General features: G+C 38.5%; 1 protein-coding gene and 1 non-coding gene across 3 annotated transcripts; one reads left to right on the top strand and one right to left on the bottom strand.

Annotated features, from left to right (window-relative positions):
* Positions 1–1,528: 1,528 nt before the first annotated feature.
* Positions 1,529–1,658, bottom strand: LOC116871807. Its single transcript, XR_004383516.1, has one exon. It is a non-coding gene; the product is annotated as a small nucleolar RNA SNORA51 (small nucleolar RNA).
* Positions 1,659–60,590: 58,932 nt separating this feature from the next.
* Positions 60,591–117,070, top strand: TFAP2D (transcription factor AP-2 delta). Of its 2 annotated transcripts, XM_032864561.1 has the most exons (8): positions 60,591–60,793; positions 61,820–62,317; positions 65,879–65,939; positions 75,436–75,601; positions 75,774–75,892; positions 89,283–89,424; positions 94,631–94,744; positions 114,558–117,070. In XM_032864561.1, the coding sequence occupies exons 1-8, from the start codon at positions 60,755–60,757 to the stop codon at positions 114,775–114,777; spliced, it is 1,359 nt and encodes a 452-aa protein (XP_032720452.1). In that variant the 5' UTR covers positions 60,591–60,754; the 3' UTR covers positions 114,778–117,070. The 2 variants fall into 2 exon arrangements, with proteins under 2 accessions (XP_032720452.1, XP_032720451.1); XM_032864560.1 differs by lacking the exon at positions 60,591–60,793 and having other exon boundaries at positions 61,769–62,317.
* The last annotated feature ends 27,109 nt before the right edge of the window (positions 117,071–144,179 follow it).

Genomic DNA, 144,179 nt, shown 5'->3' with positions numbered 1-144,179 from the left:
TCCTTGGTTAAGTTCTAAATATTATAGTTTATTCTCTTTAAGTGAACTATGAAGATCAGCTTAACTATAGCAAGTGAGTTATCACAGCCCCAGCATTATATTTTTTATAATTTGTGCTGAAATTAATGTTCCATCTTTCCTTTGCCTTAAAAATAGAGCACGCGTGCATACCTTCATTTAAAAGCCAAAGTGATTCTTAAAATAATCTAGCAAATAAGTCATTCATAATTTGGTTATTTATTTCTGCTACTACAGGAAGAAAAACATCACTCTGAATGTGAAAACAATGGGACCGTCTTTGACAACATAAAATTCAAACAGGTGAAATGTAATAAATTTTCATTAACCGCAACCATACCTCAGAAACAGGGAGGGGGGGTGGGGATGCTCTCCGTGTCTTTCAGCTTCACTTGAGGATAGCTGCCAATCAGATATATTGAACAGTTTCACGGGCTGCTCTGCCTCAGTGAGCAAAGCTATCGTAAGAAACCAGCAGAGAGTAGCACACTTTCTGTGGGGCTGGGAAAACAAAGGGTAGAGCATTAGACACACACAACAAACACTCAGAAGAGAAACTACAAAAAAAAAAGAGCAATCAGTCTCTGTGTAAGAGTACTATTTTTTTAAGGAGAACTTATTCACCTATTTGAAGATCCAATTTGCCAAATTGCAACATTTAAAAATTACCGTGATCTGATATCATAACAAGGGCATTGATGTGTGCAGCCACTGGTGTGTGTTCTTATGCCTTTGACTTTGTCTATTGTTCTTCAAGTGACTGCCTGATAATCTTCACTCTTTATCTCCTCAAAGATCTCTTAAGGTCTAAAGAAATAAAATCCTTGGAGGTATCATTGAGAGACATAAGATATGCAAGAGTGAATTTCTAACATGGACGAGCTTACCACAGGCATCTTTTCCACTTGGGTTAAAAAAAAAAAAAGAGCATCTCTCGTTTTGTGGTCCACTTGGCAGAGCTAGATCCTTGGCTGGATGTAACAGCATGATCAGAGCAAGTAGGGGTCTGGCCACTGGAAGGGGCACTTCCTAATTAATGCCTCAGTGACACACGTCCTCTTAGATCCAGCCCTGTAACAGAATGTGGTTTTGGCAGTACTCGTTCTCGGAACAAAAACATAAGGAATTCAGGGCATCTGTCTGTCCATCAACTCTCTGGGTGACACACTGAAAGTCAGCAAGACCTGGATCTCTGTCTTAAACACACATCTGACATCCAAAAACACAAGTGCTTCCATAGCCTGAAGTCATATTACGTTCCAAGGTATTCCTAGCAGGACTCAAAAACTAAATCTCCTTAGTTAGGATCTATCCCTGCAAAGAATCCCTCAAATTTCCATCGTAGTTTCTTTTGCCATTATGGAGACTTTTCAACCGTTCCCAAAGATATTGACAAGGATTCAAGAGATTTTTAGAGTCTCTCTTTTGTTCATATCTGGGAGAAAGGAGTTGTTTAGAGCGTTATCATTGCCCCAGGCGTTTCTTTTATTTACTTATTTATTTATTTTCTCCATTTCCACCCTTCACAATACAGACCAGGCAAAGGGCCTAGGCTGGGGTATGTATGGGCAGGTTTACTCCACCTCCTCTTTCAGTAGAGTCAGTTTAAGAACATAGCTAGTGGCAAGCACCAGGAGGCTGCCTGAGTCATTTTAAGACAAAAGACACTGGGGCTTTGTCTAAAGAAAGAAGCACTTCTAGACCAAAAGGTGAAAGTGTGTCATTCAGGTAAAGTAAAAGACTGAAAGACCCAGATGTGTGCTGAGATCTGCCTCTTTTCTGTCTCATATTTCTCTACCCAAAGTTCAAACTCTTCTTCTCTTGTTTACAGGCTCAGCATCTTCCAAAGGTCAAGAGTCAGTATGGATACTAAGCAATGGGAACATAAAGGAGTCCTAATTTAAAGTCTTGAGTCTCAGCTTCTGCTATCACTGTCCTTATCTAGCCCCTTCTGATCCAGCTGTGACCATTTGCCCAGTTATGGTCATTTAAGCTGCAGGTGAATCCACACTCCAGCCCATCAGCCACGAGCTGCTCTTTGTTCAGCCATGTCATAACTTGTGAAGTATAACAAAACCATCCACGTGACTGCCTGAGGCCGATGAAGTCAAAGAGAGAGCAAGATTCACACCAAAGGAAAACTTGTGAACATTTGAATTTATAAACTGGTGAGCTTTATTTGACGAATTCCATCGAGGATTTTAATGGACTCTGGATGCCAGGGAAGATGAAGTAGAGGTGACAACTATGTCTTAAGTACAGTCATTTTTAAAAAGAGGATGACAAAATTGTTTTTCTAGTTTTACCACTGGTACATGTGTTAAAATATAATTTAGATGAGACTTAACAGTTATTTAAAATAATGGAAAGCAGGGCGCTTAGGTGACTCAGCCGGTTAAGCCACTGTCTTTGGCTCAGGTCATGAGCCCAGACTCCTGGAATCGAGCCCCGCATTGGGCTCTCTGCTCAGCGGGGAGCCTGCTTCCCCCTCTCTCTCTGCCTGCCTCTCTACCTACTTGTGATCTCTGTCAAATAAATAAATGAAATCTTTAAAAATAAATAAAATAAAAATAAAGTAAATAAAACAAAGTAAAATTTAAATAAAATAATAAAATAAAATAATGGGAAGTGAACCAGCACGGGTGTCAAGAGTCCCACATGCCCTTGTGGAGAGGAACAGGAATTTCCACATACCCCAGTTAAGATACTAGACAAGTCATTTAGTATCATCTTTACTCTTATGTCTATCTATATCTGTAAAACAAAAGATTCATGTGCATCATCTTCAGTTCCGAATTTATTGGACTCTGTTTATGACTATATAGGAGTCTTGCCCCCAACTCCCATCCCACCCCACCTCTCCCTCCCAGCAACCTCACCACAACCTCAGTGCAGATTAAATATTTTCAGCTGATTCAGAGTTTACATGTTGTATTATATTGACTTTTACACTGTCAAAGTGCTAAAAAAAAAAAAAATTAACGTCAATCTGGTCATGTTACATAGTATGTTAAAGCTGGCTGCTGTAACAGGCAGACCTAGAAACAGATGAGAAGACAGTTGATTTTTCATTGAAGTAGAGACCAGTAGCTGGGGAGAGGGGAAGGAGGGAAAAATTCCGCTCCATGTGGTCATTCCAGGTTGCAGGTTCATGGGGTCTCCACAGGCTCATGGGGTCTCTGCTGACTTCGAGATGTGGCTTCCATGGTTGCCTTTAGTGTCACCATTCAGCCAAAATTTGGAGAAAATAAGGCACATGGAGCATCAAATGGGAGTTTCCTAGGCTAGGACTGGAAGTGTTATGTATAAATTTTCCTCTGTTCCTGAGGGGGGGAGGTCAGATTTAGAGAGTGGCGAACAAGTCTGTGCCACATATCCAAGAAGTCATTTCAGAGCAGAATATGATGTATACATTCTCTAAGCCCCAGCTCAAGTCCTCTCTGTTCCACAAAAATTTGCTTGGTTACCACAGGCCTCAACAACTCACTTTCCCCTCTAAACTTTTTATCTATGCCATGTGTTTTGACACATCACCATTTTGTCTTGATATTCTTGATAAAAGTGTGTCTCCTTTGTTAATACCAAAAACCCTGGAGAACAGAGATGGTCTTAAACTTTGCACTTCCTATCTCCTACCCTCTCACTTGTCATCCATCACAAAGCACTTAATTAACGCCTTTAAATTAAAAAAATGTGATACATTAATCTTGGCAGGTTCTTTCAAAATACTAATAAATGTAAGCTATGTTATAGGAATGGTGGGAGGGAGCATCTATTTTTTTTTTTCCAGTTCCATTGACAAAGACAGTGCCTGGCATGTGAACTGCACTCAAAATTATTTGTTGAATGAAAAACAAAAGCTCAATGACTCTACAGAACATAGATCATCAAGCTCTGCTCCTTCTCTTGTGATCAAATACTATGACAAATTCTAGTCATTTAATAATAATAATAGTAACAATAATAATATTAACAGCCAACACTTCCATAGTGCTTACTACATGCTAGAAATAGAGAAAAACTCATTTACTACAACAATATTTTGAAATAGTTACTAATGTAAGTTCCTTGTGTATATCTACCTTTTGAGCCAATGCTGGCCTTCAGGGAAGCTTTGTGCAAATTAGAAAAGGCACCAGAGACTGCACCATTCACTAATCTATATTATCAAAGAGCATCCAGAGCAGAGACTTGCTCATAAATGTTGAATGGATGAATGGATCGATGAAAAAACTATACTATTTGAGTGGGGTTGAGTGATAATAATTCCTTTCCTTTACTTATTTTATTGTCCGATTTGTTCTAATTCTTCTACAATGTGAATATACCATTCAAAGTATAACCTTATTTGAGAAAGACAGAAGAAATCTATAAATAATAGGTGAGAACAGACTGCATCCATCTGGGTGAGTATATTTTTAATTAAGAAAGAAAATTAATATAATGCTTATACCTAACATCCTTTAATTTTCAAGATACATTCTTTCTTTGATAGACCATATAGTTACAAATGATAATTTATAAATCTTTTTTTAAGATTTTATTTTTTTATTTATTTGTTTGAGAGAAAGAGTGAGAGAGCAGGAGTGGGGGGAGGAAGATGGGCAGAGGGAGAGGGAGTGGGAGAAGCAGGCTTCCTGCTGAGTGGGGAGCCCAACACAGGGCTGGATCCCAGGACCCCAGGACCAAGACCTGAGCCAAAGGCAGATGCTCAACTAACTGAGCCACCCAGGAGCCCTGGTCATTTGTAAATCTTTTTATACTTCATTTCAGCAGCTAAAGTTTGTAGAAGTTAAGCTAAATGATACTTATAATTAAGTTTTCATTTTAAAATAAATATGTAAGTTACATAAAAATCATACAAAGTTTTCACTGAATTTCTCCCTGAATTTCTTCCAATGGTAACATCTCATATAACTATAGCACAATATTAAAACCAGAAATTGACATAGGTACAACCACAGACTTAATTCAGATCTTAGATACTTCACATATTTAGGTTTCACTAGTTTTATGCCTATGTGAATGTAATCACCAAATCAAGATACATCTGAAGAATACAATCAACAAGTGTTTTAAGATTAAAATATCCCAAAAATAAAATCGTTAAGTCTCTTTCCTAATGTTGTCATCAGACAACCACCCACAGTTGGTGGAATTATAATTAATTGCCAGAGTAATTTGAACAAATAAATAGGAGTATTTTCACCATTTTTCTATTTAAAATATATATGGAAATTTTTAAGAAAAAATCATTTTAGATGCTCTCAGGGATTTTCCTCTTTATAGAAAGGAATCTGGCAGAGAATATGTACACAATAGATAATCATCTCTTATTTCCTTGTCATGTTCTTTATCATTTTATGAATAAAGATTAACAGTTTGAAACTTCAGAAGGTTTATGCATATCTTAATAACAGATGATGCAATGTAAGTACTCTGCCACCGGGTGGTGGTCCCTCCAATATTTGCTTTGAGATTCAAATCAAAACTAGGAATGATTTTCTATTTAACTCACTGAAATATATCCTTTCATGCTCTTTATATTTAGCTACTTTAATAATAAGATTTAGTCTAGCATTCAAGGATCTCTGTCATCAGTCTTCAATTTCCTACTCGGGTTCATCTTCCATATTTTCCCTGTATAAAAATCATTTGCTAAGTCAAATCTGATGTGTTCACTATTTCTTACATGTTATTTTTCATTACACTCTGTATCAAACTCATCTCTTTTTTTAAACTAGTGCAAGAATATAATGTCTAATACATAGAGGGCGCTAATGAATGCTTACTATAATCCTTTGTTCACTCATTCCTTGTATCTAAAATGCCTTGTCATCTCCTCTAGCTCTAAAAGTCCTTCAATGAATGTCCAATTTCAGTGTCGCCTCTTCCATTCTTCCATCATCATTCCAGTAGGAAGTGGTCTTCCCCTGCCATACATAAGAACTGCTCTGTTTTTAGCACAAATATAGCTCTTCCACATTGCCTGAAGTTGTAGCTTTTGAATATTAATTCCATATTTTAATCTTCCATAGCCCTTGGCACAGTATTTGGGTATTCAATGACTATTGGTTGAGTTAATGAATTTCAATAACACATTTTAGAGAAAAATTTGCAAAAGGAAATCCCTATCCCTATTACCTTATTTTATTGAACCTTAACTTCCCTTTGTCATTTATTCTGTATTCTAACTTGAAGTCAAACTCCCTACCTTGTAGTTTAAAAGTCATTGAAGTGTCAAGTCTTCAAGCATTGGGTGGGCTGAAATCAATATTCTTTAACGTATTAAAACTTCCTTGAGATACTCAGTCTTTATGTTGGAGCAAGTCTTCATTCAGCCTCTTTACAGTTTATTGGACAGATGGATTTCTCTTCTGTCCTACTTACTACTTGAGTCAGTTAAAGAGACTCTTCCAATTCTAGTCCACTCTTTGCTCAGGAGTCTCTCTGATTACTATCAAAGCTTACTTTTTATGTCTAACACTAGAACCTTTAAGAAAAACATTACTCGGGCACCTGGGTGGCTCAGTCGGTTAAGCATCTGCCTCTGGCTCAGGTCATGATCCAGGAGTCCTGGGATTGAGTCCCACATCGGGCTCCCTGTACAGTGGGAAGCCTGCTTCTTCTTATCCCTCTGCTCTTCCTCCCTGCTCGCGCTCTCTTTCTCGCACAAAACAAAACAAAACCCCTAAACAAATGGGGGTGTTTGGGTGGCTCAGTCGCTTGAGCATCTGACCTTGATTTAAAAAAAAAAAAAAGAAAAGAAAAACATTACTCTTTTTTTTCTTATTAAAAGGAAACATTACAAGCACTAGCTATGTTTTTCTTTTATTAGTATTAGTAGCTGGGTGACCTTGAATTGTACATCCAATAGATCTTCTTTCAGAAACACTCTAGTAATAATTTGAGATCCCAACCTGTCCTAGTACAGAGTTCCCAGAGCTGTTTCCTGAAAGAGTTTATGTTCTTCCTAAAGAAAAGAACATTCTAAAATAAAACTATTTTAAAATGAGGTTTGGGGATGGAAATTTAAGGCAGTTTCATGACAGTAACATTGATCTCTTTTGGCAGTTCTGATATTTATGTATTGGGTTTTCTCAAAGCTAGGTCACCTTTCTCTGCAACCATTTGGTCTGTTTTAAAAAGTGATTTCCTAAAGACAAAAGACTACCTTTTTCTATTTAGAGTCCAACTTCACACTGTCAGAACTTAAAATTCTCTAGACTCCCATAGCAGAGCTGCTTGAGGTCAAAGTACATCCAGGTGTAAATGCCCAAATCTACCCTCAAAAAGGTCCCAATCTTCAGGAAGGTTAATGATACCTATGACAGACTCTGCAACTGCCCCATTCAAGTGTTGTGACTACAGACCCCCACATCTAGATCTCAGACTTGGGTTTTGTTCTGCAAATACTGGGTTGGACAAATATTTACACAACACTACACCACATAAAGTACTAGGCTCTCAGAATGCAAATTTAAATAAAACATGATTACTGCCCTTGAGAAATCTATTATATTTTGATCATTTCTTTACTCTGACAATATTCTACACTTACTTCTGTGTTTTTCCAGGTCACTGACTCCTAGCCTAATATCACCTAAATAACTGATTTCCCAGACATCCTGAATTCTAAAATGTTTCAGAGCTCACTGGTGCCATGACCCATGACCAAAGGTTTTTCTTAAAATCTTAAAGCATTGAGATTTGATACTGACCCAACAGAAGGAATAAAAATGCTTAGCAAATATTAGATAACACTATCTGTGCTCACTCTAAAGTTTACAGATTTTTCCAAATAAAAAGGGCCATGATAAATCATCTAAGTTGGTGCTCCACATGTATGCATTTTAATGTGCATAATGAGCACCTGGACAGGTCGCTAAAATGCAGATTCTGATTGAGTAGGTCTGAGACGGGGCCAGAGACTCTGCATTTCTAACAAACTTATAGCTAATATCCATGCTGCTGGTCCATGGATAAGCTTTAAGCAGCAATGCTCACTAGTTTTTTTCCCTACTTCTGAATGAAGGCAAAGCCGTGACAGATGTTCAGGATCCAGTCAATACGGTCTTAAACTCAGAAAAAAATAATAAACATTATTAAATGAATTCAGTCAACCAGTACAAAAATTAACTAAAAAAAAAAAAAAAAAAAGGTCAGCAGCTACCTTAGTGGTGATGGAGTGAATGAGCAGAGTTGTCTCTATCTAATCGGGACCTAAAATTAAAGGAAATTAAAACTGTACAGCAGTTTGTTTAAAAATTAAAAAATAGAATTATTGTATGATTCAGCAATTCTGCTTCATGGCATATGCACAAAAATTGAAAGCAGAGACTCAAAGAGGTATTTGTTCATCTATGTTTGTAACAGCATTGTTCACAAGAGCCAAAAGTTGGGAGTCCCCCAAATGTCTGTTGACAGGTAGATGGCATGCTATGACATGGACAAACCTTGAGGACATGATGCTAAGTGAAAGAAGCCTGTCACAAAAGGACAAATACCATGTGATTCCACTTACAGGGGTACCTAAGGTAGTCAATAGAGACAGACAGTAGCAAAACAAAGTGAATGTACTGAATGCCATTGAACGAAACACTTAAAAATGGTGAAGATGCTAAATTCTATGTTCTGTGTATTTTGCCACAGCTACATTTTTTTTATTTAAATGAGGTTAAAAAAGACTTATATGAGGGTGTGAACTAGCCAATGGAATAACATTAAAGGTGTCTTTGGAGTCAGATTTGTCTTACAAGAGTTCAAGTTCAAGGCAGCAGTAGAGGAAGTTATAAGACTTCTCTTTACTCAATTCAGACAGAAAATCAATTAATGGTATGACTTGTACCCAGGATTATGAACAATAGAACTAACTTCTTTATAGAACAAGAGCATTGTAGAGGCAACAAACAAGAATTCAAGACATCTGTCAGCACTGTAATTAGAATTACCCTGTGTATCTGTAATCCTAGGTTTTATGTCCTGGCCAAAATTCCCTGGGCCTGAGTTTCCTGCAATTGATAACCACAACTTTCTCAGAAAGATAGTATTTTTTCACTGGTGGATAAATGTCTTATAACTCTAAGAAGTCTTTTTTATTCAAGAAAAAGTATTAAGTAAATCCAAATCCTGTTAATAATTTGTGTAAAGATTATTCTGCAGATTTGATATTCAAAGTATTCATAAGTTACATAAATATCTTTAGGATTTAGCCCCATGATGGAATATGTAAATGAGGATATATAATCAAACATTCAAAATATGTAATTAAATAATTGATTTTTAGCTTTCGGACTTTAAGTTGAAAGGTGTAAGTTTATTTCATGATATTTGTAAACATTCTTGAATTGATTTAAAAAATGTGGTTTACTATGTTTATAAGTTCTAATTGTTAGACATAATAGCTTTAGTACTTGCATTGTCTTACTTGCTAAGTTTAATATTTGAAGAATTTATAAATGAAAGTTGAATATAGGAGGTGCCTGGGTGGCTCAGTCAGTTAAACTTCAGCCTTCAGCTCAGGTCATTATCTTGGGGTCCTGGGACTGAGCCCCACATCAGGCTCCCTGATCATCAGGGAGCCTCCTTCTGCTCCCCCCACCCATGCTCACTGTCTCTCTCTCTTAAATAAATAAACAAAATCTTTTTTTAAAAAACTTGAATATACTGAACTTATAAACACAGTTTTAAATATTTAAGGATATTAAACTATTGAACTTTGAAAATGAACTGATTATTAAAAGCATTTATTGTGTTCTATTGAAGTTGATTGAAGATTGATCAAAAGCCTGCTTGAAAATAATTGCTAAAATTTGTTACATATGAAAATCAAAAGGCTTAAGTAAAATAAGACCTCGAGTTTAATGCTGTAATAAATTTAGCACTAATTTAAAAGACTAAGGCAACATCATAATCGTCTCTGTGCTCAAAAACCCACCAAAAAACTTCACATTGGCAATCCTAACTCAGATAAATATTCAGCTTGTTTCACAGGTTGAGGGAAGTCGATTCCAAAAGCTTGTTTGATGGAGTTATGTAACCTTTAAACGTTGCCTTATTCCACTCGTGGTGGTCCTGAGGCAGGACAGGTTGAAAACCTTGAGGCAACATTGAGCACTGAGTCCCCATAGGTCTGTTGGAGAGGACCCTGGGTCTAGAGGAAGTCTGAGAAATTAGCTGTCAATGGCACACTGAGTGCCAGCAACCCACTGTATAGCACGAAGGATTTGAAAGTCAGAAGTCAATTACATAAATCATACCTGAGGAAAGGGTAAAATATCAGTGTTAAAGCTTACAAATGGGATAGAAGCCAGGCAGGTAGACCAGAAGCCTAAAAGCAGACAAGGAGCTCCTTGAGAGCAAAGACAGCCTTGATCTTGTTCACTGCTGGACCCAGAGGCAGGCATCACGTCTTATTCCTCTCTTATATCATCAGGTAACATGGTTCCAAGCATCAAACAGGTACTCAAATATCTGTTGAATGAATGAAAGACAAGATTACAAGGCTTTAAAAGATTTGGTAAGCAAAAACTAAGGGGGAGGAAAAGGTAAAAAGAGCGTTGTGTATACAAAGACTTTAAGAATCAGAGAAACTAACATTCTGTCCCTTGATCTGTCTTCTAGTGTGGTCAGCATTGATTCAACAGGTAATTGAAAATAAGACAATTGGGAGGGTTTGTGGACAGAGGCAACTGTTGATAGACAGACAGTATCTCTAAGCCAGATGCGATCATCACTGAGGACCACAGACCTTCAGCAAGCCTGATTTGAGGCATGGATAGTTTGTCATTCCCTGAGACCAGTATTTCTGGGAATGTGTTCTGTATACCATAAATCCTGTGGGATGATAGTGAGAAAAAGATGTCCAAACAAGATTGCTAATGTAATTAATTCCTAAGCCTAAGATATTCAACTCCAGTTAACTAACTTTTTAAAATTCCCTTGATAAGCCTATATCCAACTTAAAAATTAAAAAAAAAAAAAAGACAGATGTGAATAGATGTTACCTTCTGCCAACTAAAAGTGGGAGAGGGTTCCTCTCATCAAATAAGTTAAAGAAATGTTAGTTAAACAAAAATAAAAACAATGGCTTTTTTCTTTGTAGGACTCCTCAGAGTCAATAATATTTTTATTTTCATTGTGAATTTTTAAAGAAGTATGCCATTGGGGCGCCTGGGTGGCTCAGTGGGTTAAAGCTTCTGCCTTCGGCTCAGGTCATGATCCCAGGGTCCTGGGATCGAGCCCCTCATCGGGCTTTCCGCTCCGCAGGAAACCTGCTTCCTCCTTTCTCTCTGCCTGCCTCTCTGCCTACTTGTGTCCTCTGTCTGTCAAATAAATAAATAAAATCTTTAAAAAAAAAAAAAGTAGTATGCTGTTGTTTTCTAAATTTTTTGATGCTTGATTCCAAAGTGACCTGAAGAAATAATGCTTCATGGATCCTGCTTAAATCCTTGAAACCAAGCCCAACTCAAGTTTGAAAATCAATTAGCAAACAATTCTTCATAAGATCTCATGAAATTTGGCTATTGGGATATAAAATTTTATTTACTGTTTTACTTCATTGATTCAATTGTGGGTAAAATGCTCCCCCTTCAAATATAGCTATCATAGTTAATGATGCAACTTCACAGAGAAATTTTAAATGTAATGCCAGCTATTAAGGACTTTACAGTAATAGACGAAATCTGCATGTGACTCTCACACTTTTCAAAGAACTTTCTCTCATTTATTTAGGTGACTCCAGTACTCCTATGAAATAGTCATGGTGTATGTAACAGCAGAACAAGACTTGTGGCATCTTATGGACAAGTCACATCTCAGCAATATTTCTTGACTTAGAAGACAGACAGTGTTATCTGTTTCTGAGTTGGGTTTGTCCATCACCAGCTGTGCAAACGTTTATTCGCTACCCTTAACAAGTATAGTATAGAAGGAGCCATGATGGCCTACTGAAATGCATATTTGAAGAATAAAAGTTTTACGTAAAGAATTTTTCAGGACAGTTGGGTGGCTCAGTTGGTTAAGTATCTGCCTTCGGCTCAGGTCATATCATGGTCCTAGGATGGAGCCCCGCATTAGGCTCCCTGTTCAGCAGGGAGCCTCTTCTCCCTCCCCCACCTGCTCGTGCTCTCTCTCTCTCTCTCTCAAATAAATAAATAAAATCTTTAAAAAAAATTTTTTTCCACAAGTACGTTAGTGGTCAACCTAGCACCTTTGATTCAAATTTTTTTCCAAATGAGTTGCTCTCCCACTCAGAATACGCGAAGTAAAATTTCTTCCATCTCTGTGTTTGTTTCCTAAATCGATTTTTTCAACTTTTGTGAATGGCACAGTCAGTTAAACCAATTCCCCTCACTGGTCCATCTCTTGAACATTAAACTAGCCAACTGGTTTGGCAAAAATACATCCCAACATGATTTAGATGTTTTCTAAATAATTTTTCTTTCTGAAGTTTGGGTGAAATATCAAAATGCCTGGTCCTCGCTCACATAGGATGCCAGGGTCAGAACCAAAAAGCATCCTAAGTTCTTGATTCTCCAAGTGACCAAATCTAAACCACTCACCAAACATCTCTTTGTGTTAATGGACATTACAGGAAATGTTTCATTCTAAAGATGCCCCAAATCAAGTTGGTAATTCCATGCTTTGAGCACAAAAAATGATTCTAAAGTAGTGATAGATGTTATAAATTCCCCACCACCTCAATTTCCTCTCTATAGATTAAAAATAAGAAATTGTTGGTGCGAGTGAAGAGGGGCAAGATGGCGGAAAAGTAGGAGACCCTGTTCCAACCAGTCCCCTAAAGTGAGCTAATTATCTATGAGAACACTCTGAACACCCATGAAATCAGCCTGAGGTGTACGAAGAAGTTGATGATTACAAGATAGGAATCTTTTATTCATTTCATATTTTCCAAGCACTGGGTATAGTGTCTGGCTCACACAATGGGTTTAAGAAAGGTTTATTATTCTTATTTACTTCTCTGCCTGACAAAAGTAAATAAGTTTCCATCATTTCTTGGTCCAATCCCAGCATGATGCTGAGACACTGGGATAAATCCTGTCCCTAATACATAAAATTCCTTTCCCCAAAATATTCAGAGCATCAGATAAGTTGATGACACACAGGCCTGAGATAAGAGAGCACCCATCAGGGTTTTGGTGTTTTGGTTTTATAAAAACCTTGAGAAATTCTGTTTTGAAGCTGATATTTTCAAAAAAGTTCTTTGAATTTTTTAGAACATTTCAATCACTGCTTTTCAAGGGAAATTTTAGTAATTTTTTCCAACTGAATGGAAAGCTGTGCTATGCAAACAACAAAGATTTCTTTCTTTTGAAATTTATTCATGTCCTGCTTCTAGGATTGCCAGGGGAATTGAATTTTCAAAAAAAAAAAAAAAAATTTAACCAAGCTGAATTACATTGTGCTAGAAACAACCTAAACTCTAAAGTTCAGAAGTTTTATGTTTCCTTCTCAACTTGGAGCCCATGGTTTTTGCATGGATTCTTAAGTTAGCTACATAAGTTTGCATGACCAATAGCCAAATTTGTCTTATTTTTCAGTGTGTATTTGTTTTTGCTAACTTTTTAATTTCTTCCTTTAGTCTTACGTGGGCAGCACAAAAGGGTTTGAATTTGCACATGCCCCTCAACAATAGAGCAAACTCACATTTGGGATAAAGCTGTACTCACATTTTTTTTAAAGATTTTACTTATTTATTTGACAGAGAGAGAGAGACACAGAAGAGGGAACACAAGCAGGGGGAGTGGGAGAGGGAGAAGCAGGCTTCATGCTAAGCAGGGAGCCCAATGCAGAGCTCGATTCCAGAACTCTGGGATCATGACCTGAGCCAAAGGCAGACACCTAATGACTGAGCCACTCAGGTGCCCCTACACTCACAATTTTTTTAAAGATTTTATTTATTTATTTGACAGAAAGGGATCACAAGTAGGCAGGAAGCAGGCAGAGAGATGGGGGGGAAGCAGGCTCCCCGCTGAGCAGAGAGCCCGATCCCAGGACCCTGAGATCATGACCTGAGCCGAAGGCAGAGGCTTCACCCACTGAGCCACCCAGGCACCCTACTCACATTTTTAAGACATCACTTTTTCAGTGCATTTTCTCTTGCACATTAAAAATTTTCTATAATTGCATGTGTTACTATCTATATTTTAAACTCAAGAATACTGAAGTTCAGTGTCAAATACCTTTGTACAACAACTCTGCCCCAAATCTAGAACTGTTCAGCTCCAAGGCCTACCTGTGCTCTACTTTCCAGTGGTTCTCGAACCTTGGTGTGCATAAAATCACCGGAGGTAGTTTCTACTCTGATTCTCAGGCATTGTTTCTGGAGACTGTGACTCAGTGGCTCTTCCTCAGGCTCAGAAATCTGAATTTTTAACAGCGATCCCTAATGGTTCTAAACCAAGTCATCCAGATTCCAACTAATTAGATCACATTCCAGTAAAGATTTGTCTGTACCTGCCTCCTCTCATCAGCTGCTGGAGGTGAAGCAAGATTACACACGTCCGCAGTCTCAGCTCTACCACCAATCACCATATGGTATAAACCAGAGTTAACCACTTCCCCTGTTTGGATCCTGGTTTCTTTAGCCTATTAAATGAGAAAAATTGTATTCTCTTTACCTCAAAGGATTGATACAAAGATAAAATGCCATGATAGATACCATACATTTATAAGAGGAGAAAATGTTATTTAAATGTTTTAAGGATATCCCAATGACAAACATAAAATGCAAGCTTCTTTGTATGTTTTAATACAGGGTTGTCCAATCACAATGTTGCAAAGAATAGTTAGACATTCAGTCTTTTCAATCTACTTCCCCTTCATCTATAACCACTATGAAGAGCAGAAAATCCTTTGCTAATGTATGCAAACACGCACACACACACACACACACACACACACACACACAATATCGCCACAGTTAAGTTAGTGGCAGATTTTCCACTGTCTTCACTCTAGATATCATGATAAGATTAAAGATATTTCCTTTTAAGACAATGCAGGTGGGTTAACAGCCAAGTGTTACTGCCACCAACACTCCCACCAACCCACATGGGAATTGTAGGACACCCCCCACCCTACCACCACCACCAAGATGACTCCTTTCTCAGGTGTATGGACTTCCACTACCCTTTCAGTGGAAGGAAAGTTCTGAAACAACTGGTATGATAAAAGAGACTGACACCAAACAGACACAGCTTGATTTCATGGCACGCCACATGGAATTTTTCTAAAAATGAAGAAACTTTAGCATTCCCTTGTTATTTGGGGCTACAAAGCCATAAGCCTCCCACCTATCTTGGTTGGCTTTGAAATGAGCAGACCGGCTGGAAAACAAGAGGCAATTTGCATGTGAAGAATAAACAAACAGAAGTCTGCTGCATACCATGTCAAAAAAAAAAAAAAAAGAGTTGATGTCTTTGTTTAGAAAGGAGAAGCAGCAAAGTTTAGCAGGTTAGTAACACAGCACTTTTCCCTTCCTGCCTCCTAATACATATTCTAAATAAACCTGATTTGACCTCAATACATCATCAGTAGCTTTCTCCCAGGCCTCACTGATTCAAAACTTTTGCCCAGTCCAGTATATCAGGCACAGAGCATCAAATGTCTTAAACACTGATCTCACCATCTCCCCTGCACTCTAATCGTGAAATCACTTTATAGTGCATAACCTAGAGTCCCTATCCCCACCTTCCATAAATTTTTTCCTCTATCAAATTTGCAATTATTCCTCCATTTGCATTCACCTCCCACCCCAGCCCACCTTGCATTCTCTAATTGTTACTCATTATGTATCATCCTTTTTATGTATTAGTGAATTCAATTTACTCAAACCAGCCAAAAAGTATTCAGTGAGGGGGCACCTTGGGTGGCTCAGTCGGTTGCGGATCCTACTCTCAGTTTAGGCTCAGGTCATCATCTCAAGGTCCGGAGATTGAGACCTGAGTGGACCTCCTCACTCGGCGAGGAGTCTGCTTGTCCCTCTCCCTCTGTCCTCCCTGCTCACTCACTGAGGCATCCATGCTCTCACTCATAAATAAATAAATTATAAATAAATAATCTTTTTTGAAAAGTATTCAATGAGACCCCATGTGCTTAAGAGACTGTGCAAAGTCAGAAGGGAAACATTCCAAATGGTAAGATTTAAGGAGCTGGTCTCTGACATGGGTAGCAAGACATTTATTCACACACATAATCACAAATACATTCTGGAAGGACAACTCATGTGGTCACTAAAATCCATTTTCTATTTCTCCTAAGAACACACTTATTTTGATGTGAGGCTATATTGTCCGAGTTCTGGCCAGAAGACTGGGACAGAAGGGATATACGTCTCTTTCAGGCCTGGCTCATAAAAGCTTATGATCATCTGCACTGTTTCTTCTATCTTCCAAGAGGGCTCTGGGACACTATAGTTTATTAGAAATATAATAGAAGGGGCGCCTGGGTGGCTCAGTGGGTTAAAAGCCTCTGCCTTCCGCTCAGGTCATGATCCCAGGGTTCTGGGATCGAGTCCCACATCGGGCTCTCTGCTCAGCAGGGAGCCTGCTTCCTCCTCTCTCTCTGCCTGCCTCTCAGCCTACTTGTGATCTCTCTCTGTCAAATAAATAAATAAAATCTTTAAAAAAAAAAAAAAAGAAATATAATAGAAGTCCATGTGGAATTTTAACTTTTCTGGTAGCCACACAAAAAAGTTCAAAAGTAAAGGTGAAATTAATTTTAATAACATATTTTATTTCACTTAATATATATAAAATATTACTTCCATATGTAATTTTAAAACTACTAAATCAATGTTTTATTTTCTTTTTTAATTATACTACATTTTTCAAGATCTGTGTGTATTTCACACTGCCCATACATCTTAGTGCAACAGTACATCACATTTCAAGTACTCAGTAACCACATGCAAGCTAGTGACAACAATGTTGGACAGCATAACTCTAGCGGATGGTGAAGTCCCAAGATTGAAGGATCTCTTTCCTTCTTTTTCTTAGCTTATTCCACCACTAGTACTCCCAGTAAAAGGTTGAATAGAAGAAGTGAAATTTGATGTACATTTATACTTACTGATCTTAAGGAAAAAGCATTTAGTCTTTCACAATTAAGAATGATGTTAGTTATAAGTTGTATATAGATGAACTTATTAGGTTGTGAAAGTTCCTAATGTACCAAGAGTCTTAACTGATGTTAGATTTTAGTAAATGCTGATCTGTATCTATTGAGATAATCAAATAGATTAATTCTTTTGTTGGTTAATAGGGTACATTACATTGATTGATTTTGAATGTGAAACCAACCTTGCATTCTGGAATTGGACCCCTGTTGCTCCTTTTGTATCATCCTTTTTATGTATTACTGAATTCAATTTACATAAATTTTGTTTAGAATTTTTACATCTATGTTCACAAGGGATTTTGGACAGCAGTTTTCTTTACTTCCTATATCTTTGTCTAGTTTTTGGTATCAGGGTAATGCCCACTTCATGAAAGGAATTGGGAAGTAGAATTTTATAGAAAAGTTCCCATAGACTTCGTATCAAATGTTTTATAATATTCACCAGTAAAATCATCTGGGCCTAGAGTTTGCTTCCTGGAAAAGTTTGTAACTTCAAAATTTAATCTCTTTGTTCAGTATAGCGATATTCTAGGTATAGCGATTTTCTAGATATAGCTATTTCATCTTCACTAAGCTTTGGTAGTTTGTACATTCCAAAGAATTTGTTGATTTCATTAAATATGTCAAAAATATTAATATAGTTGTTGGTAGTATCCCCTTATGATTTTGGTGATATCTGTATAGCTTTAGTGATATTATCTTTCAGATTTCTATTATTAGTAATTTGTGTCTTTTCTCGTTTTTTTCCTCATCAGTCTCTAGAGATGTTTTTCAACTGAATTGATTTCGTGGAGCAGCCCTTAATTTCAATTATTTTCTCTATTGTGTTTCTATACTGTATTTCATTGATTTCTAGTCCACTGACTTCCTTTTATATTTATTTTTCCTTTGGATTTTATGCTTACTTTCCTTTTTCCAGTTTTTTAAGATAGAATCTAAAGGCATTGATTTAAGACCTTTCTTCTTTTCTAAAACATGTGTTTAATGCTATAAATTACCCCCTCTATGTACTACTTTAACAGTATCTCGTAACTTCTATATTTTGTGCTTTTGTTTTCTCTCAGTGCAAAGTATTAATTTTCCTTTAGATTTCCTATTTGACTTAGAGGTTATTCAAAAGTGTGTTGTTTGATTTCCAAATATTTGGTTATATTCCAGAGATTTTCTCTTATTAATTTCTCATTCAATACCATTGTCACAACATATTTTGTATGACTTGAATACTTTTAAATTTATTTGCACTTGTTTTATGGCCCACCTCTGATCTAACCTGGTAAATATTTTGTGTGCATTCTTAAAGAATAAATATACTTTCCTTGTTCAACAAATGCTGATTAGATCAAATTGATTGATAGTATTGAAACCATACTGGTTTTCTATTCGTTTTGTCAGTTATTGAGAGGTGGATGTGAAATCTCTAACTATAATTGCAACGTTGTCTATTTTTTCTCACAGTTCTATCAGTGTTTGTGTTCTGTTATTAGGTATGTAAACATTTAGGATCGCTATATATTCAGGATGCCTGGGTGGCTCAGTTGGTTAAGCATCTGCCTTGGGTCCAGGTCATGATCCAGGGGGCCTGGGATGGAGCCCCACATTGGACTCCCTGTTCAGTGGGGTGTCTGCTTATCTCTCTCCTTCTCCCTCTGTGTGTGCTCTCTCTCTAGCTCTCACTCTCTCTCAAATACATAAAATCTTTAAAAAAAAGGATTGCTATATACTCTTGATAAAATCACTCCTTTATCATTATGAAATGAACTTCTTTGTCACTGCTAATAATCTTTGCTCTGAAATCTGTTCCTTCTGATATTAATATAGCCACTCCAGGTGTTTTTTTTAATTACCATTTCCATATTATATCTTCACCTAACCTTCATTTTTAAATTGGCTATGTCTTTATGTTTGAAGGGACTTTGTTGTGTACCGCGTATTGTTAGATTTTGCTTATTTTACCTAATCTGACCGTTTTTGCCTTTTATTTATTTTTTTAAGGATTTTATTTATTGGGGTGCCTGGGTGGCTCAGTGGATTAAGCCTCTACCTTCGGCTCGGTCATGATCTCAGGGTCCTGGGATCAAAACCTGAGTCAGGCTCTCTGCCCAGCAAGGAGCCCGCTTCCCCCTCTCTCTCTGCCTGCCTCTCTGCGTACTTGTGATCTCTGTCTGTGGAATAAATAAATAAAAATCTTTAAAAAATAAAAAAAAATTTAAAAGATTTTTTTTATTTATTCATTTGACAGAGAGACACATCATTAAGCAGGGAGAGCGAGAGAGGGAGAAGTAGACTCTGTGCTCCCAACTATCCCGTTTACATGTCTCCATTCTCAACCCTGTGTTATGGCTGTCATGCACGTTACTTTTACACATTATCACCCCAAACAATATTGTGATTATATATGTTTAAATAGTTATGTTTTAAGGTGATTTAAGTAACAAGAAAATACTTTGTGTTTATTCATGTTGTTACCATTTCTGATAGTCTTCATTCCTTTTATATAGGTCTTTATTTCCATCTGATACCATTTTCCTTCTGCCTGAAGAACTTGCTACAATATTTCTTGCAGTGAGGGTGAGGGTCTACAGGTAATAAATTTTTCAAATTTCGTTATGTCTGATATATTCAGATACTCTGATTAATGGCCAAGATTAACACACATTCTCAAAGGTAACTTTGTAAAATTCTTCCTTTTTTTTTTCTGTAACTTTAAGGTTGAGTTTTTGCTTTACAAATATATCTCCTGCCGATCAAGCCATGATTCTCATTGACACAACTACCATTTATTGAACACTTAATATTTTCCAAGATCCCATTAGTACTGTAACATATCTCATTTAATTCCTCTAATAACGATGAGATATTTTTATCCTCACTTTACCAATGGGGAAACTGAAACTCAGGTAGATTGTCATTGTCAAGTACACACAATGGCAGAGAAAAATGAGGCGTTTTTGAACTCAGGTCTCATCACTACTGCCATAAAGATTTTCTTATTTTGCTGGTGTACCAGGAAGATAATTGGGTGAGATTCTAATTAATTGAGATATTGCACATCTTATTAATTTTGAAACACTAGCAATTGGAATTCATTTTATGGTAGATCTTATAATTTATCTTAGAATTCCTGTTGCAAAGTTAGTGATCATGATGCAGCTATGGTTGCTTTGGCTGGTATAATGTCTTTCTAAAAGATAAAAAGAGCACTGCTGTCAAAATTTGAAGATTGGGTATCTCTACCTTGAAAGAAAATCCTAACAATAATAGTAGGATATAATTTTAAGAAATACTAAATCACCAAAACTCTTGATGACACAGAACACAGTGTTATGTAGAAAAGCGGAAACATTGACAATGCTAAGTTTAAAAGCAATTCCAAGTAGGATAGACTCAGTGTGAAAAAAGTTTGAGTATCTTGAACAATTTTACATTTATTGTTGTGTGTGGGGGGTTTTTTTTTTAAGATTTTATTTATTTATTTGACAGAGAGATAGAGAGAGCCATAGAGTACAAGTTGGATGAATGGCAGAGGGAAAGGTAGGAGCAGGCCGTCTGCTGAGCAGGGAGCCCAATGTGGGGCTCAATCCTGGAACCTTGGGATCATGACCTGAGCTGAAGGCAGACACTTAAAGGACTGAGCCATCCAGGTTCCCTCTCTCTGTTCTTTTAAAGAAATCTTTGGATATGTGGAGGTTATGGATATATTCTCTTACATTTTCTTCTAGAAGTTTATATTTTTAACTTTCACATTTAGGTTTATGAGTCTTTTCAAACTAAGTTTTGTGTATGATATGAATTAGAGAAATGAATTCACTCTTTTCCCATATAGATTCCTTCATCCCAGAGTCATATATTGAATGGTCATCCTTTCCCTACAGAACTGAAACAATCTCCAACTGGTCTTCTTGTCTCCAGTTTTGCCTTCTAGAGAGTCTTTTCTTCTTGTAGCAACGAGGGTAATTTTTAAAAATTGTTCATTGTATGATATTCTTCATGCTTAAGCCATTTTATTAGCTTCTCATCACACTATAAATAAAATTAAAGAATTCCATGACACACAAGAACCCACATTACCTGGTTCATATGTAACCTGCGTCCATATTTGACCCCATATTCCGTCACTCTTTCCATCACTCCTGCTGCTGTAGACACACACACACACACACACACATATACACACACTGGCCCCTGGCCCTTGAACTCTCTATGGCCTTTAAACTAGTGTTTCCTGTTACTCAAAATGCTCATCTCCAGGTATAAGCATGACCTACTAGACCCTAGTTCCTCCAATGCCATTTCCCCAGAAATGCCCCCTGTGATGATTGTCCTAAATGATCTGTAATAGTACTGAGTCTCTATTCCTCTGCTACTTTATTTTTCTTCATGGCACATTTCACTAACTGACGCTATACTTGTTTGTTTATTGTTTGACTCTCACATTAGAATGTAAGCGCCATAAAAGCAAGGACCATGCCTCCCCAAAACAGAACAGAATGTGATATATAGTAGGAACTCAACTGGTATTTGTTAAATGAATTATTGAATGCATGGAAAAATGAAAGTTGACGCCAGTGATGTAGAAAGACATAAAAGGATGCAGAGAGAAGAGGAGAATTGAAAATGTACTTCTCTCTTTCCTTTGAACTCTTCATTATTTTGTGTTGTGATACTGTGCTTCTGACATGTAGCTTTGCTGTTGTTTATATAGCAAAATGCAAAAAAAAAAAAAAAAATGGGTTCAAATCTTAATTCCATCATGTACCAGTCCTGTGATATTTGAGACTCTCTGAGCTGCAATTTCCTGTGAAATGGGAATTAAAAGTACCTGCCTCACTGTGTCATTATCTTCGGTATTATAAACTACCCATGTAAAATGCCTACCCAGGTGCACCTGGGTGGTTCAGTGGGTTAAGCTGCTGCCTTCAGCTCAGGTCATGATCTCAGGGTCCTGGGATCAAGTCCCACATTGGGCTTTCTGCTCTGCAGGGAGTCTGCTTCCCTCTCTCTCTCTGTCTGCCTCTCTGCCTACTTGTGATCTCTGTCAAATAAATAAATAAAATCTTTAAAAAATAAAATAAAATGCCTACGCAAAGGTATATATGTAGGATTCCAAAAATGGTAACTTTTTATTATTATATAATTTCCTATTTATAAATTAAATGAAGGTACTACAAATTTTTAAAAATCTCTTGGTATATACTTCAGTCACAAGTAGAATTTTTTGTGTATGTGAAGAACACGATAAATGTTTTTAGAATAAATGAATAGATACAGACAGGCTATCTTAAGAACTAAAATTTCAACAAGAGACTGATTTCTTCTTTCTATCTGTATCTCCCATTGATTTATTGATTAATAGTGGAATTAAACTGTCCTTGGACTATTTTGTTAGAAAGATCTCTGGAGGAAAAAAAAAAAAACCCAGTTTACATAGTCTCTTAGTCTCTATAAAATATTTTTGACTTTTTATTTCTTCTCTAACTTTAGAGTTAGACCTTTTTGATTCCTCAGTATGCACAATTGTATATTTCAATGATTTTTTTCAATAGGCGAAACACTTCTCCCCCTTCCCTTTTCACTTCTAAAACCTCACAAGCTGTTAAAATGTCCATCCCTTCTGCTCCATTTCCTCACCAAAATCCTATCACATACCATATGAATTTTTAACCCTAACACCTGTCTACCCACATGGTTCCAGAGGGGTAAGTTAAAAACAACAACAACAACAACAATAAAGCTCACACATATCTTTATGCAACTAGCCCACAAAGTATATAAAACATCGTTTGTCTACACTGATTACCTACTGTGTGCAAAACTCCAGGGACCAAAAGAATGTAAATTGTATGTATTAAGATCACTGCTTTTCCACTCTCCTTGGTTCCTGACCAATGATTGTGTTACTCTTCAGTTTGTATGGCTTCCAAACCCTTGCCTTTAAAGCTTTTGTCTCATCATCCAGGTGCCAAGCCATCCCCCAGGCTGCAGAAAAAGCTGTTCTGTGATATCTGCTTCTGCCTTAGGGTGTGGTGTATGACAGGAAAGAACAAGAAGGAAGTGTGTTGTGCCAATTTTAATTTAATTCATTAATTACACAAATGCTTGGTATTAATAATTTTCTTATTCTTGTATTGGGTGTGGGTAGAGAAACCTTTAAAGAAAGCTTCTGCATGAAACTGTAGCTCTTGAATATTTGAATTTCTATATACCAGAAATCAGTTAATGCTTTTGTAGAGTACCTGGGATGATTGACAAGCTTCTCCCCTAAGCATCCTCTTTTATCCCATACTTCATCACATTAACATTTATGTATGTATGTATTTATGTATTTATTTATTTGTTTATTTATTTATCTGATGATCCAGTTTGGGGAACCAAAGGGGAAATGATGTGTAAAAGTAGCTTTTCTGGGGCAGGAAGCAGTATTACTCACATTGTTCAGAAATGCTGGTACATGGTGATAAAGAAAAGCAGACTCTAACTTTGAGTTGGTTTTTCATTGTTTTGTTTTAGGTAAAAACCTAACCTTTGAAGAAAAGATTAAAAATTGTACTTCCTTAAAATTAAAAACATCCATTCACCAAAAAGAATAAAATTAAGAGAATAAGAAGTGTATATAGGTATAATCCAAAAAATACGAAGAATCCCAACATAATAAAAATAAGGCAAAGAAAAATAAAATAATTATAGAAATGAGAACCCATCATCTTTGTCATATTCTATTGTTGCAAACAAGTCATGGTTCCCACCAACATTCAAGACTATTACACAAGGAAATGAGAACCAGGAGGCAAGGATGACTGAGGGTCATAGTAGAGTTGTGCATCACATATCCCACCCTTTTCTTACACAAGAGGAAGCCTTCTATATACACTATTGTCACCTGGCATTTTTTTTTTATGACACTCTATATTCTGTCACTCACTCCATAACAGGATATAGAAATCTTTCCCATTCTTTTTTACAGTTTCAGAGTATTCTTTTGTGTGAATGTGCCATTTTTTTTTTAAATCAGTCTCTTACTAATGGACATTTTGGCTGTTCCTAGTCTTTTGCTATACCAATATTGTGGCAATGAATAGCCTTGTACGTACATGATTTGTTTTTCCTTTTTTGTTTTGTTTTTCCAGTTTATCTATCAGATATATTTTTAGAAATAATTTCTTGGTCACCAGGTTAATTCGTATATAATTTTGTAATCCCTTCAGTAATATATAAAAGTGCCCATTTCCTCACATCTTTGCCAACAGAGTGTGTTCTCAAACTTTTGGATATCACACCTCATTGTAGTTTTCTTTCTTTATTAAAAGATTTTTATTTATTTGTCAGAGAGAGCACAAGCAGGAGGAGCAACAGGCAGAGGGAGAAGCAGGCTCCCCACTGAGCAAAGAGCTCGATGGGGAGCTCCATCCCAGGACCCTGAGATCAGGACCCAAGGGGAAGGTCAGCATCCCTTCACTGTAGTTTTCATTTGCATTCTCTTGTGAGCAACATTAAGCATCTTTTCATAGATTTTTTTTAGATTTATTTATTTATTTAAGAGATAGAGCAGGAGAGAGAAAGCAAGATACGTATCTTGAAAAATAATTATGTTCATATATAGAAAAAAAAGGTTTTATTTCTTCTTTTCACATTTTTATGCTTCTATTTGTTTTCTCTTATCTAAGTTTATTGAGTAACATTGTATCAAATAGTACATAGTGGGCATCCTTGTCTTTTCTCTAACTTCAGCTAAGAAGAAAAACCTCTGGTGTTTTCCCATTACAAAAAATGTTGACTCTCTAGGGCTAACATCTGTGTGTGTATACAGGTGAATGTAAATGTAGGTATATAATCTGGTTAAGGTAGTAACTACCAATTGACGATTGTTTATTTTTAATATTAACAATTCTTGAATTTTGTCAAATGCTTTTTTTCTTGACAATTGATAAAATGTTTTTCTCCTTATCTCTATTAATAAATTGTTGAATTATATTAATGGCATTCTTATTATTGAACCGCCCTTATATTCCTGAAGTGAACGCCACTTGATTATTATGCATTTTTTAAGGATTTTATTTTTTATTTCAGAGATTGAGAGTTAGTGAGCATGAGGGAGGAGCAGAGGGAAGGGGACAAGAAGACTCCATGCTGAGCACAGAGTCCATTGTGGGGCTTGATCCCAAGACCCTGAGCTGAGATCAAGAGTCAGACTCTTGACTGACTGAGCCACCCAGGTGTCCCAATCATTACGCATGTTTGAGTGCTCTTGAAATCTGTTTGCTAATTCCTGATTTGTAAATTTGCCATTGATAATTCGTAGTTTTCTTTTTGGTACAATTTTTGTTGGGCTTTTATATCTATTTATAGTTGTTTCATTAAAAGAATTAGGAAGTTTTCCTTCTTTTACTAAGCCCAGGAAAAATATAATTAGCTTTGGGATAGTCTTATGTAAAGACGTGTTTTATAAGATTTTGTATCTTGCAGCTCATACTCATACCTAGAAGTTTGACCAATAGGTGGAAAAATAGCATGATTTGTGCTGGCTACTTCAATAAGGTGTTGCTATGAAGAGAGATTCTTCAGACTGATACAGTATCCTTTGGGGGAAAAAAAGTTAACAGCAAGAATTTTTGTTATAAAAGATCTTTTTTTACCCAGACCAAGAAATTCAAGGCTACTATGGGTCATATTAATCATGTACTTTACAGAATTTGCAAAAGCCTAATAGGCAATCTTAAGACAAAGTGAAAGAAAAAATGAGGTGTAGAAGGGAAGGACATGGGGAAGACTAAGCTGTGATATGGGAAGGGTCAGAGCAATGTGGGAGAATGACCTGACTGGTGTCTCCAAAACCCTTCCTGAAATGTGCTCCAGACTGACTAAGTACTAACTACATTATGAAAGTCATCTATAGAGAAGAAGCTTAGGGGCAGGCACTATACACTGCTCATTTCTGTTGATTTAAGGATCAGGCACAGACTAAAACCAAATGTTAGGAGGATTAAGGGAATGGACAGAGTTCTCAAGCCAGTTGCTAAACAATAGAAACTACAAAGGGAGGCCAAAGTGAAGATTATGATAGTCTGCATTCAAGGACCATGACTGGTTAAGAACACCAAGACTGATGAATAGCTAACTAGTGTGGAAAAGAAATTCAATAAAGTAGCAAGATGATTAATTCTTTACCTGCTGCCCCCAACAAACCACGCCCCCAGAGGGTGAGAGGCTCAAGGGCTGCAGTTTCTAGAATAGAAACCCCTCTGTGTCTACTGAAATTGTGGTCATGGAAAACAATGAACAAGGCAAGACTTCTCTTGGGCTCATGAAGAAACTATCTCCCCTGCCGCAGGAGAGAGATTTCTTGTTCTTCCTGCCCAGGAGAGGGTCAGAGACAGTGAAATTTGTAATCTATTCATTGTCAAATCCTGTGGAGCCAAATCTGGACCCATCCTCAAGGAAAACCTATTATCTGGAATTGGGACTAGATGCAGTGGCAAGAAGTGACACGATGCGTCTCCCACTAGGGAGGAGTGAGATATTTTTAGTTGCAATCTGAGATGGCTCTTAAAATCATAAATGGCAAAAAGCACACAGGTGCAACTATATGTGTTGCAATATGTATGTCTTACTTGAGGGTGTAAAGCAGTTAAGTCAAAGAGAGTAGACTGTTACTTTATCTGTCTAGCAGCTCCTACCTCCTGGAAAAGAAGTTCTCCTTTCTAATGGAGAATCTTTATGCATCGTTTAGATAGGGCTGACCTCACCTTTTCCCTAACCTAAGTTCTGGGTAGTGGGGCTATAGCAGTGAATGAAATAGACCTTTTGGAGCTTTCACTCTAATCATTAGAGAAAAGAAGTAAACATGAAAATTAATACATTTCAAGTATGTCTGAAAATGTTATGTATAAAGAGAAAGGAAGGAAGGAAGGAAGGAAGGAAGGAAGGAAGGAAGGAAGAAAAGGGAGATGGAAGTGAATTTTTTAATGACTAATAAGTCAGAACTGGAAGTAACATTTATTGGATTTTTATGCACAGTATACTCAATCTTGAAATGTAGGGAAACAGAAAACAAAAATCACCACGAGTAACTTTTAGAAACTTTTCTCCTCTTCTGGTACCTCAGTGGCTCAGTCAGTAAAGTATCCAACTCTTGGTTTCAACGCAGGTCATGATCTCATGTGTCCTGGGATCGAGACCCACACTGGGCTCCTCGCTTCAGCAGGGAGTCTGCTTGAAGTTTCTCTCCCTTTCCCCCTCACTGTCCTCCCTCTCCCAAATAAATAATTAAATATTTAAAAAAATAAATAAAAGAAAATTATCCCCCCCCATCAAAAAACTTATTAAAGTTTTCTCCTATATCTACAGCTTTTTTGGTCAATACTGAAAATATTTTGAAGCTAATGTACTATAACCACCAAAATGGGCCTTTTATCTTATTTATGAGATGTTGAAGAGATCTGCAGATATTCTGAAACTTACTTTTATTTGGGTAGAACTGTCAAAGTAGGGTCTGTGACTTTTAAGTATCTTAAATTCATCTCTGCAGACTTTTTCTACTTTTTCAGAAATACACCATTCATGCGTAATCATTTTGTTTCAACACATGTGCAGAGGAAACAATAGAAGGAAAGTTTTGCCATGTAATCATTTTTAAAGAATACATTTTAAACCATATTCACAGAAATTCATGAAGCTTTAAGAAGAAAAAAAGATTGTATGTCATCAGCTTAGCCATACCAAATAAGAAAACTCATGCATTAAACATCTCAAAAGGAAGTAATACAGCTTTAGTTCAATCTGTAATTTGTGACCTATCACAGAGATTCTGGCTTGGCACCACTCAAAAATGCTCACTGAATGTCACTGCAAAGGTTTGAGAGGACTCTCCAAGGACCAATTAAAGGAATGAAAAACTAGGGAAGATTGTTCACCAGTAGGAAAAAGCAAGAATAATGGTGCAAGATGGATGTGGTTTTCCAATTTTCTTGTTTTGACTGTAAAGGTGGAAACCCAAGCCAAAAATAAATAATAATAATAAACATCTCATCCTGTTATGTTTATAATCATTAAAAAGGGATTTTTGTCCAGTCCATCCTGTCCTCGTCCTCTCTAACTCCCAGTGGCCTTCACCTGCAAACACCAGACTAAGTTATCGACTACATTGTCACTGCTTCTTTACCATGCGTGACTGTACACACACACACACACACACACACACACACATTTTGAGCTTATGTTCATTTTATTAGCAAGCAGTATATGATGCAAAAAAAGAGAAACCAATATTCTTATTTACATATATGGACAGAAAATTTTTTTAAGAAATATCTCTATCAACTTAAACTCATGACTAACCATCAATATTTTTTTTATTTTATGTATTATATGCATGGGCCATTGATACATATATGTTAGCTTCTCAAACAATCCATGGCTTATTATAGACACACAAATGTTGATTTAATAATTAGTCAACTAGTTGAATAACTGCATTGGTTGGACTATGATTTTTACTAAGTCATTTTAAAAAGAAAGTCTTTCCTCTTTTTCGTATGTCTTGTTTACCCAAACTCAGTTGATATTTTCAGAAATATAAGGAGAAATTTGCTGACGAGGTTCATGACAGAGAATGCCTCCTCTCACTTATAAGTTTTTGTAAGTCTGGAATATGAATGCAGGAGACCACAAAAGGAAGAAAGACAGAATGGACAAAAAAGCAGGTTCTCTTGGTCACAATATTAATTTTCTCAAAGGTAAGGACCTTCTTCTATAATTTTCTATATGCCTGGTGATAAATAATAGATCTTCACCAATTACATGTTATATTAAGAAAAGGCAGAAATTTAGAGAAAATTTAAATCCCCCATAGTAATTCTTCCCTGAAAGGTTTTTTACTTTCATTTTTCTTTTGTCTCCTTTTTATTTCAGGTTGCTTTAGTTCTTTTGGAGTTTAGCCTCTGAAATATACTAGAGCAATTTCTGTTCTCAAACCACAGAAGGGCGGAAAGTCTGATAAAGTAGCCCAGTGCCCAGTGCCACTTCCAATTAGAATAACAAGTAAGAATGACCACACAGCTTTGTGTTGTGCAAAGTCCAGGTCTGGACATAGCAAGTGGTGAAGTGGAAAGAGTCCTAGGCTGAGTAACCAGGCATGTCCTCTTACACCATTTGCCTTCTCAGTCTGAGATCCAGTTTCTTCATTTCTAAAATTAAGGGATAAGTCATGTTTCATTCCAGCTCTAATTTTCTATAATTCTAACAATTTCCCTAAAGTGCATACTTATCAATCATTTACAAATACCACAGATACATTTTGCACAGACATGTCAAATATCAAAGTGAATAAATATTCCCTAAAGATCTTTTTTATTAACTTTGCTATGGCCAACTGGTATGTAAAAGATGAGTTCCATTCAGTGTAAAGTAAGGTGTGAACATACTTTGTACAACTAATATAGAAATTGTAACAATACTTTTTTTTTATCATCAGTTTACAAATCCTTTAAATTCTGTAGACTATGAGCTCCTCTGGGACAGTATTATTTTTTCATCATTTTTATACCCCCAGTACATGATTTTGGTATGAAAAAAAATTAAATGTTTTTAATAATTAATCTGAACAGCTAATCCAGGCTGTAGAGAAGCATGTGGAAGAAAAGCATGCTGAGTGATCTCACTTCCAAGGCATGACCAAGAGCCTTGGTGGTCCTCAGTCCTGCATGGAAATCATACTATATTTCCCTAGCTCATCCATGCTACACTCATGGATGTCTGTTATAGACTTCATTTTCTATCCTCTAATCCTCCAACACTTCCCACCTCATACTTGCTTCAAAAGAGAACATTCACAATCTCCCATATACATCCCTATAGCATCTGTATCATATGGTAAGTCTTCCTGTTGCTATTAAGAATGAACTTTTTATGCTCTTGGGCAAGTCAATGGCTTCACCTGTACAACAGATCCAAACTCTTACATCAATACAAGAATAATCATTCCTTCCAGAATTCTCCTCACTCTCTATTGAATCACATGGATTCTCTCTCTCCACTGGATCTTTTTCCATCAGTGCACAAACATTTTATTTTTTCTCTCACCCTAAAAAAAAAAAATGAAAACAACAACAGAGACTCTCTCTTAACCCCAACTCTACCTCTAACCACTGTCCTATTCAATTTTTTAATTTATAGTTGAAGTATAATTGGCATATGATATTTTATCAGTTTCAGGTGCACAGCACAGTGATTTCACAATTCTATATATTACGTTTGCCACAGTAAGTGGAATTATCATCTCTCACCATATAACGTTAGTACAATATTATTGACTATTCCCTCTGCTTTGCTTTTCATCCCTACTACTTACTTATTTTATAGCGGGAAATTTGTACTTCTTAATCCCCTTCACTTATTTCATGTATCCTTCCTACCCTCTTCCTTTCTGGCAATCACCGGTTTGTTATCTATATCTACGAGTCTGTTTCTGTTTTATTGGTTTGTTACTTCATTTGTCTTGCTTTTTAGATTGTACATACAAATGAAATGACATGGTGTTTGTCTTTATCTGTCTGGCTTGTTGCGTTTAGTATAATACCCACTAAGCTCATCCGTGTTGTTGCAAATGGTGACACTAAGTTTGCTTCTATATCCTTACCTACCTCACTATATTCATTCTCAACCTCCTTTATGGGTCTCTTCTCTTCTTCCCAGACACTAAATAAACAATGATTAGCATCAGAGCTGAGGGTTTGGGCTTCTCTTTTTCTATTACTCTATTATCTGAGCCAGATCCATGGATTTATAATTCATAAAAATGCTCATAATTCCAAAATTTATACCAAGTTTATAATGCACAGGTCAACCAAACTCCCCATATCCAAACTTGTATATCCAGTTGCCTTCTTACCATCTCCACTTTGAATTCTGATAGGCCTCTGAAACTCAGTACATCCTCAAGTCAAAGTCATAAATTTCTGCTTCAATCTGCTCTTCTCTTAAGCTTTTCCATCCTGAATAATTATAACTCAATAATTCCAATAGCTCAAGACAAAAACTCTGGAGTCATTCTTGAATTCATCCTTTCTCTCATATCTGTAATCAAATCCTATCAAGATAGAGCTGTAAACTATATCAAGAGTGCAAGTGTCTTTCACATCTTCACTTTCACCAGTCTGTCTCAAGCCACCATCATTGTGCATCTGAATTATTGCAATTGTTAATTCTTTTACCTGTGTTTGTCTCAAAAAAATTCTCAGCAGAGCAGCCAGGATGATCCCAGTACGTCAAATTAGGTCAGAATTCTCAATCTTGTCTCATCTCACTCAAAGTAAAAGCAAAAGAAAAAATAAAGAAAAGGTTTGTTGAAATTGTCAGGCCCTTTAGAACTCCCCTGTTTGTCCATCCTCCCCTGCTTTGTCCCACTCAGCCACAATGGTCCCCTTGCTGACCTCTGAACACTCCTGGTACATTCCTATTCAGGCCTCGGCACCTGCTGTGTTGCACAACCTATCACATTCCCCTCTCAGGTAGCTTGCTCCCTCCCTTCCCTCAGGTCTTTACTCAGATGTCAACTCAATAAGATCTTCCCTGTCCTACTTACCTAAATTTCAACCCTTCCCCACCAACCTCCAGCAGTCTATCTTCCCCTTTCCTACTCTATTCTGAAACATAGCAGGATCTTACATAGTTAGTGAATGAACTGAAAGAAAGGAAGTCACCATACCACACAGTCAATATTAGAGATAATTTTTGAGAAATGAAGCTTACTTTCAAATGCCTCCAACATTCATGGAGAAGCCTCTGAAGACTTCCTACAATTAATAATTAAGAGTTGTTTGTAGTGAGTACATAAACTTTTTGGCAACAACTGGATGTTACTAACATACTTAAAATAGCTTGAAAAAAAATCTCAAGAATAAGATATTAACAGATGATAATTTCACAGAATTAATGATCGTTTGTCTTTGCTACAGACAAGCAGGAATTTATTCATTTCTCTTTTGTAGAAAGATGTAAGAAGAAGAGGAAGAAGTTTAAATCTAATTTGAATTTTATCTTCACCAAGTAAGAAAATAAAATTCAATAACACACTGAACATAAAGCACTCACCTCATACATGCACAGTAGAGAATTAATAAATGGAATTTCCCTTCCTCTAGTATATTACATATATTATGATTTAGTAAAGTGTTTTTACAGTTTACTATTTAAACTATCTGTCATATCACAATCATAGTGCTTTCTTAAGCAATTGAAAATGTTTTTCCCATACATATAATTCTCTGGAAGAAAACGATTTGGTCACTAAGTAGAATAAGACTGAAGACTTTCTTTTTTTACTCATTCCAGTTTTTTATGGAAGGGGATTCGCTTCATTGAACCTACCTTCCTGAATTATCTTATTTAATTACTACTGCAGATATTTAACATTTTAAATAATAAAGGATCCAAAAAACAAAAGTTATGAACACAGTAATATTTGAATTAAAATTTCAAACTGCACCTGGTATTAAGGATTGAGAAGGTGGTAACTTGGTTAGTAACGTCTCATCCTATCTTGTAAATAAATGTTCAATAAAAAGAAATGCAATCATTATTTTTTTGAAGGAAGAAGGTGTTTGGCCACCTTCTGATGATTTCTTAGCCTGGAGGAAAGCTTCTGAATATAAACTGTTAGAATAACAGTGGAGAAGTCTGGAGAGATTTAGGAAAACAAAGATAGATGGTATTAAAAAAGAAGAAGAAGAAGAAGAAGAAGAAGAAGAAGGAAAAGGAGAAGGAGAAGGAGAAGGAGAAGGAGAAGAAGAAGAAAGAAAAAAGAAGAACTCTGAAATTAGTTCTTAATCCAGAGGGCCAGACTCTCCTGGTTTCAAATGAGCTCTTGAACCGTAGCCAAGCTGCTCAAAATGGGGGTTGCCGGTTGAAATTTTTAGGAAGAAGAAAATGACTTGCTACTTCTGTTCGTTTTCGTGATTTACCCTTCCTCCGGACATTGTATTACCCTCTTTCAAAGATGTGGCTGAATCTATTGCTTAGTAGATGGGGGTTTTTCATTTACCCATCAAAGCACCCTCCCTCCTTCTTTTCACAGTATTGTCCAGGGGTGTGTCCAGGAAGATGAAAGGAAGGATATGAGGTCGATGGTCACCGGCAGAAATTAGCTACAGTTATAAAAATAAGTAGTAGATATCCAGTGGTTTTGACTTTCTGTTCTTTGAAGGTCTCCCTGGAGAGATGAGGAAAGGAGAAGAATGTCCCTTTAGTTCCTACAGAGTTTTCCTCTCTAGTTAGTCATAAACTTGAGTGACAGAGCAAAGATGATCCAAGGCCCCTGCTGCTCCTAGAAAAAGGAATCAGTATAAGAATGTTTTTACATACCCTTGCACAAAAACCATCATTATGTGTGTGTAGCCTCTTGCTGCACCCAAAACCAATCCCAATTAAAGTGAGAACAGGACTAAAAATCACCCAGAGAATCATTTCTCCAACCTCCACAGCACTTCCTTTTCTGAATAGAAGAAATAATTTCTCCTATCTTTTGGTAACATCCCTGTGCATTTCCACTGGTAGACGATGTAAAAACCTTGAACTATTGTACTAGCCTCCATTCCATGACAAACTGCCATATAATGGATGTCACATCCCCTGTATTTTCATATGAGGCTCTGAGCCTTTCTTACGAATATAAAATATTAAATGTAAAAGTTACATTTACCATTAAGATGGATGAAAATGGATTTTTCAAGACTTCTTAGTCTCTCTGTTTGCACTTGTGATCAGTCTAGAAAAGGGAGGAAAGTAAAATCTATCTAGAGTCATGATACTATCACATGATTGGTCTTGAGCCCTCGGACCCCACCCAGATCACAAATTTGTGGAAAACTGGTTCTGAGAAATAAACATATATATCAGTTGTTCAGTTGATAGGGAACACAGACCAAGTATGTATGAGTGCCTGTGAGTGTGTGCACGCGTGAGTATGTGTGTATCTTGTTACTTTCTGCACTGACACTTTGGAAGACCTACTTCATCACTGTGGGAACCATCCAACACATTCCCACTGAAACAATGAGAAGTCCGATAAATCATAATGAACAGATCCTATCCTGAACCATCCCAGCCCCCAACCCAAACAACAAGGTTAGATTTTGCTCTGCTTTAGATTGTATAAAATTGCTTTTGATTGGCCTGAGGAAACATGTATCACCATGATATTTATGTGTCCTCTCTTGTGTCTGTCATGGCTAAAAGAAGATCATAGCTAAGCATACTGTTCACTTTTACTCCACACCTCACCACCACCATCAAACCTACACTTTGGCAAGGACATGCTTACAATCCACCTATTACATGATATTTGTCAGGAATGTTTCAAAAGTAGCTATAACATACATAGATAATTCTTCAGTATTTGCATTATCAAGCCAACAAACATCTTGTAATCTAAGCATCCTTACCACAGAGAGAACTGCAAAATTGATTCACTGTAATTTGATGGAGAGCTTATTTTAGGAAAAGTAAAGTATCATTGGTGAAATGTGAGCTAAGTGCAGCTGAATAATTCAGAAGGTGAGCCAAAGTCCCTCTAAAGAGGGTGCATCCCTAAAAATGATAAGGCCAAGGTCTGCAGGTTCAGAATAATCCTGGAGATTTCTAGGAGGGCAACTAGAAACAAAATTGAAAGTATTACTTAACTCTGATGCAAAATAATAACTGCTCTCTGAAAAAAAAGTTGGGGGGAGAACTTAGGGAAAATTGGACAGAAGATCGTTAACTAGAGATATGGAGGAATCTTAAGAAAATACAATTTCAAAGGGCAATGTTTGTATCTTGTGCTAAAACTATGAGTAAAGTCAATTAAACTTTTACCAAATTCGAAATCCTCACAACCAAGACCCACACCATGAAATTTGAAGGAGATATTTTTAGGATAACAAATCACCTTTGTGAATAGTGAATTTATCATACAGATTACATCAAATAGTTGGATCAACAAGAAGTATAGATATATACATGGAAAGAGATCAAAATAATAAATGTATAACTAGATAAGGGAAATCCAGTTTCATATCTCAGAGTTTTTTAGGTAAAAGTAAGTAAAGACAGTGATGCTTTCACACAAAATACTATTTTGCCTTCCTGTCAATGTGTCAGGATTGGACACAATGGGCTGTTTGTCTCACCCAAAGAAGTGTTTCTTTGTCATGTCAATGTCAAGAGTGTGGGCTTTGAGTCTACTTGCCTCTTCTATGTTTGAATCCTGGATCCATCACATGCCATAAAATAACTGCCATAGTTTCCTTAGCTCTAAAGTAGTAATAACCGGACTACTTTAGAGCTAAAGAAACAATGGCAGTGTTATGGTGAAAATTAAATGAGATACTCTGTGTAAAGCATTTAACACAATTCAGGATACATAATAGGGGCTCAATTAGTTTTTAATATCATCCACAATATTGTAAAATAAGCAATTTACTCTCAAAAAAATAAACTGATAGCCCCAGGGCCTTCTTAATAATTCAGTTATACCCTGGGAATTCTTTTTCCTTGTCGTGGTCAATGACTTCACCCTCTGTATCATCAGCTAGTGCCACAATAATGCTGCATAACAAATAACCTCCTATTCTAGATGGATTACATCAATAAGTACTTGTTTTTCTTGTTCACAGGAGCTGAAGTTTGGCTGAGCTCAGCCAGACTCAGCCAGACTTGGCTCTAGGACAATGGCTAGGTCAGGCCTATTCCATGAGTCTGATTCCAGGGTCAGGTTGAGGGACAGCAGCTACCAGGACATATCCCCATGGAAATAGCAAAAGTCCAGGAGCCAAGCAAAACTATGAAAGCCTGTTTTAAACTTTTATAACATTCCATGGGCCAAAGCAAGTCACATGGCCAAAGATGACATTAAAGGGGGCAATAAAGTGTACTCCACCCTCAGTAAGAAGGGAAGAGAGCAAATATGTGTTGAACAATAATTTTAACTATCACACCAACTGATACTGAAAGTGAGAAGAATTTTTTTTAAAAAGAGTAGTGGGGGTGGGGAGGGGGGTTGGAATCCAGCTATTTGCAATGACATGGGTGGACCTTGAGGGCATTATGCAAAGTAAAATAAACCAGACAAAGGTACATACTATATATCACTTATGTGTGGAATCTAAGTAACTTATAAAAACAGACTCAAATGGTGGTTACCAAGGAATATGGGGTGGCAGAACTGGGGAGATGTAGTTTGATGGTACAAACTTTCTAGTAGATAAATAGCTTCTGAAGATCTAATGCCCAGCACAGTGATTGCTGTCAAGGATGCTACATCATATGCTTCAATGTTGCTAAAAGGCTGTATCTTAACTTTTCTCACCACAAAGAAAGAATGATAATCATGGGACATTATAGAAGTATTAGATAATGCTAGCATGGCAATCATATTGCAATAGATAAATGTATCAAACCATGACATCCTACACCTTCAACTAACACAATGTTAGATCTCAATTAAAAAAAAAAAAAAGAATAGTGTGGGAAAAGATTCTCATTGTCTCTCACAGCCCAGAAAGCATACTCAAAATCTGCTTTTTACAGAGTCAAACTTGATAAATACAGAAGGAAGGTATAATGGGAACATCAGGCTATTCCCAAGGAGATCCCATAAACCCCAGTATCTAGAGTTTCCAAAGGGAGAGTGGCATGATCTCAAAAGGGCATTTCACACTGATATCACGAAAATGGTCATACTGTTACTCACTTAAGGAATATGCTCTGTTCAACATTGTGTTTATGTCTTTAAGTTAATACTCATTATAGGACGTATGTATACTATTCAAGTAAATGTAGTGAAGCCTGAGGAACCGTGCCATGGCCTATTTCATCGTGACTATAAAATACTATTCTAAAGTTTGTATATCAATAATAACAGCAACACAAAACAACAACACATAACCCCCTGTTATTAAAAAATATTGGAAAGAAGAAAAGTCTTGAAAGATAAAAGGTAGAGGGATCATAGGTCCAGAAGCAACTGCATCGGTCCAAGCCCTCTGGTCAATGACATCAGTTACTTTGTAAATGAATTGGAAGTCCTAATTCTGCTTTAGCTTAGAAATCTGATTATCCTAGAGCTTGTAAGAAATCAGCTTTAATCCTCTTTTAAATGTCATTCAACAGGTTCTCTGCTGTACATGGGATGCAAATGAATTTCCCTTATCAGATCCTTTCTAATTCATTTTTCTTCCACAGGACATTCTCAGAAATAATTTAAGACTGGACTCTGAAAATTGTTCCAATCTTGAATAACATATGTTTGAAGAATATTGTCTCTCCAATCAGCAAATCACTCCTGAATCATTATTCAAAAACAGAAACCCTTGTTACTCTACATGAAAATTAAACAAGAAATTTTTCTGACATATTATGTCCACAACTAAGCTGTTCTCTGTGTATTTCTGTGTCAGCTCAAAATGAAATTTAAAACTCCCAGCATTGTCTACCCCATTCAAAATACATGACGTTTTCTTATTACTAGTATGATTATAGCCAAGATTTCAAGGAGATGAGGGATGTAACTCAAGTTTACTTACTCCTCAAACAAATTACAAGAAAAACGAACACTGAAACAGAGTCCAAGTCCTGGTTTCAGTCCCAGTCTGTAAGATAACATGGGAAAAGCTCCATCTTTATAAATTATTTTGAGTTGGAAAACAAATGAAATTTTGCAGTTGTAGTGATAATTAAGTCCTTTTCAGAGGCATAGCTGCTGAAATGTATCATTAAACAGTGAATTTTATAATGTGTTTGGTCTAAAACTGAATAAAACTAAATTAAATAAAACTAAATTAAAACTAAATTCATACAGTTGTTGAATCCAATTGGGAGATTTAAAATGAAATTTATAAAGTGCTGTTAACCATGTGTGGACCTTCTAAGAAAGCCTTCGAATGCATGATTTGTGTTTCTCTCTTTGCTTAGATGTAGGCACTCATATAAGTGTTAAATGATTTCATTTACTCTACACCAGTGTTACCTTTTTGATCTTTTAAATAAGTTATCTTATCATTGAAGATCAATATTACACTTAGAGTTGGGAGAACATCAGTCAATAATTGTCAGTGTCTTTCCCTCCTAAGACAGAGTTGTATCATCCAGTCTTTATATCTCTATATATGTACACATATAATATGTATATGATTTTATTATACACAAGATATAGATACAAAATAGATATCCAGGTGAAATTAACATGTACGACTCCCAGTATTTTAATCCTATTTCTAGATTTTAAGAATTCCTTATTTTGTAGCTCCTGGTAGGGGAAAGAATCTGTCCCCTGGTGGTAGGTGGAAAACTAAAAATCTGGATACTTGCTTTTTTGGCTTCTGTTACAGCTAGGTAGGATACATGAATTAGGACTGGCCAATCAGACATAGTTCTTCCAAGTCTGATTCCCAGAGCTTCTAGTAGAACAAAACTCAGGAGTCGTGGTGGATGCATGTTGGAGGTGGTAACAATGGTTCAGTGTTCAATAAGCAGAGATAGTCTTGCCCTCAGCAGAATGGTTCTAAGCCACAGTTTATGCCTGAGGTTCACACTTCTTGGCTCCTTTACCTTGCCTATTCTCCAAGTCAATTTATCCAATCTTCTGGCAATTCAGTGAGCCACTCAAAATCTTTTTAATAACTTCCTTTCTGCATAATCAGCTAAAATCAGTTTGGGTTGCTTGTTATAAGGAATCTTGACAAGTTGCACCATTCTGTGAATAATGGAAAACTTGGGCTTTGCAGGAAGGATATCAGGGTGTGAAATATGCTAGCTGTGGCATCTGGCAATCTTTGAGGGAACCGTGGCATACAATCTCCTAGTTATAACTACCTTATTAAAATCATAATAGTTGGTCATCTAACATTAAACTAATAAGTAGTGGATAGTTCTCCTTTGACATGCTTCTTCCACCATGACTTACTGAGTTCAACAGGCCACTGGAAACCTGCATATCTGTTCTATTCAGTAAGGAGGGTAGATTTTAGGTGAAGTTAAGGACTTAAAATACATTTCTAAAATTACATTCTGTCTATCAGCACAGAGGGTCACTGTCCCACTCCCACTTCTTAAAATAGGCTATAAAAACCCTGTGCTAGTTTTTCTCAATTGGCTTCCTTTAGGAACAAAGAGATTATTCTCTACCATTCTATGCCCTTCTCTGAATCCCAGTAGGCTCACCCTGTAATTTGGACTCTGTGGCCATTTATTTTTCCCTTTGGATTGGTCTGTGGGTGGCAACAATGTCTTCAGCAAAAGAAGCTGTGGGTCAGGTCTTGTTGAGAGCCCCTTTCTATCTGATTCAGCTCTCATCAGTCTCTAATAACACTAGTTTTCTCTCCTCAGTCTTAGCAGTCTCCTACTATTACATCTACTGATTGATTTTTCTTGGGTAACTCAACATTCTTCGTTCCTTTAACCCCAGCCACATCTCTACAAATGACTATTTGTAGTCATTTCATTTAAGTCTCATTATTTGCATCATCGTAGCTGAATTCCCCTTCCTGCCATAACCTCTACTCACATGGCAGTCTAAGACAGAGGCTGGATCTTACTCACTTTTTAATCCCAATGATCAGCAAAATGCCCTTCACACACAAAGTTCTCAGAATATGTCGATGGGTCTCAACCAAGTATACAAGGAAAGCTCCTAGACAGCCTCCACAATTAGACTATACAAGTCTGATTTTCAGTGAGCTCCCCAAATCTACTCCACTGGAGCTCCTAGGACACTTCCCCTTATGTCTGGAACTGATATGCTGGAGTAAAATGAGCATGGAATTTAAAGATAGGTAGCTAGGTCTGTGTGACCTTAGAATAATCATTTAATTTATCTCAATCATTTAATTTCTTAGTAATAAAACTGAACTTAAAAGACTGAATTGATTATTTTATAGGCTTAACTGTGGTGTCAAATAAATATAAAAATGCAATGGCATTGATGAGAGTAGTTTATTTCTCCACACATGAAAAGTGGTTTGCACTAGAGGAGCAGGTCTATTCAGTGTGGTCCTTCAGATCAAGGTTTTTGCTATCTCATTATTCTTTTACACTTGGGACAGTGTTTTTCTCTGCTTAGTAGAGGCTGAGGGATGACTATCATATGAGTAGTTAAGCAAGAACATGGAAAATGCACAATTTCTTTTTTAAATGTTTTCCTTTTTTCCATTTCTTTTAATCTAAAATACACATAAGAAGATTTAGCATATTAACCATTTTCAAGTTTACAGTTCAGTAATATTAAATGTATTCGCATTGTTGTGTGATCATCATCATCTATCTCTGAAATACTTTTCATCTTGCAACACTAAAACTCTAGACCCATTAAATCAAAACTCCCCATGACCTTCCCCCTCATTCTACTCTCTGAAACTATGAGTTCTTCTTCTCCTCTACCTCCTCCACTTCCTCCTCCTTCTTCTTTTTCTTTTTCTGTGTTTTCTTGGTCAGATTTCGTATATAAGTGAGATTATGCAGTATCTGTCTTTTTTTAAAACATACAATGTATTATTTGTTTCAGGGGTATGAAGTCTGTGATTCATCAGTCTTACATAATATAAAGCGGCCCCCACAGTCTCCCCAGGGTCCTCCCCAATGTCCATCACCCAGCCATCCCATTCCGCTCACCCCTTCCCCTCCAGCAATCCTCAGTTTGCTTCCTGAGATTGAGTCTTATGGTTTTTCTCCCTCTCTGATTTCTTGTTTCATTTTTCCCCTCTTCCCCTTTGATCCTCTGCCTTGTTTCTCAAATTCCACATATCCGTGAGATTGTATGATAACTGTCTTTTTCTGATTGACTTATTTCACTTAGCATGATACCCTCTAATTCCATCCACATCATTGCAAATGGAAAGATTTCATTTTGATGGCTGCATAATATTCCATTGTGAATATATACAACACCTTCTTTATTCATTCATCTGTCAATGGACATCTAGGTTCTTTCCATAGTTTGGCTATTGTGGACATTACATACAGTATTTCTCTTTCTATGTCTGGTTTATTTTACTTAGCATAATGTCCTCCAGTTTTATCATATTGTCACAAATGTAAGGATTTCCTCCTTTTTTAAGACTGACTAATACTGGGGCACCTGGGTGGCTCGGTGGGTTAAGCCTCTGTCCTTGGCTCAGGTCATGATCTCAGGGTCCTGAAATCAAGCCCCGCGTTGGGCTCTCTGCTTGACAGGGAGCCTGCTTCCCCCTCTCTCTCTGCCTACCTCTCTGCCTACTTGTAATCTCTCTCTCTCAGTCAAATAAATAAGTAAAATCTTAAAAAAAAAGACTGAATAATACTCTACTATATACATATAATATTAATGTAATAATTATAATCCATACAGTGAAATATATACAATAAAATTCCATATATATGCATACACTTTATACACACACACCCCATCTCCCACTGACAGACATTTCAATTGTTTCTATATCTTGCTATTGTTAATAATGCTACAGTAAACATGGAGCTACATATATCTCCTTGAGGTAGTATTTTATTTCCTTTGGGTATATACCTAGATATGGTATTGCTAGATCATATGGTAGTTCTATTTTTACTCTTTTGAGGACCCTCCTATTTTTCATAGTGGTTATACCAATGGTTGTGTGTGTGTGTGTGTGTGTTTGTGTGTGTGTTTGTGTGTGTGTTGCTTGAAGATTCTAAGAAAATGAAATAATTCCAGACTCTGGAGTAAGATAGTAAGGTTTAAATCCTGGCTCCTGTTCTTACTAGACAGGTCAATTTGGGCAAGCGACTTAATGTCTTTAAGCCAATTTCCTTATCTATGAATTATGGAAAACAATAATGAATACTTCATAGAATTTTAGTGATAAATAAAAAGACAATATATATAGTTAGCACAGCTTCTAGAACATATTATGTGCCAAACCAATCATTATTAAGTACTGCATTTCTGTGGAAACTGAGGAAGGCAAAGATAGGTCTGTTTATTTCCCAAGAAACGTGGATTGAAGTGGGACACTGTGGCATTGCCATCTCAGTCAGCTGTTAGACTAAATAGCTTAAAATTAGTATTAAACCTCATAAAGATAGTCATATTGTTATGTTTACCTTCACCTAGGCTGAGGATTATATAAGGACTTTAATATATCTAGTGGAGGACATCAAAGGAAAGACAGATGTACAAACATGCCAAAACAGAAAGAAACAAAAAAATGACCACCTTGAACTATATTTTTTTTTGAGAATACTGTAAAACTCTAGCATCACTTATTGCTTCCTCCCCACTTGATATATTTTTTTTTTTAGAATAATAAAGGTATTCTTAAGCTGAACAAGAAAATAAGAAGCTCTAGTTCGGTGGTTCAGTCAGTTGGCTAGGTGGCTCATTTGGTTAAGCTGGATGACTCTTGATTTCAGCTCAAGTTATGATCTCAGGGTTGTGAGATTGAGCCCTGCCTAGGCTCTGCACTGGGCATGGAGCCTGCTTAAGATTCTTTTTCTCTCCCTGTCAAGCCACCCCTCATTTTCTAAAACAAAACAAAACAAAAACAAAAACAAAAACAAACAAACAAAAGCACCTCCAAAGCAAGAATCCCAGCCCACAGACAGGGTAGAAGTTTTTCCAGTTTTGTAAGTCATGCAGTATCTCCTCTACAGCATTCTATTAGCTGAAAAGAATAACTAAAATCAGCTTAGACTCAAGGATAAGCAGCACAAACACACTTCTTGATGGAAAGAGTGTAAAAAATTTTGCAGACATGTTTTAAAAACTTCCATAAGGAATAACACGGAGGACATAGGGAAATGGAGAGGAGAAGGGAGTTGGGGGAAATGGAGGGGGAGATGAACCATGAGAGACTGTGGACTCTGAGGAACTAACCGAGGGATTTGGAGGGGAGGGGGTTGGGAGGTTGGGTGAGCCTGGTTGTGGGTATTGTGGAGGGCATGTATTGCATGGAGCACTGGACGTGGTACATAAACAATGAATTCTGGAACACTGAAAAGAAATTTAAAAAACAATTTTTTAAAGGAAAAACAACTTTCATATAATGTATTATTATATTTTTGGACTCGGATCCTAAGTTTTTATATACGTATTCTGGGTCTGTACTGAACATACCACATATTTTGAAACATAAGACTACAACTCAAACATTATTTAGACAAAGCCATTATATCACACATAATATATATTTTTTAAATTATTATGGCATCCATTACCTTAAATTCTCTTTCCAGAGTTTGTACATATGTATCAAATGTAACAGACAGAATATATTAGCAAAAAAGTGTTTGTCATAACAAGAACTTTCTCAAAATGATTGTTAAAAATACAAATTAGATGTAAATGCTATGTATTTTTGTAGACAACAGATGACATTAAGTAGTCTTGTAGATGTTTCCCCAAATCTTCCCTCCCTAGAATTACCAGTGCATTAGAAATGATGTACTTGCTTAAAAGGCAGTATCCTTAAGAGCTCATACAATCAGTTTTATGGTTCATATATTTTAATTGTCATTATTTTAATTAGAAGTTATTCATCTCAATTCATTCCAGATCACATCTAATTCCAGAGTTGGTGGTACTCTGTTTCCTAGATTATAGCTTTAGAAAAATACAATTTATTGTTCAGTGACAAGAATATCATCCTTATTTAAGGAAGGTTAAATAGTAGAACTGGCCTGGAAAGAATCTGACACAAGGAAAACTCACTAAACTTGACTCTAGCCTCACACTTTTAGTTTGATATGATATGACCCACATTTCTACCCTTATGTAATTCTCTTATCCAGTTATCATCTAAGCAGTCCCATAGGAAGTTGGGGTTTATGCTTTGAATGTGAGTATCATTTTCCTCCTAAGAGCAAAGAAAACATGAGATTTTCCTGCAAAGAGAGAGGTTTAATGTAAAGAACAAAATAGAAATGATACCCTCATTCTAGCATAAAAGGAGAAAAAAAAATTATTTGCCAAACAAGAGTTAGAGGTAGAAAATGTGAACTAATTATTATGATTCTGTAACTTTGATTTTTTTTAAAGATTTTATTTATTTATTTGACAGAGAGAGAGAGATCACAAGTAGGCAGAGAGGCAGGCAGAGAGAGAGGGGGAAGCAGGCTCCCCCCTGAGCAGAGAGCCCAATGCGGGTCTTGATCCCAAAACCCTGAGATCATGACCTGAGCTGAAGGCAGAGGCTTAACCCACTGAGCCACACAGGCGCCCCTGTAACTTTGATTTTTAATGCCATATATCAATGCTTAGGCTATGACCATGTTGTTTTAGAACGCCTCTCCCCACCAAGTCCCAGGAAACTAACCTAAACCATTCTGCCCCACGTTACTATGTCACATTTGTTACATTTTGCCATTCATGTAATTGACTGCCATTCATATAATTGATTTTACATGTGAGTATTATTTCCTCAACTGGATTGTAAGTCCCTCAAATTCTGAAAATTATGCTTTATTCACTTCTTAATGCCTTCCTTACTATCTAATGAGATATTAGGTATAAATAAAATAGGTGTTTACTTAATTTTTTAGAATTTAATTGAATTATTGAGAATTAATATGTTAAACTTACATCTAACAGAGGGTAAAATACTAAGTTAACTAGTCAACTTTAACAGCTGATACTCCGTTTAATTTTGTATATTCAGTCTCTTCAAATAAATACAAAATTTTGATGATAAATAAATCATCATGACCCTGATTGACAATTAAGAGAGCAATAATAATCATTTATGTTTCAACAAAGAATTCATTATTCAATAATAATACAAGATAAAGGAGATGGGAGTAAAAATAACAGATAAACCATAAATTGTCAGAGAAAATAAGTAAAAGGTGAAATAATCTGATGATTTCAACTCTAATTGTTGACCAAAATTTCGGTATTATTTATCTGTATTTGAAACAAACTAAAAAGAGTGACTCAAATAAGACATGCCTTTTTTAAGATTTTAGATTTAAGTAATCTCTACACCCAATGTGGGGCTTGAACTCACAGCATGTAGATCAAGAGTCACATGCTCCTCCAACTGAGCCAGACAGCCACACCAAAGGTGATACCTTTTAACTTAAAAAAGAATGTCATGGGTGCTTCAGTGGCTCAGCTGGTCAAGCCACTGCCTTCGGCTCAGGTCCCGGAGTCCTGGGATCAAGTAACACATCGGGCTCGTGGACCCACAGGGAGTCTGCTTCTCCCTCTGACCTTCTCCCCTCTCATGTTCTCTCCCACTCTCACTCTCTCTCAAATAAATAAATAAAATCTTTAAAAAAAAAAAAAGAATGTCATGATAGGACATGGAATGAAAACTTCAGAAGTTGAAGGTGCTCAGTTATACTCATAGAAGGTCAGAACATGAAGAAATCTTAAAGGTGCCTGATATACCTGCTTAACATAAGAGATAAGGATCAGAGACCAAGAGATTTACTACGGGTGTGAAAATAAGTGACTGAACCAAGAATAGAAAAAACATCTAAGTCTGTAAGTGTATTTTTTAACACAATGTGCCCTTTTTACCACAATAGACAGACATTCACTTATCTGTCATGAATAATAATACACACTGACTCAATTATAAATACCTTAAAAAACTTCTTCTATTCCAAGGAATGACTCAAATTGTGCATTTGTCTTCTTTTCTCACCACCTGCACAATGTATCAATAGAGTCTTTACGGCCCTATTGTCTATGTCATACAGTACATCATGGACAAAGGAAAAACTTAAATTGAAACGGACTCCTGTCTAAGGCTACTTTTTACCAGTAGATAAAGTTTGGGCACTCAAACGTTGCCTTCATATTCAAATATCTTGTTGAATTCTTAAAAATGAATTCTACTAAAATTGGTGCAAACCTTGATTTTTTTTAAATGCATTTAATAAGTACAATAGCTTGTATTCTATGAGCATTCAGGCAAAAGAAAGCAAGAATCAACCCAAATTAAGGGCTTCTTTCATTAATTTGGGATGAGTCTCCAATATGTAAACAAAAAATAATTTCAGAAAATACTCTATGAGTAAAAACCAGCAGAGTGCTCCCACAGAGTAGTTAATCAATAAACGTGTATTTAAGGAATACAGTTATTTTTCTAGATAGTGTTAGGGTTTTGATCCCCTTTGCTTGGGGACTTAGTGTCCAGTAAAATTTTAAGAACTGTGTACAAAAATAAGTAGGAGCAACAAAAGGTAAATTATCAGTGCCAGATGTAGATGCCTAATACAGACAACAGTGCATGCTCCAGTAGCTCAGTGAAAGAAGAAATGTTTGGCAGGGGGTGGGGAAAGGGATGGCTCGTATAACTGGACTGGTTGTTGTTGCTACAACAGAAATGTCTCAGAAGAAAATAAGAATGATTCTGCAATTAAATCCTTTGAAGAGTTGTGCCACTGTTTCCATATAGACAGCTTTTGAATACAATATGTAGGACAGCCTACCCAACTGAAGTGCAAAAATCCTTTTCAAAAAATGCATTTTCCTTATTACCTGAGGATCAAATAATAAATAACAATAATAAATGCAGGTTGAGGAGGAAAAGCCACACTCCCATTTATTCTTTTCTGTGTTTTACCTTAAAAGAAGCTTTGATATTTTTATACATCAGTCATCATCCAGCTCATTTCCGTGCTGGTGTGTTAACCTTCTCCCTCTGGACACTTGGGATATTAATATTATCCTCTGTAACAATCAGCAGAAGAAATGAAGCATTTACACAAATACTGCAAATTAGATTAAACTGCAGTTCTGATGTAACCCTGTGACATACAGTTTCTTGCGAATTAAGCCAAATGTACAAGCATTTAATGACTAATCCTTTTAGGTATTTTAATGCCCACATGAAGATTTATTGAGGAGAAAGGGAAAGCATATGCGGTTTTCCGTTAGAGCCTGCCTGCGGGCGGAGGATTGAGCAGATTGGCTTTTTTTAATTAATATTTCAGTTCTTTGTGTTTTGGCGGGCAGGTTGCACGTGGTCCTGGTACTGAACGGACAGCTCCTTTCTCTTAGGCTGTGCGCTGGGGGCTAGCAGTCTAAGAGGGCAGTGGCAGACCCTGAAGACAGGAGAGAAAAGAGGCCAGGAGAGTGAAATCAAGTGCTGACTCCCCATTTTTCCTTATATCCCACACAGCCATAGGCTTGCCTCCTCCAGAAATTAACCTACTGATCTATATTGGTAAAATTAGTTATACTAGAAGCTTTCTCAGTTCAGCCACAAAAGGGGAGGAGAAAGCTTGTCAGGCCCTCCTCCCTCCCCTGGGCTTACTACAAACAACTTTTCTGATGCTAGGAGGAAACCTTTGAAGATAAAGGCAAGTTTGCCTGCATTTTAGGAATCCTTTCTGCAGATGGGAGGATTCTAACTAATGAAATCTCAAGGATCACATTCGTTTTTAATGTTATAAAACCTTGTTAAAGAAAGTAATACATGTCTGCATGCATGTATGCATATATACATATATGTGGGTGTATATATATATGAGTGTGCATGTATATACAAGTATGTATATAAGAGAGATGGAAATAGATTCATAGATTTGGATGGACATAGAGCCTGATCAACCAACTTAAAAATATCAATGATCTTGAAAAGTTTCTTCTATTTATTCCACTGGCACACTGCTTTCAAACAAGATTTTAACTTTGTTTTAAAGTTCATCTGGGGGGCACCTGGGTGGCTCAGTGGGTTAAGCCTCTGCCTTCAGCTCAGGTCACAATCTCAGGGTCCTGGGATCAAGCGAGTCTGGCCTCTGCTCAGCAGGGAACCTGCTTTCCCCCACCCGTCTCTGCCTGCTTCTCTGCCTACTTGTGATCTCTGTCTGTCAAATAAATAAATACAATCTTAAAAAAAAAAAAAGTTCATCTGGGTATAAGAAAAAGATGTAAGGAATTGTGAGCTATCAGTAATCACACATTGCATCCATTTAAGTGCCTTGAAACATTAAGATGTTTTCACAGAAATATGAGTTGGAAAATTTGGGAATCTTTTTGATGGTATGTTCAATATCAGTGCTAATATCATCTGAGTCAAAGTCTCCAAAATAAAATATATTAGGCATATATCAAATATATCACACATTTTTGTTAAACTAAGACCTAGAACACGCATTCTATTTCCATATGGGAAATGTAACTATTGTTTCTCAGTTGTAGTTCTCCCCACCTCCTCAGTATGTGGGAAGATTACGTTCTCTCCTTGCCCTGTAGTTAACCACAGCCTCATGACTGGCTCTGGCTTGCAACAAAGAACTTATTTACTTGTGCCAGAACCTCCAGACCCCTCCCTAACATAATCTTGTGATAATGCAGAGATAAAGATCGCACTAGATCTCTGAACCTCCATATGGAGAATAATAGCCCTGGTGAGGTGTCCAGATCCACAATGAACTGTATGTGTGAGGGAAATAAATTGTGTTGTGTTAATACACAGAGATTTGGGAGTTATTTGTTACCACAGTGCAGCATGTCCTAATCTGACTAATAAACTCCTTTAAAGAAAAAAAAAAAAAATAGCAAACTCCCCATGGTCAGAATTGCCAAGGATTGACATTTCTTGGGACATTATAAACCAGTGCTGCTCGACAGAAATAAAATGCAGGTCGCATAAGTCATTTTAAAAATTCTAGTACTAATACTTTTAAAAGAAAAAAAAGAACCAGTAAATTTCCTTTTAATAACGTATTTGTTAATATATCAAAATATTATCATTATGATCAATACAAAAGTTTTGATATGTTTAAATTTTTCTTTTTCAAATAAGTATATGAAAATCAGCTGTGTATTTTATACTCACAGCACAGCTCAATTTAGACTAACTTTATTTCAAATTGCCAATGTCTTCTAGCTAAAATCACCAAACACACACCTATAGTTGAAGAAATTGGGTTTATGACTTGTATGCACCTCATAGAGAATCTTGGAACATAACAATCATAACATCTTAATAAAGGGGGCTAGAAAGGATCATATAGGATTTGAACTTCGGTTGAGTTTTTCCAGGAATGGTCCAAGGAAGTAGAGGTTCACACTGGATTGAGTGTTCTCAGAAAGAGGGTGAAATTGTGTGATTAGGTATCCCAATAAACATTTTACACTGAGGGAAGACTAAAGCAAAAGCTATAATTAGTAAAGAAGCAGCAGTCCCTTCCATTAGCCATTAGCCAGGAAAGGAGTATGTTGGGTATTTCCAGGTGTGAACAATCTTCATGTCTTGTCTGTGTTCAGACATGATTGCAGAGTAGTCTTGCATTCCTCTAAATCTGTCATGGTCACAGAGAGGCCCTGTATAACATTGATGTTCTGCGAGATGGTTTGTATTCAACAGAACACCAACACCTGAGCATGAGTTAGGCCACCCTGTAGCAACAGGCTGATAATACTAGTTCAACTCCTGGATGTCAGAAGCCATTTGTGGGGTTATGCGGGGTTGGGGGGTAGAGTAGTTTAGTTTTTTATCGAAGTGATTGTATTTGTTTGCTAGGGCTGCCATAACAAAATATCACAGACTGGAGGCTTAAATAACTGAAACTTATTTTCTTGTAGCTCTGGAGGCTGGAGTCCAAGATCGGGGGTCAGCAGAAGCCTTTCTCCTTGGCTTGGCTGCCTTCTTGCTGTGTCCTCACATGGTCTTTCCCCTGTGGGTACACATTCCTGGTTCTTGTTCCTCTTCTTAGAAAGATGTGAGTAATATTGGATTAGGGCCCCATTCTTTTTTTTTTATTTAAATTCAATTAGTCAACATATAATACATCATTAGTTTCAGAGGTAATGTTCAATAATTTATCGGTTGCGTATAACACCCAGTGCTCACTATATCACGTGACCTCCTTAATGCCCATCACCCAATTACTCCTTTCCCCACCCACCTTATGGCCCTGCTGTTATGACCTCATACAACCTTAATTACCTCCTTAAAAGCCCCATCTCCAAATATAGTCACATTGGGGGTTAGGGATTTAATATATGAATTTTGGAGGGAACAATTCGGTCCATAATGGCACTCCATAACCTCATACAGCTAGGCATAAAGCAGTATGATTATAAACAATTTGAAATTAATTGTGTCCATTTGCTAGAGACTCACATTGACTGAGGACATTTATCAGTAGAATAAAAAGTTTGTGCAAGTTTCACTGCTAAAAGGAACTCTGGATATTTTTGGTCCCTCTTTTTATTATATCTTTTCCCTATAATGTAATGTACTGACTTCATGGTAAAGAGTTCTGTAATTAGGTGTCAAGATGACCCAATTTTTCACATTAAGGTGTAGTTCCATGAGCAGTTAAATAAAGTGGGTGAAACACCTCCCTATCCTTTTACATTTCCTGATTTCCAGTCAATGAATCACTTCTTGAGAATGGATTTTACAGTGTCATAGGAACCTTAACTCTTGTCATTCCAAGCCACCCAAGGGGCATTCTTCCCAACCTAGCAAGAATCATTAAATAGCCTCTGTCTCGTGCTAGATATACCACCTTGGGAAGGGACAGGATGAACTTTCTATACTTATTTCTTAAGAGGCCAGTAGTCTTACTTTTCTGTGGAAATAGGAGTAGGTTCCATGTTCTACAGAAAATCAGAGATTTTGGAGTGATCTTTGGTTTCTTGATTGTGAAAAGGGAGAGAAAGGTGTTAGCATGAACAATTTGAAATCCTGGACCTTTGAAAATAAAAGCTTTTGGGGTTATTCTGGCCACCATAATCTACATAATGGTGGTAAATAAGCACATTGTCAAAATATACAATTCCTACATCTCAAGGATTTTGAATTTTGCCTTCAACTGTACCTGAGACACACTTGACCTTGTAAATGAAAAATGCATTAAAATGATGTCTCTCTAACATTCTGCATCCCTACTCCTCCTCCCCTGCCAGAGTCCAGATAATTAATGGAAGAGCTTCCTCCTCTAAGTCAAAACTGGCTGTGCCAGCACAGAGCATCTACAGGTGTTTAGTTTGTCACCATCTAAATCTTAGCATTCAGATTGGAACACACTCCTCAAAGACTAATGCTGTTTCAATGTATTTAACTAGGGAAAGAAACCTGTTCTCCTTAACTGCTGGCACATAAATATATGAGAAGTAGATAGTGTTCAATCATACAAAGAACCTTACACTGTATTATTTATCAGAATGTCTGCACTCATTACTGATATTTCTAATATGTGGTACATATTTAATACATCACAGTCTATACGTGTTCCCAGTGTCTTATACTAGAGAGAAGTCTCAATGCTAGATTTAGTCTCTAATTTTCCAAAAGGAGGGCCTGAGAGATGTTATTTTTACATCTGAGGATTTACATTAACCTGTACCATCCCTGTTTCACTGAACTTCTTAAAATGGACGTTCCATGACATGCCCTTTTCCCAGCCAGATGGACATGATACTCCCAAGGGGACAAGATTCCAAGAATCATTAGAGTGGGTTATCTTCTTTTCTGCAGTGATTTCTTCATTAAAGATGCTTTATCTGAGGACAAAGAGAGAGAAAGGGAGCGATTGAGAGCAGGAAAAAATACCAATAGTGAGAGGATGACCAGAGGGCAGCAAGGGTGATAGGGTGTTTCTGGGATTGCTACCTCCATCCTTGGCAGAGAACACTCAGAGACAGAGAGGATTTGGGAGTATGCCTGTAAGTTCCCTCAAGGCTTTTCATAGCACCAGAATGAAGAAGAGGCCTGAGCAAAGTTGTCCCCTCTGAATCTAGACGGCAAAAAGACAGTACTCTGACATGGAAATCAGTAGAAATGTTAACAATGAAGACAGACAAACCAGAATTTAGTGTTGGAAAGGATGGGTCATGGAAGAGAAGCAATACTCTTCATCATTTTAGGATTGATACAAACCCATGAGAAGCGCTGGCCTACCAGCAGGAAGGTAATTTGCAGAAATAAATCTTACCTAATCATTTTAAAGTTCATTACCAATTACAAAGTTGACTTGCATCTATTTAGCCATATATATATATATATATATATGAATATATATATGAATATATATTTACTATAAACCATCCATGAAAGGGAGCAGAGTGGTTAAGTGACTTGCCTGATGTCACAGAGCCAATCAGTGGCAGAATCTATGCATCCTTCGCCATCCTCTACTTGCTCAAAAGTGGAGGGAAATCAAAAGAGATAAATTCATTCTAGCAAATGTCTAATGCCCATATGATTCCTATGACCAGAAGTGACTTGGGAGGGACATTACCTCAGGTGACCAAAAATGGCAGGGCCAAGGCAGGAAAAAAATATTTAATTGTATGTCCTGTTAGGTAAGATACGTAATAAGGCAGAACAGGTACACATTTCTGGACAATGTCCCTGAACATTCCAGGCAGCAGACAGATAGCAGGAAACAAAAGAATAAGGTAAATATGGATGGACCAGGAGTTTCAAAACAAAACTATTCAAGGGTAAGTAAAAGACAGACGTGAGGTCTAAACAGCATGCACAGAGCGTGGAGATTCAGCAAGATTACATAATGAAGTCAAGAAAGTGTAAACGCAAACACTAGCACAGCCAAGTTGAAGAATAAAGGGCGATTGCACCAGAGATTAAGATAAATAAAATAATAAGGCATTGTTCCAGTACATAAGGAAGAAAAGGTCAATGGAAAAATAAACGGGACCTCTGAGAGGCGTGCTGGGGTAATTGACAGAAGAGGAAGACAAAGCTGTTTCAGGGATTTAAAAAAAAAAGGTAACTGGAGACCTTGATTGCCTCAAAGCTCCTCAAGGCTACTAACAGGGAGAAGAGGCAGGGGCTTGGGGTCAGCCACCAGACACATCAACAGGGGTCAGTTAGAAGGTAGACAATGAGATATGTACTAGAGTGACCAGAACTTGAAGTATTACAAATGGAGAAACACACACAATCTCTCAGCCCTCATGTTACTGAGAAAATGCCCAAGAGAGGCAGAAACCTGTGGGCACTGGAAGGAAGGGAACTAAACCAGAGCAGAATCCCAGGAGGGCGTGTGTATGAGGGCCCTGGGGCAAAAGTTGGGGAGGGGGGGGAGAAGGAGGAAAAGAAAGAAGTAGAGAGAAAAAAAAGGAGAGGGGGAAGGAGAGAGAGGAAGGGAAGGGAAGAAAGAGAGAGAAGAAGAGAGGAAGAAATGAAACTCAAAGTTTTAAAAGACCAAAATATTCATTAATCCAGGAGCAAACACTGGAAATAATTAGCCATAAAGGATAAGGAATGCGTGGGGTGCGTGGAAGGGGGACTAAGCTGTCCATTCCCTAGATATTGAGTGAGAGACTTTGAACCGAGTGATGCAAGCTTCTAAGTTCTAGCCCCAGCCCTGGCCTTGTCACTTGCTTAGCTGTGTGACTTGAGCAAAAAGGCTAAGACCCGATGACTTCCTACATCTCCCCCAGCTGGATTTTCTTTGCTGCCATCTGTCCAAGGACTGCAAAGACCAACTCTAGGGAAGTTAGTTTGCCCTAATAACGTTTCTCTTCCGTTACCTCCTTAACAACACCCCCTCCTTCCAAATAATAACACCCAACATTTCTTAAGAGCTTCCCTCAGCCCCGGCTGATCAGAGATCTATATATTCAATTGAGCGTCATAGTGTTCTGATAAGCTAAGTGTTCATAGTCTTTTTCCCGTTTTACAAGCGAGAAAATTAAGTAACTGGCTGAGATAGAATCGGGGTTGAAGCCCCATGCCCTGTGGTTGCACGGGTGAGGCAGGGGTCCCGGTGTCTAGCGCTGGATCCACAGAGAGGCACCCTCCACCTTGCCTGGGAGCAGGTGCTGAGGGAGACTGGCAGGACCCTGCGCTTGTCCCAGGCGTCCTCACTCAGGCTGTCTTCCACACTCTCCACAGGCCAGAACCACTGACTCCCAGGGCTAGGGCCCCAGGCCGGCACTCCAGGACAGGGGATAGGCTCAGGGAGGCCAGCACACAGTCGCCACCAGAGAAGAGAGAGGTGAGATCAGGGAGGCCAGATTTGAGGCCTCGGGAGTCCGAAAGGCTTCCCCCAGAAGGTGTCAAGGTGGCGCATCTCTTACTACAAAGGAAACCTAGACAGGGCCTTCAGGTGGGTGGTTTCCGACCGTCAGGAGTCTAAAACTGAGAGATACAAAGGAAGAAATGAAAACTCTGGAAAAGTTTCCATTCAACAGCACGGGCCAGAAGATGTAGTAGTAGGACACCGGGGCGATCACTCCTACCCTTTTAAGCCTCACTTTCTGGAGGCTTGCCTAACCTGCGGAGGCGAAAGAATCTTGAGCAACTGCCAAGTGCCTCAGTTTCCTCTGGGAGGGGCACTTACCCTGCCGCACCTCCGACTAATATTAGCACACACTCTACCTACCTCCTAGGACTGTTGTCGGGATTAACCGACCTAATGCTTGTAAGGAGTCTGAAAACAGCAAGTGCTCCATAAATGCCGGCTCCTGCTATTACTTTGTTGTTATTCTTTGCTCTACAAAAACAAAGTAATAACTATGCAAATCCTCCCTCCTTGCGTTGTGGGGACCAGAGTGTTCTCGGGATCAAATGAGTCAATACTTGCAAAGGTGCTTAGCGAAGGAAGGCTCCATGGACGACCCGAAAGCCTCAAACACCCCCAGCGCCCGGTAAGGTGAAACACTGAAATACTGGGGGCGCGGAGGAGGACAGAGCGCGGCCCTTTGTGAACTCACGCAGTTCTTTGCGGAAGGGAGCAAGTTTCCCCCGAGAGAGCAGGACCTTAGCTGAAGAGCCAGGAAGCCTCCGGGGCGCCGTGCGCTCCTGGGCTCCCGCGGCTGCCAGGGGTGAGTGCCCCTCAGGACGCCGCCGGGCTGTCTAGACCGGCTCCCCCGGCGCCCGGGCCGCGCGGAGAGGGTGCGCGAGCCGGTGCCGGTGCCCTGCCTGGGTCCCACTCGGCAGCCGAGGCAGAAGGGAGAGGAGGCTGCCCTCTCGCGTGAGGGCCTTGGCTCCAACTTGCATTGTTATCAAAGAGAAGATTTCAGACGCGAATTCCTCTATTTAATTTTCGACTAATACATTCGCAAGGCTTTTTAATTGCTTGCAAATGCATCTTCTCTGTACGATTATGGAATCCGTGTTGCCTGTCGGCTGCAAAGCTGAAGCGGAATACAGATCCGCGTTAGGCTTTTGACAAACAGCGCGGAGGGCGGGGTAGGGTCGTGCGGAAGGAGGTTTAAAAAAAAAAAAAAGTAAGTAAGAAAAAGGAATTTAGAAAAATCAATGACAACCCTTAAACTGAAATGACTGAAGAGTCTGTCAGAAATGTTAATTTCCCTTAAATACCCCAAAGCTGTTTTTTAAAATGGTCTGCCTTTTCTCGTTTGGAATTAGGTAACATTTTACGCAAAGGGGTCCTTCTGTTGTTGAAAGTGGAGGGGGGGGGAAGATACCAAGAGAAGGCAGAAGAATTATCACATCCTGACTGGAAAAAGACATTCAGGGTCAGCATCAGCTTAGGCTAATAGAAGTAGGAAAGGCAAGCAATTCGTTCTTAGCTGGGGTGGGGGGTGGGGGGTTTCACCTGGAGTGCCTACACATGAATGCCCGTCCTGCCCAAACCTTTTCTCTTCAAATATCCTGGCCCTTGTAACTAACTGGGCCAAGTTTTAGCTTCTTGGCTTCTGACCAGAATTTTCCTGATATTTGGAACACTCTTCTCTCTCCATCTTGCATTCATTACTAATGAGGAAAAAAATGAATGATCCAGGGTTGGGAATACTGTGTCCTGGACCCAACCCGTTTGCTTTTCAATGACCTGAAGGACTGCCCCCCCCCCCCGCCCCTGCCTATCTACCCACAGTATCCATAATTGGGAGAGATTAGAGGAATCAAACCAGAGGAAGTCCTTGGATAAGACCTTTCCACTGTCATTAAAATCCTGAGAGATTGTGAAACTTGGACGCCCTCCCCCAGACGGCCCTGAGACCTCCCTCTGTTTGTCACTAGGAACCCCAGGCTGAGCTCAGAAGCTTATCCAGCCAGGATGGAGGCACTGGGGGCAAGGAGGGGTCAGGGGACTCAAGAACAGGTGGAAGGGTGCCTGAGAGAGAGTAGAATCAGACTCTCTAAGATAGGACAGAGCACCTCTCTGACCTGAATTCAAGCCTCACACTGGGTGCAGAACTTACGTTAAAAGAAAAAAGATAGGACACAGCGGTCATTGGCTTTCTTTAGGCTCTCTAAAGGCCCACCTGCTCTGTACTGCATCCAAAACAAAAAGTGGAAGGAAAGGATTGGAAGGATTAGGAGAGGTACTGATATTGAGATCTACACCTCTTGTTTTGCTTTGTGGAAAGAAGGTCTGCCTACTATGTTGGATCTTCAGTGCTCTTTCCCCCATACTAGTATCCTTCCAAAGCCGGGTTTTGTAATCATGAAAATTATCTCCTCAATTCATGTCTGGGTTATGGAATTGCATGCCCCACTGGAGAAGAAGACACTAAATTTCATTGTTAGATAATGTACACACATGCCCTGATATGGCATAAGTTTAATGGATTCAGTCTCATTTCTACCTGTCTCTAAAGAGGGAGGAAGGAAGGAAGGGTAAGGAAGAAAGGAAGGAAGGGAGGGAGGGAAGAAGGAAGAAAGGAAAAAGAGAGAAGGAAGATACTCTGGTTGATTCATATGAATGAATATATCGAAGGAAATAATTTGGGTTAAAAGTGTCCAAATAATTGCATTAATTACAATCTCTACTCCATTTTATTTAGCATTATACGGGCAATTTTGTGAGGAAAATCTATTTAGACAACAGGAAAACACACAAAATCTGTTTGGAGGAGTGAAGAAAATCCCAAGTAGGAAAAAGAAAGAAGAGGAGGGTGGGAGGAGAAGGGGGTGGGAGAGGAGGAGGAAAAGGAGAAACGTGTTTAATAAAGTTAGGGTAGACACTTGTTTGCTGGTAATTATTCACCAACTTCAAAAATGCAATGGGTGGAGGACTCTTTCAGTAGAGATGTTTGGGATTGGATGACAACTGAGGTGAGTTGTATGATACCAGCACAGAAGCTCAGGAACGGACCTGAGCTTCCCACACCAGCATCTGAACTGTAAGAAACAGTTCATAACCTGTCTTTTCTACCTCTGGACCCTAACTAAGACAGTAATGATAGATTTAATATATATAAAATATAATAATAGATTAATAACACTAATAATAATAGATATAATATAGATATATTGAAGATTCCTAAAGCGACTGCAGTAGAACAATCCCTCCTGGGGTGTGGAGCATGGAATCAGAAGGCAGAACATAAGCTCTGTGTGTTACGGGAGACCCTTCTTCAGCTTCTAGGGCGTGAGGCTGGCGGGGGGTTCTCCTGTGCTTTTATGAGCTCTCTCGAGTGGGCGGGAGCTGGCCGGGCCTTAGGCTCAGGCTAGGATGCTCACTACCGGTTTCTCCAGGGAGCCCCACCATGTCTCCAACTCGCCGTGGCCAGTTAATTCAATTAAGCGCCCACTGGAGAATGTGTGGCCAATCGCTCTCCCGAAAAAGGGCAAAGCAGAGAAAGAGGAATTAGCTTTGCTGAAAAGCTCAGTCTTTGGGTCAAGCAGGATGGCACTTACTAATTGCTCAAAACTATTAATTGGATGGGAAGGGGAGATGGTGGGGGGCGGGGAGAATGACAGAAACAAATCTCACGCGCGCGCGTACGCGCGCAACACACACACACACACACACACACACACACACACACACACAACAAGCGCAGCCACACACCTGCCTCGATGAGTTTCTTTAGAAAAGGGGCGCTCCGAGCAACCCCAGAGCAGATGGAAGGGAGCGCTGACCAGTATGTGCATATGGCGCGGATGATTTCCCCAACTTTTCTTTCAGGGACAGACAGCTTTTTTTTTTTTTTTTTTCTTTTTGTTGGGATGAGGCGAGAGGGAGCAGTTGGCCAAATGGAGTTTCCCTACCGTTCAGATGCTGGTGTGGGAAGCTGGGACACTGGAGTGGGGAGAAAGCTTTTCAAGGCAGATGTGGACCCTGGCAAAGTAGACCCTTAAGCCAAGAGACGCACTTCACCCTCCCAGTTTCGTTTCCTTTAAATACAAATAAAAGTTTGTTTTTTCTCATTCTGCCAGATCTTTAGTTTCCTCTAACTCCACAAAGGTTCGAGAAACAGTAAATGAACCCTGGACATCTTTTGTCTTGGTATCTAGAAGTCACTCGGGAAAACGAAATGGGGATAAGTAGTGGAATGGAGAGTTCAGATTGCCTGTTCTTCCGTGATGTCCAGAAGGATTTAGAGGTCATTCTGTGGATGTACCTAGCTCCAGGCCAGAGCTCATTACCAAGAGTGTCAGCAGTGCGGGGGCTGCGTGTGGATCTTCTCCGGGACAGGGACAAACACAGGGGCCAAACGCGCTGGCACACCAGGCAGAGCAGGCGGCCACCGCGTCCTGAGCCTCCTAGTCATTCCCAGGGGAGAGGGTTTTGCGTCTGCTGCCTGGACGTAAGCCGGGGAAAGAAGGTCCCTTCGCCTTCAATGAAGACGTATCAGACAGTAGAGCAGTTGGGGGAGGGGTTTACAGCTTGTCTGAGAAGGGGCCATCCTTTTCCATTTGAGCTCAGACCAACATCATCTACTTAGAAAAGCGCGTCTGGCAATTCCCAAGATAACCTGCGGATTCTACCCCCTCCCAGGATGGGGGCTGGTGGTGGTGAGAGGGGTTACACCTTCGCAGAGGCGGGGGCTCCTGGGGTAAGGCCAAGGGGGCCGGCTCCAGCTCCCGCAGACGGTTTTTTATTTCCTCTGTGGGTGGAATATAGAGGCCTCACTCAGTCCTGACAAACAAAAGATTCCGCTGCAAGCATTTTGGGATTCAGCCCCTGGTGCCAAGGGCACTCATCTTACCCCTCCTGCTTAAAGATTAAGTTGGGCATTCTTTCTTTTCATCTTCACTGGGCTTTCATTCTCCTGACTTCATTAGACCAAAATATAGAATTTCAAGGGGGGGGGCGCTTGCGCACCTTGAAAAAGGGTGCAAATGTTGGGGGCTGACCCTTGTGCAGGACTGAAGTATCACGGATCTCCATTTCAGACAGTGCATTTCAATTCTTGTCGTGTGCCTTTGTCCATTTATATAAAGCAAAGAGCGCTGAGTGACAGCCCCAGTTAGCCTGCATGAGCAGATCCTAATAAACCCTCCCAAACCCCGACCTAAAAAAAAAAAAAAAAAAAAAAAAAGCCACATGCCTGTTTGCCTGCGGCTTATTATTAAGACACCTTCTCAGCTTAAACACTTAAAAGCTAACCAAATGAAATGGCAATTAAGACTAAATTACTCCTTCTATCTCTGAGAAGAGTCTGTGGGGCCAGCCAGTTCTGACGGGATAGGGTTGGAGAATGGACCTTGCAAAGCCTCAGTATTCCCGGCATGTAGCCACCCCTACCCCCTCCAGGTGCTGGAACACTTGGTGCAGGAAGCTGAATATTGAACGAAGTAAAGCTCAAATACTGTTTGAAAGTCAAGAAATCCACCGAAGAAACAGAGATAGGTGTGCACTGCCTCCTTTCTGCCCTCTCTTTGTAAAATATAACTTTCAAACATTTAAGGGTTATTTGGGGGTAGTAGTGTTCAAATACCTGGTGTCACTGCTAAATGGTCTAGACCCTCCTCCCCAATCCAGCTCTGTTTCAGAAAGGGAAAAAGCAAAACACAAAAGAGGGGGAAAATGGGCTGGGTTGGGGAGTGGAAGACAACGTTTTACCTAAATGTAGAATCTTGTGACACGTCTTTATTCTCTTGTATTTTTCTTAAATATATTGCCAGTTACACCATTTCTTTATGATGAAAAGTTGGGGTTGTCCACCTTGGCTATTTATTTTAAAAGCTGCTGAAAGTATAAGCTACCACAGGGTGTTGCCTTTCAAAAAAGGGAAAAGAACCCAAATTCGATGTAAATATGGAAAGAGCAATATTGTTTCCACTTGGGTAAAGGCAGACACCCCAATCTGGGTGAAATTGATTTGGGTGCTTGTTGGAAAAAGCAGTCTTCAGCATCTAGGGAGTGGAACCAATAGGAATGAACACTTACTCATGTAAAAGGAAGCTTTAATTAATATATATTTCTATCTCTAATATACACATATCGGGGCTGGATCTTTATCTTCACAATAAAATGTGTGCAAATGCTCTCTGTAGAGATGAGTCCCCACCTCAGTCGGTATAGAAAAGCATGATAAAGGTTGGAAAAAATGGATAAAAATGTTGAAAGAACCTCCAGTTCCTTATTAGGCGAAGATACAATATTTATTCCTTGTCTCCTGGGATAAATCTCTTCTGCCTATTGTCCTCCCAGTTCTCAGTGCTGATGCTTAATTTTCAAAACTTCTATATTACCAAGGGACCTACGACATCAGCCAAAGAAATACTCAGCAAGTACAAAATCTGTTCCAGGGAGCTGCTTTTGTGCAGAGGGAAAATTTTGTTCCTACAGGTTTTTAAGTGGGTACGAGGCAAGGAGCTATCTGATCCGGGCAAAGCCATTACAATTTAGATCTCTATCTATAGAACATTTTTTTTTTTCCTTAAAAAAAATTGGAAAATACAAGAAGTTTGGATTTTTTTCCCGATTCTTTTTTTGGAGAGGGAAATTGCATCGTAAGCTTTCGGAGAAACCCAACATGTCAACTACCTTTCCGGGACTAGTCCACGATGCCGAGGTATTATTACTTTTTTTTTTTTTTTTTGAGCGCGCGTGTGTGTGGCGGCGGCGGCGGTGGCTGCGGTGGTGGCAGCTTTCCCTGTCTCTAATCTATATTGGACCGTTACGTTTAATTATAATCTGGCTTTCGGGAGAAGTTAAGGAAGGAAAGGGGAGAAAGTTCGTTATGACATCTGTCGCCAGGAAGGGCAACTCTCTGCCATGTTAAGAAACATTTGCCATAATGAGGGGGAAAACATAATCCTAATAATAAAGAAAGGAAGGAGGGGGTGAGGAGAAAGAGATAAAGATGGAAAAAAAGATACTCAGAAAGGCAAAGTAAAGAGATTGATGGGGGGCGGTAGGTGGACAAGGGGGGTGGGGAACAACGCACCCCTTTGGAATGGGCTTATTCTAGGAAAGTGAAGCAGAAAGAGGGGAGTCGGATTCCTTGCCCCAAATGGTTAAGGAAATGAACAAGTTGAACGATTTGCACAGACTGGATTTTGTAAATATATGGATAATGATTTTGAGCAGCTCTGGCGGAACAGCTCAGCAAGGACAGCCGCGGAATTCCGGTGTTGGGATAAGGTTGCAGTGGCGAGGCGCCCGCCAGCGTTCTGTGCGTGTGGACTCGGGTTCTGCTCCCCGGCGCCCGGGAGTCAGGCATAAACCTGGCTCTCAGCGCCCAGCTCCCTGTGCAAGTTAAGCAGGGGCTGTGTGTGTGTGTGTGTGTGTGTGTGCGCGCGCGCGTGTGTGTGTGTGTGTGTGTGTGTGTGGTGTGTCACCCGCACCTATATAGGGTGGGGGATTTTTTTTCCGCCCTCTCGACTGTGAGGACGAGGCCGCCCACCCCCAGTTCGCCTGCTCGCAAAGGCTCCTTGGCAAAGGCGCTGAGCCGGGGCTGAGGCTCGGCCCCAGCCCTGCGTGCTCGCTCCCCTTGTAGAGCCAGAGAAAGCTCCTGGCTCCGGGAGAGCGGTGCCTCGGTTGCAAAATGACAAACCTCAAGTTTTTCTGCTCTCCCTTTTCCCCCTCTTCCTTCCAGATACGTCACGACGGATCAAACAGCTACCGTTTGATGCAGCTTGGCTGTCTGGAGTCCGTAGCCAATTCCACTGTCGCCTATTCCTCCTCCTCTCCTTTAACTTACTCCACCACCGGCACCGAGTTCGCGTCCCCCTACTTCTCCACTAACCACCAATACACCCCGCTCCACCACCAGTCCTTCCATTACGAGTTTCAGCACAGCCACCCGGCCGTCACCCCCGACGCCTACTCTCTGAACTCGCTCCACCACTCGCAACAGTACTACCAGCAGATCCACCACGGGGAGCCCACCGACTTTATTAACCTGCACAATGCGCGGGCGCTCAAGTCGTCCTGCCTGGACGAGCAGAGGCGGGAGCTGGGCTGCCTCGATGCCTACCGCCGCCACGACCTGTCCCTCATGAGCCATGGCTCTCAGTATGGAATGCACCCAGATCAAAGACTCCTGCCAGGGCCCAGCCTGGGGCTGGCCGCCGCGGGAGCGGACGACTTGCAGGTAAATAAGCATGCAGCGAATTTGTCTGCGCCCTCCCCTCTTTTCCCTCCCCCTCCCGAACCATTAAAGCTCTAACTGTAAGCCGCCTCTCCTCTCTCCTCTATACTCTCTCCTCTCCTCTCTCCTCTCCTCTCCTCTTCCCTCCTCTCCTCTCTTCTCCTCTCTCTGTCTCTCTGTCTCTCTCTCTCTCTCTCTCTCTCTCACACACACACACACACACCACTTATTATGGAAAGTTATCAAAACAATTAGAGGAGGCGTGCGCCAGTCTGTCACTTTCATTGGATCAAGGCATTTCACCTGGACGCCCGGGAGTCTGGCTAGCTGCGGGGCCCCCACTTTCAGTCGGTCTGCACAGAAATCGGTTGTGAATCCTCATTTCTGTCCCTGAGGGGATGGGGCGGAGGAGATCGGGGAGGCTGGGTTGAGCCGACTGGACTCCGAGTAAGACTCGATAAGATGATGACCAATCGCACCTTCAGTCTCTGCGTTTTGCTGGGTCTACCCGCCGGCGTCTTAGGTGTCTGTCCCAGACAGAGCTTGTGGAAACTTACTAAGACTGGGGAGGGGGGTGCTGGTTTGTACTGCGACTTTGTTGGGCTCTGGCAAAAGTTTCCCCGAATATTAATATTGCTGTGGATAGTAAAGAATTGCAAATGAAAGTCTCAAAATTCACACCAATCAAAGAATCTGCACAATGCACTTCACCAGGCTGTGGAGTTGAACCCAAGTCTGTCTAAGGAGACCCAATCCCACCACTCAATTGGGTAATTCACAAGTTTATTTTTCTCACCGGGTTATTAACTTCTACACAAGATGTAACTTCTTAAAAAGAAGGAAATTAAGAAATAAATGAGGGGAGGGAAAGAAATAAGAAGGAAGGAAGAAATGAGAAAAAGAAAGGAGGGATGAGAGAGAGAGCAAAAAGAGAGGAAGGAAGGGAGGGAGGGAGGGAGGAATCTAGATACTGTGGAGGCCATCAATCAGATGATCTCTCTCTTACATTTTTCTTAATGTATTTTTGCACATTTTTTGCCAACAATAGAATTTATAATTTTTCAGACATACTGCCACAACCACATTGCAAACAAATAAACCCACAAATATCCCAAAAAAGAACTGAAAAGACATGAATTTGTAGCTTCTTCTGGCTGAAAGGACAGCTGTAACTAAGTGCCTACTTTTTCAGTCCGCACAAAGCTGGCTACCCTCTCCACAGTTCCATAACGAAAGGGGAGATACTCCAAGAGCACAAGTTGGAGACGTAAGAGATCCCTTTTTGCGCACGGAAAATCTTTGCCTCTCATTTACCTCCAAGCAAGGGATCATTTTAAAATTAAAGTGAAAGCCCTTACAGTCCCAACAAAGAGCCGTGGGCACAAGATCGGCACACAAGAAAAAAGATTTGGCTCCATAAACCTTGACTTTCTACATTTATATTCACAAAATTATTTTATACGCTCAGAACATTTTTACATTTTTCACAAGGATCCCCTTATGTCTCAAGGGGGGAAAAATCTGCCATTCAATGCTTAGCTCAACTAAAACCTATTTACTCCTTTTAATAGCCGCGTCTGCTGCTGATTTTTTTGTATCTGTACAAATTTTTTTTCTGTGCTAGGCACAAAGCCGGGCATTTTTCAAAAGAGGGGATTAGAACATTTGCAAGCACCAAACAAAGGGCGAATCCCGTGCAAAAGAACACCGTAGTTTATCCAATTTTCGACTTAGTGCCATTCAACTGGTCATTTATGCAATGTCATCCGACCAAACAACATGTTTTACTTATGAGGGGGAAAAGTTTGTTAAGTGTAGAGACCAAGATTCGTTTCTTCTGAGAAAATAAACATCTTAACAGTGCGCCAGAGAACGGGAGGGAGAGTGGTTCGCTCCCTTGGAGAGCTTCGAGGCTCTTTACCTTCTACATTTCAGATATTTTAAGACCTTTTCTTCAGTTTATGTCTTTTTTATATTTATAGTCTTTTTTTTAGTTTTTTAGTTTATTGGTCATACTGAGGGAATATTCATACTGAGAGAAACACTCCAACATCCTAGAAGAAGTTGAAGAGTATGATATGTGATGTATTTATGTATCTATGTCTATAGACATATCTACATATGTACATATCATTGTGTATGTGTGTATATATATATGCTATATATGTGTGTGTGTATATATATATTATATATATATATATGAAACAAGTTGTAAATCTGGTAAGTTATTTTCTTGCACTCCTCTTGGACTTAGTTGGCAGAATGAAAAAGAAAGAGAAAAAAAGTAATAGCTACTTTTAAAAAGAAAAATAGGGAGGGGATGTGTGGGAGAAACCCGTCTCTCTCCTTTTATTTCTTCCTTTTTAAAACATTCATCAGCATATGCCTCATTTCAAATGCAACAAATGTAAATATACTTTTCCCTGCACAGAATTTTAAGTGAAAGTCCAATGGTTTGCAGGGCGGTCTAAGTCTGCCTAACAGATGCAAACAGTCTTGTGGCTTCAGTTCCATCTTTGAGTCCCCTAAAAAGATTTGCTATGGCCAACAAAGGAAACTGTCACACCTTTTCCCATCACCGCTTTAATTTATGCTCAGTCTCCAAGTTTTTTTTTTATATTGATTTGATAATCACTTTAAGGCAGAACATTTAAAATAAGAAAGAGCTCGTGAGTAGGTTGAAAAGGGGGGTCTTACAGGCCTGCCTCAATATGGTGAAAATGGGGAAGCAAAAGGGAGCCAGGGCTGTAAAGGTTGTTTTGTAAAGTGGGTTTTTATTATGCACCGACTCTCTCCGCATTTACTTAACTCTTCACGGGCTGTTGGGTAGGTTAACACCCTTCAAGGCCTCTTTCATGTCCAATACCTCGTTTGTTTGTAAAGGAAAATGAGCCTTTAACACATTTCAACTCAGGGGGAAAAGACAGAGAGAGAAATTTTATTTTTCTTTATCAAAAATCAGCAAACCCTTTCCTTCTTCCCAGCTCAAATGATCCCTCAATCCATTAGGAGCCTGAAGATCTACAGTGAGTGAAGCTGAAGGTGTTTCCTCTCTAAGGCATATTTTGGGTAGGATACTACTACTTCTGTGGTAAAGCAGAACCAACATCAGATATCTTGAAGGCTGCACTTGAAATGGCTCCTCTGAGCTCCCCAGAAACCCACAGTGTCAGACTTGACACTTTTAGTGTAATTTGCTCCACGCAGAAAGTGCCGTGGAAACTGTCTGTATATATGCTATCTACCTTGATGGGGACTCAAAGGGCTTATCATTCCCTTATGCCAAGATGAAAGGCACTCAGGTACTTTGAAGTGTAATATTGTATGGTGCTGCAAAATACATACCTTAAGATTTATACAACTTTTAGATTGTGGTTTTTCTGGCACTTTTTTTCCCCTTAAAATCATGTGCGCTGCCAAACTTGTTCCATCTCAGTGGTTGCTTTTAAATGTCTACTACAGGGATATGGGGTTCAGGAATGGGGCAGATTGAAAGACTTAACTCATGTGGTCATACCTATTAGTACCTGTTTGAGTGCTTTTGTTTATTTTTCTTTTATTAAGGGCTCCGTGGAAGCCCAGTGTGGACTTGTTCTCAATGGTCAAGGTGGAGTGATAAGAAGAGGTAAGTGACATGTTAAAATGAAACATTCTTCTCTCATGTGATACTTTGAAGATCTGGTGGTGTTTTTAAGCATTGGATCCCTTGTCTGATGATTAAGAAAACAATTACTCTTGGTCGATTACTTTGGTCCCACATAGGCATACTCCCCTCCTTCACTGAGGCTTGAACCCAGACTGTGCCCCAAAGAGCTATGATAGAAGAGATTTGCTATTCTCCATGGAACAGTGACACAATCAAAGTTAGAGGGGGAGAAAAAGAAAAAAAGAAGAAAGAAAGAAAAGAAAGGGGAAAAAATCCTTGTCACACCTCCTTTCCCCATCACCACATCCTCAAGCAGAATTTCTGATCTCTTTTAGTCCTGAATGTGCCAGCCACAGCCTGGGTGATTGAGGTGATGGTGTTAGCTTGAGGCTTTGAAGGATTCTATGAAAGGCTAGATTCATTGAGGCTTCAGGGAAGGCTAATGAAACACCAATATTGTAGCTGCCCTTATTTTTCTAAGTGTCCAGAACATTTCTTTCTTTAAGGGAGGTGGGAGGAGGAGGTGGTGTTAACTGTACCGGATAAAGCTTTCTTGTTCCCATCTGTTGAGGAAAACATCTGAATCCAGAGTTACCCATGGAATTGGAAGGTGGGGGGAAGGCAAGAGTCGAGAGCTGTTGATTTTGGCTCAGACACTGAAGGGGGCTGCATCTCAGATGTTCCATTTTGACAAAAGGTTTTGAACTATGACATTTTAAGGGCCTCAAGGCGGTGCAGATTTTGCTGGCTTCCCCACTTAACTGTACCCAGAGCCTCTGAAGCTTATTTTCCCAGCAAAGCTGAGTAACCCGAGGAGCACACAGGCAAGGGGACCAGCTGTTATCCCAACTTCATACGAATTAATAAGATGTGGCCTATTCACCAGGACTAATTCCAGCTCCAGGGCCGCAGTTGTCTTTAGTAACAGAACTACTAAAGACTGAGTCACTTCTGATGGCACCAAATAAATGTCCTTCTATCCCTGTTCATCCTCTTCAAAGTTTATTGAAAGATTCCAGTGCTTTTCCAAAGAAAGCACTGGATTCTTTCATGTTTAAAGTGCAGGTTTTACAACCCAGTGTCCAATGTGAAATTCCATTTAAATTGAGGAGGAACAAAAACAAAGACTGCTTTTCTTTTGGAACTTGAGGATTGTCATAGTGGATACTTAGAACTTCCACTAAATGTAAAATAGCTATTAGACTCCGTTGTTTTACTCCAGGGAGATTTGAAACTATTTTTCAAAAAACTGCTAGTGTTGTTCCATAAGGATTTTTTTTTTTAAATGAGTAATAGTAAGCTTGTCAGGCTAATATTCAGCCATGTTAAAGTGAGATGAAATAGGCCCAAGACTAGTAAAAATTGAAATAAAATTCACATGCTATTGGAGGGAGGGATTAATATGCATGGTGAAAGAAGGGTCAGGTGAGATGTGTGGATCTGGGTCTGTGGCGGCGATCACGCTAAAGGTGAGGCTAAGCACTCAGGGCGCACGGAGATGTCGGTGGTGCTGAAGGACAGCGCCACTAATTAGCGCCCGAAGCCGGCTCCTCCCAGAGCCCGACTGGCGCTACTGCGGTCGACGCGTTCAGTTGCGCAGTTAGTCCAAGATCACCTTCTCAAATGCTTGGAAATCGCATCAGACCTTACAATAGCTGGCAGAGGGTAGGAATTATTTGAGACCGAGGGCGGGAGCTGGCAGGGAGGTGGCTGTGTAATCAGTTGAAGTTTTTTGGAGGGAGATTTAGGGGACACACGCGCAGCATTCCCCCGAGAAAGGCCTACGATCCTGGATAACTACAAAATGGGAACTGTGGTCCTGTCCTATTAGAGCCACAGAAATGGTCTTCCTTGGGTGATGTTTTATTGCTCTTACAGAATTTCGTGCCACCTCGTTTCACCTGAAAATCAGCATGGAGCCTGTGATTTTAAACCAAACATTGATCTTTTAGGAAAACAGCATAGCTCCAAAGAGAAAGGGGTGGTAGCTTGGGGCATCTATCTGTATTGTTTGACAAAATCCCAGGCCTCACCCTCCCACCCCCACTCCCTGCAAAGGAATTCAGAATTTAGCTGCTGAATTTATTGCATTTCCACATGTCTTAGAGAAAGGCCAATTAACTCGGTTGAGCTCTGGAGACCAAGTGTGTGTCTGTTACTCTGAAACAATCAATGTTCATGACAATTTACAAATGGAGAGCAAGGAAGTCTTGCTTAAAAGGTTTTGTACATCCTGTTGGAACCTGCCCAGCCCCTCATCTCAGGACTCCCCGTTTTTTAAGAAAAGCTGAGGAAGGCCCTTCTCTCTCTTGTCATGGTAGTGCACCAGAATCTTAATCTAAATAGCTCGAGTCACCTTTGTTCATCAAAAACCAGGAGAGTATCAAGTTAAGCACTCTGCCATACTGCCATATTGTGTAACGGTTTTGTTTAGGTAGGAATGTCTGTTTCTCTTCTAATCCATGTTTACAGGTAACTCTCCACAGGAAACATGATTTCTTGAAAACCACAACTTTTTGCCAATTTTCCCTCCCTTGCTATGTTCTCTGATAAACTTGCATTTCTAATGATTTCTATGATTTATTGTGGGAGGAACAAAACAGATTTCACTTCCAAAGTCTCCTGAGTATTCTTCTAGAAGAAAGATCCCTAAGTGCCTCCTATGAGTTCACCAGGGAGAGGCTGTCCTGGTTTGCAGGGTGTGTGTGTATGTGGGGGGGCACTCAGTTCTTTAAATTTAGCCATCTCTATTTGCAAAGAACAAAATACCATTTCTCTGACTCACTCCGGTAAGTGGCAGTTACATTGTCTTTGCCTATAATGAAGGCCAAGGAGCCAAAGGAAGCGTGGAAGAGGGGCAGCGGCAAGGTAATTACCACCTAGATAAAATATTTGCCACCGCCTCTGAGATGCAGCTCCTGCACGCTCACTCTCACTTAATGGTGTGCGTGATTTTGCCCGCAGCTCAGCCACTCCAACCATCAGAACCAATAATCTTTACTTTACCCTGTGCTCTCGTATCGATAGCTTCTCTAGCCTCCGGCTTCGGCTTTGATATGTTAATATTTCTGAGTAGCAAATTCTGCAGAGATCATATTAATGTTGTACGTACAGAGTGGAGCTTTGCCTTCGTTGAATATTCAGATACTGGGTTTCAAAAGGCATCTCTTGAAGAAATGAGGCTTCTATTTACAGGAGTCGTCTGTGTTTTTAATCATTAAAAAAAGAAAGGAAAACCCACTCTTCTTTTCCCCATGAATCTTCTGAGGCTCCCTCATGGCCCCCTCCCCTTTGTCAGGCACCGGTCCCTTTCATTTCTCGCTCTGAGAATTTAATAGTAGGAGAACAATGTTGATGATGATGACGACGATGATGATGTTGCTAAGAATGAATGGATCCAGGTTAGAAAGTCAGGGGTAGGGGTTCGATTGGGTAGGGAGCTGTGGCCTGCAGATGCAGATGGAGATGAGATGAGAAGACCCAGCTTTCCCATATTTGGGTGGGAAGTGACATTTTGGCCCTGGTCTTTTTTGAGAAATCGGAATGGCAACTCAAAAAAAAGGAAGAAAGAAAAAAATGAAAAAAGTGAAGAGGGGAAGCGCCCTTGTTTTGCTTTGTGATCACTCTGCCTTGCAGCCCCAGGCTAATTTCAGAAGCTTAAATACCGCCATAGCCTCTGGGCCACGCGGAGAGGGAGCGGACCCGGCTATGGGCAGGCAGGAGCACTTTCCGGATTGCCCGTGGCTACACAAAATACAAACTACTTTGAATCAAACATTTTGGGGGAATTAATATGATCTGAACTCTGCACGTTTTAAGGGAGCTGGAGTTTGTCAGATCGCTTAGAGGTGACTGGCACGCCAAGGAAGAGGCATTTACGCTGCGGTACAAGCATTGTCAGATCTGATTTAATTTTTTTTAAAAATGCTTCTGTGAAACGGAGTTTAGCAGCACTTGCCCAGTCTGCCAATAAGAGGGTGGGTGGACCTGACCGCTCTCCCCTTCTACAGTTCCCACGGCTGGCTGCCCACAAGCTGCTTGGGCAGGAAGATGAGCTGCTTCTGCTCTTTCAGTTTTGCTGGGGCCCTGAGTTTTGGAACTCGAGTGAGGAAGAGCCTCTGGCTCTTTCAGCGACTTCCAGGAGGAGTACAATTGGAGTGGGATGGGAAGCCTTCCTCTTCTTCTTTTGTCAGGGCCCCCAGAATCTCTCTTTACTAGAATTGCCCAAAATCATCTGTATAGCTCATCCATTTTGAAAATAGAACCAGAAACACACCTCTCCTGCCTCGTTAGTCCCCAAATACAGATGTTGCAGATTCGGAATTCAATCTCCTTTATATGAAGACGAAAATTAATATACCAAAGGATCTATAGGCATGGTTTTGGGGGGGGGGAAATTCGTGGGGGAGGGGAGCTCCTTTCCATAACCCACTGCCATCTCTCCATTTTCTTTATCGCTGTGAAAATCACCAAAACCAAAGCAATCCCTGCATTGAGAAATTGGGATTAATACATACACACACACAATTACACACCCACCGCCACATTAAACCAGTGTCTCTCTGTGCAAGACCTCCCTTTCTTTTGTTCTGCTTGGAATCTGCACAGGGAGGAGCGTGTCCAAACCTCGTAATCCATTTATACCTGGAAGGATACATTCTCCCCCTCAAACAGCGCAGTAAGCCGCTGATGCATCTTTTGAGGCCTATTTGATTGCAGTTAAACCGCTATCCCTTTGCTGTTTGATTACAATGAGTATCTGCTGCGAAGGAGTGGGGAGAAGCTGGGAGGGGATTACCCGAGGGATTTGGGATTGAGCAGGGCGAGGGGCTAGAGAGGAAGCAGCGGAGAATGATCCTACCCAACCCAGTTTACAGGCGCACCTCACAGAAATGCACCCGCAGAACAAACAGGGACAGGAAACTCCTATAATCGCTTACACATTTTTAATGTGTCAGAAAAAACGAGCGATCACTGGAGATGAAGAAGGGGAGAAAAAAATCCCTGCCGTTTGTATTTCTTTCATTTGAATTGTAAACATCTGTTTGGCTGTAAGGCGAACAGAACATTTATTTTGCTCTCAAGATTTGGTCTAATTATGTCAACACCGAAGCGACGGGGAGTGGGGCGGCGCTGCGGCTTTGGAGAGGCTGCGCGCTTCAGCCCCGCGCCCGGAAGCCAGCCAGGAAGTATTGATCGCACCTGGAGAGCGCGCAGGGCCTCTAGCCATCACCAGCTCTGTTCTTTGAGAGGAAGGCACCCAGAGGGGGCGCGTGGCTTACTGGCAGCTTTAGGGGCGCCAGGAGAGCCACAGCTCCTTGGAGACGGTCGCGGCTGTTTCCTCTGCCCTAATTGCCTGTGTAAGAAAAGGAAAAGTGCACTCAGGCGTGGGCGCTTGTCTTTCTATCCCGTAGCCTCGCAAAAGGTGGGTGGGGATCTTGTTGCGCTCCAAAGCTCGCGCCCCTGAGCGGTGTTCGTTGCTCAACACGATGGTGGAGTTGGGTGGGCTTTATTCAGGATGCTGAGCACGTGTGCGTCCCTTTCCCGTTGCACCTCCCATGAGCTGGGGAATTAAATTGAGCAGACGTGAGCATCCCCATTTTTCAGATGAACAGACCAGGGCCCAGAGTTATTCATCAGAGGTCCCATGGGTCACTAGTTGGCCAACCTCTTACTTGCAGCCCAGTCTTTTCCCCACTCCCTAGGCTGTGCCTGCCAACACAGGGCCAGATATCTCCAGCCACTCCAGGAAGGGCACAGCCCGACTCCGTTTTTCTTTGGCCTCATGGAATCTAACAAGGTCTGGCAGCTGAAGGATCTGCTTCTGTGTGTTTTGTGCCCAGTTTTGTCCCCTGCACAGTTTCTCTGCCTGACTTTTCCCTGTAGCTATGACAGAGTTATCCGTTTTATGATAGTCACGTTCTAGACAAATGACCTTAAGTAGATAGGCCCTGACTTCTTATGCTGTTTCTATCGCTACAGATCTGAGTTTGAGCATCACTGGAAATAGGAAGCCCCATGTCCAAATTTCAATTTTGAAAATAGTGCCCTCCATAGGAGTATTACTTCTGTGCACTATGATGGAAAAGAGATGTACTTGAGAAAAGCTCTGCATGAGTAGCCTGGTTCTGGTGCCAGAGGCATCTCTAAATGGAGTGCTGAATCTAAATTACATTATGTAATTTCAATAAGAGCCCACCTGCAACACAGGTACTATGAAGAACTGGTAACCCTGGGGATGAATACTGCAAATGCCTTGGCATGGATGACTCTCATGGCTTTCCTTTGAAATCTCGTCATTGCTATCTCTAGTCTGGGTCCCCTCCTTGGACCTTCACTCTAAACACAAAAATCTGGTTATGTTGACTTATTAATCTTTCTTCCTCCCCCCAAAATAAACCACTGGGAAGAAAGATATCAGGTTCCCCAAGCTGCTGTAAACTCTACAAGTTGCCAAATCTTTAGCCAGGACGAGAGAGTTCCCCAAGCTGCAGCAATGCCAACTATCAAAGCAACAGAAATTCCCTTTAAAGATGCTGTGACATAAAAAATAAAAGACTCTAGAGTTGATGGCTAATCCTGAATACAAAATAAATCTTCCAGGCAGTTTGTGTGTGCATAAAGTATACTCTTAATATGCAGCCAGTGTAACTTACCCAATAAATGCTTATTTGAGCGAAAGCCAGAAGCCTAACCTGGATGCAGGAAAGACCCAGAGCCCAGGGTGGTAGCACTTGGCTAGATAGTAGATCGAATGACTTCCCTGGAAGCAGCTAGCTTTCACCACACAGGGTTCACTTTGCCAAAAGGGGGCAATTTTTCAGTTGGAGAAAATCTGATTTGACTCTTTTTTTTAACAAAGATCTTTTATAATCTTCTGTATCTCCCTAAATTAGGTTTCTGACCCACTATAGATTAGTGAATATAGGAAAGGTCTAAAGCTGTGTCCTTCTTGTCCCTTGACTTACTGGGAAAGTAGCACATGCACAAACATTCTTCTCTCGTAATTTACTTGAGACCCATTAGGTGAGACTGCTTGTGTCCTCAGTTGCGTATTAGCTATTTTACCAGAGAGGAGGGTTTATGTAAGAATGTAAATTTGCTTATGATTCCATAACAATGGATGGAAGCCCATTTTCAGAAGACAGCTCTGTGAATTTTGAATATAGATATTATGATTCTTTAATATGTTTTACTTCAGATGACCCCACAGTGACCAAAGTCCTAAAGTTACCAGGCTCCTGATTCTGATAATAGGATGCTAAAAGCCAGCTTCACTGATAGCCTGTTCATCGTAATTTTTGAGAAGTCACTTACGAGTTTTTTGTAAAATACATTTTGCATCTATAGGTATAAAGGGAGAGCATCAATGAACGGGGATAATGGTAGTTCCAGGCCTCCAAATCTGGGAAAACTATGATGATGAGGAGGAGTGGGGGGAGGATCAGCTTTAAAATTCTCTGTGACAATGTTAAGTGGGGAAGTGCAGGTGAATTCGTGTTTGGGGCTCCCGAGACAGGCATTTGCATGGTTTTCCACTATGTTGACCACAAGTTTAATGCCAGGAAAAGGATTTCAAATTGACAGATGAAATTGTGGACCTCTCAGATTTCAGACTGAGGGTCAGTTTCCTGGCACCAGCACTAACATTGGGAATGTGGCCAAGCATGCAGGACTCATCTTCCAGTCTGGAGAGGGCTGGTTACTCTAAGGTTCTCAGTATCCTCTCTTCTTTTTTGGGGGGTCATTCAGGGTGATCGCCAGCCTTAGAATGCTTAAGGAGAAAGAGTTGCAGCACTTTCAGGGGAAACTTGGATGACTCTAAGACAGCCTGGAAGAATTCCAGGTAGTACAGGGTAGAAACACTTTAAGAGAGGGGTAAAACTAACCTGTTCTTTCCACCCAGGTCCAGGACCCCTTCACCTTTTTAAACATCCTCCCAGGTTCCTTAACCACTGTGCTCAGAGAACATACCCAAATCTGAATGCCAGAGACTCCAGCAACACAATATTCTCCCTGAGCAGCTTAGTAAAGGAGGGGAGGAGCTTTGTGGGAGGCAAGTGGTGAGCCGTAGACTAGGGCTTCTCAAACTTTAATGTGCCCATGAACAACCTGGGGATCTTGTTAAAATGCAGATTCTGATTCAGAAGGTCTGGAGTTAGGCCTGGGATTCCACATGTCTATCAAGCTCTCAGGAGATGCCAATGCCGCCAGTTGAGAACCACCCTTTGAGAAAAAGGATTTTGGGCAACATTCTCCTGCTTGTTTTTCTTCTTCCAGCTACTTTTCTCTCATAGAACTTGACCTTTTGTAGAGATGAGTCTTAAGATCTCCCATAGTTGAAGAAATCAAATGCATGCTTAGGAAAGCAAGCCTTGAATTGGAACTTGCCAGTGAACCTCATTAGCTCTGCCCTCCGATGGCTCAGTACATGAAGAGGCAGCCTGGAATGCCAGGGCTATGTAGCCACCATGTTGGTAGTATGGACACTGGCTCAGGATTTTTGCAGTATGAGAAGACTGGGCAGCAGGAAACTCTCAGGGATTATCATCTTGGGTTCTCAAGTCTCCTTCCGGTGCCTGAGGTTAGGGAATGCACTCTTCTGTCTTGGAGGAGAGTAAAGCTCTAGGGGCTTTCTGGAGCTCGGAGACCAAAGGCAAGATTGCTTTGGTGATTTTGCTATTACCAGTTACCTTGCTTTGTTCCCTAATAGTAATAACGAAAACAACAACCAAAACAATAATATTATTGGCCACTAACACTTAACGTGGCTCTTATTATGTTCTCCTCTTGTGCTGTATTTGATTGTGTGTGCCAGTCCTGAGGGCTGACATGTGGTAGAGAGATGTGACCTACCATCTACCCACATGGGTTGAAAGTTTATGACAATGGGCAGATTATTTTTGGTGGTGCCTGAGAAGTGAGTGATTCCAGTCCCTATAGTTCGGTAGGTGGAGGAGGGAAAAGAGATGGCAGTTTTCAAGCAATTTGGAAAAGAGATTCTAAAACTTTGGTCTGTATAATAAATCATGGATAAAATATAGCCATCCATTGTGTCTATTGCACAGACATGAACACACATATACAGAGCCATGGAAAAATAATACAGACCCTCTGCAGGGTCAACTGGCAGAGTTTGGGGTTTTCAATTAATTGAAGTGTTTTTTTGTGTGTATAATGTCAAAATTAGCATTGATGGGCCAGCCAGCACTACGTAGGATAATTTTTGCTTAAATTAAAAAACTGTACCCCATAAACATGTTCTATATGATATTTGAAAGATGAAACTTTTATTGTTATCAGAAAGGACATCTTCAGAGCAGCTTTCTGAGATGATCCCGATGATGTATATATGAGAACAATTGTTGTTGTGTATTCCCAAATCCCAAGTGTTGCCTTGATGTTAACTGTCTTTCATGCAATTATCTTCTCTCACTGTCACTAATATGTAATATACTTCCCCTCCCCCCACAAGGTGGCACCTGTGTGGTGAACCCCACAGACTTGTTTTGCTCTGTCCCTGGCCGTTTGTCCCTTCTCAGTTCAACTTCCAAATACAAGGTGACGATTGCTGAGGTGAAGAGACGCCTCTCACCACCAGAATGCCTCAATGCTTCACTCTTGGGAGGAATTTTGAGAAGGTAAGATAACTGTTTTCTGGCACATTGTGTCTTCTAACTGTACTGACACAGTACTCCTCAACCCTCAGCCCTTCGGCCTTCTGTCTCACGTTGAATTGGTGGTCAAATCTTCTCATCATTTCCCTCAGAATATGAACTTTCAAAACTTAGTTTTTATTTTGTTTTTGGACAGAGCAAAATCCAAGAATGGGGGTCGCTGCCTGAGAGAGAAACTGGATAGGCTTGGCCTGAATTTGCCAGCAGGAAGACGGAAAGCAGCCAACGTTACCCTCCTCACTTCCTTAGTTGAAGGTATGATTTTTCAGCTCAGCAAAGTAATGGTACAAAGTTAGCAATTCTTTGGAACTCAGGCTTGTTAGAATATGCTTTTTATTTTTGACTATAGTATTAAGTAGGACAGTTAACAAATTGGGTGAATTTCCCAATTAATCATGATAAAGATGACTACATTAGACAGTATAAGGCTCAGATAATTCATAAAATGTCATTTAATATGCTAATCTTGACAATAATATGGAAGATAATGCAAGGTTTAAGTACTTCAACTAGTATTTCCTAAATAACAGTAACCAAAAAGCTGGCTGGGTTTTGTCATTTTTATTAGTGTTTATTTTAGGGTTCAGATAAATCTAGCTTAACTTATTATTCAGTGCACCCTGATCTATAGGATAATTAATCACACTTTATATAGGGATCACAGGAGTCTAGGCATGATACCAAGCCTGAGAGCATATTGGGTTAATCCTAGTAGGCATCTCTTAAAGTACAGTGGCATTCCATGGCTTTCTAGGTGCATTAGCTGAGTCCCAGAATGTTAAGGTTAATCAGTGGTATCGAGAAAGAAGGTAAAAATATCTTCCCAGAAGTTATTTTTTTCCCAACTCCCTCTTTCCCTTTTGTTTCTTCTGTAAGGACTAAACTACATAATCTTATTCAAACTTCTTTTAAGAAGAGGTATTATCGGAGACTTATTTTTGACTTTATGGGAGAGTTTTCAAATGCCAGATTAGAGTTCTCCCATAACCCAGAATGCTATTATTTTAATTCTCACCTGAACTCACCTGAACACACCTGTGACACTTTTCTTGCACTGGTTACTCTCTTATCTACAAGGCACTATGGGAAGTGAAGAGTAAGGGAAACACAAACGCAAACATCTTGACTTTATCCAGATTATCAATTCATACCTTTTACTGTACCACTTTCTGAAGTAGTATGTTCTAGACATTAGTCTGGGCAAAATTGCTTTGGTGATTTTGCTATTAATAATTATCTTTGCTTTGTTCCCTAATTATAATAGTGATAACAACAGTAATATTACTGACCACCCACATTTAATAAGTTAGTTACTGTTACTACATTTTATGTCTTATGATGTGTTTGCTTGTCTATGCTGATACTAAGAACTGACAGACGCCAGAGGAAGTTGATGTGTCATCCACTCATATGGGTTGGAGGTACTGGGGAAGGACATGGTAGAAAAAATGACACATGGGTTGATTCTAAAGGGAGACAGATTCCTGCTCAATTTAAGGAAGAAGATAATTATAGCTGTTTAACAATAGAACAAAACACTTATTCAGAATATAATGAGGTGGATTCAAGAATCATATGGGTATGGGCGCCTGGGTGGCTCAGCCATTAAGCATCTGCCTTTGGCTCAGGTCATGATCCCAGGGTCCTGGGATTGAGCCCCACATCAGGCACCCTGTTCAGTGGGAAGTCTGCTTCTCCCTCTCCCACTCCTCCTGCTTGTGTTCCCTCTCTCGTTGTCTCTCTCTCCTCTCTCTCTCTCTGTCAAATAAATAAATCTTTAAAAACAAACAAAAAAAGAATCATATGGGTAGTAAGAGTTGACTAGCTCTTAAACCCAACTCTGTAGGAGAATCAGCTCTGGAGGTTTATTAAAAAATACCTGGGACCCTTCCCTAAACCAAATGAAACTCAGTCTCTATGGTATGGTATGGTATGACCCAGGCATCTACACTTCTTTTTCAACATCCCCAGTGAATCTAATGTATATGAAGTTTAAGGATCATTGGTCTAAATGTTTCTTGAGATCCTTTCCCTTCCTAGGATGCACTGACTGAATTCTTGCGAGATTTGTAACTGGTGTGAAAATTAAAGGCCCTAAGAAAGACCATTTTCTGGGGTGTCCATGAATATCCTGGCTAATAGAAGCTGATGAGCCATACATGAAAGGGTATATTCACAAACCTTCTTACTGATTTTTATGGAGGCCAAGCACTAAATTATTCTGAGTGGGAATTCTCAATCTGTGGTAAAAGAGGAGGTGAAAGTTAAATATGTGAACCCCTAGGGTGATCTTCATGGTACCACAGAAATGTCTAACTGTGTTCTCTGTTCTTCTGTCTTGTGTTCATGGAGGAGTCACAATTAGCCTTGGCGGACGAAACCCAAGATTTAATTCTTTCCAGATACTTTAATTGGATCCTTTTGAAATCCCCCAAATCTTCATGATATAAAGAAATACATATTTTTTTGTTTAATTCCAGACTGTGATGGAACCGAGGAAAAGAACTTTAGAGGCAAAGGACCTCTTGCATCCCTTAACTCCCCATATGTTATAACCCACAAATACACATGCACACTTTCTCTCTATCTCTCTCTCACACACACACACTTAAAAGTTTTATTACAGTGTGTTATATTCTCTGATTTCTATTATGGTCCATATTTTTGTGTTCTTTCTAATGCTGATGATAAACCTACTGAATTTATTTCAAGACTCGCCCTGAGTCATGACACACAGTTTTAAAAACTACAAGTTGTCTGAAGACACGGAGAGAACCTAATACTCGAAGAACAGGGACATTCCATCTAAATTAAAATAGGCTTTATTTTATCCCTGGCTGACAGGAAGAGCAGTTTTAGAGTTGAGGAATCTCCTGTATATTTTTATTCCCACATTTTGGTTGGCGTGATGATGACAGCCGATGACCTTCTCCAGCCACCAAGATGCCATTTTCTTTCTGCATTAGGTTCACAGTCATTGGAATCGTGTAGATGATGCTGGATGGATATGAAATAACAGTGACTCAATTTGGATTTATCAAGCCCCTGGAAGATTGACATAGTTAATGCTTCTCTTCAGTACTTTTGGAAACTTGATCTTTTTTGAACTAACATGGGTCTGATTTAGTTCTTTTGGATTTGTTTTGCTTGTGTAGTTTTAAGTGGTAAATTAAAACTTTCCTATATTTACCAGTTGGTGTCCCTAAGACTTTGAGTTGAGCTTGTCTTTGAGTGATACTTTTCCTCTCTTTCTATCAAACATATTTTGTAAGAGTCAGCAACATTTCAGGTCGATTTTTTCAGAAATTCCAAAACTAGATTCCTAGTCATCAAAAAATGGTCCATCAGCTTTCTTATAAATCTGTGGTCTTATGGGAAGGGATAGTATTTTACTTACCATTTGTATTGATATCTCCTTTTTACCTCCTAGATTTTCTGCAATAACCCACATATATATTTGAATACCCATACCTAGTAATTTAGCTTCTCTTAAACGGCTTTTTTTAAAGTTTGTCTTTTAATTTGTTAGTTAAGTTACAGTATAATATTAAGTTCAGATGTGCAATATAGTGATTCAACAAATTCATACGTCACCTGGTGCTCATCATAGTAAGTGCCCTCCTTCATCCCCATCGTCTACTTACCCCATCTCTCCCCTGACCCCTGTAACCCTTGGTTTGTTCTCTATAGTTAAGAATCTGTTTCTTGGTTTGTCCCGCTCTCTCTTTTTTTCCTCCCCCTTGCTCATTTGTTTTTTTTCCTGAATTCCGCATATGAGTAAAATGATACGGTATTTGTCTGTCTCTGACTGACTTATTAACCCTAGATTCCTCCATGTCATTGCAAATGGCAAAATTTCATTCTTGTCTTTGACTGAATAATACTCCATTATATATACCACTGCTTCTTTATCCATTGATCAATGGATGGACACTTGGACTGTTTCCCTATCTTGGCTATTGTAAATAAGGCTGCTATAAACATGGGGGTGCATGTATCCCTTTGAATTAGTGTAAATACCCAGCAGTGTGATTGCTGGATGGTAGGGCAGTTCTATTTTTAATTTTTTAAGGATCCTCCATACTGTTTTCCACAGTGGTTCCACCAGTTTGCATTCCCACCAACAGTGTACCAGTGCTCGTTTCTTCTACGTTCTCTCCAACACCTGTTGTTTCTTGTGTTGTTGATTTTAGCCATTCTGAAAGATGTGAGGTGATATCTTACCATGGTTTTGATTTGTATTTCCCTGATGGTAAGTGATGATGGACATATTTTCATGTGTCTGTTAGTCGTCTGGATGTCTTCTTTGGAAAAATGTCTATTCAGGTCCTCTGCCCATTTTTAAATTGGATTATTTGTCTTTTGGAGTTCGAGTTTTATAAGTTCTTTATATCTTTTGGGCACTAACAATTTATCAGATATATCATTTGCAAATATCTTTTCCCATTCTGTAGGTTGCCTTTTAGTTTTGTTGATTATTTCTTTTGCTGTATAACTTTTTATTTTGATATATCTTAAATGTCTCTTAAGGCCCTTGATTAAGACTCTTATAGTTATTTCTCAAACATCCTGATGGTCCAATATATTATTAGCATTAAATCACACATCCCACCCCATCCCCACTTTGCTACAGGACTTGAGCATAAGTGAGATAATATCTAACTGGCTTTATTTCTCATACACCAGACTTAGAAATAAAGTTCATGAAAGTCAGCTTTCCATGATGTTACCGTACTTGTCAGGCCTTTTCTGGGGAAGATTTGAATACAGCCTTGCCATTGTTTCTATTTTGATAGAAATTTTTTTTAAAAAAGGGTAGTTCATGGAAACTCTGGTAGGCATTACATGCAGAAATGATATAACCTTTGTAAAGATCCAATTGGTGAGGAGCAGGGTGCATTTTATAATGGATATTGAAATTAGCAAATAAAAACACCCAAACATTGGTTTTTCAAGAACTACCCCCTCACTGACATAAATAACATTAGTTTCATTATGATAGTCCAAATTTCCATGCTTGCCTTGGGCTTTTCCATCATTCTGTTTTTAATTGTTTTATAATAAATTTCCTGTGTTTCTTTTAAATGGAGTCACTCAATTGATAGGACCACCCTAACATTGTTCTCAAATCAACATATTGAAGTAATTATTTGGGGATTATTTTAGGAATTTAAGGGAGAGGACTATTTAATGCAAATTTATACTTAAATCACAACATTTGTTACAAATATATTGTACCTAGTGACCACCAGGTGAAGAACTTAAAACTGACTTCTTTTCACCTCATAAAGTTGTTTGAAAAGTGAACATTCTGGTAAGGCAGTTATTTGGGGGGGGGGTGCATGTAACAGACATATCTGAGCTAGAATATGATATGAATATTTGAACCAGAATCCTCAGAATGTAGTAGTAGATCATTTCCCCTTTTTATCCATCTTCACCAAATGGGTTTTAGATATATAACTAATGGTTGGAACATCTTCTTCCCCACTTTATCATAAACTTGATGTTCTTTTTGTTTCCCCTTGTTTTAGTTATATTCCTGTGACTTCTCTTTTGTCTCTTTCTGGTTATCTATGACATCAGAGAGATGCTACTCTCCAGAAAATGTGGTGGATTAGAGCTGTTTAACCCAATGCATGTATCTTCCTGAGGAGATCTTGGGGTAATCCCCACCTCTTGTATAGTGGTAATAATTCTATCTTTGGAAAACATTCAAAGAATATGGCCAATATTATTGTTCTGATTCTAATACTCTTATTATATATTTATTATTTATGAATCAGCAGTTTCTGTTAGCTGCCTCCTCTGTATTTTATTCCAGAATAATCTTTGTGGAGTTGGTGGTTGTTAAAATAAACATGAGGAGTCAATGATGTAGTTATTCATACCCATTGCTTCCCCCTCACTTGACATTTTCCAGGATGGCCAAAGCTGCAGAGTGTTGCTGGAGGGAGGTTTTGTGCACCGGAGTGGGGTGTTTTCCTGGGACAGTTCCGTTGAATTTGGAAAAGCTCATGTAACATTCTCAGGCAACACCAGGAGTTCTGAAAGCACCATCTAAGTCCCTAAACATAAATACCTTGACTTGTAGTTTGTTGTGACAGGGGGTCAAATCCTGTGTGTGTGTGTGTGTGTGTGTGTGTGTGTGTGTGTGTCTGTGTGTGTCCATGTGTGTGTGTGTATTTCAAAACCATGGGGCAGAGAAGGATGTGAATATATACCAGCAACAGGAAAGGGATCATTTACAAATATTGTAAATAATCTCCATTCAGGATTCAAAGGATTTTGAGTTTAAATCCTTCTTTGTTGATGTTTCATTCTTTAGTTTCAAAAAATGTAACCTTCCAGACCCTGCCCTGCACGTCTTCACATGAACTAGTTGTCCCGCATAGCTAGATGTATTTTCCCTTGGGCAAGTACGCCTCCCGAGCCCCCAATAAAGTCACTGTTGAAATTTTGTCAGACTTTGAGGTGGTTACTTAACCTGACTCAGCTTTATTTTCTTAGTTTATAAATAAAGATAATAATATCTATAATGGTTAGGATAATGTTGGTTATTATAACAGTTAATTCCCAAATTATCAGTGGCTTACCGTGATAGAAGCCGATTTCTAGTCATAGTCTGATGTGAGTGTACCTCACCAAGGGCCTTTTCTCACAGTTTCAGTCAAGGACCCAGAGTCCTTCCCTCTGTAACTATTCCCTTCTCTAGGTCCTCGGAACCCCATTCATTAAGCTCACAAGAAAGAGAGACATGGTGGCAGAAGTACACAGCTTCTTACCCACTTGGCTGAGTCCTGCATGCCCTTGCCCACTTTGGTCCTTTTCACTTCTCAGTCTTGCAGGCTGTGCTGCTCACTTAAAAACACACCACTGTGTTACTTCCCTCATGATTTTATTTTCTTCTTTCCATTATTCTCTCTTTCAACATATATGCCTTGACTAAGTGCTTTTCGAACACTCGGTTTCTTCTTTATTTCCATGATTTAGATTTATCAAAATTCATAGACATTTTAATAAAAGTATAGAGTGTAGTTCTTCCTACTGACGTCCATATCCTGCTGAATAGCAATGGCAGTTTTAGAATTGTTTGTGTTTTAATTTACAACAAATATTTGAGTTTAGAATGATATCTCTCTAAGAATGGAGTCAAAGAATAATTTTACTTTTGAATTAATATAATTTTAAGTAGATAATTTATTCAGATATTAGAAGAAAATTTAAAAGTTACAAAAGAGCATACAGTAAAATATTTGTTTTTCACTCTATTCCCTAGTTGGCCAGTTCCCCTCCTGGCAGAAAACAAATGTTCTGTTAAACAAACGGTTTCTCTATTTCCTTCCAAGGATGTGTGTGTATGTGTGTGTGTGCATGGGATTTTTTCATTTTTTAAAGAAATTATAGTATTCTGTATACACTATTCTACTGTTGGGTTCTTTTTTTCACACCTTATAATAATGTTTTTTCTCAGGGCTTACAAGTTGTCCATTCCTTTAAACACTCATGATATTCCTTATTTGAGTGTTTCATAATTTATTTAACCAGTTCCCTACAGAATATTATACAAATGTGTTCAATCTTCAGCTATCACAAATCGTGCTACAATGAGTAACCTCACACTTACATAAATAATTCTGCAGATAGGCAACTTTCGGATCTTTGCTAATCTAATGGGTTAAAAAAAAAAAAGGCTACCTTGGTTATGAAGGAGGTTGAGTTGAGTATTCCTAGAAGAATTTAAAGAGCTTCGCTGCCTATTCATTTGTTTTGTCCTTATGGGATATTTTAAAATATTTTCTTATTGATTGGTAAGTGCTCATTATGTAACAGGAAGCTGGCTGTGTGTCTCTGATCTGCATTGCAAGGACTCCCAACCACTAGCTTTGGTTTGTCTGTTTGTCGTTACGAGTTTTCTGTTGGTTTGTTTATTTGTTTAGGTCTGTGTCTTACAGAATTTTTGATATGAGTATAATCATATGTCTCATATATTTTATACCATAGTTTTTAGTTTTACTTGTAATATTTTAAAAGACTTTTTTATCCCCAGACTGTAAAAGAATTCTGTCATGTTCTAATTACTTTGTGGTTCTACCTTTTATGTTTAAATTGTTGATCCATCTGGACCTTGTTGTTAGATGCATGGTATAGATCCAGTTTTATTTGCTTATTTCCAGATGGCCACCCAGTTGTCCCAACACCTTTTCTTGAAAACCTATCTTTTCCCTACTAGTAAAAGAAAAGCAAGCTTCATTTCACACTATATCTCTCCATACACATACACTTTTTCAGCAGACTGATTTCGTTTCCTTAACAGTGCTGTCTGTTTCTCCTTCTACCATTACATTTCAGTTTTTTGTTTCTATTTTTTAAAACATTTATTTATTTATTTAAAGTGGGCTCCATGCCCAGTGTGGGGATTGAACTCATGACCCTGAGATCAAAATTTGAATGCTGAGCCAGCTAGGTGCCTCTCCTTTCTTTTTTTTAATTTTGTTTTGTTTTTAGAATTTATACTATGTCAGCCAAGTAAGGCAGAACCCTTTATACAAAAGCCCTGATAGACAGAGGTCTTTATAGTTTAAAATTGACTTTATAGTGACTGCTTTCCTTTTGTATAAGCCACAGAATTCTTGTATTTTATGATGGTGTACAATTAATCCCTACATAACCCTTTCCCTTCATCTTGGGACAGTAGCTCTTAATGTTGGCCTGAGATTACTTCAGGAGCTTCAAAACAGGCAAATACCCCGAGACTGATATGGAGTGACACCCGGACATTAAAAACAAAAACACAAACCCCAGGTTATGGGAGCAGCAAGTGTTGCAAAGTATAGGTACAGTCTATTTTATAAAATGGTTCCACTGATAGAAGGATATACTCTATTTTTGTGGATCTTCTAGAATGAACTGTATGTTCTTTCTACCAATTCTTTGTTCTAGTTTTTCACCATTTTCATTAGAAGCCTTCACAAGACTATTGTTGTAATTAACCAATAAGATATTTCAAAGCTTTTTCACATGACAGATGTTTACTGAGTACCTATTTTGAATCGGGGCTGTGCTAAGTATATGGCATGCGATGGGGAATAAAACTATTGCTTTGAAAAACAAAGCATTGTTTAAACAAAATCATCATTAAACTAGGGAATTACTGAATTATAAGACAATTACTTATATCATAGGTTGTATTATATGTAGTGATATAGAGTACATTCCTTTCCGAATAGTTTGGGAAACCTATAATATATTAATTTTGTCCTTCAGCTCTAGGGTTTACTATGGCTTGGTATTACAGTTTATTTAATAGAGTATCTTATCCAGGTTTAAAAATATTCTCAAATTTGTTTTGTTTTTTTTTTAAGATTTTGTTTTTAAGTAATCTCTACCCAGTGTGGAGCTCGAACTCACAATCTTGAAATCAAGAGTCACATGCTCTACCGACTGAGGAAGTCAGGTGTCTCTCAGATTTGCTTTCTAATAGGTACTTCTTAGAATAATCCCACAGATAGATTTCAGTGCTAGTTTCCCATACATAGAAATAAAATTGAAATCATAGACATGTGACTAGAGGTTAACACATATGAATCATTGCTTTTATCTAATAACATTGGGTATTGCAATACTAAATTAAACAAATTGTTGTTAAGGCAATACTGTTACAGTGGCAGTTGACAAGAATCATCTGGTAATCACAATATAGAGGTATCCTTTAGTGCAAATTAGTGTACTAGATATTGATTTTTCATTATCTGAAGTACATTTTTCCCTAAAATACAACAATTCTAAAGGAAGGGAAAAATCCTTAGCGACATAAAAGGTTGACAAGCTGGTTATTTATTTCTATTTAAAAATACATTTAAGGGAGCCTGGGTGGCTCAGTGTGTTAAAGCCTCTGCCTTTGGCTCAGGTGATGATTTCAGGGTTCTGGGATTGAGCCCCACCTTGGGCTCTCTGCTCAGAGGGGAGCCTGCCTCCCGCCCCCCCCACCACCTGCCTCTCTGCCTACTTGTGATCTCTGTCAAATGAATAAATAAAATCTTTAAAAATAAATAAATAAATAAATAAATAAATAAAAGTACATTTAGATCTTGTAAAATAATGTAGGAGCCCAGAAACTCAGTAAAACAGGTGATCCAGAAAACATTTTCCCATTAACTTTCCACTTCTAGGCTGCATCAGTGAAGTTCATTTAAACTTTTCTTAATATTTTTCCCTAGTTGTTCACTTTTTGCTTTTGAGTGAAAAATGAGTGCCCTGACATCAGGGAGCAAATTCTTTTTTATGCTCATATCATATTCTGTAATTTTACTTCTGTTAACTTTTTGAGAGAGTTACTCAGTGTGTCACCTACTGCTGATGTTAGCATTGAAAAAAATGAATACTTCTTAGGGGTTTCTATTTTTTTTTTTTTTGGAAAGGGAAATAAGGACTACTTATCTTATAGACCCTAAAGACTTGCACTTAACATACTCTTATACAAACAATAACCCTAACCCCAAACATCCAACCTACATCTAAAATATCCTTGAAATAATACCATATAAGGTGGTCATCCGTGCTGGAGTCAGTGTATTGCCCGGTCGTGTGAAAAAGGGTGGAAGGTCCTGGTTGGTCAAGTGGCACGGTGCATTAAGATTTCAAAATGACTTAAACCTGTTTTGCAAACAAAAACTAGGGCATCCTACCTCATCTTACAAGGCTATGAGGTGACATGGCAGTATTTGCCATACGGAAAAAGAAGGAAAAATGTTCTCGGCCCTTCCTGAATCAATCTTCTACCACAGGTTACTATACCTGCTTTTGCCCTACCACAGAGACACAGAAGCTCATTGATCTTTACCTTCACAAATCAGTCAGATCCCCCTAGAATCTTATTCACACGCTTTTTTTTTTTTTTTTTGAAAAGTTTATTTCATTTGCGAGACAGAATGTTCATGTCCAGGTAAGCATGTGAGCTGGGGACAAGGACAGAAGGAGAGAATCTCAAACAGACTCCCCACTGAGCAAGGACCCCCCCCCCCACGTTGTGGGCCTTGATCTCATGACCCACGAGATCATGACCTGAGTGGAAACTAAAGAGTCTGATGCTTAACTTACTGAACCACCCAGGCTCCCCTTCACATGCTTTTTATGATCCTAAAATTTCTATTTTTCTTAAACTTGTTCATTCTAAGATACCTGCTGTACAGAATTTAAATACATATTTGTCCTCCTTGCTGGATATCATGTGTATTTTAATTCACGATTCATTTACTCATTCATTCTTGGGTCCTCACACACAAAGCTTTTGTGGCATGATACACATATTTTAACTACCTATCAGAGTGCCTTCACTTGCCACTTCTTTTAAGGTAACATAGCTATACATCCAGTAACAATGTTACATTGCAAGCAAGAGAAAGCAGTAAACAGAACCAAGGAAAAGAAAGATCTGGCTGTCACTGTAAATGTAAATAGCAGCTGTTCCATTCAAACTGTTTTAAAAACTACACACAGTGAGAGTTTTGCATATAATGGACCAGAGTCAGGTTTTAGCATCAAATTTAAGAAACATGCAGCCACCTCCCATTTGCACTGTTTCACTTCTCTCACTACTGCACAAGCAGTAGAGGACAAATGTGTGTGTGTGTGTGTGTGTGTATATATATATATATTAGTGTCTGTGAAAATGCTTTCCAAATATCTTTCTGTGACAATATTGCAATATGCAGTATATCAATATCGATAACTCAACACAATGTACAAAGATGACACTGCGAACGGGTTATTGTGTTAGCAGCAAGAAACTTGTAAATCCCAAGATCACATGAGCTTATCCTCTGTCATGTGTTAGGGTCACTGCTTTAGACTGTATGCTTCAAATCTGAAATGTCTTGAATTATCTCCCTTCTGTCATTTTTCTAGCAAAAGTGACCTTCCTACATGGCATTACAATGTCTTTTTTTTTTTTTAAGATTTTGTTTATTGGTTTACCAAAGAGAAAGCAAGCATAAGCAGGGGGAACAGCAGGCAAGGCGAGAAGCAGGGAGCCTGATACGGAACTTGGTCCCAGAACCCTGGAATCATGACCTGAGCCAAAGGCAGACACTTAACCGACTGAGCCACCCAAGCATCCCACAATGCCTTTATTTTTTTTTTTTTTTCAAAAAAAAACCTTTGTGCCATTTTTCTGTCAAATATGCATACATTTTCTTTCTCAATTGGTTAGGGGGATAAACTGTTAGTAATAAGCCCTTTAAAAATATTTCTTGTACATTGCCGCTTTATCTAAAACCGTGACCCTTCAATAACCAGCACTACCCAGACTCCTCAACATAGGGACCCTCTGCATGTAGTTATGCCCTCTTCCTATTTAGAGTGGATGACTAAGAAGGATGTTTCCTACAACGTGAATATGTAAATCTTAACTAAAAACTGGCCACTGCTTTGAAATGGGGGGGGTGTAGAAATCATGATCCCTAATTCACAAAGCATTATCTGATCTAATTCCCCATATTGACTACCTTTCCCCCCTTTGAACATCAGTAAAACGTTTTCTCTCTAACACTCACGTGATGCTTGTAGTACAATAGCTTGTGTTATAAATAATAACAACATAATATCAGTAAACATGAGCAGATGATAGTGCTCATATAGGTTGCTGCATAAATTAGAAAGTGCTACTCAGGTGTTTTTTGCTACTGTTATGAGAGTGGTTGTCGTTGTCCTAGAAACAGGGACGGCCCTTTTATATCCCTCATTACTCCTACATGTGCACTGCACCTTGAGCAAAGTAGGAGTTCAGTATATGTGCAGTGAAAGCTTGTTTCTGTTTTTGTTTTGTTTTTTTGAGTTTTCGTGCTCAAGTGAAATTTGGCTTGAGCCTTAAAACTATTATTGTTTTCAAGGTTGAACTTTATCCCCAAATCTTACTTGGAGGATAAGCCATTTTTACATTATTTCTTACCAATTTATTCAGGTTTAAGATTTTTGTGGAAGACTAAAAGTTATTTATGATTTTACTATACTTAAAAAGCACTGTGTTTTTATTAGTGTGCATAAGAAGCATTGCACACTGTGCTAATATGTACTGAAGACTGACATGAAGCCTGATACACTGGTACTATGATCACAGAATATTGCATCCTTGCAAACAGAGTGGTATGAAATCGATAAAATTCATTGTTCTCCCCTCTCCAAAGTGTTCCAGGTTCTTTGGAAAGTTACTTGGACCCTTTGTCAATATTTTGATAGATCTCCTGGGAAAGATATCTGAATGTTTTAAATACACTAAGGTTAGGTTTTAGGTTGATCAACAACAGAATGGCAAGCCCATGGAGTTTTTCCCTCTGGCATTAACCTGTAGGATCTAAGAAGCTAAACTGGTCTCTAGGAAAGTCAAAACTTCTAGATCGTTGTTCTTGTTTTCCCCACAGTTTTTCACATGCCCCTGCCTGGTAAGTAGCTTCTCTGTTCCTCAGTTTCTCCTCATCCTACTCTATCCCCCACCCCAAAAGTCTTTTCCCTAGTATTATTTAGAACCAATAGGAAAAAATGATCTATTTGACCACAAGGAAGGAGGAGGCTTAAGGAAAATATAAAGTGTATACTCTTACTGAGTTTAGACATTTGTGGAAAACTGACTTTTGTTGTCTGCCAACAGGGGAAGCTTTACACTTGGCTCGGGATTTTGGCTACACTTGTGAAACAGAGTTTCCAGCCAAAGCTGTAGGAGAACATCTTGCCAGACAACATATGGAACAGAAAGAACAGACAGCACGAAAAAAGATGATCCTAGCGACCAAGTAAGCAGAATGGGAAGCTCTGTATGCCTTCTCTCAGTTTTTCCATTTTCTTTGAGTGAGGGAAAGAGTCTAGAAGGTACCAGTTCTCTAAAGCAGGGGGTCTCACGTTTCAGCAGCTAGATATATTACACAAGGACACACCCTCAGCCCCGGCCTTGTGCCATAGCAAGATTTACAAACTGCCTTTGTTTAGTGATGATGAACGTTTTTAGAAAACCTCTTCAGAATATGCAGGCATTCTTAGGAGAAAAGTATGTTTAGGAAATGTAGATTCCAGGCAAATATGTCATTAACTTCTATGTGATTTGGTCTAAACCACTCACTGCACCTTAATACATGAGGGTGAAGATCTCTAAACACTGTGAATGTCTGGAGAATATGAAAAAAGAGGACCCAGGTGTGTGAGAGGTAACACAGAGTCCTCTAGGACCAAGATCACCATTACTGCCCCCATCTTTTCTAGTGTATAATTAAGCAAACAATCCCTATCCTGCCCCACCTGAAGTGGTGATACTGTCAAAAAGAAAAGGTGTCATGTATGAGAAAGCTTCTGAAAATTGTAAAAAGTCCAACAAAAATGTGAATTAAAATAATGACAGAGATGATGTAAGAAAGGGGAAGCTTGCATACAATGAGTTCAAACTCCCTCAAACTTGACAGTTCTTTGATAAGGAATGGAAGAACTACCATAGATGGTGTGAAAACCCAACAAAATAGTCAAACCGTGCTTCAAGTCATGTTCAAACTTTTAGAGAAAAATCTTTCAGACAGTAGCTAATTCTTACTCTCTTCTCTTTATTAAAATAAGTTATGCTACATAATAGACTTAATAATCTTGCTAATTTCCTAACTGTATATTCAGATTTTAGAACTAATAGTCTCAAGTGGGTTAAACTATCATCTCTAAATTAGTTCCTTATTTGGGGAAAACTTTCAAAGAGAGTATAAGGTAGATCACATTAAAGACGTTGCTTCTTAGAAACTGATGGAAAAAGACTTCACAACAGGTTAGCTAAAATCTAAATGGCCTCAAAATGCATAAAACCAAAACTAAATATTTCTTCTACCAACTTCTAATGTCACATAGGTCTTTTTGCGTGTTTTTATAAATTTAAGGGCTTAAATGGGATACCTACCATCCAACAGTCTTGCTCACGATCCTGAGTCCCTTATTTGGGATTGGTGCTGCTTGTGGCTGCACTGTTTGGGTTTGGGATATACCTGTGTATTACTCTTCAGAGAGTAACTTAGATGGTTCGTCTTGCCCCAGAGAGAAGGAAAACAAAAGGTGGTGGCAAAAGGAGAAAAAAGTAAAACAAGGAAATGAAAGGGAAAGGAACAGCTGAGAAAGAAAATGAAGACCAAGGGTTAGAAAAGAAAATTATAAGGCAGGTATAAAATGTGGATTTAAGATTTTGGAATAGACCTTATTATGTGCAAACTCTTAAAAACTTGCTGTTAAAAAGAGCTGAACCTGGATTTTTTTGTGTGGCTTATCTCCTGGGGGATCTTTTCTTCGGTTTTGCTTCTGCTCTTACCCCCTTACATGGGAGGACCCAGGGGGGTCTTCATCAGTAATATTTCAGTTTCTCCAGGAGGAGCAGAAAGTACACATTGTCAGTATGAATCCTCAATATCATAAAGACGTGTTCAGATCAAGAGAAGAATACACTGCTAGAAGTTAGATAGTGTCCTGCAGGTGTTTCCAAAGCATGGTCTCTTTCTAGCCAGCAGGATTATACAGATTTTTCCAATATGTATACCCATAGAACACCTCTGAATGACTTGGTTATCCCCAGATATGCATTATCCAAGAGAAGTCACCTTTATATTTTCTACCTCGAAATTAGTTTGTTGTAGTTTCATCATGCTTATTCTAAGACTTTCACTCCCTAATCTAGAGCAGTCCTTCTTTTTGTACCCCTTACCCCACGAGGGTTCCATAGCTGCTCACCTCTACCGCCCACAGCAATGCCGCCATTAACATTCAAGTACCCATTTTCTTGAGAGTTCCCATAACTCTGTTTAAATGTCTGTACATTCAAACCGATGCAGAGATTTTGTTTTCATAGAAGTCCAATGTTAGAACTTGAGGGGATTAAGAGAAATATTTTCATATTTGCCCATGTTGTGCTGAGACATCTATTTTACAGTAGTGGATTCAACTTGGGAGTAGTATTTTCCTTTTGCCTAGGATCTCAAAAATGTCTATTTTTAGATGATATTTTGGACTTTGGTTTCATAAAATATTGTGAGAACAGAAAACATGTACTTTTCTTCAATCCTTCTGCCCATAGCTGGACATTTGTAAACCATTAAATAATCAAGAATTGCGTTCACTGATTCTAATAACCTTAAGTTTTGTATGAGTAAATAGGTCATAAACATTTAGAAATTAGGAGAGAGCCTGTATAATTTTTCTTTGTCTTTTTGGTTGTGTATATCCGTCCCATCTTCTTATTGGACAATGTGAAACAAGAATGAGAGACTGTGTAGTCATTATAAATATATACAAGACAAGGAGTCATCAACGTAAGTGGATAAGTTAAGGGATGTGTAGGAATAACAAGCTTTTCTTGCAATATATGAATGGATCCAATATGTGTTCTGAGCAGTTTCTAATTTTCTAATAGTGAAGTTTTGGATATTTTCAATTAAAATCTTCAACATTGAAATTAAGTAGCTTACATGGATACACATGCATTCTAGTTAGCTCGTCTTTGTTCACAAGACTGTGACAATTGCATCAAAAATTCATATGAATTTCAAAATCTTTGGATAAGAGATCCAATAACTGATCTGCATTGTTGGATTGGCTTACATGTTTCTCTTTTGCCTCTATGAATAATGGATTCAGTTGTATTTAATTGTGTTGCCAACTGTAAAATTAAATGAAAGGCCTATTGACTAAAGGTAGAGCCTCCTAATTCCTCTTAATTTCTTGTGTTTTGTTGATTAACCAAATATCTTGGTGTAATTAGACAATTATATAGGAAGGACAGAAACTGAAATAGACCATTTTTGAGTTCTAAAAATATACTGGACAAAACATTTCATTCATGGAAAACACATTAAACTTCTTCATTGAATTTAGAACTAAATATGCTTAACATTTGATCTGCATTAAGGTAAAGCAGAATCATTAACATGTTTTAATTGTTACCATAACAATAATTGTCAAAAAGGGAAACACAGAACTTGAAATTCAGACATCAGCTTAAAAATTATGTCCTTAAGGACTGTGATATAAGTGATAAAGTTAGAATTTATGATTCACTGAAGATCATCTTGTGTTACATAATTCATAATGTGTCATTTTGTTTTGAGAAACGAGTATTTCTTATTGTAGTTTTATAAATAAAATTTAAAATAAGGACGAAACTAGTCATAAAAATAATAACTCCGTAACTGTCATAATGAGATGATGATCATAATTGCCCAAGGGGAGTCTCCAAATTGTCATCTGTTTTTAAGTCAAGAAGCTGACCTAAATCAGTGGGTTAAGAGCAGCGGAATCAAATACCAGAGGTCGAGAATTCTGGAACTGCTCCTGGTACAGCTTCCTTTATAGTGTAGCTAAATTGCTTAGCACAAGTTCAATTTTTCCACACTTGGCCATTTCCTCATTTATTCAGCAACTTTAAGTTTATTATAACTTGCTGTATTATTTATACAAAGTACAGTATAAGGAAGTTGATTTACCAGCTTATAAACTAATTTATTCAATCATCCAAATAATTCCAATATCATACCACAAGAACTAAAGCAATGTTTCAACATTTGAATTTTTAAATATATTTTAATCTGATATAAAATTAAAAGACTCATCTTAAACAACTCCAATATTTTTTTATAATAATGGTTCCTGGGGCGCCTGGGTGGCTTAGTGGGTTAAAGCCTCTGCCTTCGGCTCAGGTCATGATCCCAGGGTCCTGGAATCGAGCCCCGCTTCGGGCTCTCTGCTCAGCAGGGAGCCTGCTTCCTCTTCTCTCTGCCTGCCTCTCTGCCTACTTGTGATCTCTGTCAAATAAATAAATAAAATATTTAAAAAAAATAATGGTTCCTACTGATGATTTACCAAGTAGTAATTCATATTGCCAGTCTGAAAAATGATAGCATGAGTCTGGATTTAAAATTTTATTTAGAAATTGCCTAAAAAATAAAGATAACAGTATATCTAACTCTATTCAGTAACACAAAGTAACAGATAATGATGCCCTACCAAATGACATCATTTGATGCTACTGACTGTCATCAGAAACTTAGTTTAAATTGTCATAAATCTGAAAGTCAATCAACTAAGTCTAACTCAGAACAGAAAAAGTGATAAATTCAGATCAAATATTCTCAATGAACATAGACACATGCAGTTGTTAAAAGCATGCATTAAGATGCTATATCTCAGAGACTAAAACATTAGCTGGAGGATATGGAGGATCCTCTTTGATTTAGAGCAGATCAGGGCTCTTTCTGGTGTTTTGTTTTTCCTCTCCTTATGATCCGCTTTTACTTTCAATTGGGTTCACAATGAAAAGGGCAATTTCTGTGAACTCACACTACCTGAAAATCACACTTAGGGGTACCTTTTGCAAGAAACAATATTACGTGGGACATAACAATCATTTTTGTGAAGCTAGTGGGCTGAATTGTAGTAAATGATTTTATACTTTAAATAGTAAAATATGAATTCAGTTCACAGGAGTCTAAATTCTAATGAAATGCTGGGAAACAGGATTTTCCAAAGTCTGTTTGAATCATGGCCTTGAAAGGAACCTGTAACTTGATTTAAACTTTTTACAAATGTGATATCCCCTCCAAAACTCATATTTTAATTTCTTAAAAAACAATAGTTCAGTGTGATTCTTTCGTATAGATTTCTTTATGCTGAGGTTGATCTGTGAATATTCACCTTAAAAATGAACACAGTTTTGTCAGTGCTCATGGGCTGTTGATCACTTCCAAAATTTTTACAGTTTTCCTATAGTTTGGGAGCAAAGTCACCATTGTGAACCTCATTTGTATGTTGTAGATGGAACTTTGGAGGTTGCTTTATGAACATTAACCTAGTCTTCTTTTAATTAATTAATTATAATTTTTTAATCTCATCCTCTTTTAAATGAGAAAACAAACTTTTGGTAAATGTCATGGGATGAAATTAAAGCCCCATATTAAGAGTTCAACTTCAATGATGAATCTTTTATTTTAGACAAATTTGTAAAGAATTCCAAGATCTCTTGAGCCAAGATAGATCACCACTGGGATCCTCCAGACCCACTCCAATTCTAGACCTTGACATCCAGAGACACCTAACCCATTTCAGGTAAGACTGGTTTTCCAATCTCCTCAGACTCTCTTTTAAATTCTTAAATCATCTTTATTAACCCAGACACTTTTGTATTCCTATCATAGTTCTATTTAAAGATAGCACTTATATATTCATATAGTGACTGACTGGATCTTTTGAAATTGCAAGCATCTAAGATCAAATTATAAAAATAACTAATGCATGAAACATTTTAGATCAGAAAATTTAGCGTCTTTGCAATTTTGAGGAAATTGTGACTTTGCAAGTGAACAGTATTATTTCAAGTAAAAGCACTTTTGAATCAGGATTCTGAAATCATTTAAATACTTCTTTATTTTGGTGAGGCACATTGTTGAATGGACAGGTGATATGACACAAACTAATGGGACATCATACACTGATTTTACAAGTGTATATTAATAATTTTTGCCCAATTAGAAACTGCAAATGGCTCTTAAATTAGACCACACACGTGTATTTTAAAGCTCCTGGAATGTGTTATTGAAAGCACATTTAATATTTTATTTTCTGAGATGCTTTGGAAAAAGAATAGAATATTTTTTTCTGGTTAATTTATACCCTACATGCAATGTGGAAAGGAAGAAGATAATTGCTCAGGTAACTTCCTGTTTCAAAGCTCTAAGATTCTAAGCCTTACATGATATTTCTCATCAATGTAAAAAATATTTTATCCTCTTTTAACTATCACTATTTGGTTTAAAAAACAATGTCAAGCATGGGGTCCTGCAGGGGTGGTTCAGTTGGCTCACCATGTTGATCTCAGCTCAGGTCTTGAGTTCAAGCCCCACGTTGGGCTCTGCACTGGCTTGGAACCTACTTAAAACAAAACAAAGCAAACAAACAAACAAATAAAAACAATGTTAAATAAAGACAATTGTACATTAAATTTTAAAATGTTTTCAGTACCTCTCACCAATGATAATGCTGTCGAGGAGGACACTCCATTATATAAAATAGTAGATATTTTGATGAGTTGGAATTTTATCTGCAACATCAGAGACTTTTAAATAGAGTATTTTATCTTGCATCATGCCACAAGTCTCCTTAAGATTTGGTAGATACATCTTTGAAGACTATATTTTGGGTTTACTTTCTAAAAATGCACCAGATAGACCAAAAATCTATCTCACAGGACTTCTCTCCCAGCACTCAGTTGGGTTAGTGAAAGTGAGTATAATAACACTGGTAGATATTACAATGCCCAGAAGTTAAGGGGAAGAGGCTTCGAAGTCCATAGAACCATCTTCAAATCCAGACCCTCATTCAGGTGAGCTGGGTAGTTTTGGGGTAACATGCATTCTTTCCAACCCTCAATCTCCCTAGCTTTAAATCGAATAAGAACCCTTCCATTATATGACAGTAGTAAGCTAACATGACAGAATGCATATAAGGGAGCCGGGCTGGCTTATAATGCTGGATCTTGAGGCCATGAGTTCAAGTCCCACCTGGGGCATAGAGCTTACTTTAAATAAATTAATACGTGAGTAAAGTGTGTAAACCTGGCAATGCACAGACCTGTACCCCTGGGGATAAAAATATATTATATGTTTATAAAAAATTTTTTAAAAAGGATATTATTCCATCAAAAAATATTAATATATGAAAAATAAAGTGAGATAATGAATATAAAGTAAGCATTCAGTGAATGATGGGTTGTTTACTTTGCTGCCAATCAAGGTTTAGAAGGTATGGTTTGCTCCACTGTCCTATCTGTACAAATATTTTTCATATTTTTTATCTACACTAAAGATATTTGTAATTTTTACAGAAGTTCAGTTCTGAACTTAATTTTTATGCAAATTCAAGGTCTTGATTTAAGGAAGTTTGTGAAGTGACAAATACACTCTATGGAAGAATTTACTGTTAAAACACAGGGAATTCAGATTTTATATCATAGCTACGAGGTTATTTCCAGTTACAGGTGCCGCAGCCTTCATCAGACAGTGAGCTGTCCTTTTTCAGACTCAAAACAAAATACAGCATCAATGTGTAAATTGAATACTAGTGACAGTGTGAAATAAATAGGCAAGCCATGTGTTTGCTCAGCATAGGCACAATCTGCTAATTTATTGATACTTTAGTTAGTTGCCAAATCAATGCCACAGAACTCCTTAAAGAGAAAACTTTGACTTCTAAACTTGAGCTGTTTCCTTCCTAGGCTTTATTTGCTTGTATTTACCTCCCCCCTATGCACAATATGGTAACAAGCTAGTCTGGTGTTGTCCAGAAAAAAGCTACATATAATGAAAATTGCTCCCCTCTCCTCCCATCCTCAGTTAAAAAAGAGATTATATTTTGGGTTAAAACTCTTAAGGTTATGTATGGCTGCAGATTCTCAGTCACAGCAATTTGAAATATACAGCCATATGTTAAAAGAATTTAACACTACATGGTATATCTACTTATAAAAGTATCATATATAAAATTTTGGTATTATTATTTATATATTAATATATATGGGCAAAATATAATATATTATTATTATGAATATTGTTATATATTAAGTATTTTGTTATATTAAATATTATTTAAGTATTATAAATATTGTTATATATTAAGTATACTTAAGTATTAAGTATATATTAAGTATCAGAAAGCTATGATTTCCTATTTATTGTGCCTTTTTAAGATTTTCCAGATTTTTTATTTGCTTTGGTTTCACTACATTCCAGATTATTTATTTTGATGAGATGTTCTGATTTCATAATGGAAGGTCATAGGATGATAGAAACCACTTAACTAAAATTCACTTTGTAGCAAACTTCCTAAATTATATCTTTTTTATTGTGATAATAAGCATTAACATAAAATTTATCTTCTTAACCATTTGTGAATGAACAATTTAGCAGTGTTAAGTACAGGCACATTGTTGTGCCAGTAACTCTCCAGGACTTTTTCATTTGGCAAATCTGAAACTCTATAACCATTAAACAACTCCCCATTTCCCCTCTCCCTAGCCCATGGCAGCTCCCATTCTACTTTCTGTCTCTGTGATTTTAACTACCATAGATGACTCATGTAAGTGGAATCCTATAGTATGTCTTTTTGCGACTAGCTTATTTCACTTAGTATAATGTTCTCAAGGTTTATCCGTGTCAGCATGTGTCAGAATTTCCTTCCTTTTTAAAACTGAGTAATAGTCGTTGTTTGTATATGCTACATTTGCTTATTTATTCATTCCTTAATGGGTACTTGGGTTGCTTCTACCTCTTGGCTGTTGTGAATAGTACTGCTATCAAAATGGATATGCAAATACCTCGTTGAGATCTTGCTTTCAATTCTTTTGGATATATACCCAGAATAGAATTAGTATATTCTATAGTAATTCTTTTTAATTTTTTGAGAAATTGTCATAGACTTATAATACATGAAAGAGATTTTATAATAGAAGATTAAACAGAGTACAGGTTATTACCTGAGGTAGTTAGATAATGCGTTCATCTTTCTATCCACAGTACTTGACACATGGTATGTACCCAATTAAATATGTTAGTTGTTTTTCGTAGTGTCTGCACCATTTTACATTCCCACCAACAGGACACAAGGGTTCTAATTCCCCCACATCCATACCAACACTTACTATTTACTGTTTCTATTTATTTTATTTTATTTTATTTATTTGACAAATACAGATCACAAGTAGGCAGAGAGGCAGGCAGAGAGAGAGAGAGAGAGGAGGAAGCAGGTCCCCTGCTGAGCAGAGAGTCCAATGTGGGGCTCCATCCCAGGACCTTGGAATCATGACCTGAGCCAAAGGCAGAGGCTTTAACCCACTGAGCCACCCAGGTGCCACTCTATTTTTGTGTTTAATAGCAACTATCCTAATAGGTATGAAGTGATATCTCATTGTGGTTTTGATATGTATGTCACTAGTGATGAATGATGTGAGGCATCTTTACATAAGCCTTTTGACTGTTTCTATGCCATTTTTTGAAGAAAGGTGTATTCAAGTCCTTTACCCATTTTTAATCTGGTTATTCGCTTTTTGCTATTGAATTTTAAGTTCTTTATATAGTCTGGATATTAGCCTCTTTTAGATATTTGAAAATATTTTCTTTCATTCTGTAGGTTGCCTTTTTATTCTGTTGATTATGTCCTTCGATGTACCAAAATTTTTATGTTGTTCATCTTGCCTTTTTCTTTTTTTAACTTTTGTTGCCTGTGTCATATCCATGAAATCCTTGGCAAATTCAAAGTCATGAAGCTTTCCCCCCATTTTCTTCTAAGAGTTTTATAGTTGTAGGTCTTATGTTTAGGTCTTTGATGGATTTTGAGTTTTTATATATAAGGTAAGGTAGATGTCCACTTTCATTTTTCTACATGTCTTTAAACTATGTCCTTTTAAACAAAAGATACATGGTTAACATTTCCAATTAAAACCCAAATCAAAGTCTCCTGATGTATATCAAGTTTAAATGTATGTCTTTTTTTTTTAACTCTGCATTTATTTTAAAAATCCTCAAAAGAATAGCTTAATAGGACAATAAAGGTTAGTTTGTAGTCTGACCTTGAAAAAGACTTCATTCGTACTTTTTAAGTGTAGCCCTTAAACCTGGTTTCACAGCAAAATCTCTCTTGGAGCATCTTAAAAAAAAATCTCAAAGACAGGAGTACACTTTAAAAGTTCTAATTTAACAGGTCAAGTCTAGCATTGGACTTGAGCATCTGGGTTGTTTGCAGAACTCTAAATTTGGTTCTAATAGTTAGACTGCTTTAGGAACTGCAGCCCTAGGATGTTTCTAGACTATTAGCTTTTTTTTTTTTTTTTTTTACTTTGGAAGAAAAACAATTCTAATTCATTTTTAAAGTGACACTGAGAATTATATAAAGTTCTGTCTTGTATACCAATGTATTGAAAGGATTCTACATTTATTATTCTGCTAATAATCTGGGTAAAAACATGTCAGCATAGAATGTGTCTCTTTCATAATTTCCTACTGACAGCAATAACTTTAATTTTGATAGAAGGATAAGTTCAAGAGAAAAATGAGTTTGAAAGGAAGCATAACACATTTGACTTTGAAAACAGTCCATTGGTAGACTCTGATTTTTCTACTGTGTTTGCTGAGTTCTGGCTGGGAAAGAAGTAAGGAGAGAATGTAATCAGATAAGCATAGAGAATGCTCTAATTAGTAACATTGACTTTTGCTATTATTTTATTTGGTCAAAATATACTTCCCAATGTGGACCACTTGAATTACACCTTACAGGGTGGTTGATTTGGTACCTCAAGGGCTGTGGCTTCCTTTCAGTCCATTGAATATGTCCAGATAAAGCTAGGGAATGATCTGACTTCATAAAGCACAGATAACTACTTCCAGTTTTCTGTGGTAGTTGACATACCTGTGTGCTCAGGGAAACTGCACAGCAGTGACCTTTCTCACAATCTATAGCCTGGAAACCTGCTTGTTTCCATCAAAATGACAGCAGTCAGGCTTATTCATTATTTATAATGTACCGAGTACCACCAAAAGTGTAGAGCACACCGCAGACACTGTAACACTCCTAGAAGGGGGAAGAGAATTGATTGAAATCTGCACAAGACCCCACAGATACAATTCCCAGGAACAACAGTGGCAATTAGATAAAGGTGGTATGGGGCCTCATGGACAGAACAGACTCCGCTCAGACGGAAGCCCAGGGCCCTCATTTTCTGCAATGTTAAGAACTTCCCTGTTTGCGATCTCAAGGAGGTCTTAGCAACTTTTCCCTTCTTGATCTCTTACGTTCTCATAATCACCTTGAATCTGAAGTCAAGCAAAAACATGTCTGACAATATAAGGAAGGGGAGGGAGTCAGACTATCTTTAATGTTCTGTTCAGAAAAAACAGCCAATCAGAAAAAGGAGGAAGCTTTCTTTTTCAGCACCCACCTTAGGAGCCTGAAATGTTATTGTTTCTTGTATTTTACAGTGGTAATGGCCAGTGGTGCAAAGATTGGGACTCAAGGATTGTCCCATTCTTAGGAACTTGCAGTGTGGAGGAAAATTACTTTCAAAAACTTATAATATATGAGAGAGCTTGTAAGAAAGGATTAAACACAATACAGGTAATTACCTGGGGTAATTAGGAAATGCTTTCATCTATCTATCCATAGTACTTAGCATGTAGTATAAACCTAATAAATATGTTCATTGATGTGGATTATGATAATATCTCTATTAGGTCCTGGATGTATTCTCCACTGGGTTATTCCCAGGGTCATGATGTTTTAACTGAAGCATGGGTTAGGGAAGTGAAATAATCAATAGGCTTAATTCTTCCCTTTTAGTCAAAAAGTGAATTGACATCACACCTTCTTAGAAATAAACCCTCCTACTCTTCCCATAATTCCTGAAAGCAAGAAATAGATAGGTACTTCCCAGATATCTGTATATTTGCTGGTGATAACATCTTCTTCATTGATTCTCAATGTTGGAAGTTCCCTTACAATTTCTATTCTCCTTCAACATTTGGATCTTCTCTCCAGTGTACTTGTCAGGTTGTCACCCATTCCAGATTTAAAAACTTTCAATGATAGGTTGTTCTTTCATTACTTACATGTCCTTTCTATCTCTGACAATCTATCTGAAATGCCTTCCTTCCACTGAGGCAACATCTGTCGCCCTAATGTCCCACTCCTTGGGGGCCTTCCATAGTCATTTTAATTCCATTTCCCTCTCAATTTCTGAGACAGCTCTGGTGTCTGAGTTTTCTCTTGCTGGGCCATTCATCCCCCTTTTCTTTTCTTTTTTTTTATGATTTTATTTATTTATTTGAGAGAGAGAATGAGAGAGAGAGAGCACGAGTCGGAGAGGGTCAGAGGGAGAAGCAGACTCCCTGCTGAGCAGGTAGCCCAATGCGGAACTCCATCTGGGGACTCCAGGATCACGACCTGAGCCAAAGGCAGTCGCCCAACTAACTGAGCCACCCAGATGCACTATCCCCGTTTTCTTTATGTTTCACATATGGCATGAATTCTAGTCAGCTACTATCTTCTAAGAGCCATATGCTCAGCAGCTGACGCAGGAGAGTGTGTATGTCTCTACTTGAACGCGACCTGTTTGGTTGCCTCTAAGGAGCCTGAAGTGTGTATAGATTTTGTTTCTTTTTTTTATTTTTTCTCCTTTTAGGAGGATGAGAAAGTGGGGGGGAAGGTAATCAGCAATGGATGATTCTATTAATCCTATGAAATCAGTGTCAGAAGAGAAATGAAGAAATTTCCATTTAATCTCTAATCTCAAAAGAAAACATCATGAATTGAATCATACAACGAGGCTTCTTAGCATGTAAGAAATAAAATTATTAAGCCTCCTTCTGGATGTTCTGCCCATTCAAGAGGACTTCCAGGACCATTTTGTTTAAGAATATTCAAAATAACAGGACCGAACTGTGAAGGAAAAAAAGTCCTGTATTTCCACTTAAGCTTCTTTATGTAAGATTGAAATTCAACTTTATAACTCAAACTTCAAAAACTGTGTGGCATTCCCAGGTGCAAAGAAAAACATACCTGTAAATGGTCAGGTCTTATTCACTAGTTAAATATGGATAGTTTCTATTTACATAAGAGTAAAAATAGTCTCCCTTGAAGTAAAATTTTCACTAGTAAAAATGTCGACTAAAAATAAAACAGGCAACAGTTTTCACCCCCTTAGCAGACAGGTGGAACTCTGATGAACTACTTGTATGAATCTACATTAAGTTACTTACATTTATTTAACATTAAGCAGGAAATTGAATTAAATCAGTTGCCAATATTTATTGTACTTCACAAGTTGCATGGCACCAAACCACAGGCTGCAGGAGATCCATGTATAAAAGCATCCCTCAAAGATCACTTGATGAGATGTTAAATGATTTTTAGGTGCAGCACACTGGAGACTAGTAATTCAAACGACAGAAACGAGAGGCAACTGTTTCTAACAAGTTCCAAACATGGCACTGTAGAAACAACATGTGTGAATAATTGGGGAGTGCATAGTTGGTGAAGAAATTTGGGAATTTAAATAATTTCTGTCTTTGTTGAGCTGTGGATTGGAGGACAGTCTGGAGAGAGAGCACAGGACGGTGGGAAGCACTCACGATGGCTTTCAGGGACCTACCTCAGTGTCCTCTTGTTACCAGTTGATAGTGTGGATTTAGAGGAGAACTTTTACCAGTCTTGCCTCTGTACATTCATCCACATATTGATACAGTTAAGCTGGATGATCTCTAAGGTTTCTTCTAGACCAATGATATTTTACCCCATTCTCCATTCACCGTTCCACGTTAGTTAAATCATTATTTATGCTGTGTTTCTATATGATCTCATCTTTTCCTCTTTATGTTTTAGAAATTTGTTCATTTTAAAAAGTCAATAATTGGGGCACCCGAGTGGCTCAGTTAAGAACCTGCAGCTCGGGTCATGACCCCAGGGTCCGGGGATCAAGCCCAATGAGCCGGGAGCCTGCTTCTCTCTCAGGCCCTCCACCTTGTTTGTGGTCATGCATGCTCTCTCTCTCTGTCTGAAGTAAATAAATAAAATCTAAACCAAAAAGAGAGAGAGAGAGAAAGAGATAAGTAAAAAGTCAATAGCTGAATAGAATTCATCTAAAAAAGCACGAGAGCCCTTAACTCAGCCTTTCCATTCCCTTATTCTATATAGAAAATATGAATTGCCTGATAGGGAGAAATGTAAGGAGATAGTTCATTTATTCCTAAAATCTGTATTCTTATATGCAAAAGTAGGGTGCAAGTGTTAAAAATATCTTTACCTTCAAAAAGTTGACTTGAATGTGATTGACTTCGATGTTTCAAATGCGTGTGCAATGATTATATCCATAGCCTCCTTTGCTAATGAGCTGGACTGAAGTAAAAGGAAATCACAAGGACTCAATCCCCTTTGGGACCTGAGTAAGTAGCTGAGAAGAGCAGGAGGAACATGACCTTAGGGCAGTAGATGGGCAACACATACCCCAATCTGGCAGAGATTAAGGCAGTCATAAATAAACTTCTCCAAAGAGAAGTTTTAAATTTTGTAGAACTCTAGTCCCATGAGGTACTCCTTGAAAGTGTCTCATGGTCAAGTGTTTTATGGCTCAGGAAACCCTGCCTATTATAATCTGCTTGACATATGCCAGTTACACATTAGCATTTCAAAAACTCCCAGTACCCTTTTTGAATAGAAGAAATACTCAGCTCCATGTTTCCAAAATGTGATCACAGGAACTCTTTTTATCTCAGAGTCACTATTAACAGCCCATGGAACTTGGGTTCTACAGAAGTTCTAGGGGAAAATGCTGAAGTTCTTCATTCTGTTTTTCCTGGGAAGGATAGCAGCCTATCCTTCCCAAGAAGGGTTTACTTCTTGGCCCTAGAGGAACATACCCAACTTCCTGGCTGCATTTAAATTGAATAGGTATTATTTTAACAATGCTGATGTTTTGGACCCATGCCAAGTAAATTAAATCAGGATTTCTGGAAGGGAAACCACACATTGATATTTTTTAATAAGCTCTCCGGGTGACTTTTCTATATATCTGTGGTTGAGAACCACTATCTGAAGGAAGCACAGAACGTTTGTGAGTGCCGCCAAGGTCTTGCTAGTGAGTAGATTTCAATAATTTCTCACCACCAGAGAACTGTATACCTTCATTATGCACTTTAATTAAACCCCATTGGAACCATTTAATGGAGTTTAATTAAACTCCACTGGGGCCATACAACAATATAATCTATGTAGAAAATAAGCACCATCAGACAGTACCTCTTTTCCTCTGTGTCCATGCCCAAGACATAGGCTACAAAGGGTAGATGTTATCAACTTTTAAGAGGATAAGCCCCAGCTACTTTCCTCTACTCTCTGTCCACGACTTATATTCAGGATTTACGCTGCTTCCAAGAGATGAAGTGCCTTACCCTCCTAGCTCTGAAAAGAAGTAAGGTTCTGCAGAGAAGCCCCATAATCCTTTGCTGGTGTTCTCCAGGGGTGTTCCCCAGCCTGCTGCACTCACCACTGTTCTCATGAGTGGAAGAAGGCATTTTTCTGACTGCCCCCTAAAACCTTAGTGGGGAGTACAGTTGAGCCTCGGGCTACATTTGGACCTAAATTTGCAGTAGCTGAATAATCCAGGAGGGAAAGAGAAAGAGGTTTATCTTGCCTTTAAATCTTGCTGCCTGCCTGCCTCCCGGAGGCCAAAAAACAGAGCTGATGTTGGTGACAGTTGCCTCTATATGTAATTCGGGGAATCAAAGATACATGATAGCAAACACCCATTATAATGATGCTAACCCAACTATTTCAACTTTTATACGCACTGAAAGAAGAAGAAGAGGTGGTTCCTTGTCAGACATTTTCCAGGTAGAAAGTTGAAATTTGACGAAATGAAGTCAACTTTTACTCAGATTACCTAAATGATGACAATGGGCTATTTTCTACTCATGTTCTGTCTCCTAGTTTGTAGTATAAAAAATATCTAAATGCATTCAGCTTTTTGCATCCCAAAAGAAAGCTAGAAAAATCCATCTGCTGTTGTCAGACACACCTGAATGACCTAGTCTTCAGCAGAAAAATTTTTTTTCATATATGTCTTTTTTTTTAATTTTCAGCATAACAGTATTCATTGTTTTTGTACACACCCAGTACTCCATGCAGTCCGTGCCCTCTCTAATACCCACCACCTGGTTCCCCCAACCTCTCACCCCCCACACCTCTTCAAACCCTTCAGATTGTTTTTCAGAATCCATAGTCTCTCATTTTTCACCTCCCCTTCCAATTTCCCCCAAATGCCTTCTCCTAACTCCCCATGTCCTCCATGCTATTTGTTATGTTCCACAAATAAGAGAAACCATATGATAATTGACTCTCTCTGTTCAGCAGAAAATATTAATGAGGCTGGCATTTCCTTTTCGGTATGTTTTATTTATTTGTTTGTTATTCTTTACTTTTTTTTTTCTTTTTTTAATTATTAAGTAGGCTCCACACCCGATGTGGGGCTTGAACTCACAACCCCATGATCAAGAGTCACATGGTCTACTGACTGAGCCAGCCAGGTGCCCCACCTTTTCAATACATTTTAAACCAGTGTTTCCTTATTAGTATTTGGAAAGGATGTGCTGGACCCTAGGCCCAACTCTTTAGGTAGAAAGAATTCAAGGGGAGATTCCATAGGCATTTGCTCTAGGCTATGTTTTAGAAAATAGCTTTAGTGTTTTAATTTAAATCAGTTTAGACAGATCAATTAAAGCATTTCTGAAGGACAGCTAGAGCAATATGGAAACAGTTTTGTAACATTTCTCTAGCATACAACAAAGCTATTGAAGTATAAACCATATTTACTTAGATTACGGGAAGTAAAATAGCTCTTATTCCTTAGGTAGTTGTCTTTTCAGAATCCTCTACTAATTTATATTCCAAGTAAGGGCTGAAGCTTTGGAGATTGTCTCCTTCTTTTTTTTTAATGTTTTATTTATTTATTTGTCAGAGAGAGAGAGAGTGAGAGAGTGAGCAAGCACAAGCAGGGGGAGTGGCAGGCAGAGAGAGAGGGAGAAGCAGGCTCCCTGCAGAGCAGGGAGAGCCATGTGGGAGTCAATCCCAGAACTCTGGGATCATGACCTGAGCTGAAGGCAGACGCTTAACCAACTGAGCCACTCAGGTGTCCCTCCTTTTTTTTTTTTTTAATAAAAGATTTTATTTAGCTATTTGACACAGAGAGCGCATGCACAAAAGCTGGGGGAGCAGCAGGCAGAGGGAGAAGGAAAAGCAGCCCCCCCATGGAGCAAGGAGTCTGATGCAGGGCTCCATGTGAGCTTAATGCCTGGCTTAGTCCCAGGACCCCAGGATCAGAACCCGAGCTATAGGCAGACGCTTAACTGACTGAGCTGCCCAGCCATGCCTGGAGATTTTCAAGAAAAACTTACTTATAAGGCCTTAGCCACAAGCAAAAAATGCACTTAATGAGATACCACAAGGTGTGACGAGAAGTTTGTGAAATTTCAATTGTATAGAAGTTTCCTGATAGATTCTCATCATTCATGGCAAGTAGTTTGTAAGCATAAACCCTGAGTTAAAACTGGATTGTTCCTAATGTCTTATTGGCAAAACCACACAGGGAAAAAGAAGAGAGGATTATAATTTATTCTCTCTCAAATAGTAATTTCTTCTTTTCCATCTTCTATTATTACTTCTGTCATTTCTGTCTCCATTTCTTCATTTTTAACCTTATTGGTAGAGGATACAGTTTGAACTATGATAATATATTTTCCCTTAAAAAGTTGAAGTCTAGGGGCACCTGGGTGGCTCAGTGGGTTAAGGCCTCTGCCTTCAGCTCAGGTCATGATCCCAGCGTCCTGGGATCGAGCCCCGCATCAGGCTATGTGCTTGGTGGGGAGCCTGCTTCCTCCTCTCTCTCTGCCTGCCTCTCTGCCTACTTGTGATCTCTGTCTGTCAAATGAATAAATAAAAAATCTTTAAAAAAAAAGTTGAAGTCTATAATCAGTAGAATTTATTCAGGTCAAGCCCATTGGTCAAAAAGAGATCAGAATGCCACCTTATATTTTAATTATTTTATTTTACTTTAATTTTATTCATTCATTCATTCATTTATTCATTCATTCATTTATGTATTTATCTTAAGGAGTCTCCCTGCCCAGCATGGTGCCCAATGCAGGGAGCTTGAACTCACAACCCTGAGATCATAACCTGAGCTGAGATCAAGAGTCTGATGCTTAACGGGCTGAGCCACCTGGGTGATCCCGGAATGCCACCTTATAAAAGACAAAGAACAGTATAAGTCGGTTGGTACATGTGTACACACAGTCATACTCTCTCCCTAAAAAAGGTGGTTCTGCTCTGAGCCATCCCTCCAATTGCTGTAATCTGAACATACCCTAACACTTAGGGGGAAAGTCAGAAGTAGAATTTCGTCTTTTAGATCCAGCCATAGTTACTGTCTTTCTGAGCTCAGCCAATTTGAAAAGATGATTTATGTTGCAGAAAGATGCTCTCGAGAATGTTTATTGGGGGATCTAGCAGAATAGGAGTTTTTAAAACCATGAATAAAATTAAGACCACGACAATTAAATAGAAGTTGCATTTTCTCTGACATCAGGTGCCATAAACTATAGCAGTCTGGATTTTCTCAATGGGTAATTGTGTTGCTCACAGTGAGTTGTCAGAACCTTCCTGTTCCTCGGTGTGAAACTGTAATAGGAAAATGAAATCAATGAGCTGGAATCTAGTTTGAGAGAGAGAGAGAGAATATAGTTCAAGGTAAATACAGCTTGTAAGCCTGACTAGTTGTGATCCAAACCTAAAATTTGACCCTTGCTTTTTTTTGTTTTTTTGGGTTTTTGTTTGTTTGTTTTTAGCTTAGATTTACTGATTTGGTGATCCTTTCCCTAAGAATTGCTCTTGGGTCAGATCTCTCTGTCAGGATACTGCAAGTGGATATGTTTTTAATCTCCCCTAAATTTCACACCTTTGATTTTGGCCCACCACAATGCTTTTTTTTTTTTTAACCACATTAAGATATTTTTAAATGTTGGTTCCATTATCCAATGCAGGAATTTTCCTCTCTATTTTAATGCCAGCACTTAAATCTAGGATGCCTTCAATCTTACTGTCAGTTAACATGGCAGGCAGACTGGGATGAATGGGAGAGTCTTGGGTGCACTCATCCGGAAACATCCTTCAAGGCTAACAAGTGCCCGAGGTCTACACTTTGGGTATCATTGCCCAACCAGCTGTGAGTCTCCCTAAGTTGGCCTTCATCTATTCACTTGTCCTCTCAACTTATCACATGGTATTTGGGGATATTTTTGTCAGATGCTTTGTAAAAATCCTATAGTAACATGTATTTTAGTCCTTTAATAATACTTTGTTAAAAAATACTATTACTGGCGTTTGGCTGCCTCAATCAGTGGAACATGTGACTGTGGATCTCGGGGTTATGAGTTGAAGCCCCATGTTGGTGTAGAGATTACTTAAAAATAAAAAAATCTTTTTAAAAAATGCAGTTACTTTATTGGGCTCTTTACTGAACCCTTCCGTGGTCTCTTAAAATATTAACATTTCAGAATTGTAAGGACCCATTATATGAACAAATGGTAACTAAATCTATTCAATGGAATACTTAACCAGCAATAAAAAATGATCTATTGATAAGCACCACAACATGGATGAATCTCAAAATTATTATGCCAAGTTATAACAGTCTACGGACTTTATTATTCAGTTTATATGACAGTTGGGAAAAAGTAATAACTACACAGATAGAAATTAGAGCACTGATTCCCAGGAGCTGGGAGAGAAGTCATTGATGGGCAAGGAACATCAGAAAACGTTTTGGGTAATTGTAGTGGTAACACAACTGCATGGGTTTGTCAAAATTCAACAGTCTGTATTCCTTAAAACGATAAATCTTACCCTGTGTAAACTAACATTCAATGCTCCTGATTTTAAAAATGTTCCATTACAGGGGCGCCTGGGTGGCACAGTCCGTTAAGCATTCCACTCTTGGTTTCGGCTTGGGGTTGTAACGTCAGGCTCTGATCTCAGGGTTATGAGGTCCAGCCCTTATGAGGTCCAGCCCAGCTCCAAGCTTAGCTCATTAGTGTCTGCTGGAGATTCTTTCTCTCGCTCTCCCTTCTCCTCTGTTCCTCCCTATACTCTCTTTCTGTCTCTAAAATAAATAAATCTTCATTTTTTTTTAATGTTCCATTGCAAGAAACTTGTTAAGGGTTGAATTAAATGTAATTTAATCAACTAGAATTCCCAAAGTCTGTCTCCTTCCACCCCCCCCTTTGATTATTAAGGAAGATCGCTCTGTTCTTTTTCACACCTTCTCTCCCATCTTCCTAGATTTTTTAAAGATTACCTAGCAACTCCAGTCTCTCAAAAACACATGCCTATTTTCTTTATCCTGAAATAAGAGTTTCCTATACTTAAAAAGAAAGTCTCAACTCCATTCATTATATCATTGCCAGTTTTAACATTAAACTGTTTGAAAAGAAGGCCAAGTATCTTAATTACCATTTAATCTTTCTTCTGCTAACATAGCACCATCTCCCCTCCCCTCCCTGCCCTTCTCTGCAGCATTCCTCTTTCCCATTCTTGGAACCTAACTTTACACTGAATCTTACTACCGTGGGCTTCAGAGACTCCCAAATGAAGCCTGGGAAACATTAGCCTTTCGCTAAGTCAGTCATTCCAGACACTGAGGTACCCCAGCCCCTATCACCACTCTCCCCTGAGGCTCCTGCATCTGGAGGTCAGCAGTAGTTAAGTGCTGGCAGCTGATAGAGTACAGGTTGATGATAGTGTCCCAACGCAGCCCTGTTTGTTTTTGTTGCTGTTGTTCATTTGTGGTTTATTTTTATTTTAACAAATTTGTATTTTTTAAAGAGTTTTTAATTTTCTTTCTTTCTTTCTTTTGAATATTTTATTTATTTATTTGACAGAGAGACACAGTGAGAGAGGTAACAGGAGCAGGGGGAGTGGGAGAGGGAGAAGCAGACTTCCCGCTAAGCAGGGAGCCTGATGCGGGGCTCGATCCCGGGACGCTGTGATCATGACCTGAGCTGAAGGCAGACACTTAACGACTTAGCCTCCCAGGCATCCTTGTATTTTTTTTTTAAGATGAGACTATAACTTTAGATTATCAATTTATAGTAAGAGTTCAAACCACAGAGTTTTAGAGACACATATAGCATATTATTCACCATTCTATTAAGATCTAGCATACTTGGATTATCAGTGGACTATGAGTCCATGAATATGGCTCCCAGAGCTTTTCATCCCTTTGTGACTGAGATCTTACCCTCCCCCTGTCCTCCTGTGGTCCTTCCAGGCTCTGGTTTTACAGTTTGGTAGCAGGAGGAAGAGATGTTATTCCTTTCTCCTAAAAATTCTATTTAAGTTCTTGTATCACTTTGGCAAGTTTCTATCCTTCGGCAGGAGCACATCTTTTTCAATATCTTAATCAAGGGACCAGGAAACTAACATTTTTTTTTTTTTCCATATCACCAAGGAGCTTTAGTGGGTCGGTGGACTTTAGTTTGGCTGAGAAAAAAAGGGAGGTCAAACGAAGGTGCCCAAGTAGGAATGACCAGGTTTGGGGATAGAGAAGTGAGGAACCTGAGATCAGCCTTTCAAAAATAAAGACCTAGAATACATGATTGCAAAGAGGGGAGGAAGGAGGCCTGAGAAATGCAAATATGATAGGAAATCTGATACAGCATTTATCTTGGCTGCCACCTTCAACAGTTTTGAAAATGTGGCATGACAAGGACACATGGAGCACAATGCTAGTTGTCTCTTTCACTTCTCTTGTTCCTGAGAATACACTTTTAGATGAATTTGAATTTAGAAGAACTTCTAAATTTTGCCTACCTACTTCAAACCGTTCATGGCTACCATTCAACCCAGGTAATACTTGCCTATGAAATGTCCTCTCCTGTTGATCTGATGAAAATCCATGCACATGCCAAATATAACATCAATATTAAGTCTGTGCTGAAAAATATATTTCTAAAGGCAAAATTGATCTCTGTTACCAAAGATTTTAGAGATCATAAACAGATGACCTCAGTTTATTTTCTAAGACTGAAAGTCAGCCTTAATATTTCTCTTTTTTCTTTTATTTTTTTTTTCTGTGGACTCTACATTATTCCTTTCCACCTTTTTGCCTGTCACTATGAATGAGATATACACCTATTTTCAGCACTATTCTAACACAATATTAAATTGCTTTAATTATTGGATTAGTAAACCTCACTGAAAACTGCTAGAACAGAAGCTATCTTTTGTACTTATTATCATCCTATGTAGTATGCCATGTATGTTTTTTGATATGCAGGTAGTGTTAAATGAAGGGAACTAACAATTTACGTGATGTTTCCCATGTTGAAAGATAACATTCCAAACAATTACCTTTCTTTTTTTTTTTTAAGTTTTATTTATTTTTATATTGAAGTACACTGTTATATTAAGTTTCAGGCATACAACATAAACAGTTACTTTCCTGGTGTTGAAGATTCCACAATCCATTTTAGACTTCTCAGTTGAGCTCAGTGGTCTTCCAGTTTTCATAACCTTCTTTCCATGTCCTGGCTTTAAAGAAGAGCATTAGCACCTGTGGGTTGAAGGTTAGGGCTGGAAAGAACTTGCAGATGTCCTAGTCAGACTATTGTCATCTTATCAAGATAAATAACTTCTTCCAGATCACAAAGTGCCTACAGCCAGAGCCCGTGTGAAGACTTGGCATAACGGGTTCTCAGTGCAGGGCACAGATGAGAGTGTATCCTACTGATGATATTGCATCGTGTAATATCCAGCATGTATATGGTCCAGCAAGCAGGACCATCAGTCAAGGAAGGAGACCAGCTTAAGTATCTTTCATTATGGGGACACTACTTCTTCACATGGGGAATTAAAGCATTTCTATAGACCTACCCACTTTGTACTTGATTTTTAAAAACCTCAGTCTTAAAAGAGTAAGAACTATTCTCATTTTCCAGGCCTACAAGTCTGCCTACAGAACCAACTTTGAAAAACAAAGCTAAAACTGCCAACAGAATGTGATTTCTAAAAAAATAAAATAAAATAAAATAAAATAAAACACACCCACATCCTGAGAACATAAGCACAGAGGCAATGCAGAATATCAGATTTCTCAGAGAAATTACTTAACTCTGCACATTATTTTCATATGATTATATGGAAATAATCATACCTAATTTTTAGCATTGTTTCCAGGATTGTAGAAGCTGATACAGAAGGAAGCACGTAGAGCAGGGCTTGGCATATGTTCCAAACTCAAATATTGGCTTATTAACTTTAATATTTAACCTAGTGAAACTGAATTCTGCATACTCTGCCATAGATAAAAAGGGCAGTCCTCACCAAGAGGACATGGCACTAGAGAGGACAATAAAATTCATCCCGTGGTACAAGGAGCTCAAAACAGGAATTAAGCGTGAGCAGAGAGGCAGATTGTAATCAGAGCCAAGTATTTCAACACTAATGAATGGGTTCACTCAGTTGTTTTTGTGGAAGCCGCCACGATTAATTCTTCCACCACTCCAATCAATTCCATTTGTTGTCCAGATTCCCTGATAGATCTTAAAGCATATGGGTTCCCTTCTAGTTATCTCACTGAGAAACAGAGCTGAGATCAGTTTTCCAGCTCAGCAATGCAAGATACTGTAACAAAGATATGCAGATGCTTGAACTATGATAATGTCTTATACTACAAATTTTGGCATGCATAGTTGTCTAAGCACTAACGGTTCTTATTTTCTAAATAATCGAAGACTGAAGACTTTCTTTTTTAATGTATGTTGATTATGACCCAGGCACAGATTATGACATTTGTAAAATGTTCAGCTGAAATGTGCTGGCAATCTATGCAGTATAGTGTGAGACATGCAGAAAATTTTACTCTTACCATGAGTATCCCATAGCCAACAATACCTACCATTTATTGAACACTCACTATAGGTCTGGCAACATCCTGAGCCCTTTTTATGGACTAATAGAAGCAATTTTATGTGATAGATCCTATTATTACTATCATTCAGGTGTATCCACAGGCTGCCTTGGACTGTAAATCCTTCATTTGCATTGTTTTAAAATCTCCTTATTTTTGCTCCTAAAGATTACATAACTTATGAGGGATAGCAAGCAAGTTAACATATTTTGGAGGATGATACTGTCTGATTTAAAAACTGTTAATGTCATAACAATGATACTAGGACTTGTGAGCAGTTACTAGTTCTATTTATTGAATGTATAATACATATTATGTTGTATATAATGTATGCATAATATATGCCAAACATATATTTCCATATTATTACAAGATATTAATTATGGGGAGCAGCCAGGCAGAGTCTCACTTCAGAAACAATTGACGAAATGATCAAGCTAGGGGGGTTTTGTTCACAACAGTGAATCTACAATTACATATTTGTTCAGCTAGAGATGGTCATGACTGGAAGGGTTATGTGTGCTGCAGTTGCCAACAACACTCTCTACATTTTCTCACTATTTATGATTATTAGTTAATTAGTTAGCCACTAAAACCCAAACATAAAGTGGCTTACATAAGATAGAATTTTGCTTTTCTCTCACTGAGGACACTGAAGGTGAGTGAGTTTCTTCAGTGGTGTTCTACCTGCACCACCAGGGTGATTATCTTCGTCTACAGAGCTGCATAACTATTTTGAGAAAAAAATAAAGAGCACTCAGTTTCCTTGTAAGCAGGTGGGAATCACATACAACTCTTCCCTTCATGTTCTAGTGTGGGAAGGTTGGTCCCATGTCCAAATGTAACTAAAAGGAAAGCTTAAAAATGTCATCTCCAGCTAGATGACTGTGTACCCAGATAAAACTTTGTTACTATGAAGGAGAGAAGAATGAAGCCAGAGGAACAGCTAACCATCAAGAATACTCAGCCAATCTTTAGTTCTTCTTGTGTGAACTATACTCATACAAATATAAACACCATTCTTAGAAATGAGATGCTTCTCACATTCAGAAAGTTGTAATTTTGCCTTTTTTTTTAATTTTGGCTTTCTTAATGAGATAGAGAATCAGAGCTAAATCCTGTGTTAAATATTTAGGTTTGCTGATCATTAGTGTTTTTCCAGTCTATCAATGACAAATCTACGTGCATCCTGAATTCGTTATGGCCAAAAAAGATACATTGACTTGTGTTCTATCTTTCCTACTGCTTGACACCCCTTAGGAACGCAATAAATGCCTGTTTGATTGAATGTTCTGGATCAGATGCTTGTTCTGTATCATACTACAAGTTCATTTCTTTTTCCTTACCACTTCTCATTTCCAGTCTGATCACTCATGGCTTTGGGACTCCAGCAATATGTGCAGCCCTAAGCACTTTCCAAACAGTCCTCAGTGAAATGCTGAACTACTTGGAAAAACACACTACCCACAAAAATGGCGGAGCAGCGGATTCTGGCCAAGGACATGCCAACTCGGAGAAAGCCCCCCTGCGGAAAACTTCAGAGGCTACCGTGAAAGAGGGCAAAACAGAAAAGACAGACTAGCTACATCAAACAGAATCTATTTCTAGAGAGTCTTGCTGCTGATATTTTTTCTAATATATATATCATTGAGGGTGATTAATCTTCAGTGGACCAAATCTCTACCCTCCCCCAACCCTCCATAAAAAACAAAAATGGAAATGAAAAATGAAACAAAAAGGACAAACCTCCCCAAAAAAAAGAAAAAAAAAAGGAAAACAGCAGTGTAACTGTGTGATGAAATTGTCACTTTTTAATTTTATGTTATGATAAATTCTTTTTGTGCACGTAATTTATTGTTCCAGATGATATACATCACAGTTTTTAAGAATTTCTGGACTCTGGAGAGACAGCACTTGCTTTTTCACATCTAACTGATGCACTTTCTTATCCAACCATGTAGTTAGGGATTAGAAAGCATGACCAACTGGAATCTACCACCAGTGCTTACCGCTCCCGTCTTTCTTCACTTAATTCCCTGGGAACAGAAGAGTGCCTCTTCCCATTAAATAGACCAGTCTGGCAATCAATCCATCAATAAATGCTTTGGGAACTGAAAAGGGCAGTCACGAATCTTTGTCTTGTGGATTGACAGAAATCCTGAAATTTTGGTCACCCCTACCCTACTTAACTACCAGTGCCTTGGTGGTATTTAAAAATTCCAGAAAAATCTGCCCTCTTTATGTATGACGATTCCCAACCCACCCTAGGACCTCCCTCTACCCATAACTAAGAAGAGACAGCATAATATGGAAGAGCTAAGAGATGAACCCTTCTATTCATTTTCTTCACATCCCCAACCTCACAGTTCAAGGAAATAGACTTGCACTTAATGGCTTGGGGCAGGATGGATACAGGAAAGGGTAGCTTTGCCACTCTTGGGCTCCTGAAGGAAAGCAGTGCTGTTTTGCTGCCTGGAAAAGCACAGGAATAGGAACAGTGATGTTTCCAGGGATCCTTGCCCCTCAGAGACAGGAGACAAGTCCAAGGGACCGGTGGAGGTGCCTTGAAGCGCTGGTGGCCAATGATTGTCTGGTTACAATAAGAGCCATTCTTTTTCTACCTTCTTCTTCTACATGCCTGATGGCTGTGTTCTAAAACCTTTAGAGGCACAGAAACATCCGGGTCTGTGTTCAACAAAGAAAACAAAACCAGGATGATCAGAGAAGACTTTTGCTTTTAAGATCCTTCCTTTTTTTAATAGCTTGTTCTTATACCTTCATTGTCCTTTAGTTAAGACACTGAAAATAAGAGCTTCCTGGCTGCAAAAGCCAGGTGTTAATTGAATGAAAGTTTGGTCCATTTAAACTTGAATGTGTCAAGAAACCTGACTGGTATCACATTGTACTGACCTTTCTATTGTTAACAATTTTCAGACATTTAGGCAAATAAAGATATAGGTCATCATCTATGAAAAAAATTATTTTAATAATATATGGACTCCTGATACACGTTTAGCATGAAAATATGTCCTCTTACTAACACATTTCAATTACTTTCAAAAAGTGTCTGCCATATTATAAGCCCACGGGGAATATTAGTATTATTTTTAATTGAGAGGAAACTGCTCGAGATTTTTCATGGGGAAAGCACACAAAATATTTTTACCTAACAATAATTCTTAAAATTATTTGATCTTTATCTTCAATCTTGTACAGAAAAGAACCATAATCAATGAAACTAAATTTTCTAAACTAAATTCGGTTAAGAGAAGACACTACTAAGGAATTCTATGATAAAGGTGTTTTATAGTTATATCATAGAAGAGCTTAAAATAAATGTAAAAGTAATGAATTGTGATTTCATGTGTTTATCTAGTTCCATTTTTTAAATTTTTCCATTGTTCATGGATTAAAGTTTTTGAAATAAAATAGAATAAAGCAGGGATTCTGCTGCAGTTCCAAATTTCATCACAAAGTAAACAATTCCATTTTACATGAAATTTCTCATATTGTAAAATATACACATGAAACAAAAATGATGAATATTTCAGCTTGATAAGTAATAGGAAGGGTCTATACAGATAATACGGGCTACTAATATTTCCTTAATGAAGTTTCCATATTCACTTTCTTTTATTCCTTTTATTATTACCAATTACATAAGTATTTAATATGGCATTTTGATATGCATATCTGCTAGATATTTAATGTAGTTGTATACCATGTCAAATGTTCACCAATAATCAGATAAAAAATTAGATCTGACTTATAGTACCACCTTCTCCACCCAGAGTTGTGACTAGCTGGGGTTCTTAACACCTCAGTGGGGTGTTATTATCTATTAGCCTTGGAAACAAAAGCATAACTATAAATAACTACAGTGCATATTATTTACCAGGATTCTGGGTGTCTTAAGAGCCTGAAACGGACAGCTTTAAGGCTCTTAAGACATTAAGAGCCCATTGTTTAACTTAACCAGCCATTAGGCCATAAATGAATTGATGGACTGGTCATGTTTAGAGTCATTTATTATCATATTCTAATAGACATTGTTAACATACCAACTTTTGCCTTGTATATAATAGGTACTCAACACTTTTTAAATAAATAAGTAAATGAATGTGTGTGTGTTCTTCGTCCAAGATGGGCCAAAGGACCTATTACTTTTTTTCCTCCCCAAAACTCAGTGTTTCAATCTGGATCGCTTCTTCCATAGTAATTTATAAATAGCTCTTTTTATTTCAATAAGGTAGCATTTTCACTATATCATATTAGTTCCAAGTAGATATATTCACTATAGGACAATAAAGAAAACTATGTAGATATCCAAACTTTAACAAAAGTGAAGTTATAATCAGTATCATAATTTATAGAAAAGGAAGGTTACCTGAGGAGAAACTGATTTCTAGATATTAAAAATTGTTTGTCCAAACTAAGTATTAGAGACAATAGCTAACATTCACATAGCACTAACTATGCCCCTGTTTGCTCTTAGCCGATGGGATACATTAACTCTGGTTCTGACAGTAATTATGAGAGTAGGTATCTGTTAGTGTCCTCACTTAACAGATGAGGAAATGGGTGTACAGAGAGGTTCCAATAAAAATCTATTTGATTTTCAGTGTCAAATAATAGAGCAATGGAATATTTTTCAGATTAACTATTAGTTGCCCAGAAAAACTGTCTGAATTTCATACTCACCCACAATTAATAAATGCACAATTTTTATATTTAAACTTGTGAAAGATTAGGCCAAATTCCTATGAAAATAAATGTCTAAGGCTGTTTCAATAACCAATTAATAAATGCCACCTCCATGGCTATTTCATTAGAGTTACCATTTGACTTAAGTTTAGTGGTTCTAGAAAAGTAAATGAAACTGAATTACACTATATTTTTCTCCTCTGGAAAGATCAGAGCACTTGGTAAGATTCCTAGTCTATTATCCTACTCCCCTCTTTTCAGATGCTTTAAAAATAGGGATAATTCTTCATGGCTTTGCAGTTCCTTTTTCTTTTCCCTTCTTTGAGGGTATATTCTCTTTAATGTCTGGGACAGAACATGACCCTTTAGCACACCTACGAGAATCCTGATCCTGTGGTGACAGTGATAAGAATTTGACCTTCTGTCACCTGGTGCTTTTAAGGTAAATGTATGAGTAAATTGTCCTTGTTAATGATAAGTAAAATAATATTATTCCATTTCCCTGTATGTTCTTCCTTTTATGCCTCTTTGGGGGCATTTTAGAGACTCCTTTACACAAGGAGCATACAGGGTCCTTATAAAAGCCAAGTCACTATGCACAAGGTGGCCTGGCCTCGCATAGACTCTGAAGCTAAATAACCCAGCTCAAACCACGGCTTTTTCCATTTGCTACAGCGTGACCTTGGGCAAAGTGCCAAATGTCTCTGTATGCCCACTTCCCATCTGTAAAGTGAGGACACTAATAGATACCTACTTCCATAATTACTGTCAGAACCAAAGAGTTAATGTATCCCATAGGCTAAGAGCAAACAGGGGCATAGCTAGTGCTATGTAACTCTTAGCTATGGCCTCTAATACTTAGTTTGGACAAACTATTTTTAATCTAGAAATCGGTTTCACCTCAGTTTACTGGACCATTTCTATATGCCAGGCTCTTTCCTAGAGGCTGTAAATACAGAGTAGAATAGAACATTGTTTTGCGAGCTTATCACAGTCTCCTGTGAAGACCCCAGCCCTTAGAACACAGTAAGTGTTATAGTGAAAATATGCAGCAGTTGCCCCAACACAAACCAGAGCACTGTCCAGGAAACTGGAGAGGAGGGGTGGGGATTATGTTCGGGGGCAGAGAAAGATGATTAGGAAAAGAGACATTATGGTTCTGGGTGAATTGAAAATAGTTGGAGCAGGATGCTATTTTGAAAACTAGCAGATGCAACTTGTATTTCTGGTTATTCCTACCTTCCTCCCCCATCATTGGGCAGCTAACATTTTGCCTGTACTGCCTCAAGGCAGGAAGATGACCCGATGGAATGCAGGTAATAAAAGAGTTGAACTTTTGTAAAAGTTTACAGTTTTAAAATCTTCGGACCTAAGGAGGAATGGAGGTTTAAAAGCATCTCAGTCAGGAGATTTTTCTTACACACACACACACACACACACACACACACACAGGCCCAGAAAATAATCCCTGTTTTGGGAAAAGAAGAAGACAAAAAAGTAGGGAAGCTCAGCTGTGATTGATCTCTCAGAGAATGGGCCATGTCCTGGGGGTGAGGATGGGGCAGAAGGAAATATGTCCCCATCCCCAGAGGAAAGGCCAGGGAGGAAGAACTTCCAGCAGAGCGCAGAAACATTTAGCAGAGCTGTGTATGTGGTAGGGTGTGTGTGTATGTGTGTGTGTGTGTGTGTGTGTGTGTGTGTGTGTGTGTGTGTGTGTTTAGGCAGATAGATCTCAGCCCCATGGGCTTTCTCTCACAGAGTTTCTCTTCAACATGGTGCAGAGGTACCAGGATGATGTGGATGGAAGCAGACAACAGAACAGCAGGAATTCCCACACCCCAGGGGGGGTGCAGCACAAAGAGGATATTTTAGGTGCCCCCAGATGCATACAGAGTCCTCACAGGTTGGACACGAACATGCCCAGGAGAAACCTGAGACCTGTGTCAAAGACCAGATGGGAATTCAAGCACATTAATTAGAGTCCATTTAGGAGAACAGAAACCTGCTAGGGTTTTCAAGAAGAAAGGATTTATTGAAGAAAATAGGTTGGTCAGGGGTTAAAAGTTAAAAGAGTGAAAAATGAGACACAGAATCACCCAAATATTAATAATTGAAAAAAGCAGCGATCACTCTTATAGATAGAAGGACATAAGGAAAGAGGTGAGGTTACCTGCACCTGGGAGTTCCTGAGACATCCCTCCCCCCCACAACTGTTGAACCTCAGAAATAGATGCTGGTGATACCTCTGAGGTCTAGAGCATGGCTAACTCCAGGAATATAAAAGGAGTTTGGGGGCTGGAACCAGAACGTTCTGCTTCTGCTCAAGGGAAGCTGACAGAAATGAGAAATACATGGAGCATTCTTTTCATCTCCTCCTTCCTTTGAATTCCTACCAGTGTCTCCATTGTCAGAGTCCAGTTAGAAGCCAGCTGGCAAAGGGTTCTGAGAATGATGGCTTGCAGACTTCTACCCCAGCCCCCCACAATATAGAAGAGGGTCTCTGCAGGTGCCAGTAGACAAAGCATCAGTAGACAAAGATCCAGACCATATATTCCTCCACACAGCATGGTTCTATGTAAGACCTCCTCCCCAAAATGTGGGACGTTGATGCAACCCAAGAAGACCCTAAATGGACTAATACTAAATTTCGGCCACATTGAAAAGAAGACTAACATATAAAAATTGCATCATGTCACAGAAAAAAGTGACATTTCTCATATATCCAAATTGGCAGACAGACATTCATACCCACTACACTTAAAAACTAAACTTCAGCTATTTTCCATCTGCATCACAGAGAATTAAAAAAGAATGAGACACAGGAAAATATGAAATAATAATTCCCATAAGAGGCAAAAAAAAAATAAAAATAAGTAAACCTGTACATGTGAGTTATTACCAAAGTCTGATGTAAGTTTCAAAGCTATTCTTCCTTTAACATTGTATTTCCTCAATTACTTCATTCATGTCAAGAGGTATTTGGAGCAAGGACCTTACAGTGATATTTCTGTTTAGTGTTCCAAGTCCAATCAGGATGTTCCTGGAGTCAATAAAAGTTAATAAGGTGCATAAATAGTGGGATCTTTTATCTTCACACCCCATACATTCTCCCTAGGCAATATCACCTTGTATTATGACTTACTTGTGACAAAGACCAATAGCCATCTAACAAAGCCCATTTTACCTTTATCCAGGATATACATCTATCCGGACATTGGTAAACTTATTCTATAAAGGGCCAGGTAGCAAATATTCTAGGGAATGCAGGCCATATGGTTTCTGCTGCAAGTAATTATGCATGAAAGTAGCTATAGACAATCTGTAAACAAATATGCATGACTGTTCCAAGAAATCTTTCTTTACAAAAATAGGTATTGGGCCTTCTTGAGTCTGAGGACTGTTGTTTGCTACCCCTGGCCCAGATTACATTTCTCAACATTTCTTGCTGTTTGTGGCTATGTGCTTAAGTTCTTTCCAGTGGGGGAGTGAAAGTGATATTTGATATTTCCAGATCCTACAAATAAAAACCAGACCTGTACTTGCCTCCATGGTTATGAGTCTGGAGGGCAAAGATTCTCAACTTTGGCATTACTGACATTTTGGACCAGATAATTCCTGATTACGAGGGGCTATCCTGTGTGTTGTAGGATGTTTAGCAGATCCTTGGCTTCTATGCACTGGATGCCAGTAGCATCTCTCCTAATTGTGACAATGAAAATTGTCTTCAGACATTGCTAAACGTCTCCTGGGGGACAAAATTACTCCTAGTTAAGAACCACTGTCTTAAAGATGTCAGAAACAGAAGATAGAAAGTACCTGGATCCCTGAATGACCATGTGGAAGAGAAGTACCTGTTACTCCCACCTAAATTTCTAGTATGTTAAGCCCCTGAAATTGTGAGGTGGGCAGCAGTGTCTGTCTGCTGCTATTCATTAGTCTAGCTTAACACAATTCTGATGAATTACAAATCCATATCTTCATCCCAGACTACTGCTGTGCTGCAGATCTGTGTAATCAATTTTCTAAGGGTATTGCCCTATGAAAAACAGTATCTTTAAATATAGATATATACATACTGATACATATTAACATATATCAACAAATATATATATTCTCTGGATAGTACTCCCTGATCTACAATGAAGGAAAATAAATCCTTTTTTATGGTTCATTCTAAAAAAATTTAAAAAAAACAAAAAACATATATCAAAATACAGATTTCTAATCAATCCCCTCCCTCAATCTCAATCAATCTTCCTCCTCCTGAGTTTTCCTTTTCTGTTAGTGATGCCCTTATACAGTTGCCTAAGATGTAAACCTGTGAGTTATCTTAAATTTTTCCCTATCTTTATCACTTCCTAGAGTTAATCACTAGGTTCTGGTAAATAAATACAATAATATTATAATAAGTTAATTTTTCAGGGCCTATTGATCAACTGTATGAAGCAGTCATTCTCCTAGTTCAAGACAACATCAGCTCTTGATTGCATTATTACAATAGTCTTCTAACTGGCTTTCCTGTCTACAGTGCTGCTTTTCCTTAGAAAAATCATTCTAGAAAGTAATCAATTTGCACATCCTAAATAAAACTCTCTAAGGCTTTCTGTTCCCTTTAAGTTAAGTCAAACTCTTCCAGAAGATTTATAATATCCTTCTTACCTGGTCTTTGGCCTCTCTTCCAGCTTCCTCCAGCTTTAATTTATATCAGGGCTTCCCTCATCATATCCCCTCCTCTGGCCCACCACATACACACTCCATGGTCCAGTCACATCAAGCTTCTTTGAATTCCTGAAACTATCCACAAGCTAAGACTGACTCTATAGTTGTTAAGCTTGGAACATTGGGTTCGGCTTAACCTCCTCAACCAAGCCAACTTCTACTAATGTTTTAGGTATCAGCTTAAAAGTCACTAATTTAGTGCAACAATAGAGGTTTTCTATTGTTAAATAACATAGTACCACAAACTTAATGGGTTAAATTAGCATCTATTCATTAGTGCCATTTCTATAGGTCACAAGTCCAGCCAGGCTCAACTGGGTCTCTGCCTAGTCTCTCATTAGACTGAACTCAAGATAACACCCAGCCCAGACTCTTATCTAAAGCTTCTAGGGGAAGTATCCACTTCCAAACTCCTTCAGGTGGTTGGCAAAATTCATTTCCTTGTGGTTATCGAACCAAGGCCCCCTTTCCTTGCTGGTTGTCAGCCAGGAGTCACTCAGAGCTCCCGGACTCCACTCTCATTTCTTTATTACATGGACCCCTCCATGTTCAAGGCCAGCAACAGTGCATTGAATCAACAGTGAATTTGACTTTCCCTTCAGCTGTCAGGTGGAGAAAACTTCTGCTTTTAAGGGGCTCACATGATTAGATTGTATATCTCTCTTTTGATTTACTTAAAGTCAACTGATCAGTAGCATTAATTATATCTGCAAAACTCCTTTATCACCTAAGATGTAATATAATTATGAATGTGATACTACACTATATTCAGAGTCCTTGGAGAGTAGGTGGGAAATCTTGGAAGTTCATCTTTAGAACACTTCCTACTAAAGAGGCCTTCTCTCATTCTCTAAACCAAGTTGCTTTTCCCTCCTTTGTACTCCTCTACTACCATTTCTCCTAGGCATGCCACTTACTAAAATTTTTTAAATAATTATTTACTTATCTTTCCTATTAGATAACCTCCAGTTGCCTTAACTGTAAAATGAGGACAATCATAGTATTTACATCATCAATGTAAATGCTATATTTATATTACATATATTATTTATATATATGTATATTTATATATTATATATATATTTAGTATTACATATATATATTACATTTAGTATTTACATCAATGTAAATACCATATGAAATATGATTATATTATTTATATCATTTACACACATTACATTATTATAAGAATTAAATTAAATTTTCCATGTAAAACAAGAATAACAGTGCCCGAGCCATAGTAAGGGCCCAAATGAGTTAGCATTAATATATTACTGCAAATAGTGGAATTGTGTTGCTATTTTTTTTTAAGTTCTATTTATTTAAGTAATCTCTGCACCTCACATGGGGCTCAAACTCACAATCCCAAGATGAATAATCCCATGCCCTTCTGACTGAGCCAGCCAGGTGTCTCCATGGAATTGTTAATACTAACTATCATTAGGTTTTGAGGAGGGAATCCATGTATCTTGCCTATCTTTGTAATTCCAGCAACTAGCCCAGTACCTACCTAGCAAACTCCTGCCTGGCGGGAATGACTGATAGACGAATGAATGAAGATGAAATTCAATCCATTCCAAGTTCTATAGAGAAAATACATCATATGCTTTGGAAGAAATGGTGAAAAACCCTAAATTACTAGAAGCTCTAGGAGTGTTTTCAGATTCACAGTGCCAGAGTAGAAAGTGATAGGCACAAAACATCTCCAGCATTAACACAGAAAGTCATTATCACACTCATGTCTCCAGTGTATAAATCCTGGAAGCGCATTGTTAAAGCTACAATTTTAAATAAAAGACTAATGGAAAATAAAACTGACAACTTATTGTCTCATCTACAGCAAAGCATTCTTTGTACAAATTATATCCTCAAACAGCACTGAAATCAGTATAAATTCTTATTGTTCCCAATTATCCTAATTATCTATTTGAAGCCTATTTACTAACACAGTAGAGATTTTTTTTTTTTTTCTGAGGGTAGTTGAGTGGGTATGAAAAGGCTGCATTTCCTTTCTGGCTTCATAAATGTTTTCTCTAATTAGTTAACTTCATTTTAGAGTGGATAAGTTTTTGTTTTCTTAATGAATGACAGAATTCCACTGGAAATTATAGTCTTTTATCCTAGAGGTTATAAAGCTATTATAATGACTTTGAGACAGAAGACTGTTGTAATGGTTTTATGGAAAAGGATTTGGAGATTGCCTGTAACTTCTTTAGAACGTGGTGGAAAAAGCAGCCCTGTGTTCCAGGCACATTGTGTATGGTTTCCCCCTTCTCTCTGGCTAGACGTGCATTATACTGACATATGCGTAGGTGTATTTTATTGACATATGGACATGTAACTCCTGGAGCACATAAGGATAACTTAGGAAATTCCAGATTTTTTTGCAAATTAGTCAAGCTAAAATTCTAATCATCAGCAACAAATCATATTTAATCAATGAGACTTTCTTGAACCCAGAAATGTTTAAAATAAAATTCTTTCACAGCCTTTATCATAATGGAGACTAATTAAACTCATTCATTCATTCATTCAACAAATATTTATTGAGAAGTCAGTATATGCTGGTCACTATGCTAATCATATAACAGAAGATGTCCCATATGTTGGGCACAAGAACTTTAAATCTTTTTCAGTCCTTTGTTTTTGTTGGTCTTGTTTCTTCAAGATTCGTATTACTTTCAAGTCCTGGATCTGAGAGCTCATGTTCATTTCCAGTGGCTATAAGTAGCAATTCTCATTATGTATTTATTGTTAAGTAAGTCTTGGTCACAGACTAGAAGTACTTTATTTTATTTTATGCATTTATTCATTTATGTTTCTAGACTCTTCAAAACTAAGATTTAATACAACTTTCAGGAACTTATGCAAAGAATAAAATACTATAAATTAGAAATAGCTGAGAAATAAAAAGGCAAATAAATGGTAAAGGAATAAAAATAGAATCAGAAATGAGGCTAATAAAAATAGAATTATGAGTATTTGCTACATACAGGTGTATAACAAATTTAACTCTGAGCTTCCTTTTTTGTTTTGTTTGTTTGTTTCATTTTCTTTTGTTTCCGGGGGGAGAAGGAGGAGAGGGAGAGAGAGAATCTTAAGCAGGCTCCATGCTAAGCATGACCCTGAGGTCATGACCTGAGCCAAAATCAAGAGTCAGACACTTAACTGACTAAGCCACCCAGACACCCCTCTAAGCTTTCCAATAGACATTGAAAAATGGAAAAGTTGATGACTGATTCAATTTTGTGTTGTATTTGTATTTGTGTTGAAGATTAAGCCAAAACAATTGCTCAGCAGAAATACAACTATTTCTGACACTTAGAGGGCAGAAAGAATTTTCAAAGAATCCTTGGAAAAAGGTCCAAGAGCAACATTCTTTCAGCAGATTGAAGTTCCTCAACCTTAGCATCCTTAACATACCGGCTGGATAATTCTTTGTTGTGCAGTTATGTCCCATGCATTATGGGTTTTTTAGCAGAAATTCCTGGACCCTCTCCATTTAATGACAGTAGCACTGCTCCCCAGCTGCGACAGCCACAGATGTCTCCAGACACTGCTAACTGTCCCTGGAGGCCATGCCCCCTGCCATGCTTTGTCCATTAAGAACCACTTTAATAGATCCAACAAAAGAAAGACTGTTTCATAGACAAATGGCATTATATCAAAACATAGTTTAGTGAAAACAAGACGGTTTGGGGCCAGAACAATAGTCCAGTTACTCAGCCCTCTATTGGCCTGACTTAATCCTAGGTTATATTTAGAGTAACTAACTGATATCCATCAGTCAGAAATTTAAGAAAACTATTCCTCAGAGCTGAACTTCTAATGGATGCTGGGTTGCCGTGACTACCTTCTAGGTAAATATTATTTGACCTTTTGCTTATTGATACTGATGGTTCTAATTTTCCCACCTTCCCGTACTCTTACACACTTTGGCGGTGCCCTCCCCCACCAGCTCAGGGCTTAGCCATGTGACCTTCTTTAGTTCATGAGAAAGTAACAAACTCAATGCAAGCAGAGCCTTGAAAAAGCACTTGTTTGTTCTTTTTCTCCCTTTCTCCCTCTCTCCCTCTGTCACCCTTTGAATTCCTGCCTCTGTCTAGAGGACAAATCTAGACTAGCTAACCGGAAAAGAAGGGACTTTGTGGAAAAGAGATGATCAACCAGGCAACCTACCACATGATCACCTGCTCATGCAAATCTGCTCAAGCCAGATACATGACAACAAGACCCACCAAGCACAATGGAGCGAACTCAGATCAGCAGGATGGCCCAGCAACTATCAGACTTACAAGAAATAATAGTTGCTGCAAACATCCACTAAGTTTTGAGGTGGTATGTTACCCAGCAATATGCAACTGACAGTTGCCAATTAAAAACTGTTAATAGGTTGACATCCTTTTTGAAAAACGGAGAGACCAAGGAAGGGTGTGTCACCTTTGCTCTGAGTGAGACGGTTTTGATTTGTCTATTGGAAATGCTCCATAGAGTTGTCAAAAGCACTGGACCCGTGGTCAAAGGGAGGAAACTGTTTCAGCAGCTTAATATAACAAATGTATTTGTAAGTTTCTGGAGAATAATTTCTGATGATAATATACATGTTGATTTAAGCAAACAAAATTTCCAGCCATGATTAAAAAAATGAACACTGTATTTTCATTCATAGGACAAATACACCTTGATTTAATCCTCTGACCTTGACATTGTGCTGGGTATGTGGTGCTAAACAAAATTGAAACCCATAGCATCAGAGTTGGAGAGCAGCCCTGGGGGCCATATGACTGCTTACAGCAGAAACTGGAATCAAGTTGTCTGGGTGGTGATCTTGGCTTAGCCATGTTCCCATGAGGTCTTTGCTTGTGCAAATAGGCACTTTCAAATTGGATATAACCTAAGGCTAATTAGTCTCGATGCCTTATTTTTCTTATCTGTGATATGAAGATGTTTATACTAACAGTACTACTTTCCAGGATTGTGGTGAGGTTTGACTGAACGAGTTCATGCAAATTGTTTACCAGAGAGCCTCACACAGAGAGAGTTATTTTGGAGTCAGTTTTGTGAAGGGTTAGGAGTGATGGGGGTGCTGGAGTCAGACTGCTTCAGTTGGAATATGGACCTAACCCCTTGGAGCTGTGTGCCCTGGGGAGTTCCGAAGCCTCTCTAAATCTTGTAAGGTGGGACAAATAATATAAGGAGAATTAAAAGGGGTAAATGATGGATAGTACTTAACATATACCTGACTCACAGTAAATATTCATTAGTCTATAATTTTATAAAATTCATTCATAAATAAACAAAATGGCAGAGAATTAATTCAGATGAAGAGAGAGAGGGCAAAACTCTCCAATGGGAGGGAGAACGACCTGAAGGATAAGTCGTAGTTAAACAGTCTGAGGGAGGAAGAAAGAGCATTCCTGGTGGAGGAACACTATCTGCAGAGCCCCTGAGTGGGGAGAGAGCTTGGAGTTTATAGGAGCAGTCAGAGGTCGCACAGCAAGCAGCGGTCAGAGGTAGCCATACAGCAGACCAGTGCCAGGTGAGCCAGGAGTAAGGATGAAGATGAGGCTGAAGAAATGTTCTGGGCTGTGTGGCCTGATGGAAGATCCCATATTCCATCACAAGTACAATAGGGAACCAGCGAGGGTTTTAAAACCAGAAAGTGGGCAAACCAGTTGAGGTTTTCAGTCCTTGAAGTCTCTTAACATCTACCCTTTAGATCTCTTATCCCACTCGTTCTTTTTTCCTCCAACTTGTTTTCTAGTTTGAAAGCAGATGGGTGATATGGAGAGCTTGAAGGTAAGTGTTTTTAAATCATTGTTCAGCAATAACATAAATACATTTTTTTTCTGAGACTATCATCATACTAAAAATAATTTTGGTGCCAAATTTTAAAAAAAAAATCTATGGAGTAGAAATGGATTTTGAATTGGTTGTGTTACAAGTGTAATTCACATTGGGTCCAAACAAATTGAAATATTCTAAAAATCAAAATAGAATTTGTATGCACCTGAAACTAATATTAAAAAATTAAATAAAATCTTATTAGGAAAGCAGGTGTGTGCCCGTGAGACCAGGTAGACAAGGAGCATTAGCAAGATCCCAAGGGCAAACTCTAGTATTTGCCCTGCCCTCAGCACCCATCCTAACCCTGAGACACAGAGACACACATGTGAGCAAGATGATGCTCATCTTCAAAACCTAGGGTTGCTGATGTCCTCAGTGTAGACACGCAACCAAAGATCATCATGGTGCTGCTCCTTTCGGTGTCCAAGATTTCTAGTTCCTGGGAGGATGCTTGTTGATAGCGGCTCTGACAATCAATTGATTTGCAGACTTTAGTAACATCTTCTTTTACCTTCAGTGTTGATTCCTTAGAGAGTGAACTTGACATTTTAGACATATTCCAAGTATTTCTGGAAACAATACTCCATGTTTTTTGTGGATTTGTTTGTTTTTGTTTTGTTTTTATTTGAGATATAATTGACATATAACATTATATTAGTTTCAGGTCTACAGCATAATAATTACATATTTGTATATATTGTGAAATGATAAACATGATAAGTGTAGTTACCATCCATCACCATACATACTCAAATGTTTTAACTCAACTTAATTCTCCATACAGACAAGGTCAGGGGTGCCTGGGTGGCTCAGTTGGTTGAACTCAACCACTGTTGAGTTCAGCTTAGGCAATGATCTCAGGAACAGGAGACCAAGTCCCAGGTCTGGGGCAGCTCCACACTCAATGTAGGGTCTGCCTGGCTGCTTGGAATTCTCTCTCTCTCCCCCTCTCCCCCTCTCCCTGTGTGCATGTACAAGCACACTCTCTCTCTCTTTCAAATAAATAAATAAGATCTTTTAAAAGAATTCCAACCTTATCATCTTTGAAAGAAAAAATGGAAAAGCTATAGTGGTTTAAATATTTCAGGTAAAATTCTTCTGGATTTACCATGCAATTGTTTTTCAAAAAAAGAGAGTATGCAAAGTTGAATGTTGCTTTGGATTGAACAACCATTTTAAACAAAATGAATCTTTCAAGAGTGAATTTTTTTTTTCTAAAAAATCCTATGCCTACCTAAGTAAGTCATTGGTCTTGTCTCCTATAGTACTTTGAAAATACATTTATCCAGGCAACCCAAAAAGTTGGATGTTTCTGTATGTTTCACAAGTGTAGTATTTATCTTTCTAAAAAATCATAATAATGGGGCACCTGGGTGGCTTGGTCAGTTGAGCATCTGACTTTGGCTCAGGTCATGATCCCAGGGCTTGGAACCCCGTGTCCAGCTCCCTGTTCCCAGGGAAGACCGCTTCTCCATCTGCCCCTCTCCCTGCTCATGATTTCTCTCTCTTTCTCTCTCTCAAATAAATACAATCTTTAAAAAGAATAAAAAAATAAAAAGCCATAATAATTATTGCATAAATAATTAAATATGTTCCATGAAAATACTGTAATATTGAATTTCAAATTAACTAGACTTCTAGAGTTAAAAGTAATTAGTCATAATTAAAATACTCTGTATGAGATTGAAAAGCATTTAAAGGCACTGGCAAGTAGCCATCAAAAGGACCCTTAATCTTAAAAATCTGTTAAAAGTTTGACCAGGGACTTGTAATATGATGAGCACTGGGTGTTACATTCAACTAATGAATCATTGAACATTATATCAAAAACTAATGATGTACTATACTTTGGCTAATTGAATTTACATTTTAAAAAGTGTTTGGCAGGAAAATTCTTCATGACAATTTCTTTTTTTTTAATTTAATTTAATTTTTTCAGTGTTCCAAGATTCATTGTGTATGCACCTCACCCAGTGCTCCATGCAATACGTGCCCTCCTTAATACCCACCACCAGGTTCACCTAACTCCCCGCCCCCTCCCCTCCAAAACCCTCAGTTTGTTTCTCAGAGTCCACAGTCTCTCATGCTTCATCTCCCCCCAACCCCAATTTCCCCCAATTCACTTCTCCTTTCCTTCTCCTAATGTCCTCTGTGTTACTCCTTATGCTCCACAAGTAAGTGAAACCATATGATAATTGACTCTCTCTGCTTGACTTATTTCACTCAGCATAATCTCTTCAAGTCCTGTCCATGTTGATACAAAAGTTGGGTATTCATCCTTTCTGATGGAGGCATAATACTCCATTGTATATATGGACCATATCTTCTTTATCCATTCGTCTGTTGAAGGGCATCTTGGTTCTTTCCACAGTTTAGCAATTGTGGACATTACTGCTATGAACATTGGGGTACAAATGGCCCTTAATTTCTTAAGGAATCTCCACACTGTTTTCCAAAGTGGCTGCACCAACTTGCATTCCCACCAACAGGGTAAGAGGATTCCCCTTTCTCCACATCCTCTCCAACAGTTGTTGTTTACTATCTTGTAATTTTGGCCATTCTAACTTGTGTAAGGTGGTATCTCAATGTGGTTTTGATTTGAAACTCCCTGATGGGAAATGATGATGAACATTTTTTCATGCATCTGTTAGCCATTTGTATGTCTTCTTTGGAGAAGTGTCTGTTCATCTCTTCTGCCCATTTTTTGATGTTTTTGAGTATTGAATTTGAGGAGTTCTTTATAGATCTTGGATGTCAGCCCTTTGTCTGTAGTGTCATTTGCGAATATCTTCTCCCATTCCATGGGTTGCCTCTTTTTTTTTTTTTGACTGTTTCCTTTGCTGTGCAGAAGCTTTTGACCTTGATGAATTCCCAAAAGTTCATTTTCACTTTTATTTCCTTTGCCTTTGGAGATGTGTCTTGAAACAAATTGTTATGGCCGATGTCAAAGAGGTTACTGCCTACATTCTCCTCTAGGATTTTGATTCAGCTCAGGTCTTGATCTCAGAGTTGTAGCTCCAAAAGAGCTATGACCTTGACCATTTTACTAATTAATTTTTTTAAAGATTTATTTATTTATTTGTCAGAGAGAGAGGGAGAGAGAGCAAGTGAGCACAGGCAGACAGAGTGGCAGGCAGAGGCAGAGGGAGAAGCAGGCTCCCTGCTGAGCAAGGAGCCTGATGTGGGACTCCATCCCAGGACACTGGGATCATGACCTGAGCTGAAGGCAGCCGCTTAACCAGCTGAGCCACCCAGGCATCCAAGGAGAAACTTATTTTTGAACACATTTTATGATACCTAGTTCTTTTCTTTTACATAAACCCACAAATTCAGCATAAACAGAAAAGGCAGTCTTGAAGCACGCTAAAAGGTATAGGTTTTCCTACACCTTAACAAGGTACAGAGGCATGTACTGTTTTTGCCCTGCCAGCCTCCCCAACCCTACCATCCCCAGAGATCCTGGGAAGATTCCGCAGATTTTCAGCAACCTGGGAAAGCAAGTAGCACCACCTAGATCTTGCACATGCTGGAATGCTCTCTACCCAACACCTTCCCTTTCCCTCTCCCACTTGTGAATCTTTGGGCTTCAATTTATATATCACACCTTTGGTAAGCTTTCTGTGATACCCCTCACCACCACCAAAACTATCATCTAAACCAAATTAGATCCAATCAGAGCACATTCTTCTCCCATTCAATCCATGTTATGTGACTATATTTACTTTTGTCATAGCACTTGCCATATCTGAAGTTACCCTGTTTATTTGTTGAATGATTTATTTCCTGTCTCCATGGAGATGGGGTACCTGACACAGAGCAGGTCATCAATAAATGTTAGTCAAATAAATAAGCAAAAGGTAAATGGAGGGGCAAAATTATAATTCTTTTTTTTTTCATCAAAGGGTATTTGCATTTTCTTTTATTTTTTAAGTATACTTGATATACTGCATTATATTACTTTCAGGTGTACAACACAGTGACTTGACATATATATATATATATATATATATATGTTATGAAATGATCATCACAATAAATTTAAGTTATCATCTGTTATCCTATATAAATCTTTATTTACTATTCTCTGTATTCATTTATGATCTCTACTGGACTGTAAAGTCTACAAGAGAACAGAAACCTCATCTAGGTTATTCCTACAGTGCCTGGGATGGCAGAAAAAGTTGTTGGTGAAGATTGTTACATCAGACCACTCAGATAAACACTAAGGTAAGAGGAGTTACTTAGAGAATTTGAAGTTGGAAGGAACCATAGATGGAATATGATCCAGTCCCTTAGTTCTATAAAAAAATAAGAATTAATATAATATTTAAGGTGATAATGCCTTTAAATCTTATCGAGGACACAAGCTGCTGTGAAGATGATTTTGCTCAGCAAACCCTTCTTTCTCTCTGTTGTGGCCCCTCTTTCTCCATTCATTTGTTTCTCCAAATTCCAATTTCACCTTCATGGCAGCTGAGGGGCAGCTAAATGTCTCCAACACCAGGATATTTCAAGGGGTTGTGATCTGCAGGAATGTTTGGGTCTTCTTTTATTGATTTAACTTTTTTTTTTTTTTCAGCATAACACTATTCCTTGAATTTATTTAACTTTTTATCTTCCTCATTGAAAATTGGCATGCACAGTGATAACCAGAGTGGAAGGAAGAACAAGGGAAGTCTGGATATTTGTGGATGATAAAGATATGTACACATAAGTGAAAGAATATGCAAATATGACCTAATAGGTAGTGAGATCAAAGGACAAGGACTGAGAAAGCTTTCTGCATATCCTTTCCCATATCCCACGACCAAACAATGTTTGGGGAAAAAAATTATCTATAGAGGTGGGGCTCTGGAAAATTATCTCTGTCCTAAAAATATTTTAAAGGTATTTTTAAGTGTTATCTGAATAACTAATAAATAAACTAATAAAAAACAAATAAATAAATGAACTTATCAACTAAATATTTTAGTAATTACAAGGCACAGTTTTACTTTATTAAATAAACTAGTAACCCTAAGGGCAGATATATATTCCCTGTAACCTATTTCACAGGGAAATACAATACAGATAAAATATTATCTAAATGTAGAAGATAATTAATAAAGATACTTAAAAAGTACAGGATTGTGTGGTGATGAATGTTCCTGAATGACGCACGAATTACCAATTCCCTAAAGAAGAAAGTTACAATGAGAAATAATTTTTTATTTTGCTTCATAACCCCCACTTTTCTCTAAATTTATTTTCAGCAAAATGTCTCACATTACTCTTTCTTCAAAATGTATCTGAACACAGTAGTTGCTTTCAAATTATCAGCAGTAGCTCCGAAGGTCTTGACAAGCTAGAAAGCGTATTCTACTGCCCTCTGCTGGAAGATGGGGCGAGTTATCGCCCATCAACTAGGTTGGCAGAGCCAGTGGCAGAAATGGCTGCTCTCTCTTTATTTCATTTATCAACTTGTTATTTACCACCTGCTAGCCATTGAATCATTTAATATAGATTATAGGTAAGTAGGTTATTTAGGGACGATACTGAGTATCTATATTCTGCAACTATATAAGATGTATTTACAGAACTAGGCTAAACTTCTACAAACCTGCAGAATAAAACTGGGATAACACTTGAAATGATAAGCGTGTGATGAGTAGGAATCCTACACAATGTCCAGATAACTGAAAAACTGAAGTGCTCCACAGAGGGAAAAGGTCTAGGATAGAACATTGGAAAATTGTCAAACAATAAACAAATAATAAATGTGTGGGTAAAGACCTTATCACAACAATTCTTTAATACATTTCTTTACTTACTTCTGAGCCCTACTGGACTGTCGAATCCAAGAGAACACTTAACATTCAGTGAATAATCGCATGGTTTTGTGCTTCAGTTCACCAACCTTTAAAGTTTTTACTCCAACATTACAAGGTGACTGAGGACGACAAACTGTGTATTTATGTATATGTGTGAATTTTCTTTTTTTTAATATTACTTTTTTAAAATTTATTATCAGCATAACAGTATTCATTGTTTTTGCACCATACCCAGTGCTCCATGCAATCTGTGTATGTGTGAATTTTCTTAAAATATGGTTTTTAGATTTAATCACATAATTTTAATCAGAACCATGGGTTTCATTCAAAGTTTCCGGAAGGTTTATAGGAAATATAATGGCTTAAAATTGTAATCAGTCCTACTCTGGAGACAGATTGAATGCTCCTTTGCCAGCTACTGTTGACCTTCACTTTTAGGTGGTGCATCTTAACCCACTGGGTTAGTAGAATATGTGTTTGGGTTTGGACACTGGCCCAGCAATGTTATTCCAGTCACTGGATAAAGAACTAGCATGGGTTTCAGATTCAAACAAACTTGGCTTTGAATCTCAGTGCTAACAAAACATTTAATAACCGTTAAAGCAGACACTTGCATAACATGTATCATGGACAAGAGTCCCCTGAGGGAAATGCCATTATAATCCTCATTCACCAATGAGGAAACTAAAGCACAGAGAGTGTTAAGTAACTTTTCCGGACTTAAAGTCCCTGAGTCAGTAGGTAGTAGAGTCAGGATTCAAACCCATGGCTCAAGGTTCTAGAATCCTTGCTCTCAAGCCCTACATTATGCCACCTCTCTTCCCTCAGTCATACTTTCCTCATTTACAAAATGATAGTAAAGAAACCCAGCTTACTGGATTTGGGAGAGAATGGGGAAAATACACATCACAGTGAAGTGCTGATCCTGGTACCAGATAGAGGCTGAGTAAAATTGCTGCTGGTATTTGTCTTTTAACAACTTGGTGCCTGTGGGCTAACCTGACATCCAGTTTTTAAAAACAGTGGATCACCCAATAAGGCCACTATAGAGTCTTCCTGCAGAACTCAGCTCTAGAAGAGAACCGAAAGACCATCTTTCCCAGACTTTGTATTTTAGAGGTAAGATTAATGATGCTAAAGAACAAAAAATTTGCCCCCAATAGCACCAAAGCTGAACCCAGAACTCCATGCTGTCAGTTTGGTATGTTATTTCTATCACTCTGTTTTCTCCCAATATAGCTTGTTGTCTGAATGGTCCCACCAACTGAAAGTTTTGTGAGGAAGCCTAGACTGCCGTTTTGGGGAGCACAGATCTTAAATCTCATCACGTCACATATATCAGTTGAAAAAGTACAACAGAAAAATAATTACAGTACATCTCCCCTATTTGATAAAACTTTCCCTTTCCTTCTTTGATTTGGACATCCTTCCTTTTTTGTCAAAATAACTTAGCCCTGAATTTCCAGTATGGTCACATTTATTTCAAATAAGTTCTCTCTCTCTCTCTCTCTCTCTCTCTCTCCCACACACACACACACACACACACACACACACACTACCACCTACAAATTTTTTAGGACCACCTGAATGTGAATTATCTGAAGTCTTTTTTAAAAGGAAAATCCTAGACCCTACTCCTGATTCACAGAATCATGATGTTTAGGGGTGAGCCTGAGAATTCATATTACCTGTGCAGTCCCCATTAAAGCACCTTCAAGTTTGGAAATTACTACCTTAGAACAGAGAACTAAGGGTGGAACAGAGAGGGCAGGAAAGCACACCTGTGATGCCTGCATCATCAGGACTGAGTCTGTTTTGATTCCCTAATTTTCTTCTCTTCTCCCACCATCCCTCTACCCCCATCCACCATAATCTCTCTCTCCTTCCCTCTCTGTCTCTTTCTGTTTCTTTTTTGCCTTTTGTTTTCTTGGTAAAAATGGGAACTGTGTAGGCTAGAAGACACCCGTATGATTTTTCAGAGCAGTGTTTATGGATGTGTATGGGTGTGTGCTAAGGATTGTTGGTTTTAATCACATTTCTTAACTTGTGGTTATTGAGGTTCAGTATCGTAATACCTTTTCAACACTGGCAAAATCTCTATGGAAATCCCTAGGTAGTTTGGGGAGTTAATCACATAGAATGAGGTCATCTCAGGACTTTGTAGGGTCAGTGGGTTTCAAGGACTCCTCTCTGGCCAGTCTGCTGAGAAAATGAAGCAGAGGACAGAAGGAAGCACAGAAAAGCCCACCTGTCTCCCTCAAGTAGCTCAAGCCTGCCAGAGAGTCCAGAATAAAGGAGGGATGGGGGGCCAGGAGATGGAAGGGCTAACTGAGAGCGTTGTGGTGGTCCATGAGAAGGTGACAAGCTGAGAGAAAATGGAGTCCCCATGAGGCATTGGAAAGGGACTGAATAATACCCTTCACTTCACATGCGCCATGACATCCTTGGCTCTTCTTTTCCCCCTCACCTCTCCATGACCAAGATGGTAGACACAGCCCTAGGATTGTTTCCCCTTTCCCTACTTGAATTTATTTATTTAGTTATGTATTTGACAGACAGATCACAAGTAGGCAGAGGTGGGGGGGGAGCAGGCTACCCGCCGAGCAGAGAGCCTGATGCGGGGCCTGACCCCAGGACCCTGAGATCACAACCTGAGCCGAATGCAGAGGCTTAACCCACTGAGCCACCCAGGTGCCCCTCCCTACTTGAAATTTTATATACAACCACAGTGGCTGGAAAGGTGACATTTTTCTACCTCTAGCGCTCACATCTTCACTAATTGAGTAATCCCATGATTCACTTAGATCAGGGCTATTTCATTCAAATTGAACTAATTGCTTATGTTCTAAGAATCTACATGTCCCAAATGCATAGAAAAAGTGAGAATCCACTTATTCTCACGAGTTGTTATTTAGAAGCAACGTTAAGATCTGGAGCCCACAGTAGAGATGTATTAGTTGCCATTCCTGATGCATAGAGCACTCTAGGGCAATGTGGGTGTCCTCCCCAAAGTTTCTGTGGTATTAGGAGAGATGTCTGTTGCTTCCTGGCAGCAAGTCTTCGGCCCTGGTTCCTCCAGTAACCCTTCCATAATGTCTCCTCCTGGGAAGAATGTTTATACTCCTTGGTTGCCTCCACCATTTGATGTGGTTCCTCCAGAGGATCCAAACGTTAATCTTTAGATCTTTCCTCATGTATCTGCTGCTCCAACCTGTAGAAGTAAATACCAAATGGGAAGACATCATTACTGTACCTTACTTGTGAGCCACAAAATTATATGGTTCATTTATAAACCCTCCAGGGAAATACGCCTTTACGACTCCAGGTTGGACAGTTTGAGGGGCTTTCCATTTAACTTGAGGTTGGCTTCTATGGTACTAATCAGGGCATCCCAGCTACATGTAATAGCTCTACTTTTAAAAATGCTCTAAATTGGGGCGCCTGGGTGGCTCAGTGGGTTAGGCCACTGCCTTCGGCTCAGGTCATGATCTCAGGGTCCTGGGATCGAGCCCCGCATCGGGCTCTCTGCTCAGCAGGGAGCCTGCTTCCTCCTCTCTCTCTGCCTGCCTCTCTGCCTGCTTGTGATCTCTCTCTGTCAAATAAATGAATAAAATCTTTAAAAAAAAATGCTCTAAATTCCTACTCCTGTAAATATTTCCACCTAGGAGTCCCACCATCTATCAATAAGGATAATTCTTAACGTGAATGTGATGTTTGTGGAAGGTTGATGGGTAAAAGAACCTGGTCTCCATTCCTTCATCATCAGTTTGCCAAACTTCAAGCAAACCTGTCACATGAGTATACAAATTTATATAGTGATAAATTCACATTTGTAGAGAATTCTTCGCTTCTTAAAATAAATTAGTTTCCTTTTTTATAAAATGATTTATCTTCATGTTTCAAAAATATGCTTTGTTTCATAAACACAAAAAATAGCCTCATTTAGTCAGCTAAGAACATGAAAGAAATAGGTGCTTCATGTATATTTGTGTGTATTTTTCTTTATTATACATGATACCTTCTATTTTTTATTTGCTTCTTGCAGTCAAATAGACTAAACTTCTTCAGCACCTTTTTAAAGATATGTCCATAATCCTTTTTAATAATGAGCCTAATTCTTGTCTAGCTTCAAAAGCCCCCATTCAGTTAATCAATGAATGTTTATCGAGGACCTAGTATGCTCCATACACTCTTCTAAGCACCAGGGATCTATCAGCAAATAAACTACTGTGCCTGCCCTCATGGAGCTTGCATTCTAACATGTGTTACCTAACAAAAGAGGATGATCTAGGAAATAAGATTTAATTCTTATTTTTCAATTTATTTTCTATTATTATTTCACTTCCATTAGCCTCACAGCTTTCATTCCTGTTAAGTGATTGTTTTTTGAAATACCTTTTACTTGCTTCATTCAGATGTTTTGAAATCTAATTAAACAGCATGGATACAGAAAGCCATGTACACAAGAGAATATATCCCATAGGTCTATGGAATATATTGAGGGATAGAGCCATGTTGTCCGCCCTCAAGGAAGTGTTAATCTTGTCCAAGGAGATGGTCACACCATGAGAGATAAAACAATGATTCATTACTAAACTGTGTGTGCTGACCCCACTGCAACTGGAGAAATCAGTGAGCACTCGAATAACTGGGGGCCAATTCAAGAAGGTGAAATTTGGACTGGTTCCCAAATAATATTAAAATTAGGAAGATCAAAAAATAAAACCTGAAGTAAAATTAGGCAGAGAGTAAGAAAAGTCTAGTAATGGGAACTGGAATTACATAGCTGATTTTACAAAGATAATAATTTCTTGATAAGATTGAGAGAAATGATCGGTGAAATAAAGGGCATGGGAAAACATTTTGGAGGCCTTCCAGTCCAGGCAGAGGGTTTGATGTGTTAGAGAGCCAGTGGAATTCCCTAGCATGAAGGAGGTATTGACAAGTCTGTCTTAGGAGGGTCTGTGCTGGAGACTGATTCTACTGTAAGTTTCTCTTAACAGTAGGCATGTCCTAACATCGTAGGCTCTCTCAATGAGTGGAAGCCTTCCCTTCCCAGACCCCGTGAATTTCTAAAGCCTTGGAATAAGAGAAAAAACCTATGTACCACCTGTGTACCAGAAGAAAACCATCATCACTACGCCTCTGGGTCCTCCACCTGTACCTATACGGGAAGATCCAAAAGGTGAAGCAAAAGTTTTGACTCAATCTTCCTCCACTAAGCTGAAGAACAATAACTTAGTCTTCAACATAGACTCATTCCATAATGTGTTCCAAACTTGAAAAGCCGGGGAAAATATCATTAACATAGGTTTGATATCTTAATACAGTAAGTGCCTGGAAAAACTGTCTTCTTGAGAATCTCAGAGTCGTGTGGCCAGTCAGTTGGGAAAGGGTTCAACAGAAAATCCAAAATACCAATGACTTAAGTGAGATAAAAGTTTATTTCTCTTGTATGAAAGAAATTCAGAGAAGGATAGTTCATTAGTGGGGCAGTAACTCTAATCATCAATGGCCAGCCTCCTTCCATCCTTCACTTCCACTGTCTGAGCCCTGGCTTCCAACTTTAAGATTCTATTCATGGTCCAAGATGCCTGCTGTCATACCCATACTGTAGTCAAGAGGAGTGAGGGAGAGAGCAAAGGTCAAATGTGCCCTCCTTCGCTGAAAGTCTGCTAAATTTGAGCACCCTTCCTGAAATGTCACACCACACTACGCTGATAGTTCACTAATCATGACTCTATGATCAGCTGAGCCTGAGAGACAGCCTTTCAGCAAGGTTTATTCCTAGTAAAACTGAGCTCACCAAGGCTATAAAGTAATCTGCATTTAAAAGTCTGAGAAACTCTTTACAGATTTTTACACTTAACTCATATTTTTCAAATATTAACAATCGTACCTCGTATGCTTTATGTACATATCCTTTCAAGAATAAATTGCAGACATAATGCTTTGTCTATTTCCTAAATTCAAAGACATTCTTTTCTATTGCCACAGCCCAATTCTCAAAATCAGGAACTTAGTATTGATAGAATACTATTTAAAATCTATACCCTATTTAGATTTTGGCAATTTCACCAACAACATCTTTTATACTAAAAGAAAGTATGGGATCTCACATTGCATTCTGTTGTCATATCTCTTTAATCTATTTGAATATGGAACAGGTCTTTGGGTTTCTTTTACTATATTAACAATTATTTTGTAGTATGGTTCTAAATTTTGTCCAGCATTCCCTCCTCATAATGGAAAAAGAGTGACTATAGCAGAGACACCTAGCAGACAACGTTAGAGCCAAATGATCAACATTTATATCCCCAGCTGTAGCACAGATTGACATCATTTGCTTTCTTTAAAAAAAAAAGGGGGGGCGCCTAGGTGGCTCAGTGGGTTAAAGCCTCTGCCTTCAGCTCAGGTCATGATCCCGGGGTCCTGGGATCCAGCCCCGCATAGGGCTTTCTGTTCGGTGGGGAGCCTGCTTCCTCCTCTCTCTCTGCCTGCCTCTCTGCCTACTTGTGATCTCTGTCTGTCGAATAAATAAATAAAATATTAAAAAAAAAAGATTTTATTTATTTATTTGGCAGAAAGAGACAGTGAGAGAGGGAACACAAGCAGGAGGAGTGGGAGAGGAAGAAGGAGGCTTCCTGCTGAGCAGGGTGACTCATGCAGGGCTCGATACCAGGACCGGGGGATCATGACCTGAGCTGAAGGCAGACGCTCAATGACTAAGCCACCCAGGTGCCCCTGCTTTCTGATATGATGCAATAAAAGTACATAATTTCTGTGCTATTCCTGCCAAAAATGCATAAACTGAATCTAATGTCATTCTTTTAGTTTTTGTAACATCCCAAAACCATTCAAGCAAAATGACTTCTTTTTCATGCTTCCCCTTTCTTTCTGTTGTCATTGCATGATGAACCATGTGAAATTACACCACGAGTACTAGTTCAACTACCTTATTTGCTTTAAGATCTAGACCATTTGCAGGAGAGGGTGAATGCTACAAAAAGAAGGCGAAGTATGTTTTCTTGCTCATGTTCACCTTGGGTTTCTGAGTTTCCACAATGTGCTCCGCCCTTTGTGTCCAACCACTTATGTTCTCACTATTCCCTTGTATATAAATATGTAGACCCAGAATCCGGGAAGTTGAAGGGAAGATTTAATTCCCATCCAATGTTTCAGAATTAGAAAGACAGTATTGTTCATTGTGTTATTTTTGAACCAATTCCTGAAATCGGTTTAGGCTTCTCATTCAGATCAAAATATTTTAAGGAAAACTTAAAGTATTTGTTAAAATGAACTTTCTGTCTCTTTTCCCCATGAATGCCCAAGTATAATATTGCTATTATTTGCATAGAGAATGAAAGCTATATTTTCTCCCATTGTTAAATGTCAAAGTATGCCAAAATTCAAATTTTCAGAGCCATGTGAAGTTTCATTCCTCATGAAACTCAAGCTACATGGAAATGAAAAGAAACATGTTTTCTTTATCAGCATTTGTTATTTATCTTCCTTTGTCATATTTCATTCATTTTATTCCTTTCATTTTGTATCCGGGATTAATCTGGAATGTCTGATTTTGATTATAAATCCCCTTTATACAGAACTTTTTAAATACAATTTTTCATATAATTTATTCCTGACTTCAAATCCTGTGGACAAGGAATGTCAACAGCTTCTAATAACTTCCTTTTAAGGATTAAATGAGTAATGACCCAGGGAATGGACCAAATGAGAACCACTGGAAAAAAAAACAAAGAAGGTAAAAGCAAACATAAATCAGTAAGTAAAAATAGAGCCAGATTTGCTTTCAAAACAGAATGGTCTCCTCCCTAATGACACAAGTGATGCTTCTCACTTACTACATGAGCCCAGGATTGTCTTTTAACCTTGTCATTCTTCCTGTTTTCCCTAGAGAACAAAATGATAACCAGACCTTTCTTGTATTAGGTCAACCTTTGTATTAGGTCGCCCTCCCCCCCAATCATTATGGTAAATTAGTAGAATGTGTTTTTTAACATATTTTTAATGAACCACATAATGAAATTTCATACCTAGGCTTTAGTATTTTGTTACAATTTCTCTAGAATATTGTTTTAAACTAATTAAGTAGTGTTATTAAAACAAAGATGGTGTTATTGCTGCTCTTTTTTTTTTATCAGTTCACTGTATGTAATATCTGAGTGAGTTACTCTGCAGAACAAAAATATTTGACTACATCAGTGAGCCTATTATGCCTTTATCCTATGCACATTTCTGGTCACTGAGAAAATTGAATTGTGTTTTTTTCTTTTTTACTCCCACTGAGGGAGATTGCTGGCTAGATGAAGAAACAAATTATTAGATGTGCTTTGTAGCTGTGGACTGTCTGGATGGCACAATCCTGTTAAGAAAATTCCATTTATTTCCACATCCCTGAATATCTCAGTCTCTCTGCTCAGAACCCCCTCCTCACTCTGGCCAGCTTCCATCTGGCTTTGCACACAAAGGCTTCAGGTCCCAAGTTCAAGGGGGCAGGGGTGGTCAAGTTGAATCCAATTCACCTTGAGTCACTTTATTAGCCTTAGAACTCCACCTTAAATATGACCATAAAAAATATCAGTTCATAAAATGCACATTCCAGTATCATCAGCATGGTTTCTCACTTTTGGAAGGGTTTTGTTTTTGTTTTTGTTTTTGTTTTTTTCACAATACCTGGCACCCATTCCTCCTGCCTCTCTTTTTTTGTGTTTGTTTCCGCTCCCCTGCTAACCTTGGGTTTTAGCTGTACGTCCACCTTTTCCCAGCAATTCTCTCTGATTCAAATCATGTTCTGACTAGTACTGGCTTTCCCTCCTATCCATTTTCCTTTTAGACTGGGTCAAGCATTTCCATATATAAGTGGGTTCCAGCCTCATATGTATTGTTTCCCTAATAAAATACATTCCCAAAGGACGGAAGAATCCTACTGCAAAGCCTTTTCATCTCCGTGTACAGCGGCCAGTGCAGCATGTGGGATAAAGCACACAACACATACACTTAGACCCTGGCCTGGCGCAGAGAAGCCTCCAACAAGCATTAGCCATCTTGGTCGCTGCCTCCGTGAGCTGGAGATAAGCAACAGACAACTAACAAAGGTTAGTTCATTCATGTATTCGATTTTAATTTTTGAGCTCCATTCTCCTGTGGTTAAGTCACACTCATGAGGAAGTTACACGCATTTGAAAACTTCATTAAAATAAAGGGCAGCAGTGAATTTGTAGTGTTTTCATCAGTTACTCACAAACTCCTGGGACCCCTGGGGGTCTCAGTTGGTTAAGCATCCGACTTCAGTTCAGGGCATGATCTCAGGATGGAGAGATTGAGCCCCCAATCAAATGGAATCGGCTCCCCACTCAGCAGAGAGTCTGGTTCCCCTGTCCTTCGGTCCCTCCCCCCAAGCCTCCACTCATGCACTCTCTCTCTCTCTTTCTCTGAAATAAATAAATAAATCTTTCCCAAGAAAGTTCACAAACAACCATCGTTGCAAAACTATAATCTGGTTCGGGGTGCCTGGGTGGCTCAGTCGGTTAAAGCTTCTGCCTTCGGCTCAGGTCATGGTCTCAGAGACCTGGAATGAGACCCTCATCCAGCTCTCTTGCTCTGCAGGGAGCCTGCTTCCCCCTCTCTCTCTCTCTGCCTGCCTCTCTGCCTACTTGTAATCTCTCTCTCTGTGTCAAATAAATAAAATCTTAAAAAAAAAAAAACTATAATCTGGTTCAATCAAAAACAGTCCAGTACTTCATCATTATTACATTTCTCAGAGGAAAGAGCTAATATTTTATCAATCATCACAAAACTTTCAAGAGAGTCTGTAAATGTTCATGTGTGTTAGAGATGTGCTTGTGCCCTTGTCTGTTTTTAACTAACAGACCTGATCAATCAT

The sequence above is a fragment of the Lontra canadensis genome, unplaced genomic scaffold (genome assembly GCF_010015895.1).
Source record: "Lontra canadensis isolate GAN:19392208 unplaced genomic scaffold, GSC_riverotter_1.0 scaffold27, whole genome shotgun sequence".
Taxonomy (NCBI): domain Eukaryota; kingdom Metazoa; phylum Chordata; class Mammalia; order Carnivora; family Mustelidae; genus Lontra; species Lontra canadensis.
Note: the sequence above shows the minus strand (reverse complement) of the source record. Positions and strands in the feature narration are given on the sequence as shown.

Bases quoted from the DNA above. Each gene is read 5' to 3' on its own strand.
- TFAP2D (XM_032864560.1), top strand. From the start codon at position 61,769: ATGACAAACCTCAAGTTTTTCTGCTCTCCCTTTTCCCCCTCTTCCTTC. The intron at 62,318-65,878 runs GTAAATAAGCAT...TCTTTTATTAAG, and splicing joins CGGGAGCGGACGACTTGCAG to GGCTCCGTGGAAGCCCAGTG. The intron at 65,940-75,435 runs GTAAGTGACATG...TCCCCCCACAAG, and splicing joins AGGTGGAGTGATAAGAAGAG to GTGGCACCTGTGTGGTGAAC.